General features: G+C 49.8%; 8 protein-coding genes across 15 annotated transcripts in view; 3 read left to right on the forward strand and 5 right to left on the reverse strand.

Moving 5' to 3' along the window:
• The first annotated feature begins 7984 nt into the window (after nt 1–7984).
• TMEM63C (transmembrane protein 63C) lies at nt 7985–38672 on the forward strand. Of its 3 annotated transcripts, none has more exons than XM_061998583.1 (24): nt 7985–8023; nt 25989–26103; nt 26209–26570; nt 26948–27027; nt 28048–28135; nt 29562–29599; nt 29860–30002; nt 30275–30326; nt 30718–30826; nt 31258–31331; nt 31436–31516; nt 31626–31746; nt 31855–31988; nt 32187–32309; nt 32840–32993; nt 33570–33676; nt 34334–34420; nt 34913–34978; nt 35095–35257; nt 35450–35555; nt 35734–35901; nt 36178–36293; nt 36452–36523; nt 36605–38672. In XM_061998583.1, exons 3-24 carry the CDS (start codon nt 26385–26387, stop codon nt 36815–36817), a joined length of 2481 nt encoding a protein of 826 aa, XP_061854567.1. In that variant the 5' UTR covers nt 7985–8023; nt 25989–26103; nt 26209–26384; the 3' UTR covers nt 36818–38672. The 3 variants fall into 3 exon arrangements, with proteins under 3 accessions (XP_061854567.1, XP_061854566.1, XP_061854568.1); XM_061998582.1 differs by lacking the exon at nt 7985–8023 and adding an exon at nt 8136–8241; XM_061998584.1 differs by lacking the exon at nt 7985–8023 and adding an exon at nt 8136–8241 and having other exon boundaries at nt 26340–26570.
• A 2030-nt stretch (nt 38673–40702) lies between these two features.
• Nucleotides 40703–52814, reverse strand: NGB (neuroglobin). Of its 2 annotated transcripts, none has more exons than XM_061998384.1 (4): nt 52673–52814; nt 46551–46662; nt 43936–44055; nt 40703–42869 (listed from the first exon to the last, which is right to left on the reverse strand). In XM_061998384.1, exons 1-4 carry the CDS (start codon nt 52735–52737, stop codon nt 42723–42725), a joined length of 444 nt encoding a protein of 147 aa, XP_061854368.1. In that variant the 5' UTR covers nt 52738–52814; the 3' UTR covers nt 40703–42722. The 2 variants fall into 2 exon arrangements, with proteins under 2 accessions (XP_061854368.1, XP_061854367.1); XM_061998383.1 differs by lacking the exon at nt 52673–52814 and adding an exon at nt 47842–47948.
• A 3300-nt stretch (nt 52815–56114) lies between these two features.
• POMT2 (protein O-mannosyltransferase 2) lies at nt 56115–85399 on the reverse strand. Of its 2 annotated transcripts, none has more exons than XM_061997657.1 (21): nt 85364–85399; nt 84009–84093; nt 83132–83236; nt 81883–81991; nt 80914–81022; nt 79174–79333; nt 76551–76657; nt 75689–75771; nt 74517–74626; nt 72434–72500; nt 71451–71520; nt 69898–69976; nt 68974–69125; nt 67203–67294; nt 66050–66126; nt 64830–64901; nt 64559–64618; nt 64254–64359; nt 62296–62436; nt 61606–61720; nt 56115–61059 (listed from the first exon to the last, which is right to left on the reverse strand). In XM_061997657.1, exons 2-21 carry the CDS (start codon nt 84066–84068, stop codon nt 60954–60956), a joined length of 1980 nt encoding a protein of 659 aa, XP_061853641.1. In that variant the 5' UTR covers nt 84069–84093; nt 85364–85399; the 3' UTR covers nt 56115–60953. The 2 variants fall into 2 exon arrangements, with proteins under 2 accessions (XP_061853641.1, XP_061853640.1); XM_061997656.1 differs by lacking the exon at nt 85364–85399 and adding an exon at nt 84737–84909.
• GSTZ1 (glutathione S-transferase zeta 1) lies at nt 84957–94601 on the forward strand. Of its 3 annotated transcripts, none has more exons than XM_061997658.1 (9): nt 84957–85117; nt 88144–88195; nt 88890–88957; nt 89778–89858; nt 90305–90430; nt 90950–91025; nt 91732–91784; nt 93007–93056; nt 93687–94599. In XM_061997658.1, exons 1-9 carry the CDS (start codon nt 85097–85099, stop codon nt 93811–93813), a joined length of 654 nt encoding a protein of 217 aa, XP_061853642.1. In that variant the 5' UTR covers nt 84957–85096; the 3' UTR covers nt 93814–94599. The 3 variants fall into 3 exon arrangements, with proteins under 3 accessions (XP_061853642.1, XP_061853643.1, XP_010196088.2); XM_010197786.2 differs by lacking the exon at nt 84957–85117 and adding an exon at nt 87235–87643 and having other exon boundaries at nt 93687–94601; XM_061997659.1 differs by lacking the exon at nt 88144–88195 and having other exon boundaries at nt 84959–85117; nt 93687–94601.
• Nucleotides 94602–94926: 325 nt separating this feature from the next.
• LOC104554682 (uncharacterized) lies at nt 94927–102451 on the reverse strand. Its single transcript, XM_061998489.1, has 13 exons — nt 102348–102451; nt 101827–102003; nt 101458–101563; nt 100848–100970; nt 100345–100564; nt 99399–99422; nt 98526–98651; nt 97823–98010; nt 96941–97140; nt 96540–96631; nt 96134–96188; nt 95348–95445; nt 94927–95202 (listed from the first exon to the last, which is right to left on the reverse strand). The coding sequence occupies exons 1-13, from the start codon at nt 102449–102451 to the stop codon at nt 94988–94990; spliced, it is 1728 nt and encodes a 575-aa protein (XP_061854473.1). The 3' UTR covers nt 94927–94987.
• Nucleotides 102452–104231: 1780 nt separating this feature from the next.
• TMED8 (transmembrane p24 trafficking protein family member 8) lies at nt 104232–117375 on the reverse strand. Its single transcript, XM_061998488.1, has 6 exons — nt 117104–117375; nt 115807–115888; nt 113255–113384; nt 111720–111858; nt 111160–111459; nt 104232–110150 (listed from the first exon to the last, which is right to left on the reverse strand). Exons 1-6 carry the CDS (start codon nt 117192–117194, stop codon nt 109933–109935), a joined length of 960 nt encoding a protein of 319 aa, XP_061854472.1. The 5' UTR covers nt 117195–117375; the 3' UTR covers nt 104232–109932.
• Nucleotides 117376–117853: 478 nt separating this feature from the next.
• Nucleotides 117854–120632, forward strand: SAMD15 (sterile alpha motif domain containing 15). Its single transcript, XM_061997680.1, has 2 exons — nt 117854–117927; nt 120281–120632. Exons 1-2 carry the CDS (start codon nt 117898–117900, stop codon nt 120545–120547), a joined length of 297 nt encoding a protein of 98 aa, XP_061853664.1. The 5' UTR covers nt 117854–117897; the 3' UTR covers nt 120548–120632.
• Nucleotides 120633–126401: 5769 nt separating this feature from the next.
• The window catches only part of VIPAS39 (VPS33B interacting protein, apical-basolateral polarity regulator, spe-39 homolog), a 14649-nt gene continuing 3775 nt past the window's right edge, over nt 126402–137275 (reverse strand). Inside the window, exons 6-19 of one of the 2 annotated variants that reach the window (XR_009818970.1) lie at nt 133787–133843; nt 132777–132869; nt 132066–132099; nt 131540–131642; nt 131431–131458; nt 131176–131249; nt 130571–130646; nt 130163–130297; nt 129561–129602; nt 129097–129186; nt 128624–128710; nt 128036–128125; nt 127624–127756; nt 126402–127369 (exon numbers count right to left, since the gene is read on the reverse strand). Coding sequence is in view for 1 of the 2 variants with exons in the window: in XM_061998721.1 (XP_061854705.1) it covers nt 127349–127369; nt 127624–127728; nt 128036–128125; nt 128624–128710; nt 129097–129186; nt 129561–129602; nt 130163–130297; nt 130571–130646; nt 131176–131249; nt 131431–131458; nt 131540–131642; nt 132066–132099; nt 132777–132869; nt 133787–133843 (1035 nt within the window). In the remaining variant the exon portion in view is untranslated. The remainder of the gene's footprint in view (nt 127370–127623; nt 127757–128035; nt 128126–128623; nt 128711–129096; nt 129187–129560; nt 129603–130162; nt 130298–130570; nt 130647–131175; nt 131250–131430; nt 131459–131539; nt 131643–132065; nt 132100–132776; nt 132870–133786; nt 133844–137275) is intronic. The other variant, XM_061998721.1, reaches the window with a different exon arrangement.

Here is a 137275-nt window from a genome sequence, read left to right on the forward strand (position 1 = left end):
GGGGCCAAGGGAGTCCCTGAGGCAGGAGGGGCTCAGGCAGGAGGGGCCCTGGCGTGGTGCAGAGGGCAGGACTGGAAGGAGCTGGAAAACAGGAGCTTCATCTTCGGGATGAAGATGTGGGGAGAGAGGGGATTTGGCTGTGAAAGATGGAAAGAACAAAGGTGGTAGGGGTCAGAAAGAGCCAGAGGAGGCGGTGGGGTGATCGCCGGGATGAGAGAGGCTTTGTGCAGGCAGCACCGGTTTCCCAAGCACCCTCCCAACCACGGCACTTCCCATCGGACCTCCCCGAGCACCCAGCTACCGCCCCGCACCCGCTTTCCCAGGGCTGCCGCCGGCCCCTCTCCGGCCCTTTCGCAGCCGAGGAAGAACTGCAGGTTCGCGTGTGAGCGGCGAGACCGTCACCTGCCGAGGAACAGCCCCGGTGGTCTGCGGACACGCTGGCGCTCGGGCACCGGAGAACACCCGCCACCCTCCCGGCACCGGCAGCAGCACCGGCACCGGCAGCGGCAGCGGCACCGGCACCGGCACCGGCACCGGCACCGGCACCGGCACCGGCACCGGCAGCGCCGCGGGTGCCCGGCCCTGCCGGAAGAGGGCGCTGTGAGCTCGCCCGGAGCGGTAGGAGGGAAGGGAAGGGAAGGGAAGGGAAGGGAAGGGAAGGGAAGGGAAGGGAAGGGAAGGGAAGGGAAGGGAAGGGAAGGGAAGGGAAGGGAAGGGAATGCCCGCAGTCCGCCCCCAAAACGCCCACTGAGTCGTCTCCGAAGGCCAGGTAGCTGAGGTGCCTCCCTGTAGGGTCAGTCTCCCTGGGGCAGCTGAAAGCCCCGGTGGGTCGGGAAGGAGGAAGTAGGCTCACAGCAGTCAGAGAAACATGATCCTTTCCTATGCTCTCACTTACCAGAGAGGCATCCGAAGGCAGTGGAGCAATGCCCAAAGTAAAGCAAAGCAGCTGTCCCACCCTCCCTGCTGGGGTGGGATCAAGTCACCTCCCCAAAGCCTTTATCATCTCCCCTATGGCAAAGGAGTAGCAAGTGAAGGGGCTGCATGCAGAGGTAAGTAGCACAGGCCACCAAAGTCACTCCAGAACAACAGACTTTTCCTACAGTAATTGCTTGCACATCCAAGACAGACAACCTGGAGGTTCACTGGCTCCAACCTGTCCAATGAATGTACCCCCCAGCACATTCCCACACCAGTCTCTTATCAAAATGCCATGTGCTAGGAACCCTGTGGTGGGGAATGAACCATCTGAGCAAGAGGTGTAAGCCAGGCCTGTAACATCAGGTGTGTGATACTGTGGCATGTATTTTCTCTCAGCCCACTGAGTTGCAGAGCTCAGGAGCGCACTTGGCCCACAACCCCATGCTCACCTCAACAGATGGCTGAGACATTGCCTTGTCTGGGATGGTCAGGAGGCACCAGCCAACTCTGCTTCTGTCACACAGAAGGCAATAGGAAGGCAGATGTTGTGGGGTGGGGAGTTTTCAATGGACACGGAAGATATTGACAGGATAGGAGATTGGGAGCTCCACAGTAAGAGGACAGTGGAGGACACAGTGGTGCTGCAGAGAGTGGGCTGGAGACACAAGTGACTGGCTGATGTATCCCTCCTCTGGGTCACCCAGAGAATGGAGCTGCCACCATGCTTTGGGAGTAAAACAGCCTGAGGACATGGGATGGGAGACAAACATCAAAACCCAAGGGAGACCTCTGCCCTGTCTCCCTCTTCAGCTCTACCAGCTCTGCCAGCTCTGCCTCCAGCCCCAAAGCTGTGATCTCAATTGGGAGAGCAGCTCTTTCTCCCACAGCAGGACTCACAGGCAGAACAGCATTCCCCATTAACAGCTCCTAGAACTGCCACTGGGGAGGACTGCAGTCCCTACTGAAGGAGGACAAAAACTGCACGAGACATGATTCTTACCTGCTGTGGTGATTCGTGCTCTGTTGTAACATGGCTAAATGTGCTCCAGAAGTTCTCCAAGCTTTTGCTTGTGAGCTCCGGTGCTTTCTCTTTGTTTGCTACATCATATAATATGTTGATTACCAACAGAAAGCAAAAGAGCTGTCTCATCTGCCTTGTGTCAGTGTGCTGAAGCTCTCCCTGAGGCTCTAGGAGGTCTGCTGGAGCAGTGGCAGAGCTGCCAGTTGCTGAGCTATCTGGAAGGATAGACAATGGACTAGAAGCAGGCCTGTGAGCATCAGTGACCACCAGTGTTTCAGGGCTCTGCTTTTGTAATGGAGTAGAATTATTAGCCATCAATGATTATTAGCATATCATTCCCTCATTCCCTGCCTCCTAGTTCCAGTTCAGTTGAGCATTCCCAGCTCCTCCTCAGCGTAACTCCATCCTGATAAACCTCATATTGCCCCTGCCTGAGTGGTAGCTTCATTTCAGTGCACGTAGAAAGGAGAGGAGGGAGAAAGAAGATGCAAAGATCATGATGAAAGAAGTTGAAGATGATAAATTATACATGCAGTAAAACCATAGGTAAAGCCAGCAGCATGAACAGAGAAGTTAATAAATAATTATTTGTTCATGACTAGGCTCCAATGTCGACTTCATGTTCCAGGCTGAGAAGTGGGTGAAAGTAGCTGGTGAGTGGGTCAGAACTGGCATGAGGAGACATTGTGCTCTTTATACAATGTGTGGCTTACCTGGGGAACACTTTGCTGCAAGGTGTTGGGGATGCCCATGTTTTGTATGGCTTCTGAATCTCTTTCAAGAACAACGTATCTGCTGGTGCAGGAAGCCTCATGCTGGTGAGTGGGAAAGAACACTGTAGGAGCATTGTCTTCCCGCTCTGTTCCTAGCTTTTCTCAAGGTGTTTGCTAACAGTTGCTTCCAGAAGCAGTGACAGTCTATACAAATCCCTTTTCTGACTGAGAATAGCCCTTCTTTTTGGCCTTCTATTTTCATCCTGATGCTATTCTGTACATAAAGGCCAACAAGCCAGTTAGCAAAGATGTTTTTGTTAAGTATTTTGTATATGAGACAGCCTATTAATGTTAATGACTTTCATAAAGGACCATGTGGGCCACCGTGCATTAGCGAGCTGTGCTGCTGGTGGCTGCTTTATCCAGGGAGAACATCAGTGCATTGAGTGTTTGCTCCCAGGAAGGTCGGGCAGGGGGACAGAGGCACAGCCTGCGCGCAGGGCCCTGCATTTGGTCACAACAGTACTATGGTTCATTACATGATGTGCATCTTCCTCACTGGCTCTCCTGGCTCAGCCTGTCAGCTTACATCCTTCTCCCATAACCCGCTGACATTCTCATTAAAACTGCCATGGCTTTTCCCCAGTACCTCTGCAATCAGCCTTTCATTGCTTAAAGCATTGTTGCAAATGCCATTTCCTGCTTCAGAAGGTCAAGTGCTCAGCCTGGATCTTCTTCTTGTCTGTCAGGAATTAGTGGTTGCACCTCCTGATGCAGAGGGGTCATTTCACTGAGATTTGTAGGAAAGATTTTACTCTGATGCGTGACTTCTGCTTTAAGCTCCATATAACCACATCTCACACACCTGTCTAAGAGAGAGAGATGATGTATTTCCCACAGAGTGGATGGACCTGTGTTCCCACCTGCATGCATCTCCAGACCACAAGAAAGCAACGCAGCACACCCTGGGCATTCAGAGCAGACACAAGGCCAGGTCAGAGGCTCTGCCAATGACAGGGTAGGTGAGCAGTGGGCCTGACCTCTGCAGTAGTGCAGGTTAGCTGTCTGCAGAGTAGTGCAAAGATGCTTGATGCACAAAAGCTGGCTTGGTGGTCAAGTGTAAGCCTGCAGGTCCAGAAGAAGATCTGCAATGGGTCCTTTTTCAAGGAGGTGAGTGAAGGGCTCCATGTTGCAAAAGGCAGGATCTGGGGAGGAAAAAGCTGGAGGAATATTTGATTAGTAGCAGGATGCTGGAGTGAAGAGAGGAAAGCCTCAAGCAAGAAGCTGCACCAGTTGCTTGCAATGACACAGGAGCAGGTGGGAGTACCCACAGAGGCAACGCTGGGGGCAGCCAGCAGTGGCTGAGAGCTGGGAATGGGATTTGTCGAGATGAGCGGCTGGGTTTAAGCTGTGTCTGTGGCTCGGACAACTCAAGCTGCCTGTGCAGAGGGTCCAGCCACAGTGCCTTTTGGAGCAGGGCTGGCAATGACTGGGCAGCACTGCGGGAACGTCTCACTTTTCCAGGTCAGCCAAAAACAAAGGAGATCTGAAGCCATGGAGAGATCCTGTGCCTGTGAGCACGGAGCCATGCTGTCCCACATGACTGGTGACTGGGAAGAGCCAATTAGCATATTTTAATGTAACCGATTAGTGCCTGGTCATGGAGCCTGGGTGGTAGGTGATATTTGAAGCAAATTTGAAATTACAAGCATGTAGACACCAAACCACAAGGGAGTCGGCTTGGGAGAGACAATTTCCCAGCCTAGCAGCTGCAGCTCCCATTTCTCTACTACTTCCAAAGGTAAGCCACCTCCAAAGAGCCCTGCAAAGGTCCAGGGTGAGCACTTGAAAATTAAGAAATTAACTTCTTTAATTAACAGAATTGAGGTGTGATGGTGGCTCAGCCTCTGTTGCAGCTCTTCCACCCCTCCTTTTGCAAAGCACTAGCCCCATGGTCTCCTGTGGGAAGGAAGAAATATCTTGCTTGAGGCTAAGCCAGGCAGAACCCAGTGAAGGATGTAGAAGCCCCATGCACTGTTGGATATGTGTCTGTTGCTGCTGGGTTTCAGAGAGTATATGTAGAGGTGCTGCCCTGCATTTGGGCAGTGGGAGCAGGCTGTGGGGAGGCTCCGAGGGCCCTGGGCAGACTGTGGAAGCCGCCGGCACAGCCTGGGATGGTGCCCGTAGCTCCCGTGTGCTCTGGGCACTCGGCAACGGTGCACACTGAGCGAAGCTGCTGCCTACAGGAGCCCTGTTTCCTTAGTTACGGCAGGCAGGAGGTATTTCGGGAAGGCGGCAGCGCCAGGAAAGGCAGCCAGGTCTCGGGGAGAGGGCGGCTAATGCTGCCCTGGGGAGCAGCCTCCCTCCTGCTGCCACCCCTGAGGCTGTGGGAGGCAGGAGGTATGCCAACACTTCCCTTATGTCCTGACTAAATTGCGGGGATTTCGTTGTCTGAGCATACACTCGGTGCCCTGGAGTCCAGATGGAGGAAATGCCGAGTGCTCTCGGTCAAGGCTGCTGTTAGTACAGAAGGGCTGCAGGACTGTGCTGTGCTGACCACCTGGAAACCTGCCCAGCAGCACTGGGTGAGCACAACTTTAACCTCCTCAGATTAAAGTTCCCATCTCTAGCGGGGGATAATGCCCCACTTATCCCAGGGATGAGAAGAAATTAATTCCTGCTTTTGAAGCATGAACATAATATAATGATGAGGGGGAAAGTCCTCCAAGGAAACAAGTCATTCTGTCCTTCAAGCAGTTTGTAGATATGAAAGTCTGGGGCTGTACACTATGTCAGCACTGGTCATTTTGTGCCTTTGCCCATTCCCAGCCCTGTCTCCTCTGTGTCAGGCCCTGTGAAGCCTCACGCTGGCTCCCAGCCCTATGCTAGGGAGGTGATGGCTCTCTGTGAGAGCTGCCTACAGCTAAAGGCTTATGGGCTATGCTCCCTGCACCTCGGCTAGCCCATCCCACCATGCCAGGCTGAGCTTCCAGAGGCACAGATGCAATCTGGTCAGCTCCAGGAGCAGGGACTGGGGACTAAAGGGTATTTTCCTTACTTTCATTCCTGTACCCTTCAAGTCTGGCCCCAGCCTGGGAAAACTGCCATTCTTCAGGGACTTATATCAGCTCCATGGGGGCACTCAAAGGCACATCCCCAGCTGAAGACCACACCTTTGCCAGTGTTTGTCCTCAAGGCTCAGAAACACTGGAGATGCCCAAGGAAAAAACACCAGTCTTTTTTTAAAACATGGACAAAATGGTCTTTCTCTCCAGATATTGTTCTCAGAAACAGTTGCACCATCTTGCCTTGAATGTTTCTAGACAAGCTCAGCTCCAGTCCCTAAGCCTGCCTGGAGAAATTCAGCTCAAATATTGAAGCTGTAAGTGACAGAAAAGAGCATTACAATTGGGAGCATCCCACAGACAGCAGGATGCAGTGCTACAGCTTCAGCTGAGGAGCAGCTCCCCACCCCTTGTCCTGCCACTACCTCCGTCTGTGACTCCGTGTTCCTTCTGCACTGCTGCAGGGTTATAAGCAGTGCAGGAAGGAAGTAACAGGCTCCTCTGCACACAGAGCTGCAGGCTGAGACATGCTGCATCTGCTTCCCAGGCATGTGGAGGGACTTGGAAACCACGAGATGCCTGAGCCCTTGTGAGACCATACCTGTAAGGCTCTTCTTGGGCCAAAGTCATGGCCAGTGAAGTCCAAGACATAATAGAAATAAAAGAGCCTTTTTTTCTTGTTTGGACTCCTCTGTGTTCCCCTCTTGGTTTATTAGTCTAGTCTAATCTATTTTAGCTAGGCACAATCTGCACCGGAGTCAGGAAGAAACAAGTATCTCTGGGGAACAGGTCACACATGGGGTTGGTTTGACTGATGCCTGGTATCTTGGCAGGACAAGGAAGGGGGAGCTGGCATTCGCTCCTTTGGACTGGGGCAGCTCGCCAGAAGCAAGGCTGCCAGTGCTGCTCAGACGTCAAGATCATACAGCAGCATTTGCCAGTTTAAATGACGGAGCATCTTTCCAGTTCAGGTGAACAAAGAAACCATGGCTTATAAAGGTGCCATCTGCACTTCCTGAGAAGTAGGGTAACAAATACTGGGGACTCAGTAGCAGATCACAATCACAAGGCACTTCAGAAAATCCCCACTGATTTGTTTCTTCCACAAGCCACTGCTGATCAGCATTTGCACAGCACATGTTGTACCAAGCCAGCACAGTCTTCCTGTCTGCTCTCTCCTGAGGCAGTGTCACCTGCTGCAGGACAGCAGTCAAGGTCTCCCAGCCTCAGTGCTGCTGTAGGAAAGGTGCTGGCTTGCCTGGAGTGAGGGAGCGAGCTATGTGACTTCGAGACATCACATATACTGCTGGGGCTGAAGGACATGGCAGTGAAAGAGATTTGGAAATAGTAGCTCCTAGAAGTCACAACTTGGGGATAGAGATCTCATTTACAGTAAAGTTTTATCAAAAGACAGCATGTTGTTGCCCACCTGTGCTCTGCACCATGCTCCAGCAAAGCAGAATCTGAGTGCTACCTTGGGGAGTCTAAAAAGAAAAGAAAGATGCTTGGTTTCTTTTTGCCCCCTGGCCCCTGTGAGAATGCCTTGTTCCTTGTGGTCTGCGAGCGAGTGGCTGTTCCCTGCTTGCCCAGTTGCAGGTGTGTCCCTAATCCCTGGATGGGAACATGGATGGCTAGGCAAGACACCCAGGACCATGCGCTCGGGGAGCGTGCTGCTGGCCATTTCTCCAGCACAGGGAGATCTGCCTGCGACCTCACAGGTTGGAGAGATGGGGAGCAGGGTCGGGTGCTTAAGGAAAAGCTGTTTCTCAAAGCCCCTTTGCACCTTGGTTGCTTAGGTCCCCATCCCACCTGCCAGTCACCCTTGATGGCAGGGAAGGACGGCTGCTCTGCAGAAATAACACCCCTAGGAAGTTTCTTAAGTACCACACCTGCCAAGCAACTGAGTGATGCTGCGTCAACGGCAGAGGCTTTGCAAACGCCGTTGAGGTCTGAAATGCACGCAAGCCCCTGTCCGTGCCGCTGTGCCGGGGGCAGACCTCCCTGTGCCCCCGCTGGTCGCCCCCGCGCCCCGATCCCCTCGGCCCCGCGGCACACGCCGCCGCTGAAGCTGCTCGGAGAGGCACAGCCCCAGCTCCAGCCGCCGCCTGAGCCGCGCACACCCCGCGCCGGCCGTTCTGCCGACACCTCCCCGCCCGCTCCCCGCCGCGGGCGCCGGGACCGCCGGAGGCGCCGGCCGCGGCCTCACCCCGCGCTGCCCGCGGCGGCAGGAGGCGGCTCGCCCCGCGGAGCTCCGGCCGCTTTTCGGCCCGGTGGCGGCACCGCAGGCCCCGGCTACCCGAGCATCGGTGAGGCGGGGGGAGCGGCCCGGGCATCGCGGCCTCTCCGCCGCAGCGGGGCGGGCGGGGGGGCGGGGCGGCGGCGGCCCCGGCCCCTTCCCTTGCCGGTGCCGGTGCCGGGCAGCCCGCGGCCGGGCGGCGCGGGGTGGGGGGGGGCCGCGCGGAAGGGAGGCGGCGAGTGCGGGGTCTGGAGCGGAGCGGGGCCGAGACCCCCCCCCCCCAAGCAGGTCAGTCCGTGCGGGAGGCGGCGGTGGGCCGGGAGCCTCGGGCAGGCGCCAGCCGCGGCGGCGGGGCTCCAGCCGGGGGGCTCCTGGGGTGCAGGACGGGTCGGGGCGTGCCGCCGGTGCGGCGGCTGGGTGAGGAGGCAGCCCGCGTCGCACGTGGGGTTAACGCTGGCCCTCGCTGTGGCCGCTGCGCCCGCGGCCGGGCCTGGCTTCGTGGCCGCGCTGGGGGATGCCCCGCGCCCCGCCGGCGGGTGTGCGGCTCCGCCTTGGGCAGCGAGCGGGGACTGCGCGCCGGGGCGGCCCTGCGGGTCCGGCGCGCGCGGATGGGCATCGGCTGTTGCTGAGGGAGATCTCTGGCTGTTTGCTCTGTTTAGACAGTGTTTTCCTGCCCGCGTTCTGGACCACGTACCAAAATGGCTTTAAGTGCTGCGTGTGTCCCGCCGCCTGAGGGGCGGCCGAGGCCCGGCGAGGCGCGGGGCTGCCCGGCGCTGCTGGGGGAAGGCGGCAGCAGAAGCAGGGAGCGAGCCCCGGCCCCTCGCCGTCCCTTCCCAGTGCACACGCGCTGGCCTCCGGGGCGAGACAAAATGTCATCCCACCGCTGTGTCATGCCAGGGCTTGTGCTCGGTCCCCACGTCATCCTGGCCATAGAATCCTTCTGGGAGCCACACCTGACAGTGCTAGAAACGCTTCGTGCTGGCAGGGGAGAGGAGGGGGAACCTCTCCCTATTTCTTCTTCAAGCTTTGAGAGGCTGATGACTCTGAGAGGGCTATGGGGTCGGGATGACATAACACTCCGGCCAAGCTGCGCTCCCTCAGTTTATGACTTCATCCAAATTTGCCCTGCCTCCTCTCGCGCTTGCTTCCCCATCCTCTTGAGCAGCACAGTGCTGCACAGCGGGTCTGCAGTTTAGAAGCCTGAACAGCCTGATGTTATCCAGGAAAAAGCGAGAGACCTTTGGCTGGTGAATGTTATTTCTGCATGAATATGTATTTGCCTTTTAACTGTTTAGCCATCATCTCTGGGGCTGGTGTACGTGCCTGCCTGCTCCCCTTTCAGAGGGCTCAGGGGAGAGCAGGAGGTGAGGGGAAAGCTGCGTGGGCAGATGAGGTATGAGAAAGCACCTCAGCCCACATTGGGGTTTTACAGTGCTGTGTGACAGTCAGGCTGCCCATCTGAACAGCAAAGAGATGGCAAAATGTGCCGTTCGGGATAAAAGATGCTGTTGGAGTGGTTTGTAGTATTTGTTCAGAGAGGGGAAAGTACAGAGAACGCAGAAGGCAGAATGATCAGCCCTGAGACCAGACCTGAACCTTGGTCTCAGTGCCTTCCCTGCTACCCTGCAAATGGGTGGGCTGGGCAGCAGATGGAGAGGGAAGCAGAAGCAGCTCTTCCAGGAAGGATTTGTTTTAAGTAGCCTGGCAAACAGCCATTGGCAAACAAATAACTAATAAATAAAAGCAGGGAGGCCGTGGCACTCCTTCAGCCTCTGACTCCATACCACATATAGGCTTTTCTGGCTTCCCTGTAAGCTTAAATCCCTGTCTTCTTCCCAGGGTAGCATCCTGGCTCCTGTCTTCCCTCTGTCTGAATGCCTTTCAGCTCTTTTTTTTCTTTTTTCCTCTTTTGCATGATAACACTTGAATGGCTCTGTAGCAGCTCTATTCAAAGCTTTCCCTAAGGTTAACTAATTCATCCCTGGTTTGGTGACTACTGACAAGTGTAAACATAGGATGGTCCTGCAAACAGGGATGGAGATAAGGCTGCTTGCTGGGGATGCTGGCCAGGGGTGTACATAGGCCACTGCAGGTTAAAACTGGCCTTCCACAAAAAGCCTTCTGGCCCAAGGGAAAGTAAGGTATAGCTTCAGAGCCTACATCTGCAGAGTTGTAAAAGGAGGAGTGTCAGTGCTTTAAAATATTCCTCACAGGAAACACTCCGTGAAAGCTTTCCTAAAGCAGCAAGGAGAGGGAGAGATGCTTTTAACACCCACAAGTGAATTCAATTGATATTAAACTGATCAGTCATCTAAACTCTTAAGCAAACAGCAGTGTGCTGTGCAAATGCTGACTCCTCTGTGAGTTCCATAAACACCAAAGCCTTCCACCATTGTCACTTCAGCGTTTGGCGAATTGGCCCTTCTTACCTACTTTAATTCCTGCAAATATATTTAATGTACTTAGCCCCAAGCTTGAAGAAAGCATTGCATTGCTGTTGCACTGTGATCAGAGCAAAAGCAAGTTTGCTTTGAGATTATTTCAGGAGAAGCAGCCGCAGTCCCCATTTCCTTCAGCTGTGTCTGGATTACCTTCGGTCCCTAACAAGCTATCAGATCTGTCAATAAAGAGAGGTCTTGGAGCTTCTGAGGGTCCCACTTGGCATTTACCAGCACTTTAAGGTGCCTAAATGTCTTTTAAAAGCTGGCTCAAAGTTATTCAAATGTAGCTGGGACTGGTAATTAGGCTGTAATCACACCTCATTATTAGGTAGGGACAATAGCAGCAGTTTGCTCACACCATTACAGCAACAATGGGACAGCCTAGGCCAGGTAGCCCTGCACAACCCTTCCCATCACCCCGGCCAGTATTGTTGCTGGTTAATGGGTGAGACTGGGCATGGCATGTCCCGCAGGACCTCTCTGCAGAGGCAGACCCAGGGCAGGTGGAGTGGAGTAGCCTGGCAGGGAAAATAAGCTCTCCTCTGCCAGCCTGCTGCCCTGGTCCCTGCATCACCTCCACCTCTCTGGCATTTCAGAGGGTTACACCTCACCAGGTTTGCTCGTTATGACTAGGTGGTTACATAAGCCCCAGTGCTGTCCTACCTTGCCTGTCCCAATGCAGCCCTGTCTTAGTGGATGGCTCTGTTGGCATAAGAGCTGCAGAGGAAACCTCTTTGGCTGAGAAATCACATTCCTGATTAAAATTGCTGTAATATTGCCCAGCCTCCTGCGAGCATTAACACCGTGGTACAGGAGCATTTCAACACAGGGATCAGCTATGCAGTTCCCAGCAGTGTCCTCATAAGAAGCTGTGGGTACCATTTTGACCAAGGAGGAGCTTCTAGGCTGTTGTAATACGATCTCAAACAAAGATGTGTTGAAAATGGGGTACCAGAGCAGAGAGGTTCAGTGCTCCAGTTCAGAAGCAGCATGTGAAATCTTTGGGTGACCCCAGTCCCCTACCCCCAGTGCTAACATTGTTTGTCTTGTCACCTGCAGATTGTGGGTGAGCTGAGAGGCAGGCAGGATCTAAATGAGCCCAGCATCACTGTATCTGCAAGTACTAAAAGGCAAATTGTGAGAGGTAGAAAAATATGTTGTCATGTGATTTCAAGTTCTTCCTAACAAGGAGAGGAAGGGACTGAGGTCCTGCTTTACCAGGGGCCACTTTATTGTCAGCTGAGAGATCTTGGTAGCAGTCAGCTGGGCACCAGGTGATGGAGATTGAGACAACAAGCCCCATGATATGCTGTGTTGAGTGGGCTAGGGAAACCAAAATTCAGAGAAGATAGTTAAACGCACTGTTTCTCGTGCTTCTGGGCTGCTTTTCTCAGGGAGAGGTTGCAGATGGCAGAACTACGTGGGAGGGAAGTACATTGGCCAAAAATGGCAGAAGCACAAAACAAACTTTGTAGACCTCAGGATCAGTTTGATATGTGCCTTGTTTGGCTCTCAATGTGCTGCTGAGTAGGGGGGATGGATTGAAGTTGGGATTTCAAGTAATGATCAGAAAGGCACAACCTAAGTAAGCACCTAGTTTTAATCTTGCTGTGATTGCATACTTCGGCTCTTTTCCCAAAGGGAAGTTGATTGTTAGTGATGAGGATGTTGTGGTGCTTAGGGCTGAGCAGGAGTCTGCACAGTGCTTAAATGAGTGGGTTTACAGTGTAACATACGGTTACTTAGATTCTCAGTGTCTATATTTCTTCCATTAGAAAATGGTGACACATTTACTTATTAGATATCACTTCATTATTTAAGATAAATTTTGTCTGGCTGTGTATCAGTGGAAAATGAAATCCAATTCAAAGTAAGCATTTAAAAAATGGTTTCTAATTAGTTAAATAAAACTGCTTAAAATGTATGTGTCCACAAAGCAATGACAAAAAGATAAGTCTATAGGAGCATTATTTGTGTATGAAATGAATTTAATAATACTGCATTACTATACTGAATTTATTACTATAATACTGTATTATAGGAACATAATTTTATTATAGGAGATGTAAAATATAACCAGTGATGTAACCTGATTATTTCTGGCTTTTGAGAACTAAGAACTAGTAGAGATTATCCTTTCACTCTTCATCTTCATTGGACTTGGAAAGGGAACAGGCTTTCCTGCATTAACCTGCAGTAATTTTCTGCACTTTGACTAAACTAATCAGTGTAATAAATTCATCAAAACATTTTTTTTTCCCTCTGCTTTCAAAAAGGTAGCTCCTGTCAGAGCCACTTTTGCAGTTCATCAGGCTTTAGCTCCAGGTGCTCAGCCACTGAGCGGATCTGGCAGCAGGGACATACTGCATGAATTTCTACTGACTTATTTTTTCACTGTTAAGAGTGGACTGAGATCTTAGCCTGTAGGTTGTTAGAACTTTCGGTTTTAAGCTGGCTGTCTTTTAATTTTGAAAGTTTTTAGTTCAGTCAAAATCTGATTACTTTTAAGCCAGGTATGTTTCTAGAAGTTGTAATTTTTTTTATTTGTTCTGGTTCCAAGTCCTCTTTATTGCTTTTTCCTTTCATATTGCACTGCTGCTAATCTTCTCATCAGGCACTTTCATTGGATTTTTCTATTGGGAGTTTTTTGTCAAGTTTAATTTTCTTTTATCCAACTTTTTTAATTCCTCGTGTTTTCTTCCACGACTTTTCATCAAATTCTTCTTTGCTCAGAAACCAAAAAAAAACAAACCCACAAAGCAAATACTGCTAATAACAGCTGCAGTGAGCTGGGCCACCTCCTGAGAATGGGGTGTTTTAAAGACTTTCAGTTTAGTTCAGTCATTGCAGGAAAGTCAGGAGATGGATGTTTCTATAAATACAGTTCTCTGATATGCTACACACTGAGGTTGATAAACCTCGCCAGGCAAAACTTTAGGAAGTGGACATACAGAAACTATTATCATGCTCTAAGCCTTGTCTTGGTACCTAAGTACGCTGCCATGACTACAACCTTAAATGTGTTCCAGAGTAATCATTAGGTTTCAGGATTCCTTCATCCTGACTGCTCTGAGAGCTTGTTTCACAGAATCACAGAATGGGAGAGGTTGGAAGGGACCTTTAGAGATCATCTAGGGTAACCCCTTTGCCAAAGTAGTTTCACCTAGATCAGGTCCGACAGGAATACCTCCAGGTAGCTCCTAAAAACCTCCAGAGAAGGAGACTCCACACCCTCCCTGAGCAGCCTGTGCCAGGGCTCCCTCACCTGAACAGTGAAATAGTTTTTCCTTACGTTTAAATGGAAACCCCTTGTCCTGTCACTGGGTATAACACATGCCCCAACCTCCTGAAATCCAGCATCTAGATATTGGTAAATATTAATGAGATCAGTCTCCTCCAGACTAAATAGCCCCAGTTCCTGCAGCTTTTCCTCATAAGAAAGATGATCAGTCCCCTGATCATCTTGGTGGTGCCTGCACAGAGTGAAACTTAAGGGATTTCTTTCCCTGCCCAACAAGTGAATTTCTGTCCCTTCTGACAGGCTTGTTGCAGTTGGTTTCAGTGTAGAAGGGGTTTCACTCTACATTTCTTTGGGCTTGGAACTTTTTGTGGAAAAATCATGGGGGCAGAATAAGTTTCTGTACATCTGTAGCCTTTAAAGTCCCATCTGGGAGTGATGCTTGGGGCTGTGTCTCCCACTCTCCAGCTGCCCGTGGGAGCCCTCGATGCCAGTGCTGTCCACATCCCCTGGGACAGAGTGGGAATATGATGGGACCTGCAGAGCTTCAGGTCTGAGCCTCGGCGCTGCAGGCTGGCTGCCTGCTCCCTGGACATGCCCTCTGTTTCCTGGGGCTCACCTGGTGGAAAGCTGGGAAGCAGAGAGGGTGTTTGTGTCAACAGGGAGGTACCTGGTTCCCTCATTGAACAGAGCTAGCCCTGGTAGCTGGGTGTTGCGGCCGTGCTTGTGGCCAGCCTGGAGCTCTGCTGGTTTAAGGCTGGTCCTGTGACTCATTCAGCACAGGTCTCTCTGTGCTAATGGTGATCATTAGGAGGTGCCCTCCCAGTGCCTTCCTGTGGCTCTGCACACCTGGCTTCTGGTTCTTTTTTGGTCCCTTCCCTCCAACATGACATCCATGTGCCTCGTGACTGGGCTGTGCTGCCAGAGAAGCATGGCAAGCAGCCAGGTGGGATTTGGAGATCTATGTGTCCTGCAGGTGGTCCTATGCCCGGGGAAGAGGCAACAGTGCAGGATTTGACATCACTTAAATATCGATCCCTGCCACTCTGGAGGAGGGTTTGCCTGCCTGTGCAGAGCTCTGCTCACCCTCCCTGGGCTGTGTTCAGCACTGGGATGTCAGGATGAAATTGAGCCTCTGCAGCATCTGTAGTTGCACAGCTTTTTGTCTCTAGTAAGTACGGGTGCAGTGAAGCAGAGAGTTGTTATGGGACATGCCCATGCTTTACTGGAAGTCCTGGTTCCCCCTAGGGAGCCAGACTGGGAGGCAGTGGCTGTCCTGAGGTGCACTCTTGCACTTCTCTTGTACTTATGCACTCTCACCTTGGGTTTTCTCAAACTGGCTGGAGGGGCTTTGTGTTTCCAGGTGGGGAGATGCTTCTCAGAGCAAGGACAGCAGCTACACAGCACAGCACATGCCAAACTGCCCCTCACAACAGCCCTGTAGTGGGTGAGGAGATGGAGCCCCTCACTCATTTGGTAAATGCCTTGTTGGTACCATGGAGGCTGAGTGGGGGATCTTGAGGTGCTGGCTGCAGGGTCAGCCCAGCCAGGCCATGGCAGCATTCACTGTGGTGGGTTTGGGATGTGCTAAGTGGGGATGCAGGCAGGGAGAACAGCATACCCAAAACCAGATGGAAAGCAGGAGCCTGCGCTCGAGCTGGGCCAGGACACCCAGCCACTGTGAAAACCCCTCTGTATCAGTGCTGCACCACCAAGCGTCGCTCCCGAAACAGACATAGAGGCTGTGTGATATCTGCTAACTCAGGGCCTCAGTAGCTGCTGGGGCTGTGGAGAGGCTTGCAGTAGCTGTCGCTGGGACACTGCTCCCTGTCTGGGCTGCTAAATCTCTTCAGCTAGCTGTATTCCTGGAGCTAGTGCTGCTGTGCCCAAAGCACCCCTGAAGGACAAGGGGGCAGAGGCTTGAGGAGGCTCCTTTTGCAGCCGTCTGCTGCAGTGCCTCATGTTTGCTTTCCTTCCCTTCTACGTGAGCAGTGATGCTGTGAAGTGGGGGGCTGGCTGCCTAGAGACCCCACATTGTTGGTGGGATGGGCAAAACAGCACCGGGGCTGCCAGCCCTTCCCCAAGTGCCAGCCTGAATGCATGGCCCTCTGTGCAGGGAAGGCAAGCTTGTGCAGAGAAACCAGGGACAATCTCTCTCCCTCCCTGCCCCTGAAACTTGCCATCTTGATCTTTTTTCCTATTTTTCTCCTGATCCCAGATAGCTTTTTTATCCAAGGCTGACTTGCCCACAGAGCATCTTTGATGCTGACTGTTGGATGTAGCGTGTTTGAACGGATTTGGCCTCCCCTCCAAACCTGGCAGGCGGGGTTGACAGCCCCTAGGCAGTGTCGTGTTGCCTGCCCTTGCAGCAGGCAGAGCTTACAGGTCACTGTGTAACCATTCTGCTGCCAAATCCACCATCCATCTCCCTGCATTCTGTGGGCGATGCTGCCGGCTCCCAGCTCACGGCTTCTCCCCTTGCGGTGCCCTATTGCTTTCCAGCCTGGCTATGGGACAAGTCCAGATGTGACACTTCTTTCTGTGCCTGAAGGGGAAGAAACCATTTCTGGTGTTCCTCTGTCACGTCCATCGCTCCCGACACCTCTTGCACCGGCCGTGGGCAGCTGCTGGCAGATGGCCATGGCTGGAGCAGGGCAGCAAGGCAGCGGGTGAGTGTGGGCAGTGCCAGCCCGTGGCCCAGGCACGGCGGAGGCTGCCTGCTGGCTGCTTGTGCCCCGCTCACCCACTGTGCTGGGCCACCTGCCTGGGGGGGTGGGTGTGTCAGGAGGAGAGCCAGAACTCTAGTCCCCACTGTGCATCTTGTCCCAGCTCTCCCAACAGCCCTGGCCTTTCCCTCTTGGCCAATCTTATGTTCCAGGGCTATGTGACTCCCCGGGTCCTCTCCACAGAGGTGATGAGAGCAGGCTGCTGGATCTGAGGGGCTGCCTGCTTTGCTCTGCCACGTGGCAGGTACAGGGCTGGGGCTGTGCTTGGGTGTCCTGAGCAAGGGGAATTCCTCAGGAGCAGTGGGACTGATGGGTCACACCAGGGGGAGACTGAACGGTTGGTACTCTGCGGAGCAGGTGTGTGCAGCCCCATGCGTGCCTGGCAGAGCTGCCTTCCTTCCTGGCTGTGGCAGCAGCTTTCCTCTGATCTCCTCCAAAGGCTGTGTGTGCTGCAGAGCCAGCTGGATGCATGCCTGGGGGTGAGTGACTCTATGCTCCCTCCGCTGCGCTAGCAGAAATCACAGCCGGGCACAGGGACAGGGTTTGGTGGGAAGGCCCAGGCAAAGGCAGCACAATCTGGTGATCAGACTATGAGATGGGTTCAGTCTTATCCCTCCTTTTCAAGGACCAAATTTGCTCGTGCACTCAGGGACAGGTGGTGATTTGATGGGTCCCCATGGATGCATCCCCAGAAGATGGAGGTGGCCAAGCCAGGCCTTGGGGAACACCTTCTCTCCTTGTCCTCTCATTACAGGGCCCTGTGTCCATCATCAAAGGCTTCCACTTCCCTTTGCACTATTGACTGAAACCAGGAGGCTGAGAGCTAATCCCTCTGGCATGGCTGAGTGTGGGTAGTGCCGAGGCTGCTGGGGCATCCTTGCTTGTGCAACCTGCTGTTGCTGGAGCCTTTGCTGAGCTGCCAGCTCCCATGCTCCCAGGGCAGTGTGATTCATCCTGGTTGTCTGGTGTTACCCAAATCCACGCAGAAGCAAGGCAGAGGTGGGAGGAGGGTCTCATGGGGGCTGAGATTGGCAAGTGGTGTGCTCATGGGCTCCTGCTGCAGCCCAAACCTCGCTCTACTCCTGGCACCAAGCACAGGCAATGGAAATGTGCTAGCTCTGCAGATGCTCTAAAGTCATATTTTGTGTGTATATATATATAAATATATATATATAGTGTTGTAATCCACTGCTCAGGAAGAGGCTTCTGTGCTTGCAGAGAGGGGATCTGGGCAGGCCAGGAGTGTTTCTTTGCTCCTGCAGCAGAATCAGCTGCAGAGGACAGTGTGGCTGCTTGGAGCTGGGGAGGAGCAAAGGAGGGGAGCGTGGCAGCAGCTGGGCACCAAGGCCTTCCCCAGAGCAATGTGGAGGGAAGTGCGCAGGTGGCCTGAGGAGGCGATCAACAGATCAAACATGTCTCTGCCCACCTTCTAGGTGACCTCCAGGAGGCTGTGGGACAAGAGTACTTGGTGGCAGGGTGCCCCCAGCTCCCTGTCAGGCAGCAGCGGGTGGCATGGGGCAGAGCTGGGCCCAGCAGCTCAGGTGCTAGAGCCCTGCTACCCGCCATGCAGCCACACTCACCCCATCACACGGCAGGCCTGTGAGCACCAGCTGTGAGGAGGGGTAGCAGGAGCCCAGCAGCCAGGAGCAGCCACACAGGGCACTTGAGACGCACCTGCTTTTGCCACCAGCTTACAGGAGGCCCTGTGTCCCCCAGCATGCCATGCCATGCTGTGCCATGCCATGCCACGCTATGTCATCCCGGCCAGGCAGGATGCCGGGCTGCAAAGCTGCAAGTTTGCCTGCTTCAAGCAGCGTGGTGTTGGGCTTTCTGGTGCACATCGCCCTCATGCACAGCATCTCCTGGCCAGTCTTCCCCTTCCCTCTGCCCTGGGTGAGGCTCCCTCCACTCACTGCTGACGGCTGAGCTGCTGCTCCTGTGGTTGGCAGCCTGTCTGCAGCAGGTGGCTTTATAAAAGGCAGCAGATAAACCTCCCACTTTCCTCTCCACCTCCCACAGCTCCCTGCTCCCCAAACAGTGGAAGGGACTTGGGGGGAAAAAGCTGTCTTTTTCCCTCTCTTCATCCTGCCCTTTCCCCCGTGTGCAGGGACCACAGTGCTCCTGGCACCTGTGGCACTAAGATGGCTGTGATCTGCAGTGACAGCTTCAAGCTGCCCCCCAACCACAGCACAGCTACTCCTGATTTCCATATAGGTTTCTATGAGGGAGTGTTTTTCCCAGCAGAGGTAGCACTTTACTTCACAGAGGCCTTAAAATCTTCCTCTGTCTGAGCACAACTACCTGGGTGGAGGAAGAAGCAGTGTGCCTGTAAATGCCGGATATGCTGCCACCATCACAGCCTTGCTGATAGGTGCTTTGCTTGGCCTTTGATGCCAAATGGGAGCTGGCTCCTGCTTGTGGGCAATGCAGGGGTGCTCTTTGCAGAGAAGCTCAAGCCCTTCCTTAAGGCTGGCTGCTGCTGTGGCCTTCAGTCATGCAGGCAGTAGGGGCTGTCCTCAACGGCAGGTTAATTGCAAGCACAAGGGTTCCTTGGGGGGTTGTCAACAGCATTCAGCATCCCAGCTCACAGCAGGACCTGGTGGTACCAGGGAGTCTCTATAATGTTTTCCTGAATGCATGTGTGTGTGCATGTGTGTATGTTAAGTGAGAGCCCCGGGATGACTCCCTGCTCCTTTTGCACTTGTCAGCACCCTGGGTATCCATCCCCAGCTTTTTCATAGAAAAGTTTGGGTTGGAAGAGACCTTTAAAGGTCATCTAGTCCAACCTCCCATGCCATGGGCAGGGACATAGAATCATAGAATCATAGAATGGTAGGGGTTGGAAGGGACCTTTAGAGATCATCTAGTCCAACCCCCCTGCAGAAGCAGGTTCACCTGGATCAGATCACATCAGGACAACTTCAACTAGATCAGGTTACTCAAAGCCCCATCCAGCCTGACCTTGAATGTTTTCAGGGATGGGGCTCAGTCTTTCCTCTCTGGGCAGCCTGTGCCAGTGTTTTACCACCCTCATCCTAAAAGAATTTCTTCTGTCTAGTCTGAATCTACCTTCTTTGAGTCTACAACCATTGCCCCTTGTCCTGTCACTGCAGGCCCTGTTAAAATGCTTGTCCTCATCTTTATGATAAGCCTTCTTTCCTGGCTCTCTGTTCCAAGCCATGGCCCAGCAGCCTGGGCTGGGGCTGGCCCAGGCAGCCCTTTGTGCTGAAGAGGCTTGATGTAAGCGTTATCAGAGGATGAGGGTACACAGTGCAGAATGGGAATGGGCCCCTCATGTTCGCTTATGTTTGCTTGGTGGTTTGTGCACACAAAGTGCAGCGTGAGGGGCTGAGCACACTGTGTGCACAGCAGGATATTGAAATAAAAACCAAACACAGGCTGGAGGCAGCCTGCAGTGGCAACTGAGATGTGGTGAAAAGGGCTGGGTGTGGAACCAATACATTCAGTTCAGGTTCGGCAGGTGCTGACTCCAGCAGCCACTGACTCGCACATGTGTGGAGGAAGTGTTGGAGAAGAGCTGTGGCCTCTCATGTGTGCTGATCCACAGCCACGGGCTCTTGGTTGCCTGAGGTTTGGTTTTGTTCTGGTGCTGAGGAGTTCTGCAGTGAGTCAGTGCTGCCCTGCATGGGCCACAGCAGCTCTCTATGGGATGAGGCTTGTGCAGGTGGCTGCCACACCACAGAGGGAGGCTACACATGTCATCCTGCAGAGAAGCTTGTGGTGGGCTGGGATGCCTTCTCATTCAAAAACCTCATACATGGAGCTTAATCTGTCCTAGTGCAAAAACGTGGCCACCACTGGTCTGCACAGTGGTGCCAGGGAAGCAGGGGAGGGCAGGGAGCTGAGGGCAATGCGGCAATGCAGGGGGACGTGGCAGGGGAGGGATTTGCTCTCAAATGCTGTGCTGGTGTCAGGTGAGCCTCTAGGGCAGCATGACCCTGCGCAGGGTTTGCTGAAGGTGGTGGCAACCTGACACTCGTAAGAGCAGAAAAGCTTGCTTGGCTCCCCATAGTGGGGTCACAGTCTCACCATTCTGGTGGGCTGTGGTGTTTAGATGGCCACTGTTGATGGGGCAGGTTGTGAGTGGTGGCTGAGGAGAGCAGGGAGTACACATGTTTTCTGCCCCAGGAATAGACATCTCTTCCCTCATCTACTTGCCTGTGTGGTTCCATCTGCTCTGTGCTCGTGCCCCTCGGGGATGGATGTGGCCCGTGGCATGGCTGTTCTCCTGTGCACCGAGCTACAGGGATGAGGAGGTCACCGTGCTCCTTGATGCTGGGGTGGGCATTGAACTCAGCACAGGTGTCAATGAGCCTTTTGCCAGGCTTAGGTGGTTTGTTTGCCACGCTGAGTCAGTGTCAGTGGCTTGGGTTTCCTGGGCTCCCCATCTCTGCAGTCCCCCCAGGTCAATCACTGCAGTCCCACAAGGACAGACACTGGAGCTTCACCTTCCTGCCCAGTCTGGGACACACCAGGGCATAAACCTCACCTTCCCCTTACAGTGATCCTCATTTTCCCCTCCTGCAGCCTGCCCATGTCTCCTGGAGGAAGGAGGATGCAGAGGCAGATAGGTAACAGGGATGTTTAGTTTCTAGGAGATGCAGCCTGGCTGCTCAGCCTGGCTTCTCTGCTGGCTTCGTGTGGCCACACACAGCTCCTTCAGCAGCCCTGTGCCCCAGCTACCCACCTACCAGCTGAAACAAGTAACCCCCGTGCTTCCTAGGAGCCTGGCTCGGTCATCTGAGCCCTCCCGAGGCTTTGTTTTGGTGCTTTGCTCCTCCAGCAGTCTGTGAATCCTCTAGCAATGATTTTGCTGGCAGGGTGCTTCAAGGGAAAGGGAAATTTTGAAAAATTGCATTCACATAAAAGCTATGCCTTATTTTTAATTGGGAATCCGGTTCTCTGGATTAGTGCCCACCCAACTGGAGAGAAGCAGCATATGCTGGTACATCAACAAAACAAACAGGGCACTGAATATTCAAGGCAAGCCTTACACACTGGAAGTGCTTCATATAAATTACCCAGCAAATGGGTAAGCCTCATACATCCACTGCCCATTCACAGCCATTGCAAAGAGGAGAAAGAAGCATTGCCTTTCTTTACTGCTTTTTGTGTTTTCTAACCCTATTTTAGTATCTTTCCTCTAGGTAAGGCATAGATTGAGTAGATCATATGTTGTGATTTCTGCCTCTGTGTTAGTACTTCATTTTCCCAGCTGCAGTCTCGTCGACTCCTGCGCTTCTTGACTTGCCCATTGCTGTTGCTTCTCCAGGACAGCGGCTGCTCTGTCTGTGGCTGGCATCTGGAGGCCCAGGTTCATGAACAGGAAGCTCTCCCAACACCTTCTAGACTTGAGGGTACCCACCCAGCTCTGTTATTTGCAGCAATATTTCCTCCTCTGGCCCTTAAAGATCAGCAAAAGCACAGTAGCGGTGGCGTAGCTTGGAACAGGGTTGGTCTGGTGGTGCTCTGGGGTGTGTTTGGCCTTTAAGATACAACTGCAGAGTGCTAAAACCAGAATATTGCAAAATGCTGAATTACCTCATGTATCTGGGGTTTTAACAGTGACTTTAACTCTGACCTACAGTGCCAATGTGATCTCTCACTCTTTATACCAAGTAAGGTATCTTCTCCAGTTGGAGGAAGGTTGAACACGTCCTACGTGTCTGAATTCAAGCTGTTCCTGGTGCATGTGAAATCTCCTCTCACCGTTTCTGCTGCGTGTGCTGTTCCCAGAACATTTACATCATTTACTTTTAGTTGGTTGTTCCCAATGGTTATTTTAATGGTAACACTGCAGCTATATAATTTGCATAAGCTTTTCTAAGAGCAGCACTGTAAAAAGTGAGATTAGCTGGAACAAGCGGTCTGGAAAAGTACCGGTTTCAATATTTGGAGGTGGGTGTCCATGGGTATCTGAGGGTGAAGGGACCAAGTAAAAGGTAGGAAAATGAACTTGAGATCAGCTTCAGAGGAGCTGTGATATGCTGCAAAGGCAACATTACAGGCCTGAGTGTGACGTGATCGCTCCTTTGGGCACCAGAGCTGGTGATGCATAAGAGAGGGGACAGAGCTAGATTGGTGGCTGCAGGTGTCTTCTGCTCTTGAAATTTCCCTGTGCAGTGAGACTGGCATTGAAACAGCAATGCTGGGCGGCCAGACAGGAACCAGTTAGGCTGAGTGGGGGAAGGCTTGCATTTGGGAGGCTTGTGAGCAGGAAAGCTTGGAGCAGGAGATACTAGCACCGTCTCTAGGAGGAACCCATTGCTTTTGGCCATCAGGAGCAAAATATCTGCTACTGGGGGAAGAGAGCAGCAACAGGGACTTGATAGGGAAAGACAACTCGTACTGATCCCTGTGAAAAATCCTCCTCACCCCACCATCCTCCAGCAGGATGTTCCTCCTACGAGTGTGAAGATAGTGCCTAGAAACAAGCTGCAGGCTCTTATTGCTGGGTAGTGGAGTAGTGGTGGTGGAGAAGGTACTCAAGGGTTGCTACGAGTCTCCTTGTTTATTTACTGAAGGTCCAACAGCTCCCTCGGTCAGAGACACACTCTCCTTGTTAACAAAAAGGCGATGAATTATTTAGCAACTGAAAATGCCAGATGGCGATGGCTCTGCTGCTTGCAGGAGGAGGGGAGGGAGACGTGCACGTGGGGAGAACAGATTGAAAGCATCTCTGTAGGAAACGGCTGACCCCAGGCAGAGGTCCTGGTTGCCCCAGTGGTTTCAGGGCCACCTGATGGCAAGCACAAGGCAGGCAAGCCAGGGCAAACAGCTGCTGCTTGCTACAGTGGCCCTCTCCTTTCCCACTCATCTCCCCTTGTTGGACTTTCCTTTTCAGGGGTTGTTATCTTGATGGGGCCATGCTGTGCCTCAAAGTATCAGCCTCCCAACCCTGTCTGGGAAGGAGTCCACAACTGAGGGCACTACAGGGAGGTTTTACCAAGCCATCCCTTGCTTCACACCTGGCTGCAAGGGTGGTACTTCACCCCCAAGGACTCACTGTGTTGCCCTTTGTAGCAGTATCAGCATATGTCAGGTGACCTGGCAGTTCTTGTGGGAGCCATGTTAATGCTCAGCTGTCCCAGCTTGGGCTGTGATGTCTCCAGACACCATGGACTGGCCAGATCAATGTGTACATGGTTAGGGACCTCCAAGGAGAACTGAAGATGCTGTAGGCAACGTGGACAGAGTTGTAGCAGACACCAAAGCCCATGCGCAGGTGACACAGCACCATATGCATAGGAAGAGGGACTGCCATGCATCTGCCTGTCCTGGGGATCTTAGTGTCTGTAGTTCAGCAGCTTCTGACATCTCTTTGAGGTATCTATGCAGACAACAAGATGACAGCCTAAGCCTGGAGTGGAATGAGCCTCGGGTTCTGCTGGGCTCATAGCCTTGGTTCCAAGTATTCCACACACTCTTTGGCCCCAGTGGAGATTTGTCTTTGGACAGGAATTTATGCTTCAGAAATTAAGAAAATAGCAAGTTACCATCTGTCTGTTTAGTTTGGAAGCTGCAGGCACCAAGAGTAGTTCTTGAGTTCCTCAACTCTCTTGAGAGCTTGGGTTGAGAATCCCTTGAGAATCCCTGGTGTTCACCTGATTTGTGAGGCTGCCAGAGGCTGGGTTTTTTTGCTCAGCTCTGGGTTTGAAAATGTCACTCTTCCTCAGTCTTTCCCTGGACAAGGAGATTGAAGAGAGTCAGTGTCTCAGGCATGTAACCTATGTCAGCTGCTGTTCCAGCATCCCCATCCTACCTGTTCTGCTCAGCTGCAGGGTAGATGTGTCTGGGCTCCTCAGGAGCTTTAGGACAGGACCAGTGTCCTCAAGTAGGAAGCTGTATTGTCAGAGAGAGAGGCTGAGGCTACAGCAGTGCACATAAAACCAGGTGCTGCTGTAGTTTCCCATCTGTCACAATGACGCAGCAAAAGGAAATGTTTCTCAACAAAAGCAAATCTATGTAACACTCAAGAAGATCTCCTTTCTAAGCTAAGGCATTCTGTGCAAGCTCTTTGCTTACCAAGGGCCTCTCAATCAGGTTTTGTTTGATGCTGAAGGAGAGATGATCCTGTTTGGTCTTGATGGTAAAAAATGCCATAAATATTTTGCATCTCCAGGTCCCTGGAGGTGCTGTCTGTCTTTCTTTGCATCCTCCTCCTCCATTACTTGAGCAGACAATGGCTCCCGCTCCTCTTCCTTCATCCTGTCCATGTGGACTGTGAGCATCATGCAGCAGGGATCAGCTGTCGCTGGGTGACTGCAGGGGCTGCAGCAGGGTCCCAGTTGTGGCTGGAATATAGATAAAGAGGAGGGAGAGAATCAATGTCCAGTGGCTTGAATACAAAACTCAAGCATGCTGAGGTTTCATGTGGCCTTTGCACTGGCCACAGTACATTGGTCACAATACGCTGGTCACAATACACTCTGCTCAGCTTGTCTACAGGCAAGTCACTCATATAACTCCTTATAAGCTTCAGCTAGGCCAGAAGATATTCTTGTCCCTGAGAACAGGAATGTAGGAATATGTGGTTGGAAAGGCCCCCTTGGAAGTCATCTGATACAAGCTCTTGCTCAGGACCAGTCCAAATGCCAAATTGTATTTGGTTGCCCAAGGTCTTCAAAGACAATGCTGCTTTGTCTATCTGTTCCCCCTCATGCCAGTAACCTCAGTGTTCCCCTAAGCAGGGTCTTCAGCCCTCTGGGTTTAAATCTACCTAAAAAGTACTAGACATTCTAACTCTGTGCCTTTTTGGAAGAGACATTAGGGACCCAACCTGGTTGTCGTTTTGAACCGCCTCCCTCTCCGCAACAACCTATTAATAGACTATTGTGAGAGCACACTGAAGACCTTCTATTGATCCAGGATGCCTGTCACCCTGATAATGTGGTTGGTCTCAACACAGTCATAGCTGTCCTCCTCCGGAGGCCACACAGCTCTCCAGGCACTGAAAGCAGTCGGTGAAAGCTACTGGTAGGGCCCCCAAGGCATGGAGATGTGGCAGACCACGAGGAGAGGAGACTCTGTCCCTGTTGTCTGCACTCTGTGTGTGTTAGCCTTTGCTGTGCTGATTCCCTCTCCTGCCCTTCTGGTGAGTGCAGTGGCTTTTCAGCACCATCTTGGCACATAGATCTGTGGCATCCACATGAGTAACAGCCATGCTGGCTGCTGTTCAGTGCGTGTTCTCAGGGGTCCTAAGCACTGCAGCTTTCGAGACGATCCTCTGCCACCTAAAGCATGGCAGTAGGAAAGGTTTTTGAGACAAGCCATGATCCTGGCTATTAGTGGCCTTTAATTGTTTCCTAGTAGTGAGAACTGTAGTCTGTGGTATCATCTCCTGGGGAAGTGACTGGAAGCGTATCATTTAAGGTTTTGAGAATCTGATTCTTCTAAAGACTCCAAGATATCTTTGAAGATGCAATTCTGCTTTGGTGGAAAAATGGAAAGGAGGTCCCACGACTCCTGAGTCACACAGATCATGATACTGGAAGAGAAAGGAGGGCTTAGGGACGTTCCACATGCAGCAGATATCTGGCAGTGGGGAGCAAAGTGAGTGCAGCCCCAGCAGCCCAGTTGTATTAGCATCATCATTGTTCTTTTTCTCAGAAACTCAAGCAACTGTTTCGTCTCCTTGTTCCTGCCTGCTGACTTCACCGGGGTGGCCATGACTCAACCCAGCTTCCAGGACTGAGGGACAAAGGTGGTGAGAAACTCCTCGCAGGTATGACAGAGACAGGCAAATGACGTGGGGTTTAATGGGACAAGGAAAGGGTATAAGGTGCCTGAGAGATTTCTGTAGCAACACTCCCTGCCCTGTGCCTCACAGCTCTTAGCTGGGAGAGAGTGGAACTGAGGAAGCTCCAAGGCCACCAGCTGCTCCTACTTGAGTTCCTCAGACCTCACTGGAAGGCCTAAGGGCCGTGGCCCCTTTTCAAGCAAAGGCATCTCCATCCGCAGCTCTGCCGTGTGCGGCAGGGTGAGTCCCCGCCGGTGAGAGCCGCGATGGAGAGCGTGTACCTGGCAGAGGCAGCCGACCCCGCCTCGCTGGATGCGCTGGGGCTGCCGGGCAGCCCAGCCAACGGCACAGAGGAGCAGTGCTTCAGCGCCCGCGCCCACAGCACTGTCCTGGAGGGGCTGCCCTTCGGCGGTGTGCCCACCGTGCTCGCCATCAACTTCATCCTCTGGCTGGTGAGTGGGCCGGGTGGGTGCCGTGTCTGCAGCCCCAGCCCTGTGTCAGAGGCTGGCTGTGAGCGCAGGCACGTGGGCGCGTTGCGGGTGGGCCGACAGCTACGGGTGAGGGCGGCCTGCCTGTTGCTGCGGCTGGCTGATGGACTGGGGAACGGGGCTGTGTGCAGAGGAACCAGGTCTTTGCCCACATCATGGCGGGCAGCAGGTGGCACTTGGGCAGCAGTGGTGAGATCACAGAGCAGGAGCAGTTTGGCTTCAGGCAAGAGTTTTCCACAAGCTTGGGCTCGTCAGCAAGAAAACGGAAAGATGGGCTGCGAAGAGACCCCAGGGGGCAAGACTCTGTGGCAAAACCTTTGACCTCTCCTTTCTCCTTCCAGCTTCTCCTCCTGGTCTTCTCCTGCCTTCGGAAAGCAGCTTGGGACTATGGGCGCCTGGCGCTGCTGATGGACAATGACAGGTGAGTAGGATGCGAGGCCGGCATTGGTGGTGGCTCCAGCCTCTCCTCGTCCTGGCAGGAAGGCCAGCACTGTGGAGTGCCCAGGGAGAAATTCAGCAGCTGTTCCTGTCTGCTGCAAGGAGCTGAAAAGCCTGGGCCAGCTTTGATTCCCTCTTGCAGGCACCATCTGGTGACAGTGTCCTCTCTGCCCGAGAGGACAGAGGCCTAAGAGCTGCTTTCAAGTGGGTACTGAGCTGCTACCTCTCCCCCTGTGCTCCCTTCCGATGAGCAGAGCTGGCCAGAGGAGGAGGCAGAGGGAGACATGCAGCAGTGACACTGTTCCTCATGTCACTAGGGCAGCTTGCCTGGCCCATCCTTTGAGCTAGATGCACAGTCCCACAAAAAATGCTGGTGTTCTGGTGAAAATGAAGCCCAGAACAGATTGCCAGGACAAACACAGCTCAACTTGGGCAGCAGAGCATCTTTCCTCGTGCAGGCGGGTGCACACAGGAGAGGTCTCTGTGAGGCTGGGCAGCCTGCAAGAGCAAACTCTCTAAAAGACCCTCTCCTGCCTTTCCCCCTTTCCAGCTCCTCTTGGCTTTGGGTTCTGGGGCTGAGTCTGGTGGTGAACAGGTGATGTTTTATTAGGGAGATCAAAGGGGCAATCAGGACTCAAAACACAAGCTCTAATTACATTCCTTTTTACTGTAATACCATTTGAGAGGGCTGAAACCAGTGGAATAGAAAGAAATCTGTTTCAGCAGTCCCTTGTCCTGGAGCTAAGGCCATTTCTCCATGAGTCACTGCACTGTGGGGTACCAGGTCCACAGAGAAGCTGCTGGGACTTACCAGCACAGAGGCAGTGAGATTCAGCTCCTGCCCTGAGCCCTGTGGTAGTCACTGGTCTAGTGCAGCATGAAGGGCAAGGGCAGGAATTTTTCAGGCTGCTGTCCTAAGAGAAGCTTCTCTGGGGGTACTCATGCTCTCCCATCTGCTGCTTCTCTCCTGGCTCACCCCTCCCCTCCTCCCCTCTCTGCAAAGTTTGACGTCGCTTTTCTACGGAGAGCAGAGTGAGAAGGAGAAGTCCCCATCGGAGAGCAGCCCCTTGGATGCTGACAACAAGGATGTGGTGAGTGCCAGCAGCCATAACAGCAGGAGCCCAGGCTGGCCTCATCCTGGCCCAATCTGCCTTGTTCTTCACCGGAATTCTAGGGTAGAAGTTAAATGGGAGAAATTAAACCCTCCAGCACTGGTTTTCCTGCTTAACACCCTTTAGTAGACAGGTGTTCCTGGGAAGGCTAGAATGTCCTGGCTTCTTTTGAGGCATCTACTTTGAACAGCGGCTTGGAGGGGATGCCCCTGAAAGCGTCTCCCAGCTGCATGTCTGTGCCTACCAGCTGAAGGGGTGCATAGCCAGAGCCTGGCCACAGTGGGACAGAGTGCCCTGGGTCACACCTCCACCTCTGCCAGCATGAGGGCTGGGGAGCTTTAAAGGCATCTTTTGTTTCTCTCTGTTACACCAGGCACAGTGCAGGTGTTGCTGGAAACTAGCACAGGTGGACACGTTTGCCGTTTCTTCCTCTTTTTTTGGCAGCAAAAGCTTAAAGATCAGTCAGTGGTGTGACTATGAAAAAAGGATATGACTTCTGAAGAAAAACTAGGCAGGAAAGGTAAAGAAGCAAAATCCTTGCAGGTGGCAAGAAGCCTTTTTAAAGGCTTGGTACTGGATGCTCTGGGCAAATGTATATTGCTCATCAAAAAAATAAGTAAGAAAGACCACAGGGAAAGCCAGCATGGCTAAGGAGCAGATTAAGGGAGATTATAAGAAGTGAAAAGACATCCTTTATAAAGTCAAGCTGTTCCCAAATGAGGAAGATGTAAACTCTGCCAGGTTAGACATAAGTACAGTAAGTGGGGGAGAAGAGTGGTTTGGAGGAGAAATTTGTAGAGAGCATAAAAGCAAGTACTAGATTTTTCTTCACACATCAGGAACAGGAAACTTGCCAGCAGGTTTGTAGGGCTGATAGATGTTGAAGATAGAAAATGCTTGCTAGGGAAGGTAAGAATGTGGCAGGAGAGCTAAATAAAGTTTTGGTGCCTATATCCAGTGAGGTCCAGCTTGCCCAAATTCCTGCCTGGGAGCCCTTCTCTGTGGGGAAGCACTGAACCATCCCTCCAGCAGTCAAATAATGAGTAGGAGAGAAAGACTCAAATATTGCATGTGCAGTGACAGGGAATCCAGCAGTGCCAGCTCAGCACTCGACAGCTGTCAAAAAAGGCCTGTTGTGTATTAGGGCCTATCAGGGCAGGGGCAGAGGAGGGAGCTGCTGCAAGCCAGGAGCCAGTGTGTTTCCTGAGGCTACTGCCTTTGCCAGTGCTGGTGACAAGGCAGTGGGCTGAGCATTGCATCGCTGGGCTGCCCCAGGCACTGCCTGCACTTGCTCAGCCCCCAGCTGCAGCACCACCTCCGTGTGTCTGCCCAGTACATGCCATGCCCCGGCTCCTCGCTGTGCAGATGGTCACCTCTGGCTCATCTTGACTCTTTTTCCTTCCAGGGATTCTGCTCCTGGCTCATTTCTATCTACCAGATGAAGTAAGTGTGTGTCCTTGTCATCACCACCGCTGCCCACCCCTGGGTAGCTGGTGCTCAACCTCTTCTGGTAGGAGCTGGTCCTGGAATGGGATGGTAGTCTGAGGGCTGCCTCTGTCCCTCCCCTCTGTGCCCCAATCCCACATGCCACATGATGCCTTGAGTGGGTGTGGGCTGTGTGAGGCCACAGCAGCCCGTGTCCCTGGGGCAGGGGGTGGTGGGGAAGCACCACCAGCACTCACCCCCACCCACCTCTCCCCCAGGGACGAGGAGATTCAGAGCAAGTGTGGGATTGACGCCACGACCTACCTCTCCTTCCAGCGGCACCTCCTGGTCCTGCTGATGCTGGTCTGCGTGCTCTCCGTGGCTGTCATCCTGCCAGTCAACTTCTCTGGGGACCTTCTGGGTAGGTGCTTCCACAGGCACGGGATGACTCAGCCTGGGGCAAGCACTGTGCTGCCAGGACAGAGGGCAGCAGAACCTCTCTGTCATGAGCCCCCCGTGTGAGCAGGAACCGGCCATCAGCTGTGGGACAGAGCAATGCAAGAGACAGGGGCATAGTGGGGACCTGGGAGATGAAACGGAAGGAGCAAAGTGCAGAGCCAGTAACCCTGTGAGCAGGGACATGCACGCTGCACTGGGTTCCCTTGACTTCCCACTTCTCCTGTTCACCCACAGGACACAATCCTACCTACTTCGGCCGGACAACCATCGCCAACATCCCGACACAGTACGTGGCTCCCGCGTGCGGGGGGTGGGTGCTGCTGCTGTGCCAGGCACTGCCAGGAGCACCCAGGCACGGAGTTCACCTCAGCCCCATGCCCAGACTGCGGCAGGTCCGTGTGAGCGGCTCGCGCTGGCAGCAGCCCCTGTGCCTGCCTGCACTCCACCGGCACCGCCTGCTGCACCCCGCTGACAGCAGAGTGATGGCTCTGGAGGCGCTAGGCGGCCTCACAGCCAACCCCCTGGCTGCTGCCCCTCTCGCCCTCGGGGTGGGAGCCTGGCAGCCAGCTCAAGAAGGTGCTGCTGGGCAGGGGGTGGGCTGTGGGTGAGATGCTGGGCTGGGTCGCATGCCAAGTGCCTGCCACAGCCTTCCCTGGGCCACTCTTCTCCTCCTCCAGGGACCGTCTCCTGTGGCTGCACAGCATCTTCGCCCTCATCTATTTTGTCCTCACCATACTCTGCATGGCTCACCACTCCGTCCACCTTGAATACAGAGAGAATGAGAAGGTTAGCAACCACCGCCCCTCCAGCCCTGCCTTGTTCAGGGCTAATGGACAGCTTTGTGCCTTGCGGAAAGGATAGTCCCAGTACATAGGGAGAGCTTTAGAAAGAGCTTGGAACTGTGCAAGCAGGGAAAAACATGGTTGATTTCCTCTAGCTTCTGGAGAGAGCCTGGGAAATACCTCTCTCTCTTGCTGTCTTGTCTCTTGAGATTGAAACTGTGCTGTGTCCATGTCTCTGGGAGGTGTCAGTGTCCAGCTGGGTCCCCTGGGTCTGGGAGGGAGCATTGAAGAGGTCTGTACTGAGCAGCCTCTGAGGTGGCAGCCGGTATTCCATCCCGCTCCTGCCTTCCCAGCAACTGGGCAAGGAGAGCAGCAGTGAGATGGCCCACAGACCCCCTGCCCATGCCTCCGCCTCTGCCCCTTCTCCTTCCCCAGGTCGCCCGGACACTGATGGTTACCCACATCCCCAGGGAAATCACAGACCCTTCCCTTATCATCAAGCATTTCCAGTGAGTAGCAGTGTGCTGCAGCCTCACCAGGCGGCCGGCAGGCAGGTGGCAGGGGCTGTCCCCGTCCCTCGGCTCCTGGTGTCACCGTGTCCCTGTGCCCGCAGCGAGGCTTATCCCAGCTGCACTGTCACCAACGTCCAGTTCTGCTTCGATGTGCGGAAGCTGATGAAGCTGGATGCAGAGAGGTGAGTGTGTGTCGGTCTCTGTCACCCCTCCTGCCCACCGTATGGAGGGAGCCAGTCTGTCTGTGTGCCGCTCCCTGAACGCCCCTCATGCTGATGGGCTTGCCGGCAGGCGCAAGGCAATGAAGGGCCGGCTGTACTTCACCACCAAGGCGCAGAAAGAGGGGAAGATCATGATCAAAACCCACCCTTGTGCCCGCATCTTCTGCTGCCGCTTCTGTGGCTTTGAGCAGGTAGGTGGGCACGGGCAGGGCCGCAGGCAGCGCGTCCCCATGGTGGGCGAGGCAGCCGGCCCCTGTGCCGACCTGGCGAGCTCGGCACGGCCCTGGCTGCTCCCACAGGTGGACGCTGAGCAGTACTACGGGGAGCTCGAGGAGAAGCTCACGGATGAGTTCAACGCTGAGCGCAACCGCATCACGCTCAAGCGGCTGGACATGGCCTTCGTCACCTTCCAAGACGAGCGGATGACAGCTGTGTGAGTTTCCCTCATGCGGCGGGCTTGGGGACGGCCCCTGGCTTGGTGGCCACCGCTGCTGGGGATCTGGGGCACTTTGCCAGGCAATAGGTCTGGCTCCTCTGTGCCTCTGCCATCTGTGGAGATGGCTGCTCTGCTGGGGCCATGGGGTCCTGAGCCCCAGGCCCTGTCCTGAGCCCTGTCTCCCTCCTGCTGCAGGATTTTGAAGGACTACAGCCACATGCACTGCCGCAGGCACCCACAGCAGTCCTCTGTCACCACCGTGGTCAAGTCCCACCACTGGGGCGTTCGCTATGCCCCTGCTCCCAGCGATATCATCTGGTGAACCACTGTGGCGGGATGGAGTGGGGATGGGGGATGAGCAGCTGAGGGAAACCTGTGGGCATACACACGGGGAGCCCAGGCCCGTAGCTATAGAGAGCCCATCTAGCTGTAGAGAACCCATGACTGTATCTATAGGGGACTTTCCCAGGGTAGCGGGGGCTGACAGTCTCTCCTGTGGCTGTGGCAGAAGTCAGCAGGGGTGACTGGGGTGATTACCTGGCAGGTGGCAGGGCTTGGACAGGTGAGGGTTGGGGTGATTGCCGGGCTCCGATTTCTCCAGCCCAACTCCAAAGCATCCTGGTGGTACAGGCACCCATTGCGGCCATTCTCTGCTCCTGGGGGCTCTGCAGCTGTCAGTGCAGCAGTCTGGGGATGGGGAGAGGGGGAGCTCAGAGCAATGGCTGACAGAGTGGTTGTTGCAGGTAGAGTGGTTGTTGGGAGGCAGAGCTTCAGAGAGTTGGGCCGGGAGGCCCAGGACACACGTTTTTGTCTCCACACCACGTCCAAGTTGTGCTTTCTTCTCACAGGGAGAATTTATCTGTCCGTGGCACGTCCTGGTGGGTGCAATTCATCCTCCTTAATATCTGCCTCTTCATCCTTCTCTTCTTCCTCACCACGCCAGCCATCATTGTCAACACTATGGACATGTTCAACGTCACGCACCCTGTTGAGAGCCTCAAGGTAGTCACTGGGGCCCCGTGCCAACTTTCCCAAAGGGTCTCCCATTTCCAGGCTTGCCCATGTCAGGGGAAAGGCACCAGCTTTACACTGGCCAAGAGATGAGCCACCACTGGGATGGGCATTGATGAGAGGCAAGGAGTGGTCATGCCCCTGATTGCCATCCATCCCCTTCTTGTTTTGTTTGCAATGGCGGAGTCCTGGGATACCCGTGCAAACCTAAGCTTTAGTGCTGGTGTCCATGGCGGAGGGCGCGTTGGTGTCCATGTGAGAGGAGAGGGGGTGGAAGAGGTCCAAGAGATGTTAGGAGCTGCCAGCAGCACGTTTCCTTCCTGCTTGTTGACCTGTGAGCTGTTAGGTGCTGAGGCCCAGAGCGTGCCCATGGTGCCTTTGGCTGGCCGCAAGCTCTTATCTCCTGAAACAAACACCCCTGCTCAGGGAGGAGATGCCCCAGCTTACCTGTTGCACACATCATCCTTTGTGTGTGCATCATCTCCCAGGAGGGCCAGGGAGCTCCCTCCAGCGTGGCTGAGCTCCAGCGGGCTCCTGAGAAGGTGTCTGGCATCTCTCCTCCTGCAGAACCCCATCATCACCCAGTTCTTCCCCACCCTGCTGCTCTGGGCCTTCTCCGTCTTCCTGCCCTTCATTGTCTACTACTCAGCGTTCTTTGAGTCACACTGGACGAGGTAACAGGGCCGTCCCTCACGCTTCCTGTGGCTGCCATGGGTGGGAGGACCCTCAGCAGCATGCATGGGACCCAGCCTGTGAGAGGCAGGCAGGCAGCAGCAGACCCTACTGAGCCCCATCCATGTTGCCTCCAAGTCTGTGCCCAAAAGTGCCGTTTCCTTGCCGTAAAAGGCAGGTAGAGCTGGTTTTAAGATGAAGAAGTTTGTGAAAGGGATGGTGTCATGGTGGACTGGCAGCAGCAGGGCATGGCCCTGACTCAAACATCATATCTGTACTCCCAGCCATCCGAGGTGGAGGCCTGAGTTCAGAATGGTCAAAGCCTCCTAGCAGAGGAAGCTCTTCTGCCCAGCTCTTACAACGTGCTCTCTGTGGCTTGAGGCTTCCAGCTGCCTTTTGTTGGATGTTGGGATGGTAGGAGAGGGCAGGGATGAAGGGTGTGAGAGGCTGGGAGGGCAAGAGCATTCACTTCAGCAGATTCCTCACGGTGACCTCCCCCAGGCTGGGAGAGGCCCCAGTAGATGCACAGATCAAATGCATGTGACATCTGAGGCTGGGAGTAGCTCCTTGGTGAAGAGCGAGACCCAGCACAGCCTCTGGCTACACCAGCTGCTCTGCCTCAGGAAACTGCAGTGTTCTATTGCCTCCTCACTCTGCAGGTCGAGTGAAAACCAGCTCACCATGCACAAGTGCTTCTTCTTCCTGGTGTTCATGGTCATCATCCTGCCCTCACTGGGGCTGAGCAGGTACGAGCTACCCTGCTGCACTGCTCTCCCTGTCGCTGACAGCCAGGAGAGCCTGAGCCCCTCACCTCCCACCAGCCAGCCCCAAAGGGCTGAGGGCCCACTGCCACCAGAACACAGCTGACTCTGGGGAGGAAAAGACTCAGTTAGCTGTGCCAAGCTGCTCCCTCCCAGATGGTCCTGGACAGGAAGCTTCCCTGAATAATGGAGCAGCCAGCTAGGCTGACCCACGGGTGCTGGTGGTGCCCTGCTTGGGGTCAGCCCTTCAGCAGACCCTGAAAGGATCAGGTCAGGTAGCCCCAGCTACCATCACCTTAACTGTCTGGGGTGTGAGTGCCCACACCTCCTGTTAGTCAGAAGGGGCTGCTCTGGAGGTGTAAGGTCCAGAGAGTCTCACCCACCCAGGACAGGGGAAAGCACATGCCCATTGGGTGCCCTCCATGTTGCTCCGTGTCTCCCCCTCTTTCTTAGCTGCCCCTCTTCTACCCCCTCCAGCCTGGACCTTTTTTTCCGCTGGCTCTTTGACACCCACTTTCTGGACGAGGCCGATGTCAAGTTTCAGTGAGTAGCAGGTTGCTCCGAGAGCCCCTGGCCCAGCAGGAGTGCCTGACGCCAGCCCATGAGGGCCGCCACGGCCGCCTGCCTGAGCATCCTCTCAGCTCTGTGTCTGTGGCTAGGTGTGTTTTCCTCCCGGACAACGGCGCTTTCTTCGTCAACTACGTGGTGACCTCCAGCCTGATCGGGACGGCCATGGAGCTGCTGCGCATCCCGGGGCTCCTTGTCTACACCGCCCGCCTCTGCTTTGCCAAGTCTGAGCCCGAGCGGCTCCACATCAAGCGGGTACGTGGCCCTGGTCACCTCTGAGCCCACGTGGCCCCCTGGCAAGGCAGGGGCACGCTCGCTGCAAACTTGGGCCGTCCTGGCCCTAGGGGAGGCTTGTGGGGACTTCTTCAGGTCTCGTGGGGGAAAACCGGGGGAAGTAATTGTGGGCCAGGGTGCAAAGGCAAGTGCAGCTTGCTGATTGTGCCCCAGAGCCAAGCCTACCAGTTCCAGTTTGGGCTGGAGTACGCCTGGACCTGCTGCATTTTCTCTGTCGTCATGACGTACAGCATCACCTGTCCCGTCATCGTCCCCTTCGGTGAGTACGACCCTGCCAACGCCCCGCTGCCCAGGCTGTGCAGGAGCAGCCGCGCCCAGCCACCACCAGCAGCCTCCTACAGGAAAGCACCCTGGCCGTTGTCCCCTGGGACTGCCCTGCTGTCCCTGCAACCTGTCCCCATCATCCTCCCATCCACTGTCCCCTCTCCTCCTGCCAGGGCTGCTCTACATGCTGCTCAAGCACATGGTTGACCGGTACAACATTTACTACGTGTACATCCCCACGAAGCTGAACCAGCGCCTCCACGTTGCTGCCATCAGCCAGGTCGTGGTGGCCCCCATCCTCTGCATGTTCTGGCTGCTCTTCTTCTCCGTCCTGCGCCTCGGTAGGGAGAGCTTGGGGCTGACCACACCGCTGCTGAGAGTCACAGCTGATGCTTGAGGGGAAAAGCTGCTGGTGTCACCCCTGAGTTGGGCATGGCATGGAGGGTGGGAAGAGGGATGGAGTGGGGAGGGTGTGATGGAGACCTGGCAGGTGAGGGAGGTTTCAGCTAACATTTTGCAAAGGAGTTTGAAAGCCTGTATGACCTAAAGCAGGCTCAGCTGGACATGCAGCAAGTCCTTGGAGGCTCATGTGCTGCCCCAGTGTCTCTGTGTTCTAGGTCCCACCCGCCCTGTCACCCTCTTCACCTTTGTGGTCCTCCTCTCCTGCATTGTCTTCTCCTTCTTTGGCCTCTGCCTGAAGAAGCTGCAGCCGCGGAAACCCTCCAGCTACCAGGTAAGCACAGGCAGTTGTTCCCTCTCTCATCCCACTGTATGGCCTCCTCACCTCTCTGGAGTCCGTTGGCTCTGGGCAGTCTGAGGTGGTGCCTGGTTGCCCCCCTGGCTTCAGCGGGGGACCCCCAAACCCGATGCCCTGGGCCTCCTTCTCCCTAGATGTCAGACCAGTCTGAAGGTGCCTTCAGTGATGTGGAGCGGAGCAGCGTTTCCTCCACCCCCAACTCCAACGTGAGTATCCCTCCCCAGCCCTGCCACGGCCACCCTGCCTCGCCACCCCGGGCCCTGACCCCCTGCTGCCCCCCGGGGCAGCTCTTTGTGGCCACCGTCCTGCAGGAGCCCGAGCTGAGCCTGACGCCGGCAGCCTCGCCGGCACACCAGTCCTACGGCACCATGGGCAACCACCTGGAGCCTGCGGAGGACGGGGAGGACGGGGGGCTGCAGAGCTTTGAGACAGAGCTGGAGACAGTGGAGGGCGAGTACCGGAGCGGCCCCGTGATGGAGAGCCAGGCCCGCTACCAGTGAGCATCCCCCTGCCGGGCCGAGGGCCGGCCCTGCTGAGAGCAGAGGGGCAAAACGGTGGCATCCCAGCACTGGGGGCCTGCCTTGCTGGCAGGGTGTGGGGACAGCAGGACTGATGTGAGGGAGTGAGGACCCCACTGCATGGGAGGCAGTGGGAGGCTCTGCCAGTCCCTCCCACTGCCTGGACTGGCTCAGCACCTCCCCACTATGCTCTCCCTGTCCCCACCTGCCTCTTCCAGTCCGTGTGGGGAAGAGGAGGTGTAGCAGTGTGGAGGGTAGAGGGTGTCTCTGAGAAGCCACGCTGTGAGAGGCAGCAGTGGTGCCCTGGCCCCTCTGTGAGGGGGAAGCAGCCCAGCCAGCTCAGACAAACGTGCCCACCGCCATGCTCCCCACAGGCCCTCAGTGTCGGGAGACGGCCACCCCTGCCCCTTGCCTGCTGCCTCCCCTGGGGCCAGCCATGCCGGGCCCCACTGCTGCCCCCAGGGCTTTGCCCATTGAGGCTCCTGGGAGTGCTGAGGTTGTGCTTTGGATGAGAAGATGAGTGCCTGGGGCTGCTCTCACAGCTGCCTGAGCACCAGGCACTGCCCAGAAGCAGTTATCCAAGCCCAAGCCCAACTTTTCCCCTCCCTCCCACCCACCTCATCCTTCCGCTGCTGCCTGCTGCACCATGTCTGTGTCCTTGGGCAAGACAAGAAAGGAGTGTGTTTAACGGCTGTGAGGGCAGCTCTTCATCCCACTCCCTGCCGCAGCATCACTGTTGTGCTCACGCTTTCCCTGGGTCTGACCATAGGACTCTGCATGGCTCCGTCCTCTTGCAACAGAAACTAGGGGGGGAGTGGGGGGGGTGGTGGCAGGGCTGGCAGGAGCCCAGCCTCCAGCTCCTGGCCCACTGCACCCTCCTCTGGTCACCAGCTGCAGCCATGCAATGCTCCTGTAGCAGCTGCACAGCCTCTCATGTGGGACTTGCTGTGGTCAGTGTAAATGCCCCGGCTCCTGCCTGGACAGCATCCCCGGGGCTTCCCTGCTCATCTGCAGCAACTGGGGAGGCTCCTGGGGATGAGGGCACGTCCTAGCCCTGCTGAGCCACTCTTCCTCCAGCCCAGACTGCCTGGGCATGCTGGCCTTGCTCTTGGCCCCACTGGCCTCGGAGCTGGTTTTCCTGCTCCCGGTTTTCCTACTGGCTTCAGAGCAATTCTAGCTGCCCTCCCAGGGCCACGCAGGGAGCAAAGGGATGCTGGTGCAGCAGTGCAGTGCCAGGGCTGCCGGCGTGGGGAGTGCCGCTGTACAAAGGCCCCACTTGGTGTCACTGGGGCCAGTGGGAGGCGGGGAGGGGACGGGACACAGTGTGCTGGTCTTGGTGTGTGTGGGTAAAATGCAGCCAGCCCGTGGGGCTGTTGGATTCAAGTGAACCCAGGACATCCCTGCAGAGCTGGTGGGTCTCAGTTTGGCCAGATAGTAGCCCTGTGGCCCCTACCCCACCCACATTCCTGCATGCTGGGGTGGTGGCTGCAGCACGCTAGTCCCTGAGCTGTTGCCCTGGGGGAGGCTTGAGCTCAGCTGCACCTTCTCAGCCCCAAAAAGCACCCTAGGAGGCTCAGGACACCTTGCCTGGGTGCTGCCGGGGCTGCCCACAGCTCAGCTGCTGCCCTCCCTGCCCGCTCAGGGGACAGTCCTGGCTGGAGCCGGGGGTGCTGGTGGGCTCTCTCCAGGTGGAAGCAAGTGCCTGCAAGCGGCACCGCGTCCTCGGGAGCTCGGGCTGCTGGTCCGATTGCCCTTGGCTGCCCCGCTGTAGGAATGTGCCAGAGGTCTGTACCTTCTTGTGATTTATTGCTATGACCGTGCCTTGAATAAAATGACTTCACCCAGCCACTGCCTGGCATCACCCCTGTGCGTCCTGCCTGCTGCCAGAACATGGCCACAAAAGTACGCTGGCCCTTGTCCCCCGACACCAGCCCTGCCCAGGTATGTTCTGCTGAGGCTTCAGGGCTGAGGATACCTCCCCACTTCCAGACACGCTGCCACCAGCCACAGCCCCCACAAACGACGACTCCAGCAAGCAGGCAAAAGCAACAAAACTGCGGGAGTGGGGAGCTGGCACAGCCCTTGGCATCATCCTTGACACTGGGGATGGAGTTCAGCCCCAAGAGTGGCATGTGCCTCCTCAGCCTGCCCTCTGCCAGTGCTTGCCCTGCAAGAAGGGATGGTTCAGGACACCAGCAGAGGGGCACATACTGCCTGGAAGGTCTGGCGCTTCTCTGGGACCACAGTAAGGAGTACGAGGAGCAGAGGGACCCTGCAAATGCTCCCAAAGCTGAACTGCCCACCAGCAAGTCCCTGGGAAGGGGTTAAACATTGTTTTGGGAGCCTGGCTCCAGGCTTTGAGCAGACAATGCTCTTTTGTACCTGCTTGAATGGTTTGCCTCTGGTTTGAGCAGGTGCCTTCTGGCCACTCCTCCAACAGCTCCCCTGGGCTGAGTCCTGCCCAGGCAGCCTGGCTTACAGCAGGGACAGCTTCGCCTTGGGTGAAAAAGTGGAACATTTAAAAACCCACTGTCCTCATCACACACCCTGCCCAGAGGTCCCCCACAGTTCATAACTGATGGTTAAAGGGGGCCACATGCAGGGCTTTGCTGGCAGCAGGGGCTCTGGTCGTGAGCAAGGGCTATTGTTTGCTCCCTGACCAGCAGCTCTCCCGGCCCTCACACTGGGGAAGCTCCTCACAGCCTCATGAGGTTGTGCCAGCCCCCTTACCCTGCAACCCCACCACTCTTTTCCTCTGAATCCCACTGCCCTGGTTACCACACACAGAGCCCCTCACAGCAATGGCACCGGGCATCCCACTTGGCACCAGGAGCATGCCCCTGGGCAGCAGCCGGGGCGAAGGGCAGTCTGGGAGAGCCATGGCAAACCTCCACGCTGCTGTGGGGAAGCAGAGGTGGAGGTGCTGCTGAGGGGGCCATGCTGGCCCTTCCTGCATCCCTGGGGCTGGGCTCCCCTGCCCCCTGCCAGCCCTGAGGCTGACAACTGTGCTCCAGGCCACAAAGAGATGGAAAGTTTATCTTACCACTGAACCACAGGAGGATTTGTGTTCAGCTCTCTGTTGCTCTCCTCACCCTTTGCAGCCCATCACACATCGCCCCACACAACAAACCCCAGCTTAAGCATTCCCCAAGGCAGAGCAGCACAGTTGCCCAGAATGCTCACCATGCTCTCCTGTGGCAGAGCTGGGATTGCAGGAGATGGTATTACACATCTCAAGCTGGCTTCCCCACTCTAGGGACAATGCTTCTTATGTGCAAAGTGCCCATCTCTCCCAGGGCACAAAACCCACCATGTCAAAGCTAGAACATGTCTGAAGGAGAGGGAGTCGGGGGCTCCTCCATCCCCTCACCCCAAGCTGCTGGCTGGGCAGGGCCTGCTGCATGAGCGCTGCAGATGCTGCAGGGAGCCAGGCAAGGCTTCACTGTGAGGCCGGGCCCTGCTCCTGTCTCAAAGAACAAAAGCAACAGCTGAACAACAGAAAATGAACTTTTTAGGTTGATTGCTTAAAACTCTAATTCCGTTAGAGGTTGTTAAATAAGGGTAATAAGCAATCAGCAGCAGGATTTCAGCCTTTGCTGGCCCCTCTGCTGCTCACCCAATTACAGTGAACAAAAGCTCCCAACAGATGTTTGGTGCTGGATACCTTCTCATGGCAGCCAAGCTGGACTACACCAACATTCCCAGTGACCCATGTCTCCAAAGTCAGTGGCAACACCAGTAAAGCCCTGTCTTTTTTTTTTGCTTGCTTGGGCTTTTTTATATTAAAATAAACATCATGCAGCAAAAAGGGCCAAGACTGATGTTCTTTAATAAACAGTACAGCTGGGTATAAGAGGCACACAGACTAGTTCAGTTCCCTTGAGAGTTACACAAAACATGGTGCAGATGAGAAGTGGAAGGAGCTGGGAAAGCTAGGGGGAGCAGGGATGGTTTGGGGCAGTAACACCCACACCTCACCCACACAGCTGCCTTCTCGTCACACAGAGCCAAAAGGTGCCCCCATGATGCTGAAGGCTGATGCCTCCAAGCAGGTTTGCAAAGAGGAACTCCCCATTCCCAAACCTTCCTGCCTTGTACCATGCCATCACAGCTAGTGCCTCCCCAGCCAAGACCACAGCCTTGTCTCTCCCATCCCTTACTGCCTGGCATGAGAATGGGGAGAACCTCACCTGAACGAGCTAGTGGAGAGAGCCATGGAGCAGGATGCACACCACCATGCTGCAGGACCACAGGAGCACAGCAAGCATCTTACACAGGGGCATTCACTGCTTGTTCCACAATGCCCCTCAGCTGCCATCCCAAACACAGCTGGAGAGCTCACTGCTTGCAGTAAGCACCAGGCCTGGCGGCAGGGCAGCAGAGCCTTGTCTCACCGGGCACTCTCTCCTGCCCTCCATGGCATGGGGCTGGGAGACATCCACTGCAGCTGCAAGGAGTGAGTGGCCTTCTCCTGCCCCAGAAGGGAGGATGTCTGAGTACAGGAGGAATGTGTCTCTAGAACACGTTCCATCTCAGCCCTCAATGCAGGGTTCCTCCTGCTCTGAAGAAACAGCCAAAAAGGCCACTGCCTCTAACTGAATACTTGCTCCATGACCTTGCCCTGGGGCTAGTGATGGCTGGAAATACGATTCTGCCTGTCTCACTGTGACTTCCCCATGAAGATGAACTCTTCTTTGAAGTGCTCAGGTTAAGCTCCCCTCAGAGCCCTCAGGTGCTGCCTCGTAGCCATTTCCTGAGGTTCCTTCTGACAGATGCTGTCTTCTCATTCCAGTCCTGACACACTACTGCTGCACACATCTAACTGGGTACCTACTGCCCTGCTCAGAAGTGCCTGTATCTCAGGTGTGGCTGGGTGGGATTACTGAAGGGTGAGGAGCTCTGCAGAGGAGTCCTGTGTGTAGCTGGGAAGTGCTCCAGGTCCTGACAGCATCGGTAGAGAAATTCCAGCTATGCTTCCTCTGGCTGAGAGCCAGAATGATTTCTGGAAGCCGTTGCCATGACATGATTGCAACCTTCATTTTTATTTTAAGACATCTTTTCCTTGTCTTTACTTTAGTCTCCTTAAGCCAAAGCAGTAAAGAGCCACCACAGCTATTGCATTTCAGCTGGCCCTCAGGTTAAATCAACTGGCCAAACCAACGCCAAGCCTTTCAGTTAGCAGCCCAGACCTTCGAAAAGCAGCCTCACATCAACAGATTAACATGACTCCATTGCTTGAAGCACCCCTGGGAAACACACTGAGTTGTGGCCAACCTGACATGGGGAAAAGTCACGGATCCTACCCAGGGGAGAGGCAAGGCAGAAGAGGGCATATAGTAGTGGTATGTTGGTGAAGGGAGAGGGGGAAAAGCTCCCCACAAGGCCTGGGGAGGAGGGCCATAAGGCCCTGCTAGCTGCCACCTCTGCTGTCCCTGCCCCTGCCCTGGAGGGGGCCAAACTTGCCTTTGCCACAGCTGATCCGAGCACAGCTGTGTGAGGGGAGGGAGCAGTGCCGGCCCTGGCAGTCACCAGCATGCCAAATGAGAGCTCAGACAAACAAGCCTGAGAGGCCTATGCTAGCTGCCAGCTAACCAGGGTGGGCAGCAAGAGGAGGGAAGAAGACGAACCACCTAAAAACCAGGGTAGGTACACGGGTGCAGGTGCTGCGGCCGGCCCGGAGGGACCTGGGGCAGGGCAGCGTTCCTGTGCCGCAGCTGCGCTGCAGAGATGTGCCCTGCCGCCCTCAGCACAGGTGTGGCTGTGTCAAAGCAAGGCAGAACCTCTGGGAGAGCCCGAAAGCGCGGCCGGGCACAGAGAGACGGAGGTGGAGAGCAGCAGAGCGAGCGCTGCCCTGCGCGGGGCCGCTCGTGGCCGGGGCTGGCGGGAGCTAGTCCGGCTGCGGGAGGCTCTGCCAGCCGCGGCACATGGCTCTCACCACAGCGCCGTACAGCTTGCTCCAAGCCTCCCGCACGTCTGGGCTGAAGGCCGTGCCCAGGCATTTCTCCAGCATGTACAGCAAGGACTCGCCGACAGTCTGCAAACCAAACAGGGAGCCGTCAGGCTGGGCCCCGGGGGAACACAGGAAGCCCCTTCTCTCACCTTACCCCCACGAGGCCTGGCTTTGTCCCGCGGCAGCCTAGCTGCTCCCCTTGCCTCAGCAGGGCCAGGCCGCTCCATCCCGGGCTGCTCAGCATGGGCCCCGAGCCAGCCCACGCCATCCCCCAGCATCCACCCTCTGCGGCTCCCAGATGCAGGTAGCCAGCCCCATCCCCTGGCACAGCAGCAGACCAGGGAGCTGAGCAATGCCCTGTTGCCAGGGGAGCGGGTCAGACCCCAGGCTGGACGCCCAAGGCCTCTCAGGCCTCTCCACAGGGCACTCATGGAGCTGCGAGCAACCCCATCCAGGAGCACCAATACACTGGGCACGGGGCTGGTGAGGATCACTGCCCCGAGTAGAGGGGACCCTGCTCCCTCTGAAGAGGACCCAAGCGAGCAGCATCTGGAGGGAGCCATGCATTGGTTAGAAAACTTTCCTTCAACCTGCCCTTTCCCGCTGCATTATCCAGCATTTCGGTCCATGCTTGATGGCAGGAGAGGAGCAAGCAAGGGTTTAACATGGAGGATGTCCCTGTCTTACTGCCACGGAGTAAGCAGGGGCTGAGGTGAAGCAGCTTCATCCCAGCGCACTCAGAGAGGCAGATGTTCCCTTTCCCAGGTGATGTGAGGTTTGCCCAGAGCACTGGGTGCAGAGAATGAGGGCCCAGAGCAAAGGATGAGCCTGCAGCCCCATGCCACAGGAGAGACTGCAATGCCCAAACTGTGGGAAGGGCACAAGGAGGGGAAATGCCTTTCTCTCCTCTGTCCTTTCTCCTTGGGCTTACCAGGGGAGGGGAGCTCAAGGGCTTCTCTGATTGAGCCCATGCCACTATGCAGGTATCAGCAGCCCAAGAGCTGCCCTGAGCCACCAGCTTTCTCTCCAGCCACCTGAGCTCAGAGGCTGGGCACAGAGGGGTGGCGACAGCCAGGAGATGGAGACAGCTGGGGGCTGCAGTACAGACTGCACAAACCCAGCTGCAGTGGGACAAGTGACGATGCCTCACCGAGAAAGACTCAACCTTCACACCAGCTGCATGGTGCTTCTTGCCAAGGTTGCAGAGATACTCTTCCAGGCAGGACAAGTTCTCTAGGTGGCTCACAGCAGCATCAATCACCAGCATCACCTGCAGGAGCACAGAGACAGAACCCCATTAATAGCAAGGCTCTGCTGCCCTCCCAGAGGAAAAAAAAGACTCTTACCCCTCTATTTCACGCTTCTCAGCCTGGCCAACTCAGCCCAGCAGATGCCCTTTGAGCTCTCCTTGGCCTTACTGTGATCCGTTGTCACATCAGTGGGGCACACCGGCAGCAGCACACACCACATCCTCCCGTGGGACAGTGCCAGAGGTGCCATGGCAAGCAGCACTGCTGACCTCCCTGTCCCAGGGGGGCAAACGGCCCTATAGCAGAGCAGATACAGGCTAAGGGCTAACTCTGGTGCAGTCATTACAGCTCTTTGGGCCCCAGGACAATGGCAGGGGAGCCTTGGAAGCTGCCAGTGCTAGAGTTTCCAACTAGAAGTTGGCAAGATGGTGCAACTGTGAGTAAGGCAACAAATTCTAAGACCAACCAAGGTATTTTGAGGAGATACGGTGTGTAGTGCAGCCAAGAGACCTGGTTTGGTGAAGCACCTACCACCCTGGTCTCCCAGGAACATGTTGAGTCAAATGGAAACAGGACAGAGAAGGTTAATGAGAGATGAAGGGAACAGACGCACCAAATTAGAAGAGATTAAAGCCAGAGCATAGTTAGCTTGGCAAAGCCAACAGGTCACAGAAACACACTCTATAATTTCAACAGGGAAATTACCTGTAACAAGAGCAAAGAGCTATTTCAGCTGAAGGCAATAACAGCAGAGGTAAAAATGAACTTAACTTTGCCAATAAACTGAGGCTGGAAAACAACACAAAGCTTACAGTTATCAGAGGGATACAGGCAATAAACAGCCTCTCACAGGGAACAGAGACAGGCAAGTGAGGCACCAAACTGGAGAAAGATGGAGCCAGGCAGTTTGTGAAGGCATCTGCTTTGCCCTGATAGGGACACTCTCCAGGGCTGTGCTGCAACCTGGGTACTGCTGCCCACTCTCCAGAGCTCAGCACTGGGGCTGTGCTGCACCGTGGGTACTGCTGTCCCACTCTCCAGAGCTCAGCACCAGGGCTGTGCTGCACCGTGGGTACTGCTGCCCCACTCTCCAGGGCTCAGCACCGGGGCTGTGCTGCACTGTGGGTACTGCTGCCCCACTCTCCAGGGCTCAGCACTGGGGCTGTGCTGCACCGTGGGTACTGCTGCCCCACTCTCCAGAGCTCAGCACCGGGGCTGTGCTGCACCGTGGGTACTGCTGCCCCACTCTCCAGAGCTCAGCACTGGGGCTCTGCTGCACTCTAGGTTCTGCTGCCCACTCTCCAGAGCTCAGCACCGGGGCTGTGCTGCACCGTGGGTACTGCTGCCCCACTCTCCAGAGCTCAGCACTGGGGCTCTGCTGCACTCTAGGTTCTGCTGCCCCACTCTCCAGAGCTCAGCACTGGGGCTCTGCTGCACTCTAGGTTCTGCTGCCCACTCTCCAGAGCTCAGCACTGGGGCTGTGCTGCACCGTGGGTACTGCTGCCCCACTCTCCAGAGCTCAGCACTGGGGCTGTGCTGCACCGTGGGTACTGCTGCCCACCCTCCTGGGCTCAGCACTGGGGCTGTGCTGCACCGTGGGTACTGCTGCCCCACTCTCCAGAGCTCAGCACTGGGGCTGTGCTGCACCGTGGGTACTGCTGCCCCACTCTCCAGAGCTCAGCACTGGGGCTGTGCTGCACCGTGGGTACTGCTGCCCCACTCTCCAGGGCTCAGCACTGGGGCTCTGCTGCACCGTGGGTACTGCTGCCCACCCTCCTGGGCTCAGCACTGGGGCTCTGCTGCACCGTGGGTACTGCTGCCCCACTCTCCAGGGCTCAGCACTGGGGCTGTGCTGCACCGTGGGTACTGCTGCCCCACTCTCCAGAGCTCAGCACCGGGGCTGTGCTGCACCGTGGGTACTGCTGCCCCACTCTCCAGAGCTCAGCACCGGGGCTGTGCTGCACCGTGCATACTGCTGCCCTGGCAGGATCTACGCAGGTCACAGAAGCAGTGCTGCTGCCCTGTGCCAGGGCAATGCAGACCACAGCACTACCCCTCAGTCTAGCCAAGACATGCTGCAGGCCTCCTGGCTACACCAACAGCCTCTCCACCACGCTGAGTCCAGGGAGGCCTGGCTGACTGCCCAGCTCTATGACACTTCCCAGTCATCATGTGGCCAAGCAGAGGGCCTCAACCTTTACCTAGACAGAAGTGAGCTCCCTTCCATGGCAGAAGCTTACAAGTTCCACAAGAAGTAATCCACTCTCAGATGAGGGCACAGAAATTGCCATGGTGCTTCTTAGCCACTAGAAACCACATCCTCACCCCCTTCTCACTGCTAGAGAGCACTGTCCTAGCAATAGCACTTTCTACTAGCATTAAAGCCCCCCTGCAGTTACCGTGTCAGGAGGAACAGCTCATGCTATGTCAGACACTCCCCAGTGCCAGGCCATTGCCTGAGAGCCTTATCCTCCATGGAGGCTATGCTCCAGCTGAGCCACAGCCCCTCTCTCACCTTCCTGATGTGATCCAGGAACTCCGGGGCAGAGAGGCACTCCTGAGGGCTGGCAAATTGCTTGCAATTGTACTGGAAAAGGGGCAACAGGTCAGGGTCCAATTCAAACAACCTGCAACAGGAAGAGAGAACCCCCATTTTCTTACTTTCTCAGCTTTATTTAGAGTCCTGCTCATCCCAGGAACAAACCCATCAGCAGCATAGCCACAGCTCCCCTCTGCATCCCTTCCCACAATACCTTCCCACCTGTAAAGGCCCCAGAAGATCTGAAAGGTCTTAGTTTGAGGCAATCCAAGTTACTCATTGCCAAAAAAAAAAAAAAGTCTCTGTTTCCCTAGCCCCAAGGCCCAGCTCTTAGAAAAGTGTCCATGACACCAGAGGACCAGTCCCAGCTCTCTGGAGATCATCGCAGCCTGTCCCTTTTCCCCAAAGTTTCTGTTGTTTCAACTCTTCTCATGCCCATTTCACTATCCCTTTCTGCCCCAAAGCTCCCAAATCCAGGGAAAGCCCACAGGCTCCAGCAACTCTTTGTACAGATTTATGTCCCATTCTCCCACACCACCACCACCTCCTATTTTCCCCTCCACTCTCCTCCCTGCCAGCCCAGGCACATTAAGGGCACGCAGATCCGACGGGCTGACGCTGCCCACGGAAAGCACAGAGAATTCAGGCGAGACGGTGCCTCGGCGGCCCGTCCCGCACGCTGAACGACCGCATCCCTCTCCCCTCCGCTAAAGCTCGGGCACACTCGGGCTCTGCAGGGCGTGCGTCCCGCCCCGCTCCGAAGCTCAGCTGCTCTCCCAACAGCCTCTTTAACCGACTTTTCATTGATTTTTCCTTTTTCTCTTCCCGTAACCGAGACATTAATCTACTTAGAGAGGTAGGGTTTCAGCCGTTCCCTTCGGCAACCCCATCTTCTCTGCCCTTCCCGGCGGCCAGCTCTTTGCCTGGGGCTGCCGAGGGATGTGTCAGGGACGGGGGTCCTTTGATACACCCCCCGGAGCCGGGCACACGCGCAGCTTTCCGAACAGCCGAAGTAACGGCGGCAAGGTGGGGGGAGACCTGCGGGCAGAAGGGCACAAAGCCCGCCCTTCGCCTCTCTCCCTCGCCCTACATCTCCCCTTAACAAAGTTGGGACTCGCGGAGGGTGGGAAGCTCTGGGACGCCCCACGCCGCAGCCCCGACGGGGGAAGGGAGGCGAGGCGAGGCGGGGGGGGGGTTCAGCACCCAGGGAAGGGAAGCGGAGGCGCCCACCCCCCCGGGCGGGTCCCGTCGCCGCCGCCCCGCTCACCTGGAGAAGAGGACGCGGCCGTGCTGCACGGGGCTGCCGCTGAGCCGCCGCCAGCTCTCGCGGATGAGCGCTCGCTGCCCGTCAGACAGCGGCACGCCGCTCGCCATGGCGGGGGCGGCACCGGCCCCTGGCCGCCCGCCCCTGGCCGCCCGCCCCTCGCGCCGCCGCTGCCCCCGCGCGCCCTCCCCGCCGCCGCGCGCGCGGACGGGACCAAGGCAACAATGACAACGGCAGCGCGAGCCCCCGCCACTCGCGGCCGCAGGAGCAAGGCGGGTTCAGCGGCGGCTGTGCGAGCCGCCCGCTTCTGCCCGGCACAGCAGCGCTGGCCCGAGGAGCAGCGGAGCCGGGCTCCGCTGCCCGCCCTTCGGCACAGCACGCTGCCGGCGCCCCTGGCTCTCGGCCGCTTCCACCTGCTATCTCCGCTAGCGGGTGCGCTCTAGACGCTGCGAGATACAGATTTAATTGACGGCTAATTAAGCCAGCTGAACCAGGCGAAGTTGTTAATAACAGATCAAAAGACGTGTCATGTTTGTCAAACACGGTCAGGACATACCGCTTCTCTGTACTGTTCAGACAAAGGGAAAAACGCTACCTTTAATTTGTCCCCGGGACTTGGGCAGCAGGGAGGAAACAAAGAGAGGGGGGAGGCAAGTCAGCACCTCTGGAGCCAGGAAGGCCAGAGCAGTGCTGCCCGTTAAGGTTCCTCAGAAGGATGGAAGCAACACAAGAGCCGTCAGTCTGCTCAGAAATAACAATCGTTCTGATCTTGTTACAAGTTCTGGTTCTATACATCAGACTTACTCTTCTAAACAGGAGAGAAGACAGCGGCCTCTGCCCAAACCAAGGAGCACATCAATTTATGCAGGTAGAAAGGAGGTTCCTCTTGGAGAACTGAAAATCATCCCTGCGAGGAGACAAGTTCAAAGGCACAATGCTACAGCCCCAGCCCTTGTCCCTGGAGCCTTCCACCTGAAGAGCTGGAGCGGCAACACTGGCTGTGGTGCCAGCAGGAAGCCACCACAGATGTCTTTGCAAGTGCCAGAATAAATGACTTGTTCTCTAGGGCTTTGGAGACCTTGCCTTCTCAGCACAATAAGATGGGGTGCTGTATAGGAAAAGCTCCATATACATCAGAGGAAGCCAGAGAACCCTATCCTAAAGCCAGGCTCTTCAAGAGTCTGAGAAAGTCACAAAGGAATTGTCAGATGGGACTAACAAGTCTCACAAATACTTAAGAGATCTCTGGCTAGTGAGCCAGAAAACAATGTTCCAGGTACACTGTGTTTTGAAAACCACTGCTAGAAAATACTTAATGTCAAAGGTCCCAAGTCCTGGAAAGATGCAAGTGGCCTCTGTTAAATCGTGGCTCTTGTTAAGAATATGGCATTCTAGCATTCACAATAACTAAGAAAAAAACCCAAAAGCATATGATCCCTGCACATCTATGTTGTTAGGGAACAGAGGATAAATAGAAAGCGTTCAATAATGAAGAAAAGCCAGGAGTGGCAGGGCCAACTCACGGCTGAGGGCTCAGAACATGCAACCTGCCAGCCCATAGTGCTTCCTGCTGTTGGCCACCATCTTCCAGTCCACAACAAACTCCCACCAAAAAGCGTGCCTTAGCTATGTGGTTGCAAAGGAGCCGTTCACCCTGAGGACCAACGATAAATCAGTGTGCTGACAGCTGCTGAAGCTGCCAGGATCCAGGGAGAGCAGCGGGAAACAGTGGGTTAATCTGATCAGGGCAGCTGTCAGGAGCCCAGGAGTGCAGATGCAAACATTAACCTTTAGCTATCTTGCAGCTGAGCCAGCGCATCAGCAAGGAGCCTGAAGTGTCAGCCTGTGTGCATCTGCACAAGCTACTCTGACATTTCCGCCAGTGGTGACAACCACAGAGACGTGGAGCTTCACCAGGGCCCGGCTGGGCAGGTCAGTCTGACCCTGCTCCGAGCAGGCTGGCAGCACAGCAGCACTGCCAGGGCACTGGAGAGCAGAGCAGAGTCCTCCCCAGACCACTGGATACCCAGGAGCAGAGTTGAAGCACATATCTACAGCCAGAGCAGCAAGAGAGGCTGAATACCTGCCTAGCAACATTTTGAGTATATTCTAAGTTAGCTGATAGAGGAGTAAGAGAAGCATCACAAAAGCAAGCTGTAGTTAAGAGTGGTCAGTTCCTAAAGCTTAGCTGGGACATGGCTCCACACAGGCACCTTCCCAGCTCTCATATCCCAGAGCAAAACCAAAGTGCAGGCTCAGCCATCGTTCCTGACAGCAAGGGTATCTCAGACAACAGCAAAGCCGTGATGGCAAGGGAAAGTGGTGGCTCTCGTCCAAAGTCTATGCCCTGCACCTTCCTCCTGTGCTGCAGATGGTGGCTGCATGCTGAGCACTCACAGACAAAGCACAAGTGTCAGAACAGAGCAGACATAATGGCAGTAATGAGAGTGCTCAGCATGACATGTCTTCTTCCAGGCAACATCCTGGTGCTCCAGCTGATGAGAGGGCAATGGGCTGGCCATGCCCTTGCCCACCTGACAGCACCCAAGCCTCACACTGATATGGCACTCATCAGAGACTAACAACCAGAGTTAATTCATCCCTTCTCCACGGCAACAGCTGTTTCTGGGCAAGGTACAGGCACATTCAGGAGCAGGTCCCCCACCTTCCCTACCCCTCTGAGCAGTGAGTCCTTCCCTTTGCTGCCTTCTGGCACTGGTACATGTTCTCTCCCTTAACAAAACCAGCAGTTAAAAAACACAGAACAAAACAAAAGCCAAACCCTGTGGGCAGCTTAATCTTCCAGCACAAGAGGAAGGAGCTGTAAGGAGGGACCTGAGGTGGGAAACAGGGACAGCTCTGAGGTAAGAAACATCTGAACTCCCATTCACTTGAAAGAGCAAAAGCACAGAAAACATGGTGCTCTTCCCTGCATGCAAAGCAGCTTCTCCCTCACAGCTACACAGCTGTCTGAGGAGTTCCTCCTGCTGCCATGGCACTGAGGTGCTGACAGCAGAAGTGGAGTCCAGAGAGGATTCAAAGTACAAGGAAAAAACAAAGAACTAAACCTCTGTTCTTGTTCATGTGTTTTGTGAGCTTTCAAGCATGAGGAAGCCCTAGGATGCACGAAGATGAGCACTGCCAATATTTCCATGCTCTGTGGGTTTCCTGTGATGGCCCCCAGCTCCCTTGGCTCCGTGTACCTAGCCTAACAGCTCACCAATGCTCTGAGATGTTCTTGGATTTCTACAAGACTGGCCCTAGAGCTCTCATGAGTGAAGAACCACTAGGTCAGCAGCACAGACGGCTCCAAAATCATCTGTATGCCACATGGAGAAAGGAGGCAGATTTCTGGAGAAATAGACCTTCAAAGAGGACAATAAAGTTCTTTTGTGCTTTGAAAGGACAAAAATGTACAGTACTTTAAATTTTCAGTGGATCTCTTTATTATATCCTACAGATCCTTCAAGTTATGGTACCAACACTCATAAGTCTCCTTGCCACATGTCAGCTTTACTTGTTCAGTGTGTTAGTTTACCCACAGGGAAAGCAACTTGCCCAATCTCACAAAACAATGTGCCAGAGCAGGGAGTAAGCTCACCAACACCAGCCCCTAAGCCCACACTGGGGGTTCAGCACTCTTAGAGAACCCTTCCTGCCCAAGGACACGCTGCCAGCCTGGCCCAGGGGTGCCAGCTCTGCACGTGCAGCTGTGGCACCGCCACTTTCCATCCCAGCTGCTGTACTAGCAAACCCCAGTCTCCCTTTGGACTCCTGCTTATTTCCAATTCTGCATCCACAAGGCTTCATGAATAAATGCCTCTGATCTATCTGCTTCAGGCTCCCTGCTCACCTCACACAGGGACTCCTGGGCCTGGCTAATCCCCTTTCTTTCCTTGTGCTCCCCGTCTCAAAACCAGAGACTACCATGGCTCCTGTTTTCCCCAGACTGCCATCCCCATCCTCAGGTGGGAGCAGGAGTCATGCTGTGTTCCCAGCAGACTTCTCCAGCTACCCCCTTGGGCCACAGTGCAGCACAGCTCAGTGGCAAAGCAAGTCACGAAATACAGTTGCATAACAGGAAGAGAGATGCCGGAGGGAATACTCCTGCCCATAAAATGATGAAGGCAACAGCTGCAGAGCTCGCTGGCTGCCACTGTGCCTGTAGGGAGAGCAGGGCAGCGCTACTGACCTTGAGGATTTGGGCTAAGGAGAAAGTGGCAGAGGGAGGCGGAAGAATGTGTGGGAGGGGATTCAACAGCAGAATGAAATGAAAACACATCTTATTACTTCATTTTTCCACTAGACATCCCCAGATTTATCTTGGGTCTCCTAGGGCCAGTTGAGGAAAGTTTGTACAGGCAGGTGAGAACAATCTGAGGCTGACAGGGCATGAAGCTGAGAGAGAAGCCAAATGGGACCAAACGGACAGCTGCTAACCTGAGTATTTCTGACTTATGAGGCTGTTGGACTAGGTCTGGCATGTAAAGATGCTCAGACCTTGCCTCACTTGTCACTCACTGTATGCTCTCCAGCACAAGCAATAGTCCACCAGTTGCTACCTCCCACCACCACGCTCTGACCTTCCCAGAAGTAGCCTCTGCCTTCTGTATGTCACTCTACCCATACCAGCTCAAAAAGTCAACCTGCCATCTCAATCTTTTTACACAAGCTGAATATGAGATTAATACACAATTGTAGCCCACTCAAAGCTGGGAGAATGCAAACAGCCATAGTCCCAAAGCTCTCCAGCCTCATTAGCATAACATGGTGCTAACATGCCTGACAACTTGGCCACCACTGTGGCAGCACAGTTACCTGGCTTTGGTCTTACCTAGGGACTGAGCACGTGGGCTTGGATCTTCCTTCAGTTGTCCTCATACTTCTGGACTGGATCATCTCTTCAGCTGTCAAAACATCACCACAAAAGCTTGGTGAAAAGCTGCTGTGGAGCTGCCTCTGTAGTTTCCCCGTTGGATTTCCCCTGTTTCAGAAGCACTGCTGGTGCTGATCTCTGAAGTGCTCATTGATTATCTTCTCTCTGATCTAAACTCTGTCTGTTCTTTCCCTCCTTCTTGTAATTTCAATTGACACTATTGACCAGGGCATCTCCTACAATCACTTGACATCCAGCAGTTGCCTCTGAGAACAGCACCTTTGATGTGATTTATGAAAACAAAGACTGTGTGTTTAATTGCAGCCATTGCTTCACAGCAAGGCTGTGCTAGCATCACAACCCTTTAGCTGTGCACTCAGCCACGTGCTCTCAAAGGAAACCCCCACGTGCTACTGCTTCTACATGTGGGATCCTTTCCTGCCTGAGGTCATCTCCTCCTCACCTATCTAAGCCCTTCCGGTAATGGAGCTCTGTCAAAAACTGTTCTCCAGTTCAGTGAGCAATTTTGCATCTGCAGACTCCAAAGTTCAAAATGCACAAGTGTTGAATAAATATTGTGGCTGCCTTGAGGAGAACGATGTACTTAAGCCACACCATAAAGCACTCTCCAATCCACTAGTAACTAAGCAGGATGTTAAACAGCAACTGTTAGCAACAGACGTAAAATCAGCAGGCAGAGATAGCTTGCACCCACAAGAGCTGCCTGAGGGTATCCCCCAACCTACTTATTGTTTTGGGTTTTTTTTTAATAATGCTTGAAACAAAGACATTTCATCAGAGAGAATTCTAAGATGGGGCAATACTCAAGAAGGCAAAACAGAATGATTAAGTAAGAAAGAAACAATCCTGATTAAAACCAGCATAGAGAAAATAATGAAAAACCCAGTAGGGAGTTAATTTAAAAAGTGCTGGAAGGCAGGTGTGGAGCTTTTCAGAGTGATCCAGCAGCTCATGCCTTTCCCTCTCTGCCAAGTAGTGATCTAATTCTTGATCCATCTCTTACTACCCGTGTCCTGACAGTTTGTTGTCAACTTTTATATTTCTAATCACGCCTTCGATTAGTGAAGCAGCCTTTTTGCTTCCTCCCCTCCCCTCTGCAGCACTCTTTCACAGCAGCCCTCAGTAATTTGAGTTTTCCCTTTCTGGATGCTTCTTGCTTGTATTTGAAGCCAACAACTTGTTACTCAGCTTCTCATCTTTGGCTTCTCTGGCTCCCCCGGCCTTGCTTTCCACTGAGGTGGTTGGTGCTTGTGTTCTTGTTGACTTGTATTTACATACTGCTCACCAGAGTTGCTTCCAGTGGGATTTTGCTTAGCAAACCATTTAAGTTCACTGTATTCAGCAGCACTGGCTTTATTTGGCTGTTCTCACACAGTTCATAATTCTTAAAGGTGCATGCATGTTCACATTCTCATCTCAAGCAATCCCACTTCCCAGCTAGTTTCCTTTTACACCTTGTAACCAAATCATTACTGTCCCCAAAGCATTCCAAGATCCAAAGGACCACTACATGGCCAGGGTGGGACTCAGCTGGCCAGCACAGATGCTTTCAAGTGGACAAGAATCCTAAACCCCCTTTCTGGTCAATGGAGAAACCCCAGGTACTTCAGAACTACCTCATCCTAAAGGATGTGGTGAAAAACCGGTCAGGTGAATGAAGCCTGAAAACCACCTCTTGTCAGCTGCAAGACAGAAGGATGACTAGTTTTGGATGAACTCGAGATAAAACAACTGCAAGAACAGTAAACATGGGCAAAGCAGTTTACAGTGATGATAACACTTGGCAGGGTGTGCCCATTCACATAAAGCATAAACTGCCTGTTTCCAGAGCACACGTTACATGGGCCAGAGCTACCAAGCTGGAGATGGTGTATTAAAAAACAACTCCAAAGTGTATGACAAGCACAGCTCTGGGGTGGAAGCTGGGAAACAGTGGCAGGAGCAATGCTGCTTTATTTTAGCATATGGAACCGGGGAGTCTGATGTTGGAAGGCAGTGTTACAGTTTGTGAAAGGCACACTGGTAAACCGAAGAAGATGGATAAAGAGACAGAGGAGACTGCAGACTAGAGAAAGCAACTTGCAGCAAAAGTTTCTATTTTGTTAGTAAAAAGATTAAGCAGTAGCTTGAAGAAAGAGCACAAAATCTGTATTAAAAGACCAGGTTATATAAAAGCTTCATTCTTCTTGAGGAAGAGGAACATGTAATGGGAAGACAGCTGGAATTTAAAAGCCTAGAAACCTGGTTGGTTTAAATCAAACACAAACGGAATCAGCCACCAGGGCCACCCACATGAGATCACTTACCTGCAGAAAGAAGCCATTCTTCCTTTAGAGGGCAGGGAAAAGCAAAGCTTGCTTTCAGGTACCAACAGCACTTTCTGAACAATACCTCATTTCCTGTCCTTGCAGCCATCTCCCTACACTCCAGCACAGCTTCTGTATCAGCAGTCCTTCCTTCCACAGTGATAGCCCGTTCAGACAACAGCCAAAGACCAATTTGCACTCTCTGGAGCAATAAAACATGTCAATGGGCTTTTTGGTAACCATCTATGAGCCTACTGTTCCTGCAGGCCACAGCCCAGCGTCCTGGCTTGGCTTTAGCAGCCTTTGGAACATGCCTACCAGAGTTGCTGGCTTCTCCTCCAGCACTGATCTGGGCATCAATATGTAGCTCCAAACAAGAAGGCTGCATTTTTGTTTTCCTCATCTACTTCCACCCAAAGGATGGCACCCCCTTGTTCCATTGTACTCAGAAGTATACACTGCCCTGTCACTGCAGACTGGCCTAGGACCAGACTCCCATTTACAGTATTCCTGGCTTATGGGAGACTCTCCCATTTAGTTCCCAGCAAGGGCTTCATTTATACAAAGCTGCACATCAGTCTGATGTTACAGACATTGCACACTCAACATGACTTACAGAAAAATGTTGGGTTCCTGAATAAAGTGCTTCATCTGTCAAATGAAGTGTTCATAGGCAACCTACCAGAATGACAAATATACCCATTAAACCTGACTTATACATATTTACAATCCAACATGTCTTTACCATGGAGAAATAAACTCACTTACACGGACTACTTACTCTCGTCCAAATGTACCAGTTTGACTCCCTGCTGTGCTTACAGCACATTCCTTGGACTGTGGTAAAGCCTGACCTCCTAGAACTGCAGTCCGTGCACACATGTGTGTGCTACAAGCTGATGTAGATCACCATTGTCTTAGACCACACTCTCCAGTGGGTCTGTTTGAAGTTCATGTTGCTACTTCATGCGTGCATGTGTGGGAGAGGAAAGGGGGAAAAAAACCACTCCAAGATCTAGACTCAAAGAGAATGCTTAAAAGAAGAGGTATTTATTACAAAACTAAATTCCAAACTCTACCTCATTTTCCATTATCTCCTGTACAAAATGTATTTATAGGTCAAAGGAACACTCTCCCATCCACATGGCACGGTGCAGCAATGACACCTCAGTTAGAAGACACTCAGTTCACAGGCAGGTGCCCACGAACACACGTACACACACAGCCTTAAGAACAGTTCAGAATCCAGTTAGGATTACAAAAGAAGCCCTCTCTCTCACTGCTGCTCCAAACTCTTGCTCAGCCAGGGGCAAGTTCTCCAATGGCTCTAAACAGTGCCTCCTGTAAAACACAGACTCACTTGGCCGAGTTTTAGGAGCGATTACACATTTTTCAGGAGTGGTTTGTGTGCTCGTATGTTCCCCACCCGACAGGGTTTGTGACAATCAGAGCCCTTGACATCCCAGTAAACAGTGTAACGGAGTGAAAAAAGCAAAAGCAACTCACAACCAATTGTGCAGCGAAGGTCTCAGTGCTTTAAAGATGAGACAATTTTCAGTCCTGACTGCTTGCTGCCCACAGCCTCCCCTAAAGACAGCAAGTGTGCTACAAAGGTGGTGTTCTTAGCCTTCCTTTCCCAGCAGAAAAGAGGCTCACAAAGTTTTAACAGCCCACAGGTTTTTGTGTTCATGACACACACTTGTCAAGCTGTGGGGTCACTGCTGTAAAGGGGGAAAGAAATATCTTACCTAGATCTTCCATCTGGCAGAGGCACAGGGCATCACTAAGATTTTCACACTGCCAGCAGGATCCCAAAAGGACGAAACAGGGTTACAATGGTACTTGTGCACACAGTTGCCAGCCCAGAGGGTGAGGCACACAGGCACAGCCTCTGAAAGGAGAGCTACTAAGCATGGCAATGGAGAACTCCAAGTCAGTGTCCGTGTTTCCATGTTGGCAGCTGTTTCACTCTCAAGTCCCTTGAAAACAACTCTCAGAAGAATACAGGAGGAAAGGAAGAAGGAAGGACAGCAGGGAACTAACATGTTTGGTTCCCTTTCCATAATAAGGATCTGGCTCTGCTCTCAGTGCATGTGACAGGTATTCATCCACTGAAGATACCACCGAAGTGTTCTGTCCTAAGCCCTTGCTCAGCCATCCATAAGAAATGGATGCACAGCCTAAAAATTGGAGGAGCAAAGACATGTCCTGCACTTTGGGCATACTTGAAAAGTAGAAGGAAAGAGGGAGATACAAAAAAGGTAGATCCTGCCAAAGCCCTTGGTGTATCAAAAAGCCCTTCCAAACAAGATGCAAAAGGCCCCCACCCACGGGGCTGTGAACAATGCTGGTTAAGTAGCGCATGACACACCCAGGCCAAGGGCAACCTTAGCATAGGAATCTTCAAATCCTCTTCTCACATCTCTCTCTTACAGCACAAGTAGTCCAGTTCCTGGAAACAGGCCAGTCCCTGCTGCTGGAATAGGTGTGTGCACAGTGTCTCGAAGAGACTGTTAAAAGAAACCTTTCAAGATGGATGGATTGTGTAGGATGAAGCTAGATGAGCCCAGAGGCCTTCCAGCTACCCTCCAAAAGAATGAAAAGGTGAAAATAACGTTTACACATTAAAAAGAATGTGAAGCAGGGAAGGTGGCAGCCTGCAGCTTTTTGTTATTTGAATCCACAGATAAAGTTTGATGCAATACTTTGCCAGTGATAAAAGGAGCCCTGCCAAGTAAAGTTCAAAGACAGTAGCTGCTCCAGAGAACAGTATCTTCTGCCCTCAGAAATCACCATTAGCTATTTTCCACATGACTGGGGAAAAGGACTAATAAGCAGTCCTCAAAATGAACCTGAACTCATTCCACACGCACAGATAAAAAAAATGAAGCAGTGCAAATTCTGTTCAGAAAGCAAAGATTGCCCTGCACTCATTGCCTCACGTCTGCACCACTCAGACATTTAAAGTTGGAGTGAGGAAGGCAATCCCAATTATTGTGCTTTATTGACCTCACAAAATACTGGTTACTATTATGCTCCATAACAGCCTGGCTTATCAGGTTTTGAGAAGCAAATATTGATGGTCAAATTCTATCTGAAGTATTTTTCTTCTAAAAGAAAACAGAGCAACATCAATTTATCCTTATGTGAAAACCCAGCCCTTGGAGTCTAGAAGGTGCAGAGGAAATGTCTGCCCTCTAGTCTTCACGTGTAGACCTTTTGATCCTTTTAACTCCAGATTTTTTTAGGAAATAAATCAGTTAAAAAAGATTCTGCTGGAGGTTGCTCCCTCTTGTGGAACAGCTAGGTTTTTATCTCCACCCTCCTGCCGGCACACAAGGCCTAAGAAATAGATTAGTCTCTAATGCCAATCAAATGCTCCCAGAGGATTTCTGACATGTCAGTTCTGATGAAAAATAAACTTTTGTCTGTACTGAGACAGAAACTGGGCACGTGCACGGGAACATGGAAGGGAGCATCACATTTACCACCTTCAGCTGGCTAATCCTCACCCAAAAGATTATTAGTAATACAGGAACTCTGGCCAAGGAACACACTGGCTCAACTTCTTCAGGCAGCTCCTACAAAGCTGACCCCTTTGTAGTAAATGAAGTTACCAAGGTTACTGAGTTGACTTTTGCTTCCCCACAGATTTAATTTGATGAATAGTGTTAAAAACTGTAATTCCAGAACACTCACAAGTTTCTTAGGGGTTTTCTGTTGCTAATGTTAAGGGCAAGTGTGTGATTTCATGTGCTGAAAAAATAAAACAAAACAAAAGCCTGCACTTTAAATCCCAGATTCTATCTACTCCTCTGGCAAATGTTCCCCAGAGCAATAGGACCACCTTAGGGGGAGCTCATATTCAGGATAGCAAAGTGTTAAGCCAATAATCTCACCAAGAGTAGAAGATGGTGAATCACAGGGCTACAGAGGCCTGGCTGTGCTGTCTGCTTGTTACATTGCAACAATTAACAACTCACAGCTGCTGTCAGATCCAGCAGCATCTGAAGAAGTTTGCAGCCTTTGCCCTCATCCTTCTGCATATGTATCACCTCTGTGAATTCTTGGCCCATGAAGGTGGGAGCACTTCCTGGAGCAAGTGGAAAAGAATTATCAACCCCAGCTGATAATTAGTGCAATGGCTTCCCACCACATACATCAGGTGATTCACCCAAAACCTTTAGAAGCAAAAGCCCAGGTCTGTACCATGTGAGTTAGTGTCTGCAGGAGTCGGCCTCTGGAGAGAGTTGTGACATACCAAGCCGGAGTCTTAAAATAGCAAGCAGCTGCCTTACAGAATAATGCTATGGATCTCTGTCAAGAGGAATGAAAGCAAGTCTGACTGGAGTCTCAGTCCTCCATGCAGAGCAACTATGCTAATGCAGCCATTCATGTGCTAGGAAATACATTAGAATTCAAAGTTTGGTAACAGTGCAAATGAATGCAAAATTCACCTTTAAAGATAGTAACACTTGCCTGCTGTTTTCCCTGTACCTGTGGTTTTGAGGCAAGGCTGAGAAGCAGAGCAAGAACTCTGAAATAAAAGGCTTAAGTTCATTAAAACATACACAAAAGTTTTGCAAATATTACTTCTTGAGACAGGAACACAGCTGAGGTCTAAGTGTCATTCACATTGGATGTTACAAGGTGGCAACTGTGATAAGAAACTGAAATTGAGTGAAGAGTAGGAGATGGAATAAAAGGAACATTTACTAAAATAGACCTGACACAGGAGAAAGGCACCTGATAAACAGGATTCCATTTTCTTGGAAGGAGTGGATTCAACATCCAATGGTTCTTGACGCTTAAAGCATTTTTGCCTTGCCTCACATTTCCTTCAACACAGTAATCTGATATTCAGCCAGCTATGAGACAGAACTTGCTCAATACTGGAATATAGTGAACAGTTACAGTGGCACTACAACCAGTTTTGCAGATGCCACATGGATGAACTGGAAGCCTTCCCTCTAAAAGCACAGGTACTGCCACTGGAATAGGTGGGATCAAAAGATGAACAACAGCTGTCTGCAAAATTTTCAAGCTATTATTTCAGTCTCTAGTACACCCCCAAGAAGTTGATACTCACAGCATGCTGAGACAGAAAATAAATCACCTGCTATTTCCACTGTAATCTCCTTAGCAGTTTCAGACAGAACTGCATAGAAGCTACAGACTCTGAGCTGGAACAGTCTGGCTCCGAGCACAGGCCTGCTAGGGGTCATTTGTAAATGAATAAAGGTGACGAGAAAGCAAGGCATTACACAGGGATAAACAATCTCCATCTCCTCTGTCTGCAGGGGGCCTGGGAGACAGGCAAGGCACAGTGGCTCAGGAGATTTCAAGCAGATCTATTTAGTCAAATTCTAAAAATTCAAGATCAAAACAAAATAAAACCCCAGGCAGACAGCCAGGGCAGAGTAGAATGGAGGTCCCCAGATACTGGCATGAAGATTTCAAAAACCTCACCATAAGAAAAGTTATTAATCATGGTAAAACTCCTAATGTCTCAGACACTGGTGCTCAAACTGTAATGGTGCTTAGATTACAAGAAGGAAGACACACACAGACACAACTACACACAGCCTCCAACTGGTAGTGGTCTGACTGCTGGAATGCCGCTGCTCTTTGATACATATTGCTCAAAAGAATTGAGATTTAAGCAGCCAGTTGTCCAGAAATATAACCTAAGGATTAAGGACATGGAGTCTTTTTAAGAAGACCTTGTGGTGGGTATCGTCTGCATCTTCCAATGCAGGCAGTGCAAACAAATGCTAAAGCAACAGGGCTCCTATACCCAGACTTCTCCAGAGTGGGCATTTTACAGTCACATGTCTCCAAAGCAGCAGCAGCCTGCCACGCAGCACATCTCATACTTCTCAGCCGCTGTTCCCAGGCTCCCTTTGCTGCCTCTAGAACTCCCAGGAGTCCATCCAGCGGAGCCCTGCCATGGGGCTGCTGGGGTCAGAGGCCAAGGGTCCCACCATCCCATAAGACAGAGGATGGAAGAGGTAGAAGCTGTGGGAAGAAACCAAACAACCATCAGGGACTGCACAGGTTTTTTTAGTCTCAAGAACATTGCAACAGATCAATCCATACAGATACCCTACGGGACTGTTGGTTTTGGGCTGCTCTAAACTCTACCAAGGACTTTCTAATCTCTGCTGAATACAATACAGTATACACAATACAATGCAGTTTTATCACAGGTGGTATTTTCCATTAGAAAGCAAAAGCTATGGAGAAAAGCCAGCTGAGAAAGCCTACAGCAATGAAGAATTTGCTTGTATTTGAGGGATCTGGTATCATGTAGCATGGAGACTGAATTCTAGGTTTGGATAACAGTGTGTTCAAACTGAGGGCTGGCATAAAAGAAAGATTCTTGTAATAAAAAGATGTCTGCCGGGACACAGGTGTTGAATTTAATAAAATTTGAGAATTTAGGATTGGGCTTGATGTTATCCAAGTTCAGCAAAGAGAGGCGAGATAATTAATAGGCAGTAAGGTTTCCATTGAGACAGTGACTGTCACACATTCAGGAAAAGTTCAGCTTTCAGCACTCACCTGTACAGGATGAGCAGAACCAGTGCCAGGAACCCCCCTCCATATACTTTTCTAGCTGTAGTGCTTGGTGACCAGAACTCAGCACAGAACTTCAAGAGTGTGTCCCAGGTGATTCCTAGAAGGAAGAGGTAGAAGCCATGAGCGACACAGAGGCCTAAGAACAGAACTGTTATGTTCACACATAAACTGGGCTAGCAAAGCTCTGTTAACACCAGAAGACCTTGACAATTTCTAAGCCCATCTACCGTGGTAACCTTCAGAACTATAGGGATTAGCTTGTATCAGCAGAAGATTCTTTTTTCCTACCTTTCACTTGAAAAAATGGATACAAAATCACAGCAAAAACTACCAAGAGTGAATTATGAACAGACATGACAGATAAGTGCAGCCAGCAAAGAAAGGGAAGTGACTTGTACAGAAGTATATATAAGAACAGTGAAACAGCAGAGAATAGGAATCATACCTCTAACTTTAAATGCCCTAAGCACTAAGGGCACTATGATATGACTGTCTCTTCCAAGTGGTAACAAAATAAACCAAATTTGGGGCTGCAAGCTGCTTTGTGAAAACCATCTTTAATTAGACCATTTTTTTCAAGCCCTTTGCACAAGCAAGCAGAAAAAATATTAAACCTCTCCAAAATTGATTAGTCTGTAAAGAGTCCCTCTAACAATTTCACCTAGTATTTACCTGTCAACATGCTGGAAAAAAGCATGGCAGGAAAGTAGTGGTGAAAGTAGAGAACTCGTCCCATCATAAAGAAAGGGAGGTAATGAAGGAGCCAGCCCAGCGTGATCTGCCCCCCACCGCGCAGCACAACTCTGGACAGGTCTGGAAGACAAACAGAATTAGCACACAAAAGCTCGACTACAGCTCCTATTTGCAAACCTGATTGTATTATGTGAACTCAATAGGAATGATCTTTGCAGGAAGTCATGGATTGTCCTGAAATTGTTCAAGCCTCTGCAACATCCTAGCTGTGTTCTTTATAAACATGCAAACAGTTTTCAGGAGAACAGTTATCAGAAAAGATATACACAAAGTGTCAAGGAACTGGCAGGAGGCTGACCATGTTCTATGTTAAGACCAAACTTGCAGTTTCTCAGGACAGGCAACAGACTAATTAGGTCATTCCAGTTTCTGATGGGGTTTCTTTTTCCTCTCTGCAATGAGACTACAAGTCATCCAGATGATCACTTTGCCAGCCTCTCCTGGAAAGAAATGTTACCTAGCTTTCAGAGCCTGGGGAAGGGACTGAGAGCTCTGGTGTCTGCATGAGCATAGCCAATAACTTCTTATGTAATAATTGTCAATAACTTATTCACATCACATTTCAGAATTCATTTCCCACTGAGATACACAAAAGGAAGCAATCATTGATCTAAACTGGAATGGTCAAAGTATGACCCTAATGAGCTTATTAAAAGCTCTAGAACCTTGGCATTGGACATAACAAAGGGGCATTGCATCTCCTGTGTGTGTCATGTGCTCTGCATAAATATCAGGAAATCTTCCTTGTTTCAAACCACAACACATACAGTAGTAGAGAGCACATGCAGAGCTTGAGAGCACAGCACTCATCCAGCTGGTCTGTCTCCCTTACAGCCAGTTCAGTTAGCTCCTTGCAGTATTTTTGTTGAAAATCTGGTTTGTTCACTATTAAATTACTTGAGCTATAAAGCTCTCCTCTTTCTTGTGGACATTGCTCAATAACACAAGCTTGATGGTTTCCCACCTTTGGCACACAAAGTCCCGCTATCTACACAATTTTAAGGTGCCTGCAAAAAGCATTTATAAGAAGGAAGCCTATTATCAGTAACACAAGTGGAGTAACTTCCTCTGCTACAAAAAACACCTTGGAAGCCTGCAAAGCAGAACAAGCTAAAAGGCACAGGATCAGTAGAGCTCTGCATCAGGAAGGTTTCCCTGATGTATGTTTTATGACCTTCTTCTACTCACATTGTGATCAAATATAGTCTTTCCAACATACACATCTGGTCATTTCTGAACTGCAGCAATCAATGTGAGAGCAATTGTGGCCAGCAGCTTGGCTCTTGAGCAGTTCATAAGCAACTACCACAGCAGGCTGCAAAGCAGAACTGGCTCACGAAGTACTGACTAATCCAAGTCCTTGTCTCCTGCAAGAAAACCAAGTGGCAAAAGCCCACTGAAGCTCCCATCTTCAGATCACGTTAAGATGCCAGCTTAAAAGATTTTTGAGAAGCCACTGATCACATCTGCCTGACAGTCACTTCCAAAGGTCTTCGGTTTGGCGAAGGAGGTGTCTCAGGGCTCTTGCTGACTTGAGAATTTCTGATCCAAAGTCTTAGGAAATTGGACAGCTCCTCAGGAATGGTCTGCCATGCAAAAACTGAGATGTGTTCATCCGAGTGATTACGTCTAGTATGGAACCCTTTGTTAAGGGTCACATCGTTCAGTGCTACACTTGCAAAGAACTACACAGCTTGGTGTTTTGTACACACAGCTGCCTCAAGTGTATATTGTTCAACTTCCAGGGATTTAATACAGTATGCAAAAAATAAGTTTTTAATTACAGGAGTCTCAAAGATGAGCTTTCTTCTGTCAGGAAAGCAGGATATTATAATAGAGGTTCTATAGTGCAGGCAGAATAGGAAGATTGACCTCACCTTTGAGTTCAGGTGTCAGCTGGACACCTCTCTTCAGGGCCACTGCTGTGGAAACTGTTACCAGAAGATATAACCCAATAGTGACCAGATTTAGCCACCAAATCACCTACATAGGAAAAAAAGAAAGATTTTAGGTTGAACAAGTGCATGTGAGAGGAAATTTAAAGCTACATGTGAGCACTAGAGTACAATGAGAGAGAGAGTCAAAAAGGAGAAGAAGGAAGAGAATCACTGTCACTGGCAGAAGCAAGACTAAGATGAAATTTGCTAAAGACATTGGCTTGGAACCTCCTACTCCAACTTACCGGGTTTCCCAGCAAATAAACCCGATAATCGGTCTCATTGACACCAGAAAAACGCAGGCCCTGAGGAAATAGAACAGAAGGGAGTAAAATAGGTTTCCATCAGATCGGTTTGTATTTTGCACAGTGTCAACGCTGAGCCAAATTCCCACCATGCAGCTCAGGTGTTAAAAGTAGAGCTACAATATCTTCAATGCCATAAAGAAGAGCCATGCTTCAAGTGGCACACCAAAAGCACTTGAAAGCAGAGGGGAAGGTGGATTGACCAATGTACCTGGTAGTTGATGGGCCAGTGCCAAGGTTTGGATGTAACTTCGTTGTCCTTTGGTTTGAGGCCACTGTTTCCCTACAGACAAGTCAAAATAAAATTGAAATGAGTAGGCAGTTATGCTGCACAGCCTGCCCAGAAATGTCCGAATAATCAAATGTACACGAATACTCTTTCTCAGTAAAGGCTATTTTCTGACTACATAAAACACATCATTTTCCAGAGATGGCCACAACAAGGACAACGAATGTTTCAGTATTACTGTGCAGGTGAAAAGGTTCTTTGGATAGCATTAGAGGCAGTATTCTCTCATTTCCCCAGCTCTTCTGTCACTGAGGACACAAGGTGCATAAGCAACATCTTTGTTCATTAACAGACTACTTTGACAGGTTTCCCTCCACTCTGAAAAAAAAAAAGCCTCAGAAAGATTATTTCCATGGAAACCCATGCAGGTGCCTCCTTACCAGAGACACCATTATCACTGGTTGCCATGGAAATCCTTAGCATTAATAGTAATTTGCTTGACTACTTCCTTAAGAATCTGAAAAGAGCTTTACAAATAGAAGCAAATAAAACCTTAGACTCCTTTCTCAAAATAGTAACTTCTTATTCTTCAGACAAAGGATTTAGGACCTGAAAGCAGAAGGGGTGTCTGGGGCCACGAGCACAGAGAAAAATGAGGAAGAAAGTCCCTAAGAGCAGTGCACCTTGAGAAATACTAAATCCAGCTCTTTTTTTTGTATTTGGGGATAAGCAGGGAAAAGGAAAACAGAAAACACAGCACCATGATGAACCTGAAAAAAATTACAAGGTTTCCATTTTGAATCCAAACATTTATTCTTCTCCTAAGTGTTTGTTTAGGTTATTTTCCTGTCTCTGGCCACAGTAATATCCTCCTGCCTCACAAATACTTGGGTAACTTTAAAACCTTTCAGCAGAGTAGGGGAATTTTCCAACTCTCCTTTACAGAACTGAATTTCAACAGTCAGGGGATTACATAACTAGGCTGTAGCTAGATGACACCAACAGCAAAGCCAAACATCAAGCCCAAGGCTTCAAAATTTTTGGAAGATTTAACTGCCAGTATAAATTCAAGTAGGTTGCTGGGGCATGTAAATTCTGCCTTAGCTTACAGACATCACCTAGTCATCTCAGAAAATATTATTTCTTTCTGATACAAGTGAAAGGAGGAAGAAAATTATAGTCTAGAATTAATGTCATCCTACCCGGATCATAACCATGTGGGATTCTAGCAGAATTTCTGCAAAAGAGGGCTTCAAAACATCCAGGCTGATATTTGGCACTTTAGAAAAAGAGAGAAAAATAGATTAGAAGTCCATATAGTTTACTTTGTCTCTCATAATATATTAAAGTCTTTCCTCCTGTGACAAATCTGCTCCTAGCACCTTTTTTTTTAGTTCCCTACACAATTCATTCATATTCCAAACACAGCAGCTTGCAGTCAAAAGTATCCTCCAGCGAATTTCACCACCGATGTACTCCTGGAGTTCTTCCTTTAGCTCCAGGAGCAACAGATAAAAGTCTATGAAATAAACAAGTCTGTATTTCTAGCTGAAATTAGAGACATATTCTTCATAGGCTGCTGTTCGTCTTCAAAAGAGCCATGAGTGTGGGAATGTAAAATGCATTACAGGAGAAGAGAAAATTCTACCAAGTCAGCAGCCCAGGATTTCTCTCCTTTGGTTTGCATAGAGTTGCTCTGAAAGGATGAAGAGCACTAGGTTTTATAAAAACTCAGAACTCAGCCAAGTCATCTGCAATTCATGGGATGAATTTTGTTATTGAATAACTCTGGCTAAATGAGGCTGAGACACATATCTAACTCCTGGATGAAGCTGCAAGGCCCATCTGTCATTATTGGCAAACTTAGTTCTCTGTCACACTTCATTTCTTGATGGTACTGCAAAGTCATTATTTAACATGTCCCAGCAAAAGAAGGAAAAATATACTGCAGAACAGGGTGGATCTTTGCTTTTTAAATCAATCATTAAAGTATGTATGACATACATCGGTAACAGCAACTCCCAACTCAATCAAAGATGTTCAAAACAACAGCATGTACTGCAGTGCCTATAAAACTTCATGCTTTTTTTACCCACAAAAATCTCAAGATCCTTTAAAAAGTCTTTATATTTCCACTATACCTGAAGCATTGCCACCAGGTTACAGCTTTATGAACAAAGCAGCAGAAAAAGCCACGCACTTCTGAACAACTGGCCCACGCTCAGCAAGTTTGGGCCTGAGCTGGGAAAGAACACACAAATTCCAAACACTGAATGCCAGTTTTTGCCATCTGATAGCCCATCCCTTCCTTTAACAGCGAGCAAAGATGTTTCTAAAAGGAAACAAGTGACTTACACTTAGGGTTAATGTGATCTTCAAAGTTCCAGAGGGAATTGGGTGTCTCCTTCAGGTATGGTGTGCAGGTGACTTCCACTTGTTCCCAGCCCCTGAGGAACAGCACAACAGTTAGCCACCACCCCACAAAAGCTCACTCATTATTTACAGTTCATGGCTGATTTTTCCCCCCTCTCTGTTTAGCTTTATACTTCCCCATAATACCCATTACACCACCCAACCCCAGCAGCTGCATTCTTACACAGTTTTGCAATGCTCTAATCACCACAGAGAAACAAAAAAAGATTTGCAAGGCAGCCGACATCAAAATTCTACTGAAAATTTGAAAGACACTTCTAAGTTTGGGTGTCTAAACTAAAAAAAACTAGGTCTGTATGTAAGCAGTGGGATTTTTGAAGATGATGCACATTGACAACTAGAACCTACTTCAAGTCAACCTCTCTAGAAGAAAATTACCACTGTAAATTTAAGTGAATCCAAGCCTACAGCAACTGTAGCACAGAAACAAAAGAATGCCTTCAGAGGCATTCTCTTCACTTAGTCTGCCACCTTATTTCTAGCAGATGACATCAAACACTTTGGGAGAAAGTGCATCAAACCTGCAGTAACGTGACAAATCAATAAAGAATTTTCTATTCTTTAAACAAAGAATTGATAAAGAATTTTCTAATGACTACTTACCAGATTTCACTGATCTATTCCATTAATTAATCACCACTTAATTACCTGAAGGTCAGTGATTATTCTCCTTAAATTCCTTAAAAGATATAAAGCCCCAGTATATTCTAACCATCCTTATTTGCAGTTAACTAGTCTTTTTCCCCTCAGCTCTTAACGTCATCAATGCTTTGTGGCAATAACTTCCATTCACACTGTAAGTTAGTGTTAGCAGAGAAAAAAACTCCTCCCTTATTTCAATGTTGTAAAACCAATCACATTATTTACCCATGAGCCAAAGCCTACATGGCACTTGTGTTCCTGTCCAGACAGTCACCAGAGATATCTGCCTGCACTCACTATGATTCAGCATCCACAGGATTCCTTAGAAGCCCTTTTAACATAACATAGTGAAGCAAAACCTAAGCTAGCAGCAGCAGAGGCTGCTCTGCAAACAGATGCAACACGACCACACAGCCTGCTGCTTCACGAGCCATGCTAGCGTCCCACACAGGACAGTTTTGCAGGTAGAGTGGCTTCTTTGGCATTAGTCTGGATGTCTCTGCATATATCTCATTTTAATTATGAAGATATATAATTCAAAGTCATATTAAATCTTGCTGACAGCAGCTTGTTCCCATTGCCCTCGCTTCAGATGCTGCATGTGCAAATGGCAGAAGTTCCTTAAACCACTAAATAAATTAACATCAATGAAAAGAGACCTGGAGGACTATGGTACAGAACAGCATGAACTGCCCCCCTGTCCAGCAATTTTTGTGAACACCAAGGATAAAATGGGCCTTGAAGAACACATCTGTCATCCCCTCCTGGACTTAGCAGATGACAAGATCTACCCCCCAAGCCACTCCTGGATCTTTCAGTAAGGGATGCAATTTTTCAGAGCTGTATACTTTCACTGTAACAGGCTGCTTAACCCTAACCTGTATCTTTCCCTCTGGTTATATTTTAGTACCTCCCAGCTTCTTTTTTATCCTTTTAACAATAAAGAAACGGAACAAACATGACTATTACTTAGTTTTAAAAGTACCATTGAGCAAAGGCATGTGTCAGCTCAAGGCCTTGCAGGTGTGGAGGAGGTTTACAAGCTATTTACCATTTTGGCAGAGTTTTTCCAGAAGAGCCCAGTATACAGCCTGTGGCCACATGAGTCAGCCGGACCCGACTCCGCAGGACTTTGATGAGCTTCCCAGCCCTTCTGCCCACCACTTCAATACGCCAGAAGTCGTTGGAGTCTCCTGTCCCATTCTAACATGCAAACATATCACAGAAAAAAATAAACAAACAAAAACTACAAAAGAAAAGCAAAAAAACCCAACCCAACAATAAGTAGAAGACATATAGGACTGAAGCACTGCAAACAGGAACTTCTGAAACTCTAATGGTGGCAAAGCTAAACAAAGGAGCCCAGGCTACTCCCACTCAGACTTCACAGAAGAGATTCTCCACCAGGAAGAAATGATTCTAGACATGAGCAACTACTCACAAACACATTTTCATCTTGCCAACCTTGACATTTTTTTTCTTCCAATTCATACTTGACTGAGTCTCAGAGTTACATTTGACATGGGGGGAACTTGGCGGCTTCACAAAAGGGGTTTAGGCAACAGCCCCTTGCATTTGGAAATTCAGCCCTCAAAGCAGGTTTCATTTTCCAGATTCAACATTCTGTCATCATTCTGTCAAAAAAGGCACTTGTCTGCATGACAAGGCCAAATATAGAGAATAATACTTGTCAGAGCAACTTCAAGGTTGCTCAGTTTGGCATTTCCAAAGTTGAACACTGCCAAATCTAGACTGGCAGAAAAAGCTTAATTCATTTGCTTGTCTGTGTTCACATTAAATAGACCTTAAATACAAGATAAGTTATTTCACACTGAATCAGTTTTTCTGCCATTATGGTAGATGCACATCTATTACCTTGGCTAACAAACAAAAATCCACCAAGAATAAATCCCCTTGGCATCGTATGAACTCTCTCCAAAAGCAGGAGCTTTGTTTTATCTTGCCATTCACTTACTATTCCATAGCCAGTGACCTGAAAATGCTTCCTTGTCAGGGGAGCCTCATGCTGGTGACTGTGAAGATTTCTAGAAGTTCTGAAATGAAATTAAAAGTCAAACCTTGCTTTGTTTTTTAAGTCTCAGTCAATTTGTGATAAGAACTTTGGTTTGAGCCATTCAGAGAGTTTTCAGTGCTTGGACCACTGAACTCTGGCCAAGGGCAAGGCAGGATGAAGCCTTAACAGCAATGAGGACCAGAGTAAAACTGATGCTTCACATCATGCAACCCTGAGCTTCTGCCACACTAGGCAGTGCTGGAAAAGGAGGACAGCATGAATACATCTAACCTTCAAGCTACAATTCACTGCCTCCAAGTGGAAAAGACATTGTTAATTTGTTTGGTTTTTTTTAAATGAAGGGTAAAGGTGGGACTAACAGTCCCGCTCTTGCAAGAAGCAAAGAAAGATTCTGATCTCTCTTGATTACCAGTTTTGCTTTTGAGGGGAAAGACCCTCAGTCAGACCGATTTACTGAGAAGGTGAACAGCGGTGCCCGTAAGCACCAGCTGTACACGGTGCTGACAGCCTCCTGCCCTACCAGGGACTGCTGACTGAGGCAACTGGAGAAACACGGGCACCAGGTCAGTCCCTCGCCGGCCCGCCAGCGGCACACGGCCGGGCAGCCGCGGCTTGTCCCCCGCCGGCCCGCCAGCGGCACACGGCCGGGCAGCCGCAGAGCCGCGCCTAGGCCCGCGGCGCGCCGGGCGGGCAGCGGCACCTGCTGGCCCTTCCCCGCAGCGCAGCGCCGCCTCGCCCGGCCCAGCGGGGCTGTGCCGCCTCCACTGTGACACATCTCAGCGTAAAACCCAAAGAGCAAAGCTTTTTCGTTGTTTTTTTTTAAATCTTAAAATAATTTTGAAAATCATCGCTTAGATTTCCAAAGATGTAACACTGGATACAACGTGACATGACTTCCAAGCTCTCAAGTTCAGAGTTTCTGTTAAGAAATCAAAGCTGCGACATTGTGGCACAGTGACATCGGGATGGGTGAACCTGCTTCTGCAGGGTCCCTTCCAACCCCTACCATTCTGTGATTCTACGATTTGCTACAAAAAGGGAAAACACAAGCCAGCATTTTCATTCTAAGTGTTTCACTGCTGTGATCTCAGTGCTGTTGAGGACTTCAGCAGGTGGATACTGCCTATACACATAGGGATGGGACACAGTGTACTGACAAGAAACCCACACCCTATTTGCCTAGAAAACTCAAAGAGTGGGGACAGAAGAGTTACCTGCAATATTGCACCTCATCCAGCTGACAAGTCTCTCTGCTGTTTCAGGTAGGCATTTCTAATGAAATTGTGTGGCTCTGTTAACAGTTTCCCATTTAGCACACAATCTTCTAAACATAAACCATAGAAGAAAAACTCCACAAAGCCCACAATGGAAATGCAAACATACAGACACCTCTGTCACACAGCCTGCTTGTGTTGGCTTAACCAAGTAGTCTCCAGCAAGAAAAATCTCCCACCAATCATGCAATCTCTTTGAATCCCAGCAACCAGCCTTACTCTCTGTGTTCCAGACGAATAATATCTCCATGCCTCACAAACTCCACAGGGCTTGAGGGGTCTGAAAGATCTGTGGAAGGAAGTGCATTGATATGATTAGTTTGCCTGACAAACATATCAGGGTCTGAGAAAGTTTCTTGAGAATGCTCATGCCTCAAGCAGACAGTACAAGGCAAACTACTTTGTGTCGACTCTAAGCCTGCTGTAAACCACTACCCTCATTTAAAGACCAGCTCTGAAGCCTACTCCAAACAACATGGCCTAAAGCAGCACACATTGCCCTTAAATAAAGATGATGCCTGGTCGGGCTAACAACACCAAAATTATGTGTATATAGATAAACAATTAATTCTTGAATGATAAAATGACTCTTGCAACACTGATTACAACTTTGTTATATCTAGATTATTTGCATTTTTTGTTGCTCACACAGTTCTTGTTAATTTTTACATACACGTGCTGCAGGTGAAGAAAGGAAACTCTGCCAGACCCAACATGCCTCAGCTATACCATATGATATTCTAAACCAAGAGATGTATGTACAAGCCATAGACCCTCACGTTCAGTACTCCTCTCATCTTCCCTCAGGCAAATATCCATACAAACCAGTTGAACATAATCTATCAGAATGTTCTGGGACCCAGCTTCTCCAGGACCCACAAGCCACAGCAACAGATTCCTCAAAATATTAACTGAGTTCAGATTATTTTCCAGATTATTTGCAGCCCTACCTAGCTGAAAAAGTTGCCAATGTAACCTTCAGCTGAGAAAGGCTTATTTACTTCAGTTGTACAATCTGAGGAAAAAAACAAAACCACAGTAGACACAAACAGTGTTAATCAAGATGGAGCCAGATTCCTCTTGATCTTCCTCGTCTCCCTTCATATCCACGATGGATACTTTGCACTAGAAGGAACTCGGAATATTTCTAAGTGAAAAACTGAAGTAGCAGTTATAAAAGGCACTTTACTGGTATTTGTTACCTGTGTCTGAATTGTGTTTCTTTATAATCCACAAGTTATTCAAATCTTTATGTAAGTAGGCAGTGACCTGAAAGCACAGGATAAATTATTTTACCTAACAGGAGAAGAGCTGGTGATAGCAGACACACATTTGTCAGTAAATCAAAGTCCCAAATGAATGCAGCAATAACATAGAAACCCTGAGATGACTTTTATAATTGTGCCCTTAGAAAGTCAGCTACTGGCCAGTCCTCAACCCAGATCACACTTTTTATTCAGTGTACAGTGTATACTCAGGAGCGCTACACTTAATGGCAGTTCACATGCGTCATGAATAACAGCCTCCAACCAGACAGCTTGACCTCCTCACACTCTACTTCAGAGGCTCCTTCTGCAACAACAGGATATCAAACCTGAACTTTCTGAATAACCTCTGACCAGTACCAGAACAAGAAGATGGAAACAGCACAGGCTTTAGGGACGGGCATCACTGGTAGAGATTTACAACAACCATAATACTTCTACCAGAAGACCCAGACAAGGTAAGAAGGATTCAGAGATCAACTGAATAGCTGCACATGCTACCCAGCTAATCCTCACCAGCCTGTTCAGCCTCACACAGCCTAACTGCTCCCACTGCTGCCATGGGCAGGGAAAATCACCCAGTCCCAGGGCACTGCTCCCAAGGGTAACCTTTCTGAGCAGCACAAGGAGTTGTGCCCACTCTCCTCTTCCAGCAGCAGCAAGCCCTGCTCTGTGAGACCCTAGCCCAGTCCTAGATCTGTACCTGCCACTTAGGTGGAAGCAGATGGCCCAGTGAGTAGGTGAGAGAACACACAGGAGTGTTTGAGGACTTGAAAAAAGTGAGAGCAGGAGATAGAACCTCATACCTTGAAGTTATATCATCAGGAAAGGAGGGAAAGGAGGAAGCAGAGAGATTGCTGCCTCTATGTTTTCCTTCCTGAATCTCCTCCAAGTTCTAAATTCCCTTCTCCTCTCCACAGCCCTCAAATTCTCCCAGCCCCCTACCATTGCCCTAGCTTCAAGACATGGAGCACGTGGAGGGGAATCTCTAACCCTTTCCCACTTACTCTCAAGGAAACTCCCATCAGTGTCTCCTCTAAATCTCCATTCCCTGATTTCAGTGACACAAAGCATGCTCTGCACTTAAACTTTGCCTATCCTTGGGGCAGTTTTGGTATGACATCTCCACCTACAGTAATAAACATTAATGTCACAGCAGAGTATTAGAATTTTTGATTGGGAAGAACAGCAGGAAAAGAAGATTGTGACAAAGTTTTCATTTCTGAAAACTTCTTCACCACAGAGACTGAAGGGAGTTGAAAAACAACCACTTGTGTTTTTTCTGGCACGTTTCCTTCAAGGAGCTCAGAACACTTTTTAGACACTAACATGCAAACTGCAAAACACATTTGAAAAAGCTGAAGACAAAAGCAATTCACTTAACCTTTATACTACCTAATCAGCAACAACTACATGACTTCTGACTTTTATTTTGATGTATTGTTTACTCATTTAATCAGAAGCCCTTTGAGTGTTCAGATAGTTTCATTCTGGCTAGCTTACAAATATACAGATACCTAATTTAATGAGCAAAGCTTTAGCTACAGGTGAGGAAAACAAGACACAGAAGGAGAGTAATTCACATAAGGTCACAGAGGCCAGAGGCAGGAGTGAAAATAACACACAGCAGTCCTACTCTGCTGCTTTTAAAACACAGCAATGAAACCTATAAGATAACATATTTGGTTTAAATGTAAATTTTACAGCTTTCCTTGCAGTAACAACAGCTCTTCTGCTATGCAAGACTCTTTTTAAGTCTTCTTGGCCTCCATCTATGGAGGGTGGTCTTGCTACTACAATGGAGCCTTCTCACTGTAAGTCATCTCTCTGGTGCAACATGGTAGGGTCTTTTCAAGCATCCTTTTATTTAAACATCCAAGCCAAGTGCAAAGTTGTGGCACTGAGAGGGTAAGAGATACTGAGAAAATATAGAGCCCCTGCCTCCATGGCCCCTAAGGCAAGTGCAATGGGAGGGAGTGGATGGCTATAGTCAAGGGCAATACTGGGTCAGCACATCAACCTGCTGCTGGCGAGCCCCGACGCCCTCCGGGTAGAGGTGCCAGTGGGAGTGAAGGTATCCCCCTGCCATCCGAAGGTTCTTCATTGTGACCACAGACCCATACGCCAGGTCTACATGGGAAAGAAAGAGAAGAAAAGCCATAAGAGGCAGCTCTTCTACAAATATCTCCCTCAGCTAGTCTGCAGTGCTCACTTTAGCCATGCATTCTCCTGCTTTGTTTTGACGAAAGCTCATTTCCTGTTTGACACAGTTAATCCACACATCTCACTGCAAGCTCATATTCCCAACCTCAATTCAGTAGAACTGTTATATAACATTTGTCTGAAACACTGAAAATTCTCCCACCTAGTTTTAACATAAACACAAGTGCCAGTTCTTTTGTATGCAATTTCAATAATGAGACATTTGAGATCACAGAGTATATGGTCAAATTAAAAAATGACCCGAGTTTGAAAAGTATGTGACTACTTTGAAGCACTCCATCACCTGACCTCTGCAGCAATACAAGAGGCAAGCTCAGCTATCAGATAGTAGAGCTGATACCCTGGCTTAAGACACCTTCCTTAAGCCTCCCAACACAAGTGAGAGGAGATAGTCTTGGAAAGCAGACCTGATGCTTTCTCAGCAGCGGTTCCGCAGCAAGGAATAGCCAGAGAAAAGCCGAAATAATCAGAAAGCTAAATGATATTAAAGGCTCAGCAGTCCCTAGCCAACCTGGGGGTTAGGGAACAACCACAGAGCCATCTTTCCCCTCAACTCCTATTCATGCTGAATACAACACAGCTGAACCAGGAGCACACTGTGTCACAAAGGAATCAATAGTTTTCATTTACACTTATTTTAGAAACCAATCCCACATCTGAACACTTACAAACCTAAGATGAACAGGATGAATCTTTTTGTTGTCTCAAGCAACACAATGGCCAAAAAACAACAAAACGCATGCATACAAAACTGTTAAATCCCTCCTAGGACGTGATGGAATAGCTTGTGACCACACACCAAACACAGTGTTGTTCCCAGCCTTTTTCTTCTCTGTCAATACACAGAACTGCCCAGAGGCACAGTGCAGATCTGACCATGAAGGCACCATCGGCACAGTCCCACACTGAGCCCCATGAGCCATGGCTCAGGTACACTGACAACACTCCTGTATTCCCTTGGACACTCACGCTCTGGAACAGAGACATTATGAAGGTTGTTCCCGATCAGCTGGGACTGAAATGCTGAACTGAAGAAACCATCTCCAGGACCACTACAAAACAGAGCAAAGGCAGCAACAATTCAACCTCTGGCCATATAGGTACACAAGCTCTGTGACACATTACCAAATTGTTTTTGCAGAAGGAAAGCAATAAAAGCAGACACGGCATCAGGAGAATGACTGCAGTTCTCTTAGTTCTCTCTCTGTGGCATCTTAAACCTCATTGCTGCTCAGAAGTTAGGGGTAAGGTCAAGTGACTTAAACTAAAAAAATAACAGATTTAGTTTTGTATTTTTTTTTACTGTTGAGATGCTTACTCATCTCAATGCTGGCACATGTAAGAACATTACTTGGCCATTTGACTAACTTTTGTGCTCTTTCCATATAAAAACCATCCCTTTAGTGCAGGCACTCAGAGAAGAATCCTCCCTTTGGGCACAGCCAGGCTTACTTTCTTAATCACAGTCAAAGCAGTTTTCATGAATGCAATAAGCTTTTTGCCTTTTTTTTTTTTTTAATTTCATTACAAAGACAAAAAGAATGAAGTTGAGACATTTTCAGTTCCAGGAGGGAGAGGAGGAAAAAAAGGAGAGAGTTTGGTTACAATACTTGCTTGACATTTCAGAAAGTCTCAAGCTCAAATTCAGTTTCACTGCCAGCTCAGACAGAGCCTTTCTGTAAGAATAATGCAGGAGTCTGGGAAGGGAACCAAAGAAAGACACAGCTAGTGGCTGTGCTTCTGACACAAAGTGGAAAAATTCATAATCAATAGCCTTTAACTGAAAGCAAAGACAAGTGATTATTCTTCCAGAGAAAACATTGTGAAATACCTTTTATTTAATACTGTGAAATGAACAGCAAACATAGCCATGTAGAGAGCAAGCGGGAGCACGATGAGGCAGAGTACACGAGCCAGTAAATGCTTCCCAAACATGACCTGTAACAAATACAACCTGGATCAAACAGTGCAGCCATAGAAAAAACTCCACTCCTTACTTCACAGGACTTCGAGAAGCAGTCCTATAGCTGGAGCTTGTTGTGCAAGAAGCCCAGCAAGCTGCAGAATTACCTCAAAAAAGGCCTAGAGACTTAGGCAGACTTTGTGCTGCATCTCCAAAAGCTGGAGCTGTGGTACCTTGAAATTTCAGGGTCTTGGGAGGAAGACAAAAAACAGGAGGGTTATGTTTCTGAAGTGCTGAGCATCCCTAACTTTGTCAAGAGGTTGGGCAGCTACCACTGACAGTACTTTGAAAACAAGGACCTTAACTTGTTTGTGAGAGTGGTACACATCTTGACCCAAAATCATAGCAAGGAGGTGGCTTCCTGATAGTAACTATCAAAGCCAAGCAAAGGAGAAAATGAAACGAAAACTTCATTTCCCAACAAGTTTGCCTATGCAAATATGAATGTAACCTGGACTTCTCAGGGAAACCAGCTCACTTAGCAAGGATGCTCTCACATCGCAACTTCTGTTGCTGCTCAGCCAGAATTACAGAAAAGTCAGCAGCAAAACCTATGTTTCAGCTGCCTAAACATGAAAGCAGAGTATTTTATTTAAACCACCTGAGGATGTGGTTTGTACACAAAAGCCCAACACAGAATTACATATCCACATCCTATCAACACTGTTGGTAGTAAATAATGTAAAATACAGGTGTAGGTAATGAATAGCTGTGGGAGAAGAAAACACAAACAGCAAAATGGTTTGCTAAATGTCCACAGGTACCTTTCAAAGGGGATGAAAATGTATGTACTTGCTATCCTGCGTACTTTTTTCACACAGTACCTATCACACAGTCATTAAGTTGATCATTCTCCATCCCTTAATGTCAGACCCAAAAATTTCGAAAGTTAAGGAAAAAGAGCTGAACATATTACAAAACTAAGAACTTAGCAAAGCTGACAAAGGAAACAGTTGCTCAGCTCAAGTACTCCAGCAGAACACTCAATAAACATGGAGCACTCTGAAAAATGTGGATTAATGATAGATACCTAAACATGCATTTGAGAGGCACATGGACTAATCTCCTGTTCCCTGTTCAGAATGACCACAACGTGCTTCAATCTTCATTTAAAGATTTTCTTTAACTAGAGACTCCAACGCAAAGTCAAGAAAAGAAGATGCCCACGAAGGACAGCATCAAGCCAACCAGAACAGGGGAGCAATATAAACTGAGATTTCTAGAAGTCAAATTAGTCCCAAAAACATTGCATGTCAATAAGCATGAGTAGTTTCCTAACAAATGCAGAGATAAGTTACTCAGGCTTTCAGAGTTTAATCCCTTTTTTTTTCCCCTTCTCCTCAAGCACCAAGGTTGAAAAATAGTTATTCACAAAGCATCTATGTCCTGAAGTAAATTTCTTTACATATTCTAACACTCAGGGGCTTGCTGCCTTCGCTGTCAGCAGCACAAATGAAATCACTGTGCAGCTGTCTGCTGGCAGAAAGCTTAGACTTGATGGATTTGTTCTATTTCAAATACAATTAAATGACTTTGCTCAAGAAGTGCTTCTCTGGAGCTGGAACATTGCATCTTTGCAGCCCATATTGATTCACATTAATCACAGAAAACAAATCACACAGCAGGAATAGAAAAAGTCCCCCAACCCCCCACTGTTTATGAAAAACACAGGACAAAAACAGTTAAGTTGAAAGAAATACAATTTTTAAGCTTCAGAAGGGGCTGAGACAAGAGGAGAACTGAGCACCTTTTAGATATGCTTGAAGAATGTGTTTGCCTGTTGGTTGCAAGACAGCAAAGTATTTCTGCAAATAGTAGATTTCACAGATGGCAAATAAAAAATGCAATACATTAGAACAGGTCACTCAAACACACTAGCAAATTTCTTACAGCTCGTAAGAAATAATGTGTGCAAAATCAAGCAGGCTATGGCTGCCTCCATCCTCAGGACTAGCTACGGAGACTGCAAGTTTCAGAACATTCCTGTGACTCATGATGGACATACAGCATGGTACTGCTATGTGGCCTATGCCCCCATACTCTTGTGAAGCAGAGCCTGAGCTCTGCACAAGCAAACTAGGTGCTGGAAGCCCTGTTGCTCTGCCAGGTATCATGTGCTCCTCAGAAGGCCACATAGCAGTGTTGGCCCAAAGCAAGATGCTGTCCATTGTACAGCTGTTCTCAATGCACATTTTTAGCCCAGACTGAAATAAAATGTATCCAGCTGGAAAGGTAACAGTTTCTCCCAGGAAAAAGTAACCACCTTTTTGCTACACGCTTAGGACATGATATCCCACTAATGTGTATATGGGGTTTTTTTCAAGCATACAGCAATAACTTTTCCATTATAACCTTCACCTTTAACTATCATCACCCACCTGAAAGCACCTGTTGGCTAAAGAGAATCACTGTTTGGCTAGTTACAGGATTGTCAAAGACTAGGGGAATTACAAAGCAAACAAAACAAAACCCTAAAGTTTTTGACACTCACCAGTGATAGGCTGAGGTTCCCCAGCAAGTCCCACAGGTCATACATCGTGTTCAGGCCAACCAAGAGGACTACAAAAAGCCCAACAAACTTCACTCCCATTGCTCCAGCAAGATTTGCCCCAGTCAGACTTAGCCAGAACCACCAGGAGACAGAAAATGGCCTGCATGACAGAACAGGTCAGTAAGTAAGTGCTGGCTACCTGAATGGGCATCTGCCATCAGGAAAATAAACTGTAAATTGGATACCCTGTAAAATTACATTCCATCCTCTCAGGAGCCCACAAGGAACAGAAAGACAAGCTTTTCATTAATTTTAGAATGATGCAAGGATACTGGCTTTGGATCCAGCCTTGTGAAACCTGGATACAGGCTTCAAAAGGGCCCAACACCTAAGCATGGCAAGCCTTAGATCTCTCCTTTAAGGAAAGGGAACACAGATACTAGGTATAAGCTAAAATATTAGTGAAAGTCTAACACATGGAAGGTCTGAAAATAGAAACAGGACTTTTGCTCCATAAAATGCAAGTTCTCTCAGAAAGCTAAGGACATGAGGAAGAACCAGAGGAAAAGAACAGCTACTTTTCCTAATGCAGAATGGCCACAGTGGAAACATCTACCCAAAGCACAAACAAATGCTGCAGCAAAAAGTAAACAAATTACAAACTAAACTAAAACCAAATAGTAGAGAAAAAAATAGCAGCAAAATTTAAAACCATTTTCCTACTGAGGCCTGATGCCTTGACACTTGTATTTTGACTAGATGATACCCCGTGACCCGCTAAGCCACAGTAACTAAAGCTGGCTTTTAATTTGCATAAAATAAACTCATTTGAAAACAGGACTATCTCTAAGACATGAGAAATACATTCAGGTCAAGGCACACAGAGCTGATCAAACACCACCATGTAGCTTAGTGCTGGTACTCCCTGAGGTATGTGTTATAGATGAGGGTGCCCTTGGGTAACACTTATGTGACGCTGCAGGTTGCATTTAAGCCATGTGTGCTGCAGTCGTACAAGACTACTACAATCAGTTCTTGAACAGTTCACTAAACTTTGAATTCAGGATGTGCTGTGGGGAAACTGCTCCATACAGCCCAGCCACAAAGATGCCTTTCGACATACCCAAATATTTCTAAATCATAACCCCCCTCTAGATGGATCTATAGCAAATATCCTTAGCAATTTGTCTACTTCATTCAGCTGTGTTTCCCTCAAGCTTTTGATAATCATTTATCTAAATCCAACAAATTACACTATTTACTCCAGCTAGCGGGACTTTTATAAGTGCTTTTAGGATTAGTCACAGATGTGTTTTTCCAGTCTGGAGACAAAATTACCGTTTCAAGATGACAAATTAATAGTTTTGCCATTAAGTAGCAAAGCCTTGAACATGTTACAACCATCTTTCACTCCTTCCTGTCAAGTTTTAAAAACCTTTAACCTTCATTTTCCACATTTGCAGTTCCATAAACACTATTTCTGCTGAAATTTCCTTTCATGTTAAAACAATCTGTTTAAGTCTCTCTCCTGGTATGCTCCAGCCACGATACTTCCTCCCAAATCTCAAAAACCCTCATACTAAAACTTTTCCTCCTCTGCTACAAGCCATTTTCACCTCCACATTTCCTGAAACAATCTCATCTCAGCCATTTATGTTCTAGAACTAGACATGTTCTAGTCTTTCATCTGTGTGAAAGTTGACTACCTACAGTTTAACAAAATTATAATCTTTATCTTACCTATCTGCACAGCTGTTAAATTTCACCATGCTCAGAACAGCTCCCATGAGGAAGAACATCAGAATGGGGTCCAGCAGAATATATTGGGACAAAGTAATACAGCCTGTATCTGCAGAGAGATGCACAGCAATGTCAAAAAGGCTGGCAGCTCCAAAGTGAACTGAAGACCGCACGAAGACAGTTTCCTCGGTGTAGTTGAAACAAGGGGAACGAGCAAAATTTTAGAAGCAGATCAGAACATTTCAGCTTCTACTTGGGTAACAAATTCAAAAAAAACACAAAACCAAAGTCACAAAAAGCAGGTAGTACAACAGTATCTGTGAAACACCCGTTGGGAAATGCTGCTAACATGGTCAAGTGGAAAGCATTACAGATAGCAATGATCTACCTACTAAGGCACCAACATGGTGCCAGAGGATGCTATGGAAGAAGTAATCTTTCAGAAGTTACCTATAAAAAACTGGATGTGACTTGGTGAAGTCTCTGTGCTTCAGCATCTGTGTGTTCTCACAAAACCCCAATGTGGGTAACTCCATTTGCAACATTAATTTCTGCACTTGGCTCAATTCAGCAAGAAACTTGATTAGTTTCTTCCTGTGAACTCTTTCACAGTAATGCACAAGGCTGTTAAATACCTCTATAATTCACATGGGAGACATCAATATGTCACTAGTGGGCAAAAACATTCCTGACTATCCACCTTACAAAAACTGTTAAAATGGAGGTGAAATGTGGTTCAATGCTGTGGTTATGCAAATAACAGAAGTACCTATGCACTAAACAAGACAGTAAAATTCTCAAGAGGACCATCAACTAAAACGCTTCATACACATAAAGCAGAATTACTTTGGTTTTGGGAACCTCTCTCATTACCTCAAATATCCCCTGGCTAGATAATACATAATAATCCAAAAATTAAGTCCTCTGGACAATTAACTTGCTCAATTTTGCTGTAGCGGGAACACCTACCAAAAATAAGGATGAAAGCTGTGAGTAAGGCTGCTGGCAGTGACTTTGACAGTTCCAACACTGTGAGGTAGGCGAAGGGAACCAGGCAGGAGCCAAGGAATGCACAGAACTGCAGAAAAGGAAGATCATGGAAAAGTTACAACCCTCCCCAAGGCAAACATGTACCCACACCCTTCACCTTCCACCACTACTAATAACAGGAGGTGTTGCGGTAGCTGAACTGACTCACTAAGAACATCAGACAAGAGCCAAATGAACAAAGATATTGTTCAGACGACAACGGCTTATTCCGTTCTGTAAAGGCACTAGTAACAAGTCAGTCATTCTCTTGCTAGACTACATGAGGTATTCATGAGAAGACACGTCAAGCAGGTGCACTACACATCCACCACACTCAACTTATCTTAACAAGATATTAGATTCTGAAAGCTAAGAACAAAATACACCTGTACCTTACACCTTTAGCAGACCCGTATCTCCTGCCCTACACAAATGAGATTGAGGATAGTTGGAAGAGGAAGAAGAGAAACCAAAACAAAACACAGCTGCATTACAGTAAAATTTCTCTTCAATGTTTGGCTCTAGCACTTCTCCTGCCTTTGGCTCAAGGAAATCTAGAACCACAAACTGATGGAAGCCTGGGAACTAAACCAAGAAAATAATGTCTTCATGGGTTTTATTCCTCTTTCTAGGTGCTAGCACTTTGCCACTGTTTCCTCTTTTGGCTTGAATCATCTGCTGTCAGTTTTATGGCTTTTGGTCTTCTTAGACAGCAGTACAACTAGGGTTCCAGATAGAATACCACTCTGAATAGTAATTTCTCCCCCACTCCATCAGCTTACTCATCTCAGTGTCACTGGTGGTGGCAAACTGCAGGTGACAGCAGATGATTCTGGGTTTTTGACATCCTTGGCTCTCCAGCAGAGCAGCCAGGCATAACGGAGTGAACAGAAGCACAGCAATATTCCCTTTGCAGAACAGGCAAGATATCTGTCCCACTCACAAGCATAGTCCCAGTAATTACCAGCAGGAGTTGGCCTCACTAATCACTTTGCTTTCTTACCTGGCCTCTAACAGCCAGATATTAAGACAATACACCCACTAACACTTTTCTAAGGAGCTTAAACGCAAGGCATAAGGCTAAACAGACCTCTGATCTGATCCAGGAGAGCTGTTCTTACGACATAACACTTTGTATTGAAAAGCACAGGAGAGCTAACAAACTTGATGCTAGCCTGTAAAGCCTTACCCCTCTCATTCCCATGTAGTTGTGCTGTTCATATCTGTCCCCTGGCTTTTGGAAAGCAAATGTACCATCATACCCACTAAGGTATCCAGCAAGTCCAATCAGCATCTGAAGAGGAAAAGTAGAAATTAAATGGTCGGGGAAATCCCATACGTAAGATTTTTACAGAATCCGAGTCTGATTCAGAGGACAATTACTTAGTTCAACCACTAAGTTCTTATCCAAAGAAGGGTTTATGAAGAGAAGTCATATGCATATATACTGGCCTTTGTCTAAAGGCAAAATCAGAAGGGATCAAAAGGACTTCGGCTGCTGACTGTAAGGAGTGCAAGGTCAAGAGAAATACCAGGTGTGAGATTTAGCAGAGAGAATTCTCTCTCTCTCTCCAGACTCTCCCATAGCTGCCTATTCCTGTAGTTTAGGGACACTCATCCTGAAAGGAAGATAACCTTTCCAAGGCAGGAGTGCACCTTCATCAACGCTGCACACTGTTGCTAGAATAAGTCCTTCAGTTACAGAATAGTAAGTCAAGGGTCCCTTGTAGTAGCTTCTCCTTTGCACAGAAGCTTTTAGGAGCTGTTTGAACTGCAAGCTTCTGTTCCATTCCCCTTCCAGACCACACAAGTGCTACGTTCAGGTTTTAATTCCAAGCTTTTCAAACACCCAACATGCAATGCTGTTTTGTTTTCCATATTCAAAGTACTTTCATAAAGAAAAGATGCAACTTGGGGCTCTGGATACAGAATGCAAATTGCCATGAAGCCAGCAACAGTTAGGAAAAGTATTGGTGTTCATCATATCCTTCTGCCAGAAGGATGGGGGAGACATTTGATTGCTTGCTGCTGTGGCTTCTAAACCATGTAACAGAAGAGCAGCTTACCTTCCCCAGAGGCGGGTGGACATCAAAAAAGAAAGTCCGATTAATGTAGTAACTTCCCATCTTCCCAAAATGCGTTTCATCCCAACTGCCAAAACAACAAAACCACCAACCAACACGCTATAATGCTGAAGACAGGAAAGAAATCCAGGCAAGTCTTTTTACTTATGCTTTTCATCATATGGAGGGTTAGTGCCACATATTTTACATGAGACAAGCATTAAATTCACAGGAAAATCATGGGTTGTACTCCAGCCATTCTAGGCAGGGGCCTTTTTTAAGACATTGATATTAACTGTTGAAAACCTCCATTCTGCCCTTCTGATTCCGGGATGAGCTTAAAAATATGATAACAAGTCAGCCTGCAACCCACAGATGCCACAAACCACCTCCCCGGGAGCCAGTCCCCTCTCGGCACCACATCCCGAGAGCAGCAGACAGCCGGCCGGGGCGGGGGCCTGGGCCGGGCTGACGAGAGCACGGTGCTCGCCCTCGGCCCCCACCGCCGGGCGCCCCTCCCGCCACCTGCCGGGAACAGACGCGGATCCCTTCCCAGCCGGGCTGGCTGTTTGCGAACGGGGCGGGGGGACGGGCCGAAGGCGGGAGGTCTGGGGACGAAAGCCGGCTTTTTGCGAGGCGGAGATCCACCCGCAACCAGGCGCGTGGGCCCGGTCCGCCGCCCCCGGGGCAAAGCCCCGCCGGAGGGGCAGGAGCCCCGCCCCGGCCCGTACCAGACGTGCGGCGGCTCCGGCAGGCGGTAGAAGCGGGAGGCGAAGCTGAGGAGGGTGACGAGGGCCAGCGCTGCCGCCGGGCGAGGGGCGGCGGGGCGCGCCAGGCCTGCGGGCAGGCGGCGGGACCGGGGCTGCCGCCGCGGGACGGCCCGGCCGCCCCCCGCCGCCGGCATTCGCGGGGCTCCGCCGCGCCGAGCACCAGCACGAGCACCGGCCCCGGCGCGGCGCATCCCGGGAGGCCGCCGGGGCGCGGCGCACGCCGGGAAGTGTAGTCCCGGCGGGGCAGCGCCCAGCAGTTGAGGTGCGGTGCGGGGACAGCCCCGCGGCCGGTCCGGTCCAGCCCCTGTTGAGCGGCGCGGGATGAGTTCTGCCGCGGCCAAGGTACGCGGCGCCGGCTCCGCGCTGTCCCTGCCGAGAGGCGCGGGAGGGCGGCGGGCGGCCCGGCGGCGCCGGAGCTGCAAGGAGCGGGGCTCGGGGCGGCGGTGCGGGCCTCGCTCGGGTCAGCCCTCCGCCCGTCTCGGTAGCTGTCTGGGACCGCGGCCTCCGTCAGCGCCAGGTTCCCCGCACTCCCTAGCCGGGCCGGGAGGTTACCGGGAGGCCTGCACCTCCGTACGCAGCGTCTCTTACATTGAGTCCTGCTGCTCTGGCCTGCACTCACGGCTGCCTCAGCGGCGAGCGAGGAATTTGCCCCCACGTGTAACAAAGCTAACGCCTTTCAAAGTAGCAATGGTGTTTAAATTGACATAGTTGATCCATGTGAGCTGTTCACACAAATGCCTGCTGCAGGGACACTGAGAGTTTAAGAGCACATGTATTCCTTCTCCATATACCTGGAGTTTTAACCTAGCAGAACACAGAGCAGTTGCAGACACTGAGGTTTCCCTTCTCAAGGCTCCAAAGAGCAGTGTTCTCTCTCGTGTCCCACATGGGCCCTGTATGGGTCCCTGTCTGCAGGCTGCTTGGAGTGATGAGTCTCAACAAGTGGGTGAAGGAGTTTGCCTTTCTAAGTGTATTCTGAATACAGCCTGGAAAGAGGTAGTGTTGCAGGGGAGACCATACTGAAGCAGGCAGGCTTGGAAACCCGAAAGCTCAACACACAGTTTGAGTTGTTTCTTCCATCATCCTCCAGAGTGAAACAATATTTACTCTGGACTGGGATTTAAATCCAAACTTTCCTCACTGAACCACTGATTCTGGACATGAAAACAGAACCAAACAAGAAATCAAGCAAATGTTTTTCTCCTGCTACCCTCCCACCTCCAGCTGGTCTAATCTGTGGTTTATGGGGATTATACATCACAGGGTTGTAAATGGAGGCAGTTCTCCACTCCTTCCCTGGCCTGTGCTCAGCATTTCCTCTGAGGTCAGCTAGATATAATGTCATTCTGGGATCTGTACACTGAAGACAAAACATTCCTGCTGTCTCTAGTCTTTATTTAGTTGATTATTCTGCCTTTGCTCTGCCTTGCTGCTGGGAACAAAACAACGTGAACTTAAGAGGTCACTCCAGGCCTCAGCCTCTGGAGACACAGTTCCCAGCTGAGGGATGGGTTGTTTTCTCTGTCCTTTTTGGTGAAATCTCCCAGGGCCTTGAAATTACAGAGCAAAGCCATTAGCTTAGCACAGCTTATTGCAAATGATAATACAGGCTGCAAAAACAACAAGGAACTGTAGAGAACATCAGGAGAAATGTCTCAGAGAGAGCCCAAAACAGATGTGGTGAAGGACATGAATTTCTGAGCCAAAAAAATCATCAGCAAGGTCCCCAGGAAAAACAATTAAAAATAATATGTCATGAATACTGTATGTTTACCTTTTAAAGTCATAGTTGTTGTTTCTTTCCCTGCAACCCAGCAGGCCAGGCGTTAGAAAAGAAGCATAGCTGAGATTTTTTGATGTCCTGATTCCAGAAGCAAAAGTTTGCCAAGACTGACATCACTTCCCTCCTCACTTCTGAACCATTTCTCCAGTAAACTTTGGCTAATTTAATCAAATTCATACCTCATTTCAAGTTACTTGAACAAACCTAAACTGTCAGAGAAGCCTGAAGTTTGCAAAGAGACCTGGAGCACAGAGATCCTTGGGTTCTTTCTAGTTTTCTGTTGACAGATTGTAAGTCAGTAAGCAAATCCCTGCCTTTTTCTGCCTTGCTGTCAGTCTCTGGTATAATTTCTATGTACTTTGGGAGGGTGGAAACACAGAGACGTCCCTGGCATGCCATGGGATCTGTGGAATGAAAGAGACATGATTACAGGTTTATTTAGGGACACTTATGACTACCAGTTCCCTGTGTGGAAAGAAAAAAACCATAATGCACAAAAGCGAGCTTCGTATTTTGCACAAAGTTGGCCCAGGAGCAGAATAATAGCCTCTCCTCTCCCAGGCCTGCAATGGAGAAAACCCTCTGCACTGGCTGCTGCTTATGGGGGGGGTGGTACAGGAGGTCCCTAAGGGACTCCCCCACAAAGGCAGCCCCTGTTCAGGGAGCTGGCAGTCCTTCCCTATGAAACAGGAATTCTGCATCTGGCTTTGGTTTCCTTGTTTTGTTCCCCAGGGCTATATTTCTACATTGGCAACTGCTTAAAAGCCCAACAGACTTGCTAGATGTCTCATTTCTGGCCAAAAAGCTAGGGAAGTAAGGATGGTTCCTATATGTGCTGCCAACCTCAAAGCTGAGTAATGTTTCTGGTATCAGGGCTGGGGCTGTAGCCTAACACACCATTTGCATCAGAATCGATTTGACTGGCTGTTTGTTGTGTCCTGGGAAGGGACTTGAGGGCATAGTCCTTTTTTCATTGGCTTTAGGAGAGAAGCCTTCCCCCATCCCAGTGAGTTAAGAGAGAAAGCAAAGAAGTTGGTTTTATTTCCTGGAGTAGATTGCACACGCTAAGCATGGCATCTGAAAAGGTGAGAGCTTGCCCAAGGAAGGCTGTCTTGGTGCTAGAGATTGGGTAGGAATGAATTATCAGCCCTCTTGACCTTCCTCTCAAACTCCAGAAATTCTGTTTTGTTTTTGGAAAGAGGCTTGGCCCTGCCCTGTGTGCCTGGAAAAGCTGTCTCATGCCTCACAAATACCCAGTGCAGGTGCTTGGCACAATCAGTGGGGAATTTGGTTAAAAAAACCTACGATGGGACAGAAGTTAGCAACAGCTGATAGGGGCAAAGAGGGAAGCTTTGCAGGGCATAATTTCAAAGGTCAGTTCTGCATTGCTGGAAACACAGGTGCAACTCTTCAGAGGGCTAGCATGAGAGACAGCAGATGACCTGTACACTCAGAATGGGCAGAAAGGAGCTCTCTCTCCCCAGATATTGCTCTTGCCTGTCTTAAGAGTTGCTGAAATGTCTTCATGCTCTGTTCCTCTTACAATACTCTGGTGTTCCCACCATATCTCTTTTTCTTTTCTCAGCCCATACTTTACAGCTACTTCCGAAGTTCCTGCTCTTGGAGAGTGAGAATTGGTAAGATCCAGTGTTGGTGTCTTTTATTGTCTCAGTGCTACTGCAGTATCCTCTGCCTCACTAACCCCATTAATCAGTCACTTATTAAGAGAAAGATCAGCAAACACAGTGGGAGGGAAGAGAAAGGAATGCCATGGTTTACCCAGAACAGGGGAAATGGAGAGGAAAAGAGAAGTGCTTCCCTCAGCTTGCAGGTAGTTAGAGGCAATTACTCCTTTTGTAACGCTAACTTGATGCACATGGCTGTTTCTTCCACATTATATCTAGAGAGGCCATACATTCTGCTTTTGCATGACACTGCCTCACACTCTGGTCTGCCCAGATCTTGAGAGCTCAGCAGGGCTGGGAATGGTTCCTACTTGCACTGAGACAGTCTAAAGCAAGGTTTTGCAGGTGAGCACAGAGTCCCCTGCCCTCTATAAGCCAAACCAGGTGAGGCTGTGCTGCAGAGTGGCAAAGCTTGTTTTGAAAAATGCAGTAGTTTTGCCAGGACTGATCTTTAGTGCTTTGGTCCTTCCTTTGCCAGAGCATTATCTTCTCGGTGGACTCAGGCCACGTTCCCTTCATGAGAGACAGGGTCTTTTTTGGTTTTAAAGCCATTCTTTTTTCAAATGGAGAACATTTCCCTGAGCCCATTACCAAGGAAACTTGTCTCAGTGTGCCTTTCTGAAGCTGTACACTCTGCTCTCCCTAGCACTGGCTCTGAAAGGAATCTCCTACGACCTGGTGCCAGTGAACCTGCTGAAGGATGGGGGGCAGCAGGTAAGGATACTGCTACCATTGCTCTCTCCAGTGGTACTGAACTTGGGGACCATTAAGAGAACTGGGATTAGTGCTAGAAAGCTCACAGGTGAAGTCAACTGAATTTCTCACCACTTCTCTGTAATTAATAGTTGCTTTCAGCCAGTATTCCCTGGCATGTAAGAGAGCAGAAGATGACTGCAGGAGACTTCCTCTAAAACGTCTGTGACTGAATTTCATACAGTGGAAGATCTTTTGCTCCTGCTTAGCACAATACAACTGAATATATCAGCTGCACAGACCTCAGAGAAGCTGCACTGCAATTTAAGCACAGACTGACCTTATTCAGTTAGCACCAAAAAGTGTGCGTGTGACGGGCTGTGTGTCCAAAAGACGCTAAGTGGTCTATCAAGGGACTGCAAAGGGCCTGCCAAAGGAAGGGGTGGGTTACCATAAGAGATCTTCACTGAGAACTTATCTGGGGGGCCATAGTGGAGAGTTGTGCACCCGACTCAAGGTGCCCATGTGGGCTAAGACAGAGTTGGAGAACTAGAACAGTAATAGTGACACTGCTGCAGTACCATCCATCCTGGGCTTTGTATTGGTGATTTATCAAGAGGTATGGCAGTCTGGCCCTGGATGCCATGGTCCCTGAGTCCCAGAGAGAACATGCTGTAGGATAATAGTACAGCATAACTTACCACAAATATTAGTACTGAGGCAGAGGGAAAAGGCAGGTAAAAAAAAGAAGAAAAATAATAATTTGGTAACTGGGTCCTAAGAGGAAGAAAACAAGGAAGAAGAACTTCTCGTTGCTCTAATCTCAGGTTTGTTTCCACAGTTTTCTGCTGAATTCAAAGCAGTGAATCCAATGCAGCAAGTCCCAGCCTTGAAAATTGATGGCATCACCCTTTTTCAGTCGGTGAGTTACCAGCCACAGCCCTGTTAACCATCCACTCCAGCTTGCTGTCCAGCCTAGAGGGGATGGCTTTGCCCCAGAGCTCTCACCTGTGCACTGGAAAAGAGATGGTATTTGTGGTAAACAGTCTCATTTGGGAACAATGGCCTTTGCTGGGAAACTGCTGCCAAGGATTTCCACTCAATTCAGCTTTAATTTGTAATTCCACCTCTCACTGTAATCTGACTGAGATGGCTGTGCTAGGGCTTTGCTTGAAATTACACCTGAGCTAAAGGACAACAAGGTCTCAAGCAAACAGCGAAGGGGATATTCTGTTGCATGGCTTGGTAACAAACTTCATTAAAAAGCTGCTGTATTCTCTTGGATCAGCTCCCCTTCCCCAGGTGTTCAGGATGTGAGCTTTTCCTTGGCTCTCCCCTAACCTCTCCTTATCTCTTTGTTCATTACAGCTAGCTATAATTCATTACCTAGAAGACACCCGTCCTAAGCCCAGGCTCCTGCCCCAAGACCCAAAGCAGAGAGCCCAGGTTCGAATGATTGCTGACAGCATTGCCTCTGGCATTCAGCCGCTCCAGGTACTGCCTTCTCATACCTATGCAAATGGAAAAGCCAGCATGGGTTTCCAGCAGCCTGTATCTCTGAAAAGCTGTCTCTTGAAATTGTTGCCAGCCAATAATGTCAGACCTTAAGTCTGTGTGTTAGCAGGTAAAAATTGCTGCTCAGCCTCTGCCTGACCCGACAATGCCACCAAGTCAGTATTTCATACAAAGAAAATCTATAGCATCCCAGGGTTCTTTCCAGAAACAGACAAACCCCTGTCATTTTACTGCTAGGTCTAGGGTGTTTTAAGAAGAAGGCAATTGAACAACCCAAAGGGCAGAGGCAAAGTGAATCCCTGGCAGCTGTTAGAGGAAAGGTAGAGCAAGGTACGTGGTTTGATGAGAGTGAGGTCTGGGATGACCCAGCAGGCTGAACTTCAGCTGAGGGTTCAGGCTTGGCAACTCCTCACCTGCCCTCTCCTCCACTGGACAAGGCAGTGGGCAAGATCCAGCCAGCAGCAGCCAGTCTAACCTGGAGATGGCTTCTCTTCACAGAACCTGAGTGTCCTGAAACAAATGGGGGAGAGAAAGACAGAATGGGCTCAGAGCTGCATCATGTCTGGCTTTCAAGGTGCGTCTCACAGCCAAAGCGATCAGCACTTCCACTGACCCTGCAAAACGCTGCACCACTGGGGCCCAACCTTCCTATTCAAGAAGAACAGACCTAGCTCCCCAGGCTGCTGTGCTGGGGGCCTGTCCTGCTGGCAGAGACACAGCTCCTCATGCCAGCTGTCAGGGACCAGTAGCTCTCTGGGGTCTTGGAAGAAAGGTGCTGTCCACAGGACAGTTCTGCTGCACATGGAAGAGGGGAAGCCTGAGGCCATCCTGTGCACCACAGCAGTTGATTCACCCTGAAGCATGAGGGCTGACAGCATTTACTTGTTCCACCCAGCTGCTCCCAACCTGGTGCATTTTGTTTCAAAGTTCTATCAATCTATATTTGTATGCTTTTGTAATCAGACAAAAGATTTCTGATGGCAAACTCCCACAGGATCTAGTGAGTAGCAGATTATTTCTTCACCTCCGTGGGAGAAACGGGGTGCTTTTTATTCCCTCAAAACCTTTCTCCCCATGTGCTAGAATGGCAGACCCATCTTCACTTCTGGACAGATGCAAAGATTTCTGTTCTTTTTAGGTTCTGTCCCAAATCACTCCTTTTTCATACTCAGTTCAGGGTCAAAATGCCCGTGTTCATAATTCCCAGTCTCAAAAGGCTTTGCTATCCTTTTCAAATGAGTTTCTAATGCCTCACTCTACTGTACCACCTCTCTTGACAGCGCTGGAGCAGATTCTGCAGCACACTGCCGGGCGCTACTGTGTGGGGGATGAAGTAAGTATCTGAGCGAGTGTCATGTCCCACTGCAGAACTGAAAACCCCAGTGCTTTCAGTGTCATGGGAAAGGGAATTAGTTGTGGAGACACAGCACAACCCCATCCTGTGCCTGCAGAGCTTTCACCTTAAGAAAAACAGCACCCTGGATCCCACTTAGGCCACTACTGACTTGCAAAGTTAGGGAGATGTTTGCTTGTCCCTGACTATAACCTGCTGTTGGTCAGATTCTGCATCTGTGTCTAGGATCTGGCTGCTACTAGAGGATGTAGAAACAGATTATATATATTTCATCTTTAAGACAGTTGGAATTCAAAGTGTCCTGCCATAGGGGAAAAGCTTGGCTCAAGAAAAGAGGTTCAGTTCTTGGCTTTGTTTTGTGCAACCTTTCACAAAGTTGTATTTTTCTGCTCCTTTTGTCCAATTTTAACGTGGACAGATTTCATATAGCTCACATACAAGCTGTTCTGACTTGTGTCAAGCTAGAGGCCACGCACGCCTCTTGCATCTAGTAGTTCTGTTTCACAGGCAACTGGATCTTTCCGGTAAAAGCCTGGAAAAAAGACAGTTCCCGCAACATCCTGTGATGCAGAGAACCATCTAATGGGAGCCTTATGGAACCGGAGCCCTTGGTAAGGTAGAGCTAGTTAGGAGATCTTACATTGGAGACTAATGTGTGCCCTGAGAGGCACCCAGAGCTTTGTGACCTGAGGAGGGGGGTGAGGGTGTCTCTGTGCAGATAGGCAGTTAGCTGCATTGTCCTTGAGTCTTCTTTTCAGATTGTGAGTCCCTGAGCCTGTTTGCAAAGGCCCTATCACATATCAGGTCTTGACATTGGCAGGAGCTGCTTGATACTCCTGCAATGCAAACAAGCAACATTTACTCATCTTTCCCCAGCCATGTGCAGCTTTGCAGCAGATTTGTTTGCTCAGAGGCAGTTGCCATAGAAGCACTGTGTCCTCAAGGTTGTCACAATCAGCTGGTAAATATGAAGCTCCCTAAAGGCTGATGGCATCTTCTACCAGTGACTGCCATGAAGTTCTTTTCCTTGCACCATTGTTGTATTATTAATGCTGGATTAACAAATGAGAGTGTCGTGACAACTCCCCTGTGCTGGCTGATAAAATAATTTCTACCCTGCTCTCAAAGGCTGCCAGTAGAGTGAAGCATGATGGGACAGGCTCTCAGTGACTCTGACCTTTTTTTTCTGCTACACTTGCAGGTTTCCATGGCTGATCTGTGCTTGGTGCCTCAAGTTGCCAATGCTGAAAGGTAATGAAGGCTAAACTCTCTTGAAGAGCACCTACTCCTTGTGCTGGGCTGTCAGGGGTTACCTTCTGCTGCTCCTTGTGCCTGTTAGGAAAGCATCCCTCCTGCCTGCCCCATCCAGTTACAGATTCTTCTCTGTGTGAAGTTTGCCATGTCATAAATACCGTCTCTTTTGGGAGCTTGAAAATAAGGAGCTGTGCTCTATTCTCAGAGGCCCCTGGAGGAAACTTGATCTATGTCCTTAGAAAAGCAAAGGCTATCCACAATCCACATCCTCTCTCCCTGTTTGCCCTATATTTGCACTGAACACAGGGGAAAAAGAGTAATCTGACTATATTTGCTGAGTCTTAAACCTATGCAAATAGTGGCTGCAGGATTCCCAGGAGAAGCACAGTGCCTTTTTGCCCTGTGCTGCACACCATTTAAAAACCTAGTGAAGATGTAAGAACTAACTTTTCCTCTAGCATTTGCTTTTAAACCTACAAATATAAATCTTTTCTCTTAATGCAAACATAACCCAGCCTGTGAGATTCTCCTCTACTTGGCAGGCACAGCACACAGCTCTCCCCTTCTGCTCACTGCTGCACTGGCTGACCAACTCATAGTACCTTGCAAAATCGTTTCCTTTTGCAGATTCAAGGTGGACCTGGGTCCATATCCCACAATAACCAGAATAAACAAAGCTCTCCTGGAGTTAGAGGCATTCCAAGTAAGCCACCCATCCCGACAGCCAGATACTCCTGCAGAGTTGCGAGCTTGAAGCCCTTGTTCTCATTAAATCAAGGAAGCTGAAGCTGGAGCGACAAAGAGGACAACAGCTAAATCTTTAGTAGGACTTCAGTACCAGCAAGAAGCCTCAGTTCTATTGTCTCACTTTCATCTGGGGTGGAATAGGGGTTTTTTTTCTATCTGATGAATCTCCATGAAGCAGATTAAAGCAGAAGCATCCATATATTATAAGTCCCCTTTGTATGGCTTGGGATTGGGGAATATAAGTATAAACTGTGAGGCATTGAGCCAATTCTGAACTCCATGGGCTGCTTCTTCCTACCACCTACAGAAAGAGTATCAGGGAAGCAGTGTACACAGTGTGCTACTAGCCCAGCAGGCCTGCTTGTTCTTGCAGCTCTCTTGGAGCTATAGCACAATTATCAGTGCCATGAATAGGAACATAGCTAGTCTCTGACGGACGACGGCTTAATCCCAACCCTTGCTGGATCCCATGAGTCTTGCAAGAGCCAACAATCAGAAGTCTTTCACTTGTTGCAATAAGAGAATTACTACCCAAGACAGCCGACTTGTGCCTCTTCCTTAGGTCTAGCAGCAATCTTGCAGAATTTATTAAAATCTGTGACAACACACCTAGCTCCCTCCCATACACTGAAAAAATATGGCATTCACTTCCTTTTCCCATCCTCAGGTGCTGCTCTAGGTGTTTTCCCAGCTGCAGACTATTGCCCAAGGGAATCCCATCCCAGATTCCCTCCAAACCAGAATCAAGCCTGTACTTTCACTGTGAAGATCTGTAAATCCCATTCCATTTGTCCCACATCAAACCCAACACTTGAGTCACCTTCAGGGGTCGAAAGCACCCTTGGAATTCCAGAAACCTGTGAAGCAAGAGCCTGTGACTCTGTTCCTGTTGCAAGCTCAGCTCAGATCCCACTGAATGTTTTGGCACCCAGGTACCAAGCCAGGGATATGAGAGGGAATTTTGCCATTCTGATGCTATGTATCAGCCCCCCAAAGAGGGCAATACCCACAGCCTTCCGAAAGGCTTTCCAAACCCCACAAGTTCTTGTGCCAAGGCAACATTCAGCTACATATAAATACTTGGACTGTCACAGAGCTTGGACTCATTTATTGCCATCTATGTGTGTACTCAGGCTAGTGAAGAACCCTGGCTGTTCCAGGCCCATTCAGAGCATTGTGCGTTACCCTAGGTCCAGCCGGATCTTGACTGTGCTGTTGTAAAAGGTCCCGGCACAGTTGGAGCCCCCAAAGACCAACACTGTGTGCAGGTTATGCTCCTCTTTGTTCTCCTGGCCCACATCCATGGGGTGGGCAGGAGTCAGGTCAAGCAGCGTGTGGCCAGCTCGGGGCACAGAGCAGAGGTCATGGTGGATCACCGTACTCCAGGAAAAAGTGTCTGAAGCAGAAAGGGGCTATGGATACTGACAGGCACATTCCCAGGGCGAGGGATGAAACACAGGCACCAGGCTAGGTGTTCCAAAACACCGCTGCAGTTCCACAGTCACCTGCAGCTATGGAAACAGGGAGGGAGGGTCACTCACCTAGGTGGAAGACAAAGGCATCCTGCAGAGCTCCCTTGGCATTGCAGCCTCCACTGATGAGAACCTTCTGGTCCGACACTGCTGCAGCTGCATGAAAACTGTGGCCAAAGCAAAGCCGACAGGTGACTACAGCAAAACCTCCCAGGGTTGCTTCAGCCAGCAATGGGCAGGGGTGGGCAGGCTCCAGCAGCAGCCTGGGAGCTTGAGCTGCAGAATAGAAGTTAACTTCTACTTCTTTTCTGCCCTGACTTGCTGAATAAGCTGAAGGAGCTGTTTGTTTGCCTCTGCAGGTCAGGCTGTAATCAGGCCTGAAAAGCACCTCATTATATCAGAAGGATCCATCAAAACTCCTATGTTTTGCTCTGTGGAGTGAAACAGCAGGCTAGCTGGGCTTTGGTCTGATATAGGTCATTGTTCTAGCAGGTTTCCTTTAGGAATAGCATATACCTGGTACAAGAGTTCCTTCCACTCTGTGTGTCTGCTGTACTCCAGGTACTGTGGAGACCAAACAGCAAGCAATGCAGTTCACACACACAGCAGAAAATCTCCCCTAGCCTGAAAGGCAGATTTCCAGGGAGACTAAAAGGGTATGTACCCTCCCACACTCTATAGGCACCAACTAACATAGCACAGGAAGTTCTGGTCCCACAGCAAAGGGACCATCCACTGTATTTTTACTAGCTAAACAAAGATATGCAACTGGCTCTGATCACAAGCACTATTTAAACTTGGCTTCAAAGACAAGGGACAGAGGAAGATAGCTTCTGGGCCTGAAACAGAGCTTACCAACGTGCAGAAGGCTGTCCTGTGAGGAGGGGGACTGGTGTGTACTCCATGAAACCTGAAAGCCAGGGAAAAGGCAGGTGAAATGCCCAAAAAGCCCAGCCTCATAACTAGACAAAACTTCCCATACTCTGCCACATCAGCAACCTGAAATCTCTGCTACCCAGCTTCATCCAAAAGAGCCATCTCTTGGCTTTTCCCATTCTCCCCCCTCTTCCTCCAGAAAGATGGGGTTTTTTTACCCCATAGTTTTCCATCTCCATTGCCTAGTCAGAAGTTGTTATAACATTATTGCTACCAAATATCCACCAAATACCAAGCCAAATGCTCGGTATCAAGCACTCCTCATTCCCCAGTCCCTGCCTTAGAACAGACCTTCCCAGGGCATCCACCTGGCATGCTTTCTTACCCAGATCCAGGATGTGCATGTCACTCAGGTAGAGAGAAGTTCCCCGACCCCCAAAAATCAGCAGCTTGTTCTTCAGTAGAGTAGCTGAATGCCTGGCACAGAATCGGCAAGTGAACAAAGTATCTTCAGCAAGTTCCCCATACTGACGTTTCAGCTTTGGCTTCAGCTATTGCACTGCCCCAGCTTCAGTCTGCACCCGCCTGTGCCCCTAGCCACTGCAGCCCATCCAAATTCATGACAAGAGGTAGTAGGAGCCACTTTGCTCAAATCATAGCCTATCTTGAGGAGTAAATGGCAAAGAACAATCACCTAATATTTAGGAAATTATACTGGAGTGGGAGGGAAGATGAGTGGAGGTTTCCTGATCTATTTTAGAGGGCTTGGAAGAAGAGTGCTCTCACCCAAGCCTAGGCAGAGGCTTCTCTCCTTCTGAGATGGGCTGGTACCAAATTTCATGCTCTGGATTGAAGACATAGAGCCTATTGCTGCAGGTTCCATCTGCCAGTGATGCCTTTTTGGGGAAAGTCCCTCCAAAAACAAAGAGCTCCTTGCGGTAGATAGTTGCAGTGTGGTGGGTGAGCATTGGCACCTTCCCTTTAGCCTGGCAAAAGTTCAACGTACATTTGTCACAAGAAGTGCCCTATTCGCTGCATGAGCCATAGGAAAGGGGCCCACATCACGCAGTGACTTTGACGAGTCTCTGTTTTCACTTTACTGGCTCCCCAGCCAGATCTTTGCCACACAGGCAAACAGTGCATCCTTTGCATACTGTGCATCACCAGAATGCTCTGACAAGAGAGGGAAGTCAACCTCCTGTCCAACTCCTCAGAAGATGACAGAGAACAGAAAGATCTCATCCACACTTATTCTGTGACAGGAAACTAAAGAGCTCAGAGATCTGCTGTGCTCAGAGCAGTCTGTGATTGGAGAAGATAAGCTCTTGACCTCAGGATCCAGTGCAGCTCTCAACAGCACCCACCATTTGCCTCTGACACTTGTACAGTACCACCCACCCACAACCCTTCTTAGACACAGCATCCTGCAGCAACCACTTTTTTTCACCTTGCTTCATTCATTGTAGGCATAGCCCCTGCTTTCTGCCAAGTTTGTGGCCTTTCAACATAGCCTTCTTATATCTGTCAACCCTCACAGCAGCTCACACAACCTGCAGCAGCAGCGCACTGAGACTACTGGAGTAAGGATACAGGCACATCAACTGCCACATTCAGGCAGGACCTGCCACCCCTCCTGTGCTTTTGTCCTGGAAGAACTGCAGTACTTACAGCCACGAGGAGCCATTTCCAGGTGACTGTGTCCAGAATGTAGATGCTGCTGTAGTCTTTGTTCTGCCTCATGCCCCCAAAGACATAGACACGCTTGGTGTCATGGTCATAGGTAGCTGTGTGGCCATGCAAGCACAATGGCTGGGCATTCTGTAGCTGGAAATCCACTGGAAGCCAGAACTCATTGTCTGTGGGAGCAAAGATGCTCTCAATTTCTCCAGATTTAAAGAAAACATCATACAATTTTTATCCAGGACATCACTCCCTTCATCTTCTCCTCTCCATTGATTCAGGGCTAGAGAGGACTCATAAAGAAATGTTTATGTGTAAGGAATGAAGGGGAACACTAATTAAGCAGGGAATAGCAAAATGGAAGAGAGGAATGGTGAGGGGCAAGGCACTGGAATTGTATCACACTTCTCCACCAGCCATCAGACACAGAATGCAAACCAGTATTGCTTTTACCCCTTAAAACTCACCCAATTCTCTTCAGAACTTACACCTTAGCTCCTGGTGGGCTCTCACATACAACCTCACAGCCTCTCACGGCACCCAACACAGTCAGCTCAGCCTAGTGACCATGCTAGGAGGTGTGACACCTTTGCTGTCCCCTCTCTATGTACAGTACTCCCTCCCGTCTCCATAAGTTGTTCTCCAGTCCCCCCATTGCCTCAAAGTCAAAAGATGGCACCAGAGTCCTCACCAATTTCCAGCTTCCAGAGTGCATCCTTGCAGGACTGCTGCCCGGCCCCTTCTCCCCCAATGAGCACAGCTGTGTGCAGGTCACTCAGACACATGGCGTGGCACCACCGCGGGCTGGGGCTGCCTGCTGGGGAGAGCGCAGCACTGGGAGCACAGGCAAGTAATACACCTCCAGCTCCCTTCCCTTCTGGGAAGAACAAGGCAGATGGGAGCCCTTCCCTCTCAAGTGGCAAGAGAAACAGCTCCCTGAGGAAGATTTTCTGTTGGCTTTGGAGAGTAATTGCTGTATGAGGAGGGACATCGCTAGCAGAAGGACCTACCAACGAGTCTGGCTGGATGTAGGACACAAACAGGCTGCCACTTCAGACAGGCCTGGATGCCCCCCATTGATTACTCATCCTTAGAAGGAACATCCCAGCTGTGCTATCCCCCGTGTTACTCCTTGTGAGGGAACGCTGCCCAGGAACAGCTTGTTAGTGCCTGAGTACTTGTTAGCCACCAGAAGGCTGTAGCTGCTTCCAGAGGTACTTCTCATACTCTACTGTTCTCCTTCCTTTCCTCTCCCAGCCACCCTGCAGCTGGCTAGGAAAGCTAAAAAATACTTCTAAATCAAAGCCTATTCCACATCTTACCCTTTGCCTCAAAGGGCTATGCACCCAAAGGTGGGCCTGAGATCCGGGGTGGGGGGCACAGAAGCATGTTGGAGAGCCTGACAGTACCGATGGCACCTATACTGAGGGAAATTGCATGGAGAGGAACCTACTTGGTACTCTGGATCTTTGGAGAGTTAAAGGATGAAGCACGAGAGGTCTGTGACGTTAAAGGGAACGAGTGGCTGAAAAGACAAACCAGGGTCTAGGAACCAGATCCTCACCTCGCAACTCCTCCACTGCCAGATCTGCAGAGGAAACACAGAGGTGGCCCCATAAAGAAAGCACCCAGCAGACATATCCTGGAAAGTGATCAGCTCCCCATTTAAGAGCCCTTCCTCCAACTCCCAGCACAAAGCTACCTCACTGCACTAAACAAGGCGCAAGACCAAGACTCCTGAAGAAGGTCTTGCCAGAAGAAATCCAGAAGACAGGCATGAGCAGGGCATGCTTCCTTGGATTGCCATCAAACCATCCTCACTGCACTGTACCCTCTGATGGAAACTCATTTCCCCACCCGGGACACTGCTCACAGTGGAAGCACCTCAATAATGGAGCTGTATTTGCCTTTGTGGGAAGCAAGCCAAGCCCCGGGAAGGCACTTCACATGGGGACCACCAAGTTAGTGTCAAATATTTACATGCAAACTTGGTCACACCCTGGAGAGGAATTCACACTCCAGAAGCTTAAGGTCTTGTTTCCAAACCCTTTGTCAGCTACATCCTCACTACTGAAAAGTCAGTACAATTACTCTCCAGATACATTCCTTTTCATATTCTCTATACTTTAATAATAACCAGTGTCTTGTCAGGACCAAGCAGTGTGCTGTTAAGGGAAGAGACAAACTGAGAGCTTACAGAACTTCACAGCAGGTAACCTTCTGCTGCCTCAATTGACTCTTTTCTAAACCAAAGCTAACAATATGTGCCTGCATTTATAAAGGGTACTAAGAGTATCCTATGTTCTGTTTTTGCCCTTTTCTCAACAAGAAAAAATCCATGAAGTAGTTAATCCAGGACTGAGGAGTAGTTCTCGGTATTCTGCAAGCCAAGACAGATAAGCCCACCCTGCCTTGGAAGTTTACAGAGAAATGGTCTGAGATGCTGTTGCCCAGCAGCACTGACAGGTAGCTCAGACAAGAGCTGCAAAATAAAGAGCTGACAGAGTTACCTTCTTCATCAAGATTTCTCTCGGACACTGTGGGTTCAAATAAAACCTTCCTGGGCTTCTTGGTGTGGACAGGACTCTTCCTCCAGGACTCACTGGGTTCCACCTTGCCAGATGGTGGCTTCAGGGCACAGGTCGCTGCCAGGGTCCTCAGCAGCGGGTGGACGTCCTTCCTCCTAGGCCTGGGCATTCTAGCAGTCACCTCTGGGCTCTGACTCTCTATCTGTGACAAGAGTCTCATTCAGGTCAGCCCTGAAGAAAAAAACCTGATGCTACTGTGAGCTATTTGTTATTGGGCCAGAGATTATTTTCATTTAGTGACTGTTTTAAGGCTCATCTTCCTATTGAGTCCTAAATGACCGGCATGCCAACCATTTCTGCTGACAAATACATGCTGAGCAATGCGGCCACCTGCTGCAATAGGCTTAGTTGTCTGTTTTCAGACTGCTGGCTGCAACCTAAGAAGAGGGTGAAATAACAAGAGGAAGGCTCCAGGGTATACACACCACAGTAGGATCCTCCAGGTCCTGGACAAGGGGCATATCATCTGCTGGGAGCACTGGTGACTGGGTGGTGTCCGGGGTGAGGAAGGGGTGGGCAGGTGTACTGCTGGAGACACCTCGGAGAAGCTGCAGCAGAAACAGCAACAACAGGGAGAAGAAAAGGACACACCAAATGTGCAAGCCTCCAGCCACAAAGGGTGAGCAAAAAGATGTCTTGCAAGGACAGATTCCCTGCAGGGAAATAGCCCAGCTTTGACCTCCAGAGCCAACCGAACAGCAAAGCCAGGCACTGTGAGATGCTAGATCCACACGGGAAAACAACTGTGTGAGTACCCCAGGCCCATGAGAGAGGGGAACTGGAAGCGAACCACTCTCTGCTGCTCATCTCCTGGGGCCACACAAGGCATTTTGGCAATGCTGTGTTTAGGGAATGGGCCTAGAGCACCACAGATGGTTTCGGCTTTGCATAGAAATGCATTAACGGAGCCACCTGAGGCAGATCTGCCTTGGGGTAGCAAGAAAAAGGAGAGGATAGGTGAGGAAGTTCTGTAGCTCAGAAGTGACAACATTAGGGACACGGGGCAGGAAGAAAAGAGGCTGTCAGTAACTTTACCTGTCCATTGACAGTCAGGACAAGCTTCACAGGGTTGCCTTTGTCCATTTCTTTCAGTGAGGCCATGGAAATATCTGTCCTCCAGTCACCCTCCCACACCAGAGACCTGCACAGAGGACCACGGGTTTTCAGCCCACAAATGACATTGATTGGGGAAAATTCCTGCCCCTACACTAGCTGGTAACACTCCAAAGAAAAAAAGATCCCTCCATAAAAGCAGCCGAAAGGAACGTGAAAGTATCACTAGAGAGGAACATCATGGTGGAGGACCAACAGGCCCGAGCAGCTTTGAGATGACACCAGCAGGACCGGGCAGCACCACAGAGCAGAAAGCTTTCCCAGGCCACCAGTCCTGACCCCAGCCATGACCTGTGCGTGTGCTCCAGCACGCCAACCCGCTGTGGCGCGATGCCTGCGGACACCAGCACGTCCACCACGATGCACGTGTCTGCGGAGTAGCAGCTCCAGTCTCCCAGCCCGAACACCACCAGCTGCTGCGGCAACGGCAGGGGCAGCCAGACCTGGAAACCCATCCTGCTGGACTGGCTGCGAGGGGAGGGAAGAACAAAAACAGACAACTGAGACTATCACCAAGGAGTAAAATGGAGGCTCCCAAATATATATGAAAAGGCTTAAAAACACATTTATGCTGGGGGAAGGTGAAAGAAGAGAGTCTGTGTCCTTTAAAGTGGAGACTGTGCAGGTATACAGTGAAGAAAGTAAGTGGTAGCCTGGGAAGAGCACAGCCGTGAGCGAGGCGAGGCCAGGCGGTCATCCCCAGCCCGAGGGGGAGCCCACCCTTCGACTTGGACCCCGACAGGGACAGAGCCAGGGTCGGGGCCGGCCCGGCCCCACCTCTCCCTCGCAGCCCCCGGGGCACCTGCCCGCACCTGCCGAGCCGCCACGGCGGCTCCCGCAGGCCCCAGAGCACGTAGAAGGCGAGGCCGGTGTCCCGGGCGCTGCCCGGCGGGGCGCGGCGGGCGGCAGGCAGCATGGCGTCGGCTGCAGGGCGCCGCGAGCCGCGGGCCGTTATGACAGCGCCGCCATTACGGCGCCGCGGCGCAGCTGCGGGCGGGCGCTGGCCGGCCACCGCCCCGACCCGCCCGCGCGGCCCGCAGCGCCTCGGCCCGCTGCCCCCTGCCGGCAGCGTCGGCGGACAGCCCCGGCACAGCGAGGCGAGCCACGGCTGCCCTCGCGTCCGTCGCTAAGCGCAGCCGCTGCGTGAGCCCAAGCCTTGCGTCCCTTTCTGAGGAGGGGTGGCCTGTCTGGTGTTCAGATTGACGGCACAGACCCCACATGCAAACAGAATCATTTTATTGCACTCCCCATGCTTCCGATATACAGTTTTTGCCTTACATAAGCCACAGCTGCATTTACTGATTAAACTATTATGAGCCATTAGCTAAAGGAATCTTTTGTCTTTCGTGTCCTTGCTCTGTTTCCAAATGCCGTATCTCGATAGCTTTTGGGCATCAATCAGTCTTGGCACTGTCTCGGTTCTGCACTGCATTTCTGCTTTCCCATGCCGTGTGACTCTGCACAAGCATAATGTTCGCTGTTCTGTGACGATTCCTAAACGATCACCTTTCTCTCATGACAAGCAGGTGTGAAGCTTGCTTCTCTTATTCTGCAGTCAGGGCTACCCAGGGAGAATGCAGAACAGTTGTAGATCCTCCTTAAACAACTCAGTCTCTGTTTGTTAACTACTCCAATGTGTACCTGATATCACCCCTGTAACAATGAAGAGCTCTGCCAAACAAAACTGTTGAATAGCACCACTAAAAGCAGTGACAGGGATTCAGCAGCCAAAACCACCAATACTCTCCATGTACAGCTGAAACAGGGAAGAGTCACTTCCCAGACGGCCAAAATCTGTAGAGAGACCTTCACTGAGCACTTCTGCTGCAGATCAATCACAGAAACTACAGAAGGATGCACAGTGAGCAGGTGATAGTCAGCTAGCTGCAGCACTCTTTGGTGGTCTTCAAACAAGATGAAACATCTTTAAGTTAGCAGTCATCTATCGCTTTGATCATCTTGCTTTATGATTGCTCCTGCCCATCAATTGTTTTATAAAAATGCTCCAAGGACACACAAGACTAGAACACAGATTAATATCTGCAGCACTTTTCCTACCGAACTTCATAAGGAGACAAGCGAGGAGGGGTGGCTCAGGCTGCAGGTATCACCCCTTCTTTGGACCAGCAGGTGCTTCCTTCAGGTCATGTAAATACAGCTTTCACAGCAAGGAAAGGCTGATAGGCAAGCAGGTATGAGGAGCTATGAAGGGCAAACACTTTTCTGTAGATAAGTTAATCGGTACATAGTAACTGAAGATATGTTTTCAGTCCTTCAAGCTGAAGTAACAGAACAGATAGCTATAAGGGATCTTTGCAAATGGAGGTGATGAGCTTGGGTAGTTGCTTATTCATCTCAGATATTCAGTGTAGTGTCAAACATTGCAGAGAATTTGAAGAATTAAAAAGGTACTCCAGCAAGTCATTTTAACAGACAGGAAATTTCCTGTGTGGAGCCACCATCACCCACTTGATAACAGAGCATTTTCCTCTCCGTTTGTAACCTATATGTCCAGTACATTGCAAGGTACATTTTGAGTGTTTGCCTCTTTGCTCGTAAATCTAAGGTTACTTGTATTCTTGTTTTGTTGGAAAGTCTGAAGTTCAGTTTGCATGTCCAGACATTCACTTGCTTTACACACAACAAAGTTCTTCATTGCATAGTGAAAACTTTATTTAAAGGGAATAAGTTCCAATACACTATTACAAATCAGCCACCACACATCAAATACAAACAATACAAACCAAGCATAGAAGGAATGCAAGCATACTATAAATATGTGCCCTTCAGCAAGAGCTTCAGTGCCATATTTTGTTAAATTATCCTCTCCTCCATTTAAAACCCTTGGGAGGACATAAAAAGCAAACAGCTGGCACCGAGAACTCAATTTTGAAATCACGGGACATCAAAATAGTCCCATCTCACAGATAAAGACTGACAGATAACCATCACAGTTCACAAGAAGATAGGGCTGAGAATGGAATGACCAGCTACAAGGTTCTCCCCATTGAAAGACTATGCTAGCAGCTTGAGGCAGGGAGTTGAGAGCAGACTGCTTCCCTCTGAGGAGAGCAGTCAACAGGGGATCCTGGAGGCTGCAGGGAGACCATCTCCGGCTATTTATCATTTCCTAAACATCAAGGTCATTATTTGGCAAAGCCTCCTTAGCTCTGAGCTTAATGGTTGGCATCCAGCTTCTTACCCAAGGGACTTGACTCAGCAGTCCAGATGGGTAAGATAAAACCAGATAATGCTCACTGATAGGTCACAAAATTCTTCTTCTCTCCCCATCTGTTAAGGGGGTACATTTCTTGTGATGAAGCTTCTGAGAAAGCAACATATAAAACCCAGACTAGAATGTGGAAAAGCTGAGAAGAGTCAGTCACCATCCACCAGCCCAATGTTGTGTCTTCAGCTGCGACAGCACCAGCATTTCAGAATAAGTTACCAGAGAGCCACTGGAGGCAAACAGGGAATAATCCCACAGAAAGTCCTCCTCCTAGCAAAATGTGTTTGAACCCTGCAGTTTTATGTACCTTCTAACTTTACCTTCTAACCTTCTGACTTTACTGCAAGTCAACTTACTTACTAAATTACTTAGCACTTTGACTCCTGTTAATCTCCTGGCTTCTTTCACAGTCTAATTAGACCATGTATTTAACATGATCAGTTCCCCATCCTTCATTCTAGCAGTAGAGATGTTCTGCTATATTTACATTACATTGTTACATCCAATATTTTCTCAGATATGAGGGAAGGAGAAACAAACTTTTCTTTCACACACGTAGATCTAAAAAAACCTTTGTTGCTTTGGTCCCTTACCCAGCCTCAATACACCTGAGAACACCATTCACAACACTGGATTCAGACACTTTTTAGAGAAAATAATGAATGGCCACAAAGAATGCTCTTCTGTGTCTTATCTGGTGTTTCCCTGGTCCTCAGGTTTAGCACCAGCATATCAAAAGGAGTAGTCTTCTGGTGTTCCTCAATATCAGCATATGATTTTAAAAGGCAAGGATCTTATGGCACCAGGAAACTCCAACACGCTTCTACTCATCTTACAGCAACAAGGCAGTCTGATGAACAGCTTAAATCTCCAGGAGCAGCCCATAGGGGCTGTCCTGCCTGACCTTAGGAAGTGCCTCCCCTCTAGCCAAATGGGCAGAGAAACAAGGAGAAAAAAATCCCTTGGATTAGTCACATCTGTGGCTTTTATTTCAGACATGTTCCATGTTCCTAAAGGCACCTTGTGATAAATCCTCTGTAGGGTGGCTTTAGTTGGTGTAGTGGGACAAGAAGGATGAGTATAAGTAGGGATAAAAGTGAACTCATTTAGGGATTCATTCTCTACCTTACTTCCTCACAAGAATGAGGAGGCCTTTCAGCAACTACATATGTGACAAGGCTGACCTCTAATCCACCCTGCTACATCCAGCACCACCACAGGTGACCCACGGTGGGTGTTGATAAAGACTATGCACGCACACGGCTGAGAGGAGACGAGCACACAGGGGAGAGCCACAAAGAAAGGCATGTGGCTGTCTTGGAGACTCAGTTGCATAGTAACTCAACTTTCTCCTTCGCACCTGAAACCAGGCAACTAAGCTTTTTCTCTTATGCATTTTCATCTTACCTGTTCATGTTAATGGTTCATTATCAAGAATAAGCTACATAACTGTTAAAAAGGGCCTAAACATTAATTTGCAAGTGGCACCAATAACCTTCCACAAGAATCTGCACTATGGGCCTTCAAAGAGTTAGTGAGCAAATCAGATCAGTCCAAGTGGTCCCTGATTTAAGTAATTTTAACTCTGTCTTCATAAAACACGTTTTAAATGCTGCTACGTTACACCTAAAGGGAAGAAAAGAGAAATGGAGAGCTTATGGCGACTTCTGACATAAAAAAAATGCCCAACAGATTGTCACCATTATGATAAATAAATAATTAGACAAGCTCATTTTTATGCAAGTCCTGAACTACAGGACTGTCTTATATTTCTGGCTGAACATGTAGATCTTATTTGTAGATCTAAATTATATTAAAAACAAAATGGAAAACAATTTTGTGCTTTCACAAAGCAAACGCAAAACACAAAAGAAGTTTCTTCCTTGATTTAGCTTTTTAATTCCTAGGCAAAATTTACAGGGAGAGGAATAAATAAATCCATGTAAATAAAGAAGGAATATTCCTTTCTTGGGGATTGATTTCCCTCTGCCATGCACAGCCTTTTTAATTCCTTTTTCTTTCTAGACCTAAGGTCTAATTTCAAAGGTCCCCAATTAAAATAATGAGAGCTTCCATCACTACCTCAGCCAAATAGCAGCATTGGTACAAATCCAGGAGACAGGCCAAACTGAAAAAAGGACACACGAGAAGTAAGATTACTTCTCTGAACCAGCTATGGGTTCAATTATGAATAGGAATGGCTACTGTTAATCACTACTCACATAGCTAAGCTATTGCATTTATCAGAAAATTAATTAAGACTATTTATCCTTCCAAAGAGAAGTTGTCACTTGAGTAATCAATGCTGTCTGAATACCTGAGAAACAACATACTCATGTAATGTGGAAATTAAAAATAGGCAAAAGGAGGAATTATCTTGTACAATTGTGAAGCTTCTGTTTCCTGCAGATGAAATAGTCTGTGCCTAACTATCTTGTGTTCCTAAGAGACACCAGATACTTCTGGGAAACGCAGGCAGTGAAATGGCACCCAGGGAGTGCTTTTGGTTGCACAGCAGCGGGCCTGTCTGCGGGCACGCTGCGTTGGCAGAGCAGGCCCACACTGATTGGGATGACATCCCATGTTCAGTGCTGCTGTGAGGCATAACTCAGTGAGACCAGGAGGTGGGCATAGTTCCCAACAAGCAACCTGGGCCTTATTAAAAGCTGCCCCACACTTCAGAAAGCTAAAATAGAGCAATAGGATTAACAATCTACAGTGCAACTTATCTTGAAATACTTAGGTGTCAGAAAGTGATTGCACTTGGTTGTGAGGCAGCCCTTATTAACTTACAACATGAAAAAATTATTTCAAACCTTAATATGAGCAACAGACAGACAGGAAGGGGAAGTAGCTGCGAGTTAGCAATAGAGAAACAAGTTTTTTGTGGAGATAATCCATTAGTCTGCAATAGCCGTGCAACTGAGGACCAGGAACTCTGGAATATCTGATGTGTATACAGGTCAGAGATTCCTTCACTGTAAACAAATCTTGATTAGAGAGTGAAGCAGATGCCAGATAGCGGCACATAGGGTTTAACCAGAAAGCGCACATGGGGTTCTGCAGATCTCACAGCAAAGGACTGAAGGCAGCCATTGAGTGGGGCAGTGCCAACAGCACGGTCAGACTGAAGGGTCTTTTCTATCTTCTGTTTAGTATCTAGGAACCTGATATACAAAGGGTGGGATGGAAAAAAAAGAGAGACACCTTACCCAAGTTGCTCAAGCCTGATTCAAATGCTGTACAAAGACCACAGGATGGTCGTTCATCTTCTCCAAGAGAGACAAAGGAAGGAACAGTCCTTGCCAAGCTGCTCAAAGAAAAATCATCTTACTCTGACAGATATTAAGCCTTCCTGTTCTGTCTCCCTACAAGGTTGTCCTGTGGTTGCCCCTGCTTGAATAAGGCAGCTTTGCAACCCCTCACTGTCCAGGTGCACGCTCTGCTTTCTCTCTGAGAAAGCATGTTGTTTTCTCCCTATCTTAGGGCCCAAAGCAGCAACAACTCTGCTCCTTACCCTGACCAGCTCTGCTCCCTGCCTGCTCACCCAGAAAGCCACTGTGCTGCAGTCAGTGTTCTTTGCTTTTCCACTCCTCCTCCCAGCTTGGACTATCCTGCTGTAGACTGACTGCTCTCTCTCTCTCTCTTACCATTTTGACCTACTAAGTGCTCTGGGGCAGTGAATAAATAAGCAGAGATAGTTAAAAGAAGAGCAAACTGCAAAGCATGACAATAGAGCCTTAACAGGAAATACACAAGCCTCCTATGGAAGTGAAATCTTTGGCTTTAACTACCCCAAAATAATCGTGTCCATCATTCCCTCTCAACAGAAGGAACAGACCAAGTAGAGGTGCTTTACCTGCAGGATTTAAACATAAAACTCAGAATGCTACTAGAATCACCATGTAGTCATTTTGTGTGTTCGCAAAGAAGTATCAAAATGTAAATACAGGAGTATTCTTAGAAAAGAGAATGATTTCAAGTTAAAAGTACTAAAATAAACAACAGTTACAGATAAACATGATTTAAAAATCACCTCTGAAGGATTAACTTAATCCTTGTTCAATTCTGCCAGTACTTGGGCTGAAGCTGATCACTAATGCCACTGCTAGCCACTAAAACATGCCAAGGAGCTCCAAGGTCACCAATGGCCTTGCTGCTCCTGGTGCACAGACAGGGTTGGTTAAATCCCTCACCTTTTGAGTTTCTGAGCAGAGATGTTCTTTTCTAATAATCCCTTTGCAACAGTGATGGCAGCTGGCAAGCTATACATCTCTGGGGAGCCTTTCCCTTACTATGTACTGTATTATCCATCTGGCAGCAATACCAGGGAACCAACATGCTGCTACTAAGAAACATTTCTCGTATATTTATTGGTTGTACTCCAGACTTCTTGTATTTATTCAGCACAGCAGTAATGCCTCCTGCTTCACATCTAAATTGCAGAAAACAACTTTTGGTGGGCATTGAAGTTTTATTCATCTTCGTATCCCTACAATCAACAGGTATGACAACCAATTGTCACTGGGTAGAAAAACTATCTTACAGACTTCTAGGTGTGCATCCTTCCCCCACCCCCCGTTCAAACACATGCCATGCCTGCCATTTGCTTGCCTGTTGTAGCATGGCAGCACAGGCTGCTGCTGGCCAGCAGCACCCTCTCCCCCTGGAGTGAAGGAAGCACTGTCTGCATGGAGTGGGTTGGGTGACAAGCCAGCTGTGCTTTTGGATCACTTCAGCTGATAGCTGCCCTCTAGTGATGCAGATGCAGCAGGAGAATTGGAAATGTTATTCGCAAAATATTAACAGATCAATCTTTTCACCTCATTTTGTACCAGCGCAGCAGCTGGAAACCGCACGCACCTGAGCCTGTCCTCTGGGCATCTCCCGGCTGTGGCACGGCCCGGTGCCTGCACAGAGCACACCTCCCAAAGTTCTACTGAAAGAGCAGCTGCCTGTGGACAAACAGGCAGACACAACTACCTTCCTGCACTGGGACAGCAGGGAAGGAGAGTGTGGGGAGAAACCAGTCAGTGTCTGAAGAGGAGCCGGCAGAATTGTGCCTTGGTTCTGTCACACAGCAGTGCCCGTGGGGCGGTACCAGAGCTGGGTGGCAGCCTGCTACACTCACCGTTACCTGCCTGCCATCCCTGCCCCTTCCCCGTCCTTCAGCTGGTGTAATAGACATGAAAGAACAGAGTCTTGTTGCGGAGCAGAGAGTAGGAGTTATCAAACTTGAGCAGGTAGATGCCCTCGCCCGGGTACTCGTGGCTGCCGGCCTGTACCTCTCGGTGGCTGTTCCTCCGGTACACAGGCATGATCTCCCCGTAGCGGTTCCGCAGATAGCTTTTGGAGCCCCTTTCCACATCACCAACAGGGGCGAGTCCTGAGTGGGAGAAAGCAGACAAGTAAGTAGGCCAGAGCCAGTTAAGCTTTGGAAAAAGATCAACAAAGCCAGAAGGCAGCAGAGGCATGCAGATACATGGGAGGCTAACTATGACAGCATTACCCATGGCACCTGCTTTGACCTTTCTGCAAGTCATATCCACAAAGTCCAGCTTCCCTCATCATGACAAAAGACATGCCAAGAACCGGTTCTCTTGGGAATACTGATGGGATGGTATCCACTTGCCTACCCTTCTCTCCCTTGACACTTACCTTTTAGACACTGTGCTGCTTTTATATATATGTATCACAAGACACACTGCAGTGGTCCAGTGATACAGACTTGAAGCAAAAGAAAGGTGGCAAAGCTCTCAACTATAACCTCACCATGTTTATGTCTTCAGTTAACTTCTCCAAGAGCATTCCTCATGCAGGAACCTTCCCCTTTTTGAAGAACCTGGAAGACTGATTTCAGACACTAACCCCCCCAGCTACATTTGTCACACATACACTGAAGCTACAGAATAGGCAGCTTTTCTATGTGTTTCCTAAGGACAAAGACACAGATAGTCATCCTCTCAAATGCAATCAACAGGAGATACTGAAGTACTGGGAGGGGTCAAAACTCCAAAACAATACCAGAAACAAAAGCTTTTTGCTCCTACTCACCACCAGAACTTTCTCAGTCTGACAGGCTGAAAAAAATAGTCAAGTTCAAATTTCAGACCTTAATCTTTTTCTCAGCTAGAAGTTGAACAAGTGAATTCTGGTTTTATTTTTCAAAGCATTCCATTTTAAGAATGCTGTTGGAGAAGGACAGCCACTGACATACACTGAAGCAGGAAGGGCTAAACGCTTTCTCATCATAGCCTAACCAAGAACCCAAAAGGCTGCAGAGATAACAAGCGGGCTGAGTAAACAAAGTGGATGGAAACTACAGCCTTTGACAGACACTCTCAGCAGCACTGCAACAGGCACTGCAAATTAACCCTTATAAACTCTTTACTAACCTTCAATTTCTTCCTCCTCCTCTTCATCCTCCTCATCACTAGATTCGCTGACCTGAACAGTAATGGCAGTGCTGGTAACTGTGGTCCAGTCAAAATACACTCCAAACCCAATGTCGTAGTCATCTGTAGCAAACTCCCAGCAAATGCATCTCCCATCAGGATGGGTTGGCACGCGGACTGTCACCACCTCGCCTCGCTTCACCACCATCTGGCAGTTCTTCTCCTTCCCCATCTTGGCCTTGAATTCTTTTGTCTTCTCAGTGGTCCACATGGTGGGTGGAGCCAGAGGGGGAGGCTGAGCTGTGACAAGGGAACAGATCGTGGGCTCACCTGACCTTTCACTACTGAGAAACTGTTACCTGAAAACAGTGAAGCTAGTTCTGACAAGGCTTTTGCATTCTAGAGCCTGCGCCCAGAAGCCTTGGACGTGAACTCACTAGCCAAGAGCCCAAATTTGCAGAAGGAATTAGCAGTGTCTCCAGGACAGTCTCTGCTCGTTCTCTAGCCAGGGCAGGCACTTAAAAAGCGACTCAAATAAGTGTTTTCCTTTCAGGACTCACCTTTCCTCTGCTCCCCAAGGAGATCTGCAGTCTCCAGCTCAGCTGAAAGGATATCCACAGCACCCGTGTGGTCTGACTGAATCATGACTATATCCCCTGCTCCTTGAGGCACATGGTAGTTGGTTATCCTAACAGCTTCCTGCACGAAGCACAGAAGAAAGACCACTCTGGTAAGAAAGTCCCTGGGTGGATTTAAAACAACTCATTAGTAATTCACACATCTTTCTGAAGCCAAGTCAGACCCTGCAGAAGCTTCAACTAGTTGAAGAGAACTAGCTGGCTCTGATAAATCTGTGTTATTTCCCCCACAGCACTAAAGTCATGAACTTTGAAGTTAAGTGCTGTACTAGTCTCACAAATTACACACCCCTTGCCTCCCTGCCAGGAGTCCTTGGCCAGGCACATCTTTGTATCTGCCTCAGAGTTAATTGTCAGCTCTTAACAAAGCAGCACATTTAGATTTAGCTGACTACTCTTGGAAACAATTCCCAAGATACAATCTGTCTAGGGAGCCTTTCAGCTTTGTGTGCATCTAAACTACAACCTCAACCAAACTGTCAATTGCTGTGTCCTAGTTAAAAGTCCATCCAGTGCACTAGGGCCAGCTCTCTCTTCTCATATACGTTAACTCACAGCTCCTGAGCTGGGCACTACTTGCACAGGTTTTCCCAACTCTATGTGTAATGTAAACAAATTGGCTGCTGACTCAAAAGAAAACAAAGACAGCAGAGTCACATTCCACAGCAGAGTTCCCTTTTCCACAAATCACAGAATCATAGAATGGTAGGGGTTGGAAGGGACCTTTAGAGATCATCTAGTCCAACTCCCCTGCAGAAGCAGGTTCACCTAGATCAGGTCGCATAGGAACATGTCCAGGCGGGTATTGAAGACCTCCAAGGAAGGAGACTTCACAACCCCTCTGGGCAGCCTGTGCCAGGGCTCCCTCACCTGAACAGTGAAATAGATTTTTCTTATGTTTAAGTGGAACTTTTTGTGTTCCAGCTTCATCCCATTACCCCTTGTCTGTTGCTAGCTACAATAGAAAAAAGGGATGTCCCAACCTCCTGACACCCACCCTTTAGATATTTGTAAATGTTAATAAGATCTCCCCTCAGTCTCCTCCAGACTAAACAGCCCCAGTTCCCGCAGCCTTTCCTCGTATGAAAGATGTTCCAGTTCCTGATCATCTTGGTGGCCCTGCGCTGGACTCTCTCCAGAAGTTCTCTGTCCCTCTGGAGCTGAGGAGCCCAGAACTGGACACAGCACTTCCAGAAGCCCCAGACAAGAGGCAGAAGGTGAGAACAACCTTGAAGCTTTAGTGAGCCAAAAACTGTAAGGAAGCAAGGACTATCCAAAGGCAAAACAGAGATTTTGCAAATCAAACCATTAATATTTACCTCCCACTAATGTACAGAGGAATATAGTTGATTCTATGATGATATGACTTTTGCCTCAGTCCTGTAGCTATAGGCACAGCAGGAGGGTGGGAGAACTTTTGCCGCACTTGGTTTCAGACATAAGAAATGTCCACCTACCTCTTTGAGGGACTGGATTTGGTCAGGCAGCTTCTCTTCTACTTCAGCCACTTTCTGGTCCTCCAAAGTTCCAGCTTCTGCCTTTGAATCCTCTGTTGTGACCGCATTCTCGAGCAATCCAACCTGCAACCTTTCAGAGGATGAGAGCACGGCAGTTCAGCCTTGGCACCCAGGGCACAGCCAGAGGAGAGAACTCTCCACTCTGGAACTTCAGTTCAAACAGACTGAAGGAAACAAGCTTCTGTGGTCAGCACCTGCCAACAGGACAGAGCACCCTTTGCACCCCAGTCCTGCCCTCATCTCTAGATGACTGTCTTCTGTGTGAGCCAGAGAGAGCAGCTTCAGCAAGAGACTCCATACTGAGCGTCCCTCAGAGGGCAGCAACTCACTGCACTGGCCCCACGGCACGCCAGCTCACCAATGCCATATCACCTGCACTAGCAGCTTTTCTGCCCAAGAAAGGAAAACTGCTTTTATGCCATCTATTACATCACATCTGCACATTCCATCAAAGGTCAACTGCATCAGTGAAACGATCCAAAGCAGTTTTGACAGCCACCCTGAAAATGCCCTCTGCGTATGTGGCCCATGTGCCTGACAGATGCAGGAAGCAGACAGGTGCCTCTGCCACATGAAAGAAAGGAAACATCTTTGACATGCATTCTCTATTGAGGGCCACATTTTAAAAACGCTGCATATTGTCTATAGGTGGAAAGAGTTATCATCCCAAATGAACTCAGACGGATGCCAGAAGAGTCTCCTCTGTCGTTAAACTTCCCTGTGAAGCAACCTAGTCTTTAATAATAATAGAAACAGTTGCCTTTTTGAAAAGCAAAGCCTTCTCACAGCACTATCAAACCCATGTCACTGCCTCAGTCTAAAGGATCGGGAGCATGAGAACACAGCAGTAATGGAAAATATGTGCATTTCCTCAAATGTCTGCTTTCAGGAATGAGAAGTATTCTCATTAGTAAGGGAGCAGACTACCAGTACACTGTACAATAGCTTAAGAAAAACATACACAGATCGACTCAGACACATTCCTTGCTGCATCCATAGTGCAGACTAGAACAGGGCAAATACAGCTTTTGTTTCTAAATCTTTACTCCTATAGGGATACAGATTTTATCCAGAATTAAAGCCAGTTCTTACTTAAATTCTCTCAATAGTGTGATTTCCCTTCCTAGAAATGGCATGGTAGACAGAAGGTTTGTAAGAACAACTCAAATGAGCTGAATACCAGGATACACAAAACAGCAGCAAAAGGAAAATGTAAGAGAAGCAGCAATACTTGGAGGGGGTGATTTTTTTTAAAGGAAGAACTCTTGCAATGATCTGTAACAATTTCTCTGGCAGGACAACTTTGGACTTCTATGCCATCCTTTTCTAGCCCACCTGCTTTTTAACTTAGCAGTTGCATGATCACACCTAGAAGGACTATTTGGTCACTTCCTGACACAGATGCAGGCATCTGCTCAAAGGACTCTGCAGCAACATAGGAGCTAACAGCTTGGGGATGTTTTCCTCCTAACATCACTAAAGCCCAAGAGTCTCACTGAAAGACTAGGAAGAGCTATGCAAGCTTTATAAGCAGATTTATGGAGTTGAGCTAATTTCTCCTTATACAACCACTTTAGACCCACTAAGATCTAACTTAGACAAATATATCCGGTAACATCCATAAGTATCCACCATCTATTTTGGCTACCTTGTTCAGTCTCTATTAATGTCTTGGAAGAAAGTCAGAGGACGTAGTAAAGAACTAGAAGAACACATATTTGGAGTCAAGAAGGCTGATACTGATGTCATTAGCATCAAGCCAAAATGGCCTCAAACTGTTGTATTATTAAGTATGGTGGTTTGTTGGGACTTTTCCTGGATTTTTTTTCTCCCTCCTTTTCAATGAAGCTGTATTTCTCTATTGTCTGATTAACTCACACGTTTTCCAAATTGCATCCTGTGCAACAAATGTATGATGGCAAATGAAACTCCTCTGCATAGAGTATTGGTGCTTGTGAGCAATGCAATGACTTGGCCACATGTCCAACAGATGATAACAAACCAAACGCCTGGTAACAGAGGTGATCAGAAGCACTAATGAAGGAGTGACACTGAAAACAAAGGATGATGAAAAAAACCCAAACTGTTGCCAAGAAACATGTAAAGGGTGTTTTCTTGCTCAGCTTCCCATAGAACTATAGAGAGTGGAAAATCTTAATTAGTAAAGTATCCTTCAGATAGGATAGAGAAAAGTTCCTGATAAAAGTCCATTACTTCTTACATGGACTATAAAAACCTTGCAGGCTTTTTTCCAAGCTGAACGATTCTATGATTTGAATAACTGAACCACAAACTAAACTTCATCGTTTCCTGACGATGCCTGTAAGAACAGCCCTTCCTATAATGATTTTGGTATATAACGCCCCAAAGCAGACAATTCAGTTTCCAATCCTTTCTATTCATCTGCACAGAACCAAGTGTCATACAGCAGTCACAGGGATGAAGCAGACTGACATGCATGGCAGCCACAATACACAAAAAGATTTTCCTACCCGCTCTGCAAAGTACTGGACTCCAAAGAATCAACCGGCTGATCTGCAGGCTCTGTCTTGTGGGACGAGTCTTCTCCATTTTCTAAAAACAATCAGAATATATAGAAAGAAGGCAAAATAAATTTCAGTCTTTAGAATACAGACAGAAGAAAAAATTAAAGCCAGCACTCAAATGTTGACAAGGTCATGTGGCTGTGGAACAAAGAGCTGCACCAATCAGTTTTTCATGCTGTACCTAGCGCCTAGCAGAGCAAAGACTTTTAATCATCTGGACCTTAGGAAAGGAAGAACAAAAAATGATGCACGTTTTTGGTGCAGAACCACTCTCCGAAGCAGGGTTTATTCAGGAACCACCATCCCTAGCTTTGGAAGGACAGAAACAGGCCAAATTTCATCATGTAAAACCGGGCCGACAAAGCCCTGGAAAAAGCAATCGTGCCGCAGTTCCCAGGGGGCACGGATGAGACGGAAATTCCTAGGTCACTGCTAAAAGGACTGTGCATAAGGACGGCTCCTGATCTCCTCTAAGTCGTCAGAACTCTGGTAAAGCTGTGTCCCCATACGACTGCTGTACGCACTCCATAGCCCCTCTGTCTGGTCGCATTAGGGCAGTGAACTGGGCATGGACAAGTTCCAGCTTCTGCAGCTCTCTCATGAACGGCTGCTGGCCCTTTCAGAGTCAATTCGGAAATGAGACACCTCCAGCAAACAGCACCAGGCCCCCAGCCCTGGGCAAAGAGCACACGACGGGGACAGTCCAGCTCGCAGCTGGACAGAGCCTCTTTCAGTGGGGAAAGCTCTTATAAAGCTGCACAAATCCTCGCCTTTTCTGCTGCAGAGAAAGCACCGGACACTGTTGCTGTGGTTTCGGGCTGGCGGCAGGGAAGCCGAGCACCCCGGGCCCCGCGGCAGCGGATCCTCCCCCGGCGGGTGCCAGCTTAGAAGGCTTGCCTCGACCCCGCAGCCTGCCCCTTTCCCCGGCAGCCAACCCTGGCACAGCAAAGGTTAGCCAAGGACTCGTTCCCGATGCTGTCCCCGAAGCGAACTGCCACCGTGGAAACGAGGCTTCTCCAGGAGAAGCCGGGAAACCCACCGCGGAAAGGAAACTCACGGCACTCTCCCTGCCCCAAGTACGCGCCTCCGGGCCTGCCGCCGCAGCGCCGGCAGCCCCTGGGACACGCCGGGGGTCCGGCCGGCCGGCCGGCGCTCGCCGCGAGTGAAGCGCGCAGGCGGGGAGCCGCTCCCGCTACCCGCCGCGACCATCCCAGCAGCCCCGGCTCGCCTAGCACGCCCGTACCTGAGGGGAGCCGGGGCGCGGGGCCGCCCGGCGCCGCGGCGGCCGGGGGCTCGGAGCGGGAGCGGGCGGCGGCGGCCGGCACGTCCGACATGGGCAGCGCGGTGCGGAGTGGAGCCGAACGCGGCAGCCCGCCGCGGCGGAAAGAGCCGAGCGGGACCGAAGCGCTGCGGCCGCCGGCGGCGGAAACACCCGAGTGGGGAGACGGCGGGAGCCGAGCGGCAGCGAGGGCTGGCTGGGCGGAACGGGAGGGGGGGGGGTGCCTCCGTGTCGTCCGCCAGCCTCCCCCGCGGCAACGCAGCCGATCACACACTGGTTCCGCAGAAGCACGAGGCGCGGCACGCAGGCGGCGGTGGAGGCTGACGGCGTGGAGGGGTGGCGGAAGGGAAAATGGGCTACACCTACAGGAAGTGGCGGTTGCTACGGGAACGAAAGGTCCCCGCAGGACGCGTTGCCGTGGCGGCCCAGGGCCGGCGCCGATGGAGCCCAGACCCGAGCCGCGGCCCGAGGGCGCGGCGGGGCCGCAGCCCGCCTGCCCCTTCCTGGCCTGGAGCGCCGCGGAGGTGGCCGAGTGGGTGGCGCAGCTCGGCTTCCCGCAGTACGAGGTGCGGAGCCGCGGGCTCGCGCGGGAAGTGCTAGCCCTTAGCGCTGCCCCAGGGCCCTGAGCTCTGTGTGTGAGTGTGTGCGGGGGGCGCTCCACTCGCCTTTCTCTTCGCTTTCCTACCTAGGAGTGCTTCAGGGCCAACGGCATCACCGGCCGCCGCCTCATCCTGGCGAACTGCTCCAGCCTGCCCGCCATGGGCGTCACGGACTTCAGCCACGTGCAGGTGCGGCCGGCTGCGGGTCCCGGAGCTCCCTCCGCAGCTCTTCGGAGCCCAGCTCGGCCCCTTTCTGCTTGCAAGCCAACTAGGCAATACCCTGTGCACGCAGGCAGATCGGGCAGATCGCTTATTCAGTGAGCCTGGAACTAGACAGACAAATTTGTTGAGCTAGACATTTCTATTTCTAGAGTCTTTTCGAGTATAAATCCTCAGCTGTGTGGAGATCACAGGCTTCCTCTCTGGGACACTATAAGCGCATCAGAAATGCTTTTTTTTAAAGCCTATGTTGCTCCTCTTGCCTCATGAAGCTGCTTAGCAAGTCACATTTCTTAGATATCCATCAGAATTTGTTTTCAGTAATTTTCCACTTACTGATTTGCAGAACTTCTAAAAATCTAGTCAGATTTAACCCGCAGCAGCTGAGGCACTGATCTCAAGCAGCGAAGGGCAACTCAGTATTGCTTCCTTGTTTTACACTTTGCTGAACACAAACAGCATCTCAGTCTCATTTTATCAACATGGAATTCTCTGGTCTTTTTCCTTTCAAACCTACATCTTTTCTTTTACAAACACTGATAGTTAAACTAACTAGGCTGAAGTTCAGGGCTACAGTTTTGCCTTCCAAATCTTTCTGAGTGTACAGAAAATATGTAAGCTGACTTAGATCTCATTACCTTCCTTCCCCTCCCTAGTGGAAACCAGAGTGACTTTGTGCTTTATTTACAGAGCCAAATCATTTGTTTTGCATCATAACTTAATGCTGTGTTCTCCCAAGGACACAAGGGTAGAAGTTCAAATAACCAGGAAGAGAGAAAAATGTCCATGCTCCAATGACTAGAGTATGAACACTGACTCTAGGGCACCAAAAAGCAATTTCACCATGTTTCTGTCTGGCTATACAGTCTTAACTGTCTGAAATTAAATATGCCACCAGAAACATTGAGTGGTGCCACATCTTTGCCTGTTGTTTGGAGGAGAAGGCATTTCAATCACAGTGCTTAGTTTTCCAGACAGCAGCTCTTCAAGGGTATTCCTAGTACAAGCAGATACAGCCTTTCCAAAGCCTCACCCTCACACTGGCATATGGGAACTATACATGGTGGTAGTTTAACTGCTGAGAAATGCTCAGCCATGGCTTAGAAATACCAGCTGTAATTCAGTCTTCCTCCTGTAGACCCTGGAATCACTCAGGGCTGCGATAAGCGATAGCCAGAATACTGCAGCAGGCTCGCAAATAAGATTGTAATGTTTTCCAGAGCTTGCGAGAGAATTGGGGACATCTCACAGAGTTCAGTGGAACCTGGGTTTTCTTGAAGATCATGCCCTATCCTGCTAGTTATTTGTATTTTAGAGAGCTTTACTCTGTCAGAACCCAAGCATGTGGAGCTCTCAGCAGCACGTGGTCCTTTGGGCCTTTCAGGAAGCGTGTACTAGAGCAGGTGCAAAGCCAAGGCCGTAATCAGAGTGCATCAGCTTCCCAGCAAGAAATATCAATGAAAGGCTGTGGACAGTTGAAACTGAGATAGTTACCATAGAAATAAGTGTGATAGCATCAGCTCAGTGAGATGGAACATTTTTGCAACTAAGGGGAAATAGCAGTTTCCACTGCACAATGAATTACATGGGAGCTACACAGCATGGATAAGTGAAGTTACTGCTGATTTTGATTCCATTGTACTGCTGTTTGAAAAACTAAAAGACTAGCCTAGTGTTCTTTTAATATCACATAAAGTAGGGTACTGCTCTTCAGAGCTAAGACAAAGCTGGAGGTAGACTTTGAGCAAATGTTGTGAAAGGTCAGTAAAACCTTGCGAATTGTGTTCCAAAGCTTAAGTCAAATCAGAAAGCTACATTCTCAGCAATGACTTCAAAAATAGCGGCAAGGCTTTCTGTTCACTGACAGTTCCAGGTCCAGCTGGCTCAGCCAGCCAATAACCCATAATTTTCTTAATGAGCAGTATGGTGTATTGATTTAATAACTTTTTACACCACTTCTGTGTATAGACTCTGTTCTTGACAATGTAACTTAGCAAACACCAGTGGTTTTGCATTAGGCAGAACAGACTCCTGCTCATTCACCCATAACTTGTTTGTTTTGCAAGGGCAAAGAGGAAAGCAGAGCTCTTTGTACCTCTGAGAGAGCAGATGTGATGCCACCCCTAGTAAATCTGGAGAATGGGCAGTCTGCTCAGCTTTTACTGCGTCACATGGGGTTGCTGGGTTCAGCTCCCTCTCGAGTTGCAGCTTGAAGTATGAAACTGTTCCAACATTTAGAAATTTGTCTGTTTCAACGTGGATGAATGGTACTAGCTGTTGCCCTGTAAAATGAGAATTTCTGGTACTGTGTCTTGTATTTCAGGAGATTTCACGGCACGTGCGAGAGTTGCTGGGGACTGAGGAGCCTCTCTTCAACAGATCCATTGCCCTCCCTTACAGAGACAACATGGGTCTCTTCCTGGAGCGAAAGTCCTCATCAGGAAAGAAAGCAGATGCCCTTACTTTCTCACAGTTTATCCAAGAAGCAGCACTGGAGCCCTATGCTACAGATCCTACTTTGCAACAAACCCAGGCTGAGGCAGAAGCAGATGCTCTCCTTGTATCGCGGGGCACTCAGACGCAGGATTAGACATTCACTTCCACCTTTGTGAGAAGCCCAGCAGGGACAGCAGAATACACTCTTACTACCTTGCAGTTTGTCCAAGGAGGTACAGTTCCTCCTTTTCTACATTCTAGATTAGGCCAATGAACCTCTTACACAGCAAAGACGTTCGTTCCCACATTGGCTGTTTTCTGCAATCCTTTGTTTGCTTCCAGGAACTAAGTGAAGCAGAAGTGATAAATCAGACTGTACCACAGTCTGTCTTTCACTTCTGCTTCACAGTTGACTAAAAAGACCAAAAACCAACCACAGATGTATTTTAATTACCAGTAATTGCTAACACTCCCCTACAGGTCAAGCAAATAGATTTCTCCCAGGCCTTAGTGCCTGCAGACCGGGCCCACTGTAGAGCCCAGCTGTAAGATAAATGGCTGTTATGCAGTAACTGGCACAGAGATGTGGTGCTAGCTGCACTTGGCCATCAGCCTAGTAGCAACATGCACAACTAATCCCTGGCCTCACCTCAGAAATGATTTCCTGTGAGGCAAAAACAGGCAGCGGTTCTTCATAGTAAACAGTAGTAGAAGACAGCAGGAAGTGTAAGAGAATACTGTAAGATGAACTAGAACACCTAGGAATTAAAAGATGCTTTGTCCCAGGTGGATCCGGACAGACTGTCCAGTACACCTCCTTTTTCCTTGAGAGAAGTATCACCAAGTTTGTGGTGGTGGGGTGCATTATCACCAGCAAGGAAGTAGGAGTAAGCGCTGGTTACAGTCTGGCTCAACAGAAAGAGTGCTCCTGTCTAAATCATTACTATTTTATCAGGCATCAATGGCTTCCTCTCGATCTCCTAGGGAAAAAAAACCAACTCTCAAAAAACTGGGCCTGATCCTGTTAGTTATTTAAGCCAAAGCCGTAGCCACTGCAAAATAACAAATTTGGTTTTGTAATTCAGTTTTCTAGCCAAACTGCAACAGAAACCCAGTGTAACTGAAGCAGTTCAGAGGTCAAGATGACTATGTAACAAGCAAATTCAGACCAAACTAAAGCAAGACTCAGGCAGCCAGGAAGAAGCAAGTTTGCTGAGCAGTCTAAAGAGTGACACTTGAAGAAGCAAATGTGTCCATAGGCTTGTTGGCTGGAATATTTTCAAGAGCAAATAGTGCTGGTTCTTGCACATCTCAGTCCCTGACGGTGGCACTGCAGCAAAGAGCAACGCTTCTGCCTGGAAGCAGAGGAGGCGGCTCAGGGGAGCCAAGGGCTTTGCTACTGCCGAGACAGAGCCCAGAGCCAGTGGGATCCTGGGGTTTTAAGGTCTTGCCTGAGGGAAAACTTGGAGGAAGCCACAGGGAATATTCCACTGCACCATTTGTGGCTGAGTGAACAGGTGCTGGGGTTCATCCTGTTAACATTTCTTGTGACAACTCCTTTCTAGCTAGTAAAGTCCTTCTTATTTGATGGAGCCTCATTACGTTGTGTTAATCCATGGGCCTTAACACTGCCAATGGAGAGATGACCATGGTAGGATTGTTAATTTTGCTATGTAATGGCCTGTTTAAAAAAAGAATGGAGGTGGTGGTGAGGGGTGGTATAAAAATTATCCCTTGCACTTTCTCCCCCAGTGCACATAGGTCATTCCCCAACTGCAGCAGCATGGGAGCTTGTCAAGGTCCCGTTACTCCTGCTGCTGCAGGGAGTTTCCCTCATGCAAGGTCTCTCCTATCTTTTCCTGTCCTGTCCCCCCTTCAAGTGAATCCCTGCTCTTTGTCTGCATTCCCTCAGCCCTGTAACAACAGCCAGCAACACCCAGGTCTAGCTGGTGCAGGAGAAACTAGGTTTAGTTGGCAAGGAGGAGGAAGTACTTCACCTTTGCAGGCTCTCCAAAACTTTTACTAGTAAACAGCTTTGCCCATAGCATGAATAGCAGCATCACTCACCACCTCAGCAAGAAGGCCAGGACCAGCCTGACCACAGGGGCCTGGAGCAGGAGGTACAGCCCATATCCCTGCACTCAGAGCCTACAGAGAGCTACGACAGGAGCTGAAACTGAAACATGATGCACTGGGTTTGCTTTTTCAACTGTGGAGACTGCAGCTGCTCCTTTGCACCTCCCTTCCTGCGCTGTCTCACAACAGGTGATCTTGCAGCGATAATGGGAGGCCCTGGCAGGAGCAGGGTTTCAGTGCCAGCATTGTGTTAGATCTGCAGCTCCTTTGACTCCTTTTGATCATGTTTTCAGGTTTATAACTTCCTCTAGACAAACAGAAAACTGAAACTCTGAAGTGTTCCTGTGACTCCAGCGGTTGGGGACTTGGGGAAGTGGCCAACTCTGACAAGGTTTGTGATGACATTTCACAATAAAGTTGTGAGAAGCACTAAGAGCTGTGCAGGGCAGCTCCAGCTCGGCCAGAGCACACACACTGCACCTGCCTTGGGAGGGCCCAAACCACAGCAGCATGCCCAAGCTCTGAAGTGACATGGTCCATCTTACCTGAGGAGAGGGGTGGCAGTGACGAGGCTGTACACACACAGGGTCTCTGGACCTCTGGAGCAGATAGCATGTGAGAGGGGAAGCAGCAGAGGAATCCAATGTCCACCCAGGCCACTAGCTGAGTATTGTTGTATGGCACCCGAGCCTCTGCACCTGCAGGTCTGCCATGATAAGCAAGGGACTCAAGAGCTCACAGAACCAGCACAAGTGACCAGCCAGCACCTCTGGGCACCAGCAGTGCAGTTACCTGTGCTCTGCCCCATGCAGGTGAAACACAAACCACCACTCCCAGGATGGGACCACTGGCTGCCTGCCCAAAGCTGCGTGGAGGGACTTTGGCAGCTGGCTGTCACTGTTCCCACACAGCAAAGGGCAGCAGCAATGTCAGGGAGCAGGCAGCCTCTCTGCCAGGAATAAACATGCAGAGAGCTCAGCTGATTTAAAGCCTTTAGCTCAAACAGGCAAGCCTTGGGATTTGGCTAGTTTTCAAGATCTACAAAAAAACATTTAATAATACCTCCTTCCTCTCTGCCTCAAGATGATTAGAAAGAGCATTTTATTGTTCTAAGCAATTCCCTGGAGGACCATTTCTCCTCACTTGTTTTATGTAAGAGTTTATGGGGCAGCAGACAGTTTGTATGCAAACAGTTGCTGCAATGCTGCAGTCTCATCTTCTCTCCTGGCTGGGTGCTCATTGCCCAGAGAGAAGCTTGTCTGCTACAACTGACCTTGCAGACACAAAACAGAGGGACATCTCTGTTTCAACATTGCCACTCATCTGGGGAGATGTTTTCTCTGTTGGGTGAATATTTACCAGCTTGGAGGCTCAGCCACCAGCCAAGCTCTCGGGAAACGACAAGGAGAGTTTTGAAAAGCCAAAAGAATGGAAGGACTAACTTAAAACTGGCCTTAAACTAGCCAATGTTCAAAGAACAGGTTACATTCAGATGGGATTGGTAAAAAACAAAAGCAAAGAACTAAATATTTGGTGGACAGTGGATTTCCAACCAAGTAAAGATATTTCCTACAGAAAAAAACATTATTTAGTGAGTTCTGTGTGAAGCACTGTGAAAAAGAAGCAGTTAAAAGCCCATATAAAGTGCAGTCCTGCCCAGGCTGGGGAGCACTCACCCAGACTCTCAGGGAGCCTGAGGGAAACACGGCTACGCAGGCATAGGGCCCAGCTCAGCACCAGGAGTGCTCAGCCAGCTGCTCCCTAAGGCAGCTCCCATGGACAGACTCAACACTCGAGCTGTGGCTGTCCCCAGGGAGGTTGGCAAACCTCCCTCGGTCCCTCTGTGCCACAGCAAGGGCCTGGGTGTGTGCGACTTGCACGCGTTCCCCTGGGGAAGCTGGGAGTGTGGGCCTCTCCAGAGCCCCCGTGGCACAGAAGAAAGCAGAAATCAATTGTGGAAGAGGACCACCTTCACTGCAGCTGTTTGCTGTTCTGCTAGGTACAGCCATGCCACCCCAAGAGCCAGCAGCTAGGTGAGCAAGAAAAAACTGAGGGCAGGGGTTGAACATGTCTATGCCAGCTCCTGCCCATACATGCTCATGAGGAAAAGGTGCTCTCAACCACAAAAGGGTTGGCCTCTCCAGTGGGGGCAGATGAGCTGAATTTCCAGGAAAGAAAGGAAGATAAAAAACCCCAACAAACCAAAAACCATGTTGCTGAAATATTATGCATGCTACCTTCATGTAAATTCTACCACAATCTACTTCATCAGATGGACTGTGCTGCCTGAGAGCAGATACATGCCCAAAGCACAAAGGGTCTAGCACAGGTATTCAAGAGGAAACCCGTATACCACTGAGATTGTCCTAAAATCATCCACATCAGCTGGGCAGTGCCTGCCACACTGATAAAAAGAAAAAAAAAAAAAATCAACCAAAACCACCAACTCAACTGTAATTTTAGGTTTACCGTGCACATAAACCTCACTCTCCCCAGCTATAGGACACATTTCCTGCCCACAGAGCAGTCCTGACTAGCCTGTGAACTGCAGCCTCAGAGACACCCACCCATGTCTGCTGGGGCTCTCAAATGCTGCCTTACAGGCAAACACTCCATGATACACCCCCCACACACACACAATCAAATCCTTACACTAGCCATGGCAGCTTGTTACTGTGGGAGGTGCTCACAAAGTCAGGAACCAGCTTCTAGTACTAGGGTGTGAGGAACAGCTAGATCGCTAACCCCATTTTGTGTTAGAGGCAGTCCTGCTTTGCCAGGGGCCTTGGCAGTGCTACTACCCACAGGTCAGCACATCCAGGTCAGAGCATCAGTAGGCAGAGCTAGATGACAGGTTCCCTGCTGCTGGACTTACACATCTGTGGTGCTGGTCATACCGCAAAGGGGGCATCCAGGAACTGTGAAGATTTATTTGATGGTTCCATCAGATTCCTCCAAGAGTATCTTCAGCTTCTCCTGTTGCTCCCTGAATATAAGTTCCAACGAGTGACATCATTCTAACACCTACAAGCACTGTCCTGGCCTGGGGCACATGGGAGAGCCTGGCAGCAAGCCTCACCTTGGCTAGCAGCAGCCAGGGTTGCCTTAGGATGAAAGCTGCCAGCAGGTTAAGGATGATGATCCTTCTCTAAATCCACAGTGCTGTGTCCAGTTCCAGGCTCCTCAACAAGAGAGACACAGACATACTGGAGAGAGTCCAGCAAAGGGCCACTAAGAGCTGAGGGGGTGGAGCATCTCTCGTAGGAGGAGAGGCTGAGCTAGGACTGTTCAATCTAGAGAAGGCTCAGGGTGAACCTGATCAATGTGTGCAAGGATTTTATGAGAAGGAATAAAGAAAAGGGACATAAACTCTTTTCAGCAGTGCCCAGTGATGACAGGAGGCAGGGGGCACAAACTGAAATGGGACAGTCCACTTGAAGTCAAGAAAGTGCCTTTATACTGTGAGAGTGGTCAAATTCAGGAATAGGTTGCCTACAGAAGCCAAGTTGTCTCCAGTTGTGGAAATACTGAAAACCCAAATAGATGCAGCCCTGGTCTGCCTGTTGCAGGTGACCCTGCTCGAGCAGGATGGGACTACATCCAACCCAAACTATTTCTTGAGGTAAAAAACACCAACAGGAAAAAAAAATGAGTGCAGCAGGGAGGCTGGAACCCAAACCTGCCCTCAAACTGGGTCATCATTACATACAGCCTTCACCTTTCGGTGACTACCTCTGTGGCAGCAAACTCTCCTACAACATTAATTCACCTGTGCTGACGGCAGTGAAGGTGTGAAATACGGTACCTCTGCAAGCAAACCCCTCCCTGGTGACAAGCGCTGTGCCTTCTGGGCCTCAAGATCCACTCTGCACACACATGTTGTGGGAAGTGGGATAAATTGCTCAGGATTAGCATACAGAATAACCAAGTACTCAGGGAAGGAAGGAAATAGCCCAAGAAGAAAGAGACAGCTTTATTTAAGGAACCAAAGTGAGGTCTGGAAGGATGAAGCCAGCCGTTGCCTGAGGAGTTGTGTTTCCAAGAAAGTGCAATTCAGTCCCTCCTGGCATAAACACTCTCAGAGAAATGAGCTGCTGGGACCAGCTGCTGGTTTTGCGCAGAGAGGGGTCCCTCCTTGCTTTCCATCCAGCCCAGGAGGACTCTGACCAGCTCCACACTAGGTCTGTGTTCTTCCCTGATAAAGCGATCTTCCAGGAGCTGCAGAGTGCCAGCACAAGAATACTGGCAGAGGGTGCTGTCCTGGCTCTTGGCAGCAGTTGCCCTAGGAAAGAGGCAACACCTCTTTCCTAGGGTGAGCCAGAACACACTGACAAAAGAAAGAGCTTTAAGGTGCAGTTGGTCCTTTCCCTCAAGACCCTCTTTGATGCAGGAAGAACACAGTTCAGGAGGCTTTACTCCAGCCACAGCCATGACAGGCAGTACTCAAGCCAGCTTGAGTGTTACAGGGACAGGTCAGCATTGTCTGGTGGAAAGACCCATGAGTGTGACTGACCTGTTCCTCTTGCGAGGACAAGCCTAGGCACCACCTGGAGCAAACACAACCTTGTTGTGCCCAGCAACTTTCCTCCGTAAACAAAAGTGCTGCCTGGCTTACAGCCAGGTCATAGAGAACCAGATTCCAAAAAGAACCAACCCTGGGGGGAGGATTTGGGACCATGGTTTCACTGGCTACATTGGAGCAGCTGCCTTCAGCCAGCCTGACTGCCACTGTCCCACAAGCCAAGGGCACCCACTGTCACTGACAAACGTTGATCATGCAATAAGTAGTAACAGTACCGCTCTGTTGGCACTGGACTGGGTTTTGCAATTTCCTCTTTCACTGGCAAGGCAATGGCCAAGCAGGCTGCTTCACAGGTGCTCAGTTCTTCCATCGGATTTGCTAAGAGAGAATGAGACATGACTAACATCAGTGCTGAACACAGATCCCGCAGGGGCCATGCTGGTGAGTCCCAATCCCTGACAAGGACAATGATGGCCAGAAGGTGCTGTTTCAATTTCACCCTTCATTCCCACACTGCCTGCAACCCAGTCTCCTAGGAGGGATAAAAAGTACATGGGATGGCCATGCCCTTACACCTCATCTACATCCGTTCCTGATGAGAATCTCTGGAACAGAACGTGGGTGTTTCTTACCGCGTTATTGAGGATGCTGTTTATCTTCTCCTCTTCTGCAGAGCCTCGCTCCACCTTGCATTTATACGCTGTCAGCTGGATGCGATCCTTTAGATCCCTGTATGTCTAGACAAACAGCAAAACCACCACCTAGCTGAGTGGAGAGGATACTGCCAGAGTTAGATGGTGCCCCTTAGATAAGCAGGGCAACTCTTCAATCCCCCCTGTCAAGTTCCCACCACTACACAAACTCCAGGAGCCACTCTCCTGGCTCTCTTGACTTCCACCAGGAACTATATCACTGCTCTCAAGCTACAGGGATAAACAAACCCCATCAGGCACATGGCAGAAGTGGCACATGGCAGAGCACAGGAGAGCTAAAGAGAAAAGCAGAGTCAGGTCCCATCTCTTCACACACACAGCAGGTACCTACCTCAATAGCAACATCGTGGCACTTGTACTTGGTGGCGAGGTTCAGTCGCGTCTCTACATCCTCCACGAGCCGCACATACTCCTGCAGCACCTGCCAGGGAAGGAAGGGTGTACCTCCTGCCTCCTCTCTCACCATAGTCACAAAACCTTTCAAGGTTGTTGGTCACCCTTCCCAAAGCAACAAGTGACCAGGACAAGACTGCTCAGAACCTCTGAGGCAATACAGCTTTGCTGACAAAGCTCAGAGTCCTAGGCTGCCCCCTTCCTACGGATTGGGCTAACCACTGCCAGTCCGATGAAGCATAAGAAAAGTGAATGTCACAAACAAGAGGTGGCTATGCCCTGTGAGGAGAGAGCTCCCAGACAACTCTAGGCACACGGACCCTCCTGCAGTCAGACCTAGGGCCCAGTCCTCTCTCCCATCTACATGTTCTGTCAGTGTGTGGGTTGCTCAGTTGAGTGCTGTGCCCACCAGGCTTGGCAAGCTGCTTGCCCACTCCCAGCTAGGAAGCAGCTCACTTGGGGAAACAATCACATCCCGAATCCCAACAAAAAAGCAAGGAGACATAAGCAGTAGTTCCTTGCTCACCTGCACAGGAGCATTGTTCCTCTGCAAAACCTCCACTACTCGGTGGAAGCCAATAGGTGCCTTCTTCTTAGTATAGCCCAGCCAGTTCTGAAATGAGAGCCAAATCCCATGGCAATCCTCAAAGGCAATTCCTCCAGCCACAATAAAATGTTGCGGGCACTGGGGAATAACATAGGGCACCAGCAGCCACAAGCCCTGTTGGCACGTCTCCCCCTGCAGTGACCGGGCTGAGGCTGGCTGAGAACCCTTTGGTAGCCCAGTACGAGGGCCAGCCCCCTTGCCAGGCCTCGTTGCGGCAGCCAAGCCAGCCCCAGGCAGGCCTCAGGCAGGGAGAGGAGGAACTCCCTGCAGTAGAGGTGCTGGGCCCTGCTGAAATAAAATCCATCCATTTGGTAACTCCAGAAGCAGTTGGCTACCAGTAGTAGATATCAGTACTTGGCACTGAGTGCCCAGTGAGGCTTTCTGAAGCTCACCTTGGTGGTGAAGAGGGCATCCACATCATCCCAGGCTCGCAGCTTGGCACGTGCAGCCAGGGCAGTCAGCACATACTGCTTATCAGGAATCTGCAAGGCAGAAAGCTGCGGTCAGAGAACTAGCACAGCTCAGGTGGCCTGTGAGAGTTGGAGAGGAACAGCATCTGTCCCCAGCCCTGTCAGAACCCACACATCAACAGCCAGAAGAGGAAGTGAGATGCTGCCCTGCAGAGAAGAGGAGCTGGGGATCTGCAAGCGCTGCTGCAGTCAGGAAGAACCCAGTGAAAGCCTCCACATGGCTCCCACTTGCCTTTCTGAGCCTCCAGAATGGCCTTGCTCAAGAAGGATGACATACTCCCCCTCCCTAAAACAGTGCTGAGCCCCCAAACCCCTCCTACCCAGCCCCCTTGTTAAATACAATCTGGCTGCTCACACTTTCAGCTAGTGCTACCACAAGAGCGTACCTTAAACGTCTTCTTCAGGTTGATCGGGCTGCTGAATGTTCCCTAAGGAGAGGAGACAAGTCAGTGCAAACTTAGGGCAGGCCATGGAAGAAGTTCAGACACCTGTTGTAAGGCATTTGCTTCACATAGGATCAATCTCCCCACATTTTTACTGCTTTTTGTTCCTGTTGGTGCCACAAAAGGAAACAACTGGTAGAAGACAGAAACGATCTATGGTTTGGTTTCCCCTACATCCTCAACTGGTGCATGTCTAGATGTTCCATGATCAGCATCACACACCTCAGCCTCACAGGATTAAGGCCCAATTGTGCCTCTTTGGAGACAGAAGTAAAAGACAGTGGTTTCTAGGAGGCAACTCCCTGACAGGCTGTGCCAGGTTGCATGTTCCATCTTAGAGAACAAGAAAATTCCAAACTGGTCCTGGATGGACAGGGGTCGTGGATGGACTGGTCCTGGATGGACAGCTGGGTTCCTCTAGGTCTGCAGGATGAAATATCACCTCCCTGCCCTTCTTTTCCTAACACGCCCCAGCTGAACCACCCCACACATTGAGCGTTATAGGGATGAGATGTAACCCTACTTGTCTCCCACATCAGCCTCACCTCAGCCTCTGTGTAGTGGTAGAAACAGGAATAGAAGAGAGTGGTCACTAGTGGCATGTTGAGAATTGAGGCCTTGCGAGGATATTTGCGAAATACCTCTGCCTGCCCAGCCGTCTCCAAGTGTCGGTCGTTGGCCTGTGGGAAAAGGAAGCAAAGGCTGAGTGTGAGCCCAGCCGTGGCTACAGACCTGTGAGGAGCATCGTCAGAGCAAGGCACAGGCACAGCCCCAACATGCCATGAAGGCTCAGGTCTGGTCTTTTTCACACACGTGCCTGGCAGAGCAGCTTGGATAGCAGACTACATTAGCCAGGGAGGGCTGGTTACATCTGAAGTGGTGTAAGTTAGAGACAGATAGAAATCTTGCAGCTAGTTCAAGACATCTCCTGACCTGCAGGGAAGATTTCATACCTCAATGATGATCTGTCTCTCCAACAGGGTATAATGGTCTTGGATGTGGGAGGTATCCTCAGCCGAAAACGGCAACCTGGCCGGACATGGAGAAAGGAGACACTGTTGGCAGCTCTTAACACTTAGAACACACTTAGAAGGATGGTTTTTCACCAAGTATGCTCCCCATAGAGAGAGATGGGGAGAACACCTCCTATTCTCCCCAGCCTGAGTGGCTAGTAGTTACTCAAGCTCCTGCCCCACTGCCTGCTCCAACTGGCTCTCTCCTAGACAGGCTCCAGAGAAGGAAAAAAACATATGGCACCTCTCATGGCACAAGCTGAAGCTGAAGCTACCAACCTCCTCAGGCGCTCACATTTTCATAAAAAAGATGACAACCTGAAGGGTCAATGTCCAGAAGGTCCATGAAGCATCTTTGCCCCAAGCAAGCAGCAAAAGCTGCTGGATCACTACAGATTCTTCCTCTGGTCTACACTGGGTCCATGGCACCCCGTTCCCACTGAGGCAGAACCAACTACGCCAGCTGGGACAGAGGTCTGATTTGCTTTACCGCCACCTTCCGTGACGCACCCACATGTCTCCCACCCTCTTGCATTTTTTCTTACCCAATGCAGCCTTTCAGAAATTCCCTCTTTTTTTCTACATCCTGGATGTTCAAATGCTCCCGGTACTGGGACAGCTGGAGAGGGAAAAGCAGCACAGGCTGTTCTCATGGACTGGGGAGACACAGGACCCCAGAGGGCAAAACAGGGAAACAAAGCTCTCGCCTGACAACCAGACATCCTGCAGCCAGCCTCCCCCTGCCCACTACATGCCCTCCTCACCGCAGACAGGGAGCCTCTCCACCCAGGCATACTCACAGCGACTTCCTCTGTCCTGTCCAGGAACCTGTGGAAGGGAACGAGCACATGTTCCGTGGGAGGCAGGGCCCCAGCAATGTGCCTGGCCCCGCCTGGCCCCCAGCCTCACCTCAGCAGGTCCACCAGCATCTTCTGCTCACCCGTCTCCTTGAGGAAATGGATCAGGTGACATAAGGCCACCTGCCGCACCTCCAGCTCCCGAAACAAGATCTCTACAGGAGAGGGAGGTATGCACAGGTGGGTGAGTTAGCACTACCAAGGAAGAGGGGGCTAAGCACAGTGGCAAGGAGTTGCAAGCCTTTGGCAGGATTCAACAACCTTATCTCATCTCAAATCACAGTCTTGCAGGGTAGAGCACGGGAGAGGAGCCCATTCACTAGGCTGCCAGCCGAATGCACAGCAATGTGCTACCCATACAGATTATTTTTATTTTATCCCATCACCATTACCACCTGCTGCTGCTTAAAGCTCCTCTCTGGGGCCTTCATGGGCATCACCATCCCCACAGTATTTTGAGCTCAGTGAAGTATCAATATCCCACATACCCTCTTTGTGACTTGCACACAGTGAAAGAACTAGCCCCTCTGCCCTGAACTCAAACACCCAAGAGAAACCCTGACCTCAGTCCCACTTACCTCTCCTCAGTGTCCGCTTCAGGAATATCAGGACCTGTGAGCACAGAGAGGCAGCTCTCAGCTGACTAGATCAGTCTTCACCAGAATTCAGACAGAGAGACAGCAAACTGGTCAAGTGCTGGGGAAGCTTTCGCAAAAGGCCTCTGAAGATGCAGCTCTTAGAGTACTGAAGTGAATTCTGGTACCCACTAGACAGAGGACAAGCAGTGAGCCAGGCCACAGCTGCCCCCGATGCCTGCCTAAGCTCTTACACTGGAGATTCGATAAATGAGACCAAGGTTTACAAATAAAAACCTTTCAATGAAACATCCAAGGCCTTAAAAGACTTAGATGAGGGTAGCTCTGACACAGTCTTATTTGCTGCCTGATGCTTTCGAAGCCGGATAAACTGGAGAGCCCCCTGAAATCCTCCATGCTGCAATGAGCAGATTAAACCTTGGCCTTCAAGAAGTTGCTGCAAAGATCTGTAGAGGACCTGAAGGATCAGGTTCCTTGGTATTAATCTGATCCAAGTTCTGCAGAGTGGCAGGAAAGCCAGGAGGAACATGGAACTTAGTCCTATGCTGTGATACTTTTCAGTAACTTCTTGGTTTTAAGAAGAGCTCCCCACCTTGCAAGATTAGGTGCCCAACTGATTGCACTGCCACCAGCGCTCTCTGTGTGGTTCCCCCCGGATGCCTCAGCCCTACGTGCCACCCCCTCAGGACTCACAGCTGTAATGACATTCCCATCGTGCCCTGCCACAGCTTCATCCAAGAGCACCAGCTTGTCCTGGAGGGAGCGAAATCTCTCTAGAGAGCAGACCTGGAGACAGAAGAAGTCTAAGTAGGCATATATAGTATCAGACAACCCTCAAGCTGAACCAACCCTCAGGGTACTACTTATTCTTCTGCCATGAGCCCTTCAGCATGAATAATTGCCCTCCTAACCAGCAGAGTACAATTTATTTAGCTGAAGGCACGTGCTGCATCACCCCTGGCAATCTGCCCACACCTTAGCAGTGAGCCCTTCTTACTGCCCAGGCTAGGACATTGTGCATTCAGCACAAACGCCCTTGTCACCAGGCAAAACTTCCCTGAACACTGAAAACCACCAGCCCTGACAGGAGGAGAGGACTCTGCAGGGGCCTTTCCATGCAGGAGACCAGAAAGCAAAGCTGAAAGATTCTTCCTCTTTTCTTCTTACCCCATAACTGGAGTCTCTCTCAGCCTTTAGTTCACCTCAGCCTTTGAGGAGGCATATGCAGAGTAAAACCACACACTCTCTGCACTGCAAACTCTTTGCACAAGCACTGCAGAGGCAGCTGAGACTAAGGCTCCAGCTCCAGGGTAACGAAAATTGCCTCTGTCTTCCTCCCTCCAGGAAGAAGTAAAGACCCACACCCTCAGATTTTCTCCATAAATGCAACCGCAGGGAGCAGAAAAGGATGGAGAGGGACACAGCAGTACAGGTACCTTCTGCAAGAGCCTAGCCGAGGGAAATACTCAAGTAAGTAACACAACAAAACCCTGAAGGTCTCCTGCCGCTCTGAGCTTGTGTGATCCCAGCACTGACACCTGGCAAAGCAGCAGACAGGCAGAATACCATCCCTGACAGATGCTGCAAGCAACATGGATCCCCTCCCTGCTCCCAGAATAGCCAGGAGCATAGGGAAGTGTAAAGCAGCTCAGGACCACCCACTCTCTGACTCTTGCAAGCAGGTGGGAGTGGAACATCCTTACCTTGCCCCTCTGCATTCGCCTGACTGTATCTTTTGGGCTCCAATCATTGCTGTAATCCTGCCACAAGAAAAAGAAAAGACCTCTTGAGCTTCAGGGGGCCAGATCACCCCAGCAGTCCCTAAGTTTTCCACTTGTGCTGGATCAGTGATGGCCCACGTGTAGCTCCTCAGACTCATCATTCAGCTGCTCTAGGAGGTGGATAGTAGGATGGGTCCAGCATTCGGGTGCAGATGCTGAGCCCTCAGACTCTGCATGATGGTGAAGAGAGAAGCCAGAGGTTCAGATGTTAAGAGTCTATCTATTGCCTCAGCAAGGTCTGTCGTCATATCCTTTGTAAGATGTGCATTTTAAAAGGTTGTCCTTGCAAATTAAAGCTCAAACACTGCTTTCAGAAGGTCAAGCAAAATACAGGCAGAACTGACAAATCCAAAACTAAGGGGGCAGGATTCAGTTTCTTGCTACAATTCAGACAGGTCTCTGCTGGTGATCCTTCCACAGCAGTGTGGATAACAAAGGGACAACAGCCTGGGGCAAGCACCTGGAGAGTCACACAGACCTAGTACAATGTCACAAGAGCACCAAAGCCTGTAGAGAGACTATCTGCAGGTAATATGCTACCACTGCTGCAATGAGCACAGTTCCTTCCCTGCAGCCTGTCAGCACTGCCATCTGGAAGCACCTGATAAAACGCAGCGGTGGCCTGAGCCATGCTTGAACTCAGAAGGCATCCGAGTCTTTGTGAGGCACCTGAGCCTTCTGCCTCAAACCAGCCAGAGAAAGGGGGTAACTAGAACCAGCTCTGAGGACACTGAATTTTAAAATTCATTGAAGATTTACTGAAAGTCCAAATCTAAAGAAAAAAAGGGCCGACTCAGTCCTATGAGGAGACCACTGCACACAAGTGTCTCAAGTCCAGGTATAGCTGAGTATCTCATGTCGCAAGCACCAGAGTTCCTTCCATCCCTGGCCAGAGCCAGCTCCTCAGTTTGTCACTGTCAGGACCCTGGTTCAAAGCTGCCACTAACCTTCCCTTCTCTGTTGCATCCCACTTACACTACTCCTGCCTGATTTTAAAGGGCTGTACAACCCTTCTCCTTCCTACTTCACTGTCTATACAGGCATAGAAGCTGACTGGTCTGTAGTTGACTCAGAAAACTACAGGCTGGTCAGCCTCACCTCCATCCCTGGAAAGGTAATGATTCACCAAGGGGAAATCCTGTTTAACCAACCTGACAGCCTTCTGAGTGCATAACTGGCTGGCTAGATGAGGGAAGAGCAGTGGATGTCATCTACCTTGACTTCAGCAAGGCTTTTGACACTCTCTCCCATAACATCCTCATCAGAAAGCTCAGGCAGTGTGGCTTGGATGAGTGGACAGTGAGGTGGATCAAGAGCTGGCTGAATGACAGAGCCCAGAGGGTGGTGATCAGTGGCACAGAATGGAGTTGGAGGCCTGTGGCCAGTGGAGTTCCACAGGGATCGATTCTGGGGCCAGTCTTGTTCAACATCTTCATCGATGACCTGGATGAGGGGACAGAGTGTACCCTCAGCAAGTTCCCTGATGACACCAAACTGGGAGGACTGGCTGATTCCCCAGAAGGCTGAGCTGCCATTCAGCGGGATCTTGACCCGCTTGAGAGTTGGGCAGAGAGGAACCTCATGAAGTTCAACAAGGACAAGTGCAGAGTCCTGCATCTCAGAAGGAACAACCCCATGCACCAGGACAGGCTGGGGATTGACCTGTTGGAGAGCAGCTCTGCAGAGAGAGACCTGGGAGTGCTGGGTGACAATAAACTGAACATGAGCCAGCAATGTGCCCTCATGGCCAAGAAGGCCAATGGCATCCTGGGATGCATCAAGAAGAGTGTGGCCAGCAGGTCGAGGAAGGTTCTTCTCCCTTTCTACTCTGCCCTGGTGAGGCCTCATCTGGAGTCCTGTGTCCAGTTCTGGGCTCCTCAGCTCAAGAGGCACAGGGAAGTGCTGGAGAGTCCAGCACAGGGCCACCAAGATGATCAAGGGACTGGAACATCTTTCATATGAGGAAAGGCTGCGGGAACTGGGGCTGTTTAGTCTGGAGAAGAGGAGACTGAGGGCAAATTGTATTAACATTTACAAATATCTAAAGGGTGGGTGTCAGGAGGTTGGGGCATCCCTTTCTTTTATTGTATCTAGCAGCAGGACAAGGGGTAATGGGATGAAGCTGGAACACAAAAAGTTCCATTTAAATATAAGGAAAAAGTATTTCACTGTTCAGGTGAGGGAGCCCTGGCACAGGCTGCCCAGAGGGGTTGTGGAGTCTCTTTTCTTGGAGGTCTTCAAGACCCGCCTGGACATGTTCCTATGCGACCTGATCTAGGTGAACCTGCTTCTGCAGGGGGGTTGGACTAGATGATCTCTAAAGGTCCCTTCCAACCCCTACCATTCTATGATAGAATACACCAGGGCACAGTTATTTCTCTTGCTGTGCTGTCAGGAAATGCTGCCTGCTAAATAACGTGGTTAATGGCTCATTAACATAAACACATTGACCTGGTGAGGATCAGATGGCCAAGGACAGGTAGAGAAAACCCAACAACCTAATCAATGCAATCTGACCACACTGACTTGGCCAGTCCTTACCACCAGCAAATGAGACAGATTAGGTCACTAACCATTTTGCAAAACCGTCTGAGATGAATAAACCAAAAAAAAAACTTTCCCAAACATCTTGCAACCCCAGAGAGGCACAGGACTTAGTATGAGATGCAGGGGAAAGAGAACCCCAGGATGCTTTGAGAGGGTTGGGTAAATGTGAGGCTTGTTATGGAAGTTTATGGGAAAGGCAAAAAACAGAGAAAGGGAGGGACTGAAATGAGCTGGGCAGGAACCGAGCATGGGAAAATAGAGGGGAAAGAGGCCATGGCATGCCAGTCAAGTTTAAATAAATGGCTAGTTAATGTGCCTGTCTGACTGAGCCCTGCAATGGATTACTGCAGGCTGTCTTACACAGTCATCAAATTCTATATTTAACTACCTTCTGTGTTGGTGGGATCGCTATTCCAAATGTACATGTTCATTTGAACACTAGTCCCCAAATCCACTAGATTCTGCAACACCTAACACTGCCTATCTGAGATAAGAACATTCCTGACAAATGCAACTCCATCTCTCTGCAGCTCCCTCTGTGCTGTCCCAGGGATTCATGAACAAGAAATTTAGAAGCCTTTAGATTTATAAATTTTAAAAGCACATATGATGCCAATTCATCTGATCCAGCAAGAAACCAGCTCACAGGAAAAGCACTATTTAGAAATCCTTTTCACAAAGACTCACAGACCAGGCATTAAGAGAAGGAGTAACTAAGACCCCTAGCAAAGCTTCCTACTGAGCAAAAGCAGAGAACACCTAAATCACTGTGAGGTTGCATTTTGCTACTCCCTGTCCTGTTCCCTGCGTTGCCCTCTGCTGTTCGAAATAGCAATTGATCACTTCCCGTGAAACCAAGTAGGA

The sequence above is a fragment of the Colius striatus genome, chromosome 6, assembly GCF_028858725.1.
Source record: "Colius striatus isolate bColStr4 chromosome 6, bColStr4.1.hap1, whole genome shotgun sequence".
Classification (NCBI taxonomy): Eukaryota; Metazoa; Chordata; class Aves; order Coliiformes; family Coliidae; genus Colius; species Colius striatus.

Bases quoted from the DNA above. Each gene is read 5' to 3' on its own strand.
- TMEM63C (XM_061998583.1), top strand. From the start codon at position 26,385: ATGGAGAGCGTGTACCTGGCAGAGGCAGCCGACCCCGCCTCGCTGGAT. The intron at 29,600-29,859 runs GTAAGTGTGTGT...CCTCTCCCCCAG, and splicing joins ATTTCTATCTACCAGATGAA to GGACGAGGAGATTCAGAGCA. The intron at 31,517-31,625 runs GTGAGTGTGTGT...GCTTGCCGGCAG, and splicing joins ATGAAGCTGGATGCAGAGAG to GCGCAAGGCAATGAAGGGCC.
- NGB (XM_061998383.1), bottom strand. From the start codon at position 47,948: ATGGCGAGCGGCGTGCCGCTGTCTGACGGGCAGCGAGCGCTCATCCGC. The intron at 44,056-46,550 runs GTGAGAGAGGGG...GTGCTCCTGCAG, and splicing joins TCCTGGATCACATCAGGAAG to GTGATGCTGGTGATTGATGC. The intron at 42,870-43,935 runs GTGAGGCATCGT...TTTGGTTTGCAG, and splicing joins TGAAGGTTGAGTCTTTCTCG to ACTGTCGGCGAGTCCTTGCT.
- POMT2 (XM_061997656.1), bottom strand. From the start codon at position 84,909: ATGCCGGCGGCGGGGGGCGGCCGGGCCGTCCCGCGGCGGCAGCCCCGG. The intron at 84,094-84,736 runs GTACGGGCCGGG...TTGTTTTGGCAG, and splicing joins CCGGAGCCGCCGCACGTCTG to TTGGGATGAAACGCATTTTG. The intron at 61,060-61,605 runs GTGAGTGCTGAA...TTCTTCCCACAG, and splicing joins GTTCTGCTCATCCTGTACAG to CTTCTACCTCTTCCATCCTC.
- GSTZ1 (XM_061997658.1), top strand. From the start codon at position 85,097: ATGAGTTCTGCCGCGGCCAAG. The intron at 85,118-88,143 runs GTACGCGGCGCC...TTCTTTTCTCAG, and splicing joins TGAGTTCTGCCGCGGCCAAG to CCCATACTTTACAGCTACTT. The intron at 89,859-90,304 runs GTGAGTTACCAG...TGTTCATTACAG, and splicing joins GCATCACCCTTTTTCAGTCG to CTAGCTATAATTCATTACCT.
- LOC104554682 (XM_061998489.1), bottom strand. From the start codon at position 102,451: ATGCTGCCTGCCGCCCGCCGCGCCCCGCCGGGCAGCGCCCGGGACACC. The intron at 97,141-97,822 runs GTAAGTACTGCA...AACTTTTGCCAG, and splicing joins GGAAATGGCTCCTCGTGGCT to GCTAAAGGGAAGGTGCCAAT. The intron at 95,203-95,347 runs GTGAGTGACCCT...TTTCTGCTTCAG, and splicing joins TGCCTTTGTCTTCCACCTAG to ACACTTTTTCCTGGAGTACG.
- TMED8 (XM_061998488.1), bottom strand. From the start codon at position 117,194: ATGTCGGACGTGCCGGCCGCCGCCGCCCGCTCCCGCTCCGAGCCCCCG. The intron at 115,889-117,103 runs GTACGGGCGTGC...GATTGTTTTTAG, and splicing joins CGCGCCCCGGCTCCCCTCAG to AAAATGGAGAAGACTCGTCC. The intron at 110,151-111,159 runs GTTAGTAAAGAG...TCTCCCACTCAG, and splicing joins GGAGGAGGAAGAAATTGAAG to GACTCGCCCCTGTTGGTGAT.
- SAMD15 (XM_061997680.1), top strand. From the start codon at position 117,898: ATGGGCGTCACGGACTTCAGCCACGTGCAG. The intron at 117,928-120,280 runs GTGCGGCCGGCT...CTTGTATTTCAG, and splicing joins CGGACTTCAGCCACGTGCAG to GAGATTTCACGGCACGTGCG.